Below are 144,179 nucleotides of genomic sequence, written 5' to 3' on the forward strand. Positions count from 1 at the left end.
CACCAGGATGGAAGCAATGGATGTAGTTGAAGATGATGAGCTCTTGGAACATGTGGGGGCACAGCCCAAAGTCCCTGCTACTGGACAGAATATAGGTTCTGTGAGGGAGACAGACAAGGATTTTGGCCTGAACAACAGGCAGAATGAAGTCACACTTCTCAGAGAGGGACACAGTTCTGGGAGGGTCAGATCAGTAAGGAAGACCAGGTGTCTGGTTTGGACAGCTCAGTTTGAGGTACTCACGAGGCACACGAGGGACAGATCATTGGAGATACAAGTGGAGCACTCAGGCGAGAGGTCCCAGCTGGGATGAGAAGTTGGTGCCACTTACCTACAGGTGTATGGTAAGGCCTGGAGAGGTCACCTAGGGAGTGGGTGCAGAGGAGAAGCAGCCAAGTCCCGAGCCTTGAAGCACTGCAGACAGGGTGCTGGGGAAGGAGACTGAAAAGGAGTGTCCAGTGAGCTGAGAGGGGAACGGAGAGGCAAAGAAACAGGGCTGGAAGGAAGGGAGAGGAGAAGTGCCACCATGAATAGGGTAGGGAGTGTCAAGAAAAAGAAAAAAATGGAAAAAAAATCATGGGGCTTAGGAAGTTTAGAACAATTTTCTAGGAAGCAAATCTACTTGTCGGCATACTTGGTATAATTAGCAGATATACAGAAGAAATTATTTTAAAAAAATATTTTTATCTTGGAAAAGAGGAAAATAAGATTTATTTTCACTTTGGCGAGTCCAAAAAAAGAGTACCCTGACTCAAATATGTTCACCAATTTATATCTTCACAAGAATAAAGCACTTCAAACATCACTCCAGGAGTGTCAGCTGCCCAGAAAACCATCCGTTTGAGTCTGCTGGCCAGAGGACATCTAACAAAAGCCACAGGAATGGCAAACGACAATCTTGAAAAAGACTTTTAAAGTGGCTAAACACCACCCAAATACGTGGTAGAAAGTGTCTGTGGTTGTGCCATGGCCCAGCTCTCCAGAGTTCACCCTCTCTGTGAAGCGCCTCCTTCTCCGGGTGGGTGGGACTTCCTGCTGGAAGTTGGCTGGACTTGATCCAGGTCTGATTCAAGTGGCACTTCCTGACAACTCTACATGAATCTATCTAAAAATTGCACAGAATGTCAATACGGGATTAGAGGTCATTTAGGTCAGCACTGTATGAATACACCATGAGCAACAAGTGCAAGCCACATAGATTACTTAAAATTAGTAGTAGTCATGTTTTAAAAAGTAAAAGATGGTCCATGAAACACGAAGGAGGAAAGAGGAGTATTTTGTTATAATATAGTATTTGCATTACCTATGAAATGATACAGTGTTATTTGAAAATTAGAATAGTATATTTGGAATTTGATAGTTTGAAATATATATTGTAAATTCTAGGGTGACTACTAAAAAAAGCAAAAAAAAAAAAAGATGTTATGACTTATATGTTAAGAAAGGAGAGAAAATGGAATCATATTAAAATGCTTGATTCACATGACAATAAGCAGAAAGAAGTAGAGGACAAACATAGACACAAAGAATAAAGGTAACAATTAGAAAACAGTAGCAAATACGATACATGTTAATCCAGCTACAGTTGTCCCTCAGTATCCATGAGGAATTGGTTCCAGAACCATCAATCAACTGTATGTAATGGGTATGTCAACTACATCATCCAATTACACCCTCTTTTTAAGCTCACATGGAACATTTCCCAAGCTAGACCATATTCAGGGTCAGAAAATATGCATCAACAAACTTAAAGAAATATAAGTCATACAGTTTTTCTCTGAGGCCACAATGAAATTAAATTAGAAGTCACTATCATAAAAGTAACTGGAAAATACCTAAATGCATAAAGATCAAACAATATACTTTTTAATAACACATAGGTCAAAGGAAAATATCAATAAATTTTAAAATATGTTGATTGAAGTGAAAATGAAAACAAGATTTATCTGAATTTGTGGGATGCAGCTACGGCAGTGTTCAGAGGGACATTTTTAGCACTGAATGTGTGCAACAGAAATACGACATGTGATCTAAGCTTGGGAAACTAGAAAAATAAGAACAAATTAAACGAAAAGCAAAGAGAAGAAAGGAATTAGAGCATAAATCAATGAAATTGAAAATAAGAAATCAATAGAGAAAAATCAATGAAACCAAAAGTTGTTTTTTTTGAAAAGATGAATAATGAAATCAACAAGCTTCTAGCCAGGCTAAGAAAAATTACCAATATCAGAAGTTAAAGAGGTGACATCACTACAGACCTTATGGATATAGAAACGATAACAAAGAAATAGCATAGACAACTCTATGCACACAGATTTCATAGTCTAGACAAAAGGAACCAATTACTTGAAAAAAACTGCCAAAATGCACACAAGAAGAAATAGATAATCTGGATAGGATTCTATTAAAGAAATTGTATGAGTAACTACTAACCTTCCCTAAATGGAAATCTCCAGGCCCAAATGGTTTCACCGGTTAATTCTGCCAGACATTTAAAGAGGACTTTGTACCAATTCTCTATAATCTCAGAGCATAGAAGCAGAGGGTATACTTTCTAGCTCATTCTATGAGGCCAGTAAGTACCCATTGCTGAAAAAGACATTATATGAAAAGAAAACTACAGACGATTATTGTTCATGATCATAGAGGTGAAAATCCTCAACTCAATTTAGCAAATCAAATCCAACCATGTGTAAAAATATTTGCATACCACAACCAAGTGAGATTTGTCTCAGGAATGCAAAGCTATTTCAACATTCATAAATTAATTAATATAATGCCCCTCATCAAGCTAAAAATAAATCACATGATCCTATAAATCAATAATTGTGAAAAAAGCATTTGAGAAAAATCTATTACCCATTCATCATAAAAGTGCTCAGTAAACACAGAAACTTTCCCACTAAGACCAGGTTCAAGGCAAAGCTGTCCCCTCGCACCATTTCTTTTCAACATTGTACTGAAAGGTCTAGCTAATACAATCTGACAGGAGAAAAAGGAAATAAAAGGTAAACAGCTTGGGAAGAAGGAAATAAAACTGTCTTTCTTTGCAGATGACCTGATGTAGAAAATTGAATAGAATTGACAGAAACCTCCTGGAACTAATGAGTGATTATATCAAGGTTGAGGATGTAAGGATTTTATGCAGAAGTCAACTTTCTATACACCAGCAAAGAACAAGTGAAATTTGAAATTATAAACACAATATTATTTATGTCAGCTATCAGCACTTCTCAAAATAAATTACTTATGTGTAAATCTCATAAAACATGCACAAAATCTATATGAGAAAAACTGAAACTCTGATGAAGGAAATCAAGGAAGAACTAAATAGAAAAAGATTCATGGAAAAGAAAACTCAACATTGTCAACGTGTCACTTCTTTCTAAATTCATCTATAGGCTCAATACAATCCCAATCAAAATCCCAGTGAGTTATTTTGTAGGTACTGACAAACTGATTCTAAATTTTATGTGGAGAGTCAAAAGACCAGAATAGCCAACATGATTTTGAAAGAGAAGTAGGAGGAATGATATTATTTGATGTCAAGACTCACCATAAATCTACAATAATAAAGACAGCATGACATTGAGTAAAGAATAGGCAAATACATCAGTGAAACACAATTAGGAGCCCAGCAGTAAATCCACATAAGATAGTCAACTGATCTTTGCTAAAAGAGCAAAGTCAACACAATCGAGAAGACTTTTCCACAAATGGTTCTGAAACAATTGGTCATCCAATTGCAGATACATGACCTCAAACACAGATCTTGCACCCTCCAAAAAAATAACACCAAATGTATCATAGGTCTAAAGGTAAAGAGAAAAACTATAAGACTCACAGAAGATAACATAGATGAAAACTTACAAGGCCTTCAACATGTGTTGACATTTTAGGTACAACACCAAAAGCATCACCCACAAAAGAGAGAGTGGGTAAATTGGACTTCATTAAAATTAAAAATTTAAGTTCCGGGAAAGATAATGTCAAAAGAATGAGAAGACAAGCCACAGACTGGGAGAAATCTTCACAGAAGACAGATCTGATTAAGACGGTTGTCCAAAATACAAAAAGAACTCATAAAATTCAATAATAACAAACAACCCCATTAAGCAGTGGTCCAAAAGCCTTAATGAATACTTCATAAAAGAAGATATACACATGGCAAATAAATACATGAAAAGATGCTCCATATCATATTTCTTCAGGAAATTGAAAATTAAATAAAAGAGATATTTTGATAACCTATTAGAATGATTAAAATATAGAACATGGACAACAGCAAAAGCTAAGATGTAGAACAACAGAAATGCTCATTCATGACTGGTAGGAATTCAAATTCAAATTCAAATTAAAAAACGAAACCCACTTTTGTGATACCACCCAACAATTATGCTATTTACCCAAAGAGCTTGAACACTTTAGTTCACATGAAAATCTGCACACAAATATTTATAGCAGCTTTACTTATTATTGCCAAACCTTGGAAGCAATCAAGATGTATTTGAGTAGCTGAATGGACAGATAAACCATGGTGCATCCATAGATGGAATATCATTCATCTTTAAAAAGAGGAAGATATCAATCCACACACAAAAAAACAAGGAGAAAACTTGAATGCATATTAATAAGTGAAAGAGGTCAATCTTAAGAGGCTACATATTATGAGATTCCCACTCCATGACATTCCAGGAAAAGCAGAACTACAGAGACAATAAGAAGATGGGTAGTTGGGCTGGGGTTGTAGCTCAGTGGTAGAGCATATGCCTCTCATGCATGAGGCACTGGGTTTGATGCTCAGTACCACAGAAAAATAAATAAAGATATTATGTCTATCTACAACTAAAAACATTTTAAAAGAAAGGTCGTTGCCAGAGGCTTCAGTTTAGAGCTGAAGCCTCCCCCTTGGAGGGAACAAGGACACTGGCTGAGCTATTTAGCTTGTCAGAAGTAGAACAGGTCCCTTCCTTCCCAGTCCAAAGAATTTCTCAAACATTCTGCTGTTCCCAAGCAATCTTCTTTTAGCTGCTCTTAGGCATTTTAATTTTCAAACCTGGGTTATAAAAATTCCATTTCACAACAATTTTTCAATCCCTACATTTTGCTTAGTGACTGTGTGCATCAGAATCACTGGGGGAGGGGGGCATGTTCATAAAACAGGTTCCCTGATCCCAGCCCTTAGAAACTCCCGAGTTGTGGGCCCGTGGTGGGGTCTAGAACATGAATATTTACCAAGTGCTTGGTGCTCATGTCATCAGCCCATGGGCCAACTTGGAGAAATATCTTTTCCGTTTCTTCATTGTTCTAGAATCCTGAGGTCTTTGTAAGAAGATCTGCCACAGGGAATTCAGCAAGTCTTATTTCAAAAACTGCTTCATCTATCATTTTCCGTATTCCTTGCATATGTGGAGTGCAGTCTGCTCTTTCAAAGTGGAATATTCTCTTTATACTCTCTCTAGAGTCTAAGGTTCTTGAGGGAAGAACCCCGAGTCCAGGCAGAGTTCTGGGAGTAAAAGAGGAGAGAGTGAATCGTCGTCGACTGATAGAATGAAAGAATGTTCTGAACAGAGCAGGGAGGAAGAGCAGGAGGAAAAGATTAACATTAAGCAGAGACATGAGGGGGGAGGGAAAGGGAGAGAAAAGGGAAATTGCATGGAAATGGAAGGAGACCCTCATTGTTATACAAAATTACAAAATAAGAGGTTGTGAGGGGAATGGAAAAAAACAAGGAGAGAAATGAATTACAGTAGATGGGGTAGAGAGAGAAGATGGGAGGGGAGGGGAAGGGAGGGGGGTAGTAGAGGATAGGAAAGGTAGCAGAATACAAGAGTTACTAATAAGGCATTATGTAAAAATGTGGATGTGTAACCGATGTGATTCTGCAATCTGTATACGGGGTAAAGATGGGAGTTCATAACCCACTTAAATCTAATGTATGAAATATGATATGTCAAGAGTTTTGTAATGTTTTGAACAACCAATAAAAAAATAAATTAATTAATTAAAAAAAAAGAAAGAATGCTCTGGAAACTCTCAAACATGTAAAGCAACAAAAGCATAATTCTTAGGCTCTTCCTCTGCTTTGTTTATCCCTTTCCCTTTTGCATTTCGTTGGTTTGCTTTGGGCCTTAGTTGCTTAGTGTCCCTGGGGCCAGAAGAAAGAGAAGCATACGGTCATTAGAAGAGTGTCTTTCCCAAGGATGTAACAGGCTTATCAAGGGGGGGGGGGACTCCTTGAAGAAGGAGGGGCCAATCTCCTTCACCTGGAGCTGAGTGAGACCTCATTTAAATTCTGAATGATGGCCATCTGGGGAGATAAAATGGTTCACTTCTATGCCTTTGCCTTTTTGTGGGATTGGTTATTCTCCAGGTGTCACAGAAAAACATGGGAGGGCTGAGCCAGCTGGTAGAATTTAAATGTTTTTTGGATGTTTAAAACTGTCGGATGTTATTTTTATTTATTTATTATTTATTTATTATTAATGATTGGTGCTGAGGATTGAACCCAGGGCGTTCATGTGCTAAGCACATGCTCTACTACGGAGCTACACCCCTGTTTTAAAATATGAAAACATCCAATTGTAACTGATTGACCTTGCTAACCTCCATCCTTCACAGTCCCCACCATCCCAAGTGCCAGTGCCATTGTCATCAGCACCACCACCGTCTCCTCCATCACCCTCTCCACTGCCATCACCGTCTCCTCCACCAGCCTCCTCCCCCTCCCTGTCCTTGACCTTTGTGACGCCTGCCACCCTGAGGGAGGCCCTCTGAGATCTGTCGTACATTCTGGGAAGCGGAGCGGGCTGGTGGAGAGTTGGGAGAGACAGGCACGGGAAGGAAAACTGGATAGGAAATGCCGTGCACACTTCAGACCTTGTTTTATTTTTGTTGATAAAAGAAGATGAAAGTTAATGGTTGTTTTACACCTATTCTTCAGATATCTATAAAACCAGTCCATATTCCCTATGGTTAGCGGCACACACCACCCTATAAAAACACCTCAATATATCAGGCTAATATTAAATTATGAAATCCTCTCATTTGCATTTATGGAGGAGCTTCTGAACCAGCCCTCTCCTCGCAGCAGTGTTGTAAGTGACCCTTTTTGTACAGGCTCTAGCTGGGGGGACACTTTGTCTCTGGCCGTGCTGGGTCCAGGAAGATGCCAGGAACCACATGGGGGAGACAGAACTGAGCCCCTCATCTGTAGTCGGTAGAAGGGCTAAGGAAGCTTCCAGAACTCTTCCCGGGCCTCCTGCCTGGTGCAGATCACTCTGCCTTCTAGTTCAGACCATCATAGCCTTTGTGGGAGGCCATTTCTATTTGTAGGAGACCTTGGACATCCATGCAGGGATTCCAGCTGGGTTCCTCCTCTGGAGGATGGAGACAGGCGGTTGCTAGGGAAGCCACAATCACCAAGCAGCCCCGAGTCGCCCACGATGATGAGGGTCATGCCACAGAGCCCCGGCTTCTGCAGTGCTGCGGCGTGGGGGATAATCAGAACAGGCCTAGCCACATAATAAGGCTCAATAAATATTGTTGAATCAATGAACGGTTCTGCCAAGCAGACCCCGTGTTGTTTAGCGTTCCCATGTTCTGTTTATTTTTAGATGTAAATTTATACAAATATTTCTATGGAGTTCCATCGTTAAATTTAAGTGTTTTCTTTTTTCCTCTTTTGCTTTCCTACTGCTTCTGTTTTGCCATTCTCCTTCCCCTGCAAGCTCTGGCCCTCATGCTCCATCATACTCTCTGGGCTGTGCGCACTGAGGGCCCCGACACTGCAGAGGACAGAAGAAAGCCCTGGCTTAGGAACACTCTGGAGCAGGCTCAGGGGAGCCAGAGTGGGCGCTTCTCCACACTGCTAGCTCGGGAGCACCCTGGGCACATGGGAGGGGCCATTGCCAATGGGAAACCTGCTTTTGCATGGTGACAGAGGCCCATCCGCTCACTCTTCTTCATTCATGGTGGGAGAAGAGCTGCTACCGTGGGTTGTGCTGGGGCAACGGGCTACTCTGCAGAGGCAGGAGCACAGAGGACACCCCTGTGGCTGCCTCCCTGGCTCTGCTGTTCAGGGGAGGAGGGCTTTGTGTTCCCCTGCCCTCGAACCCTGCTGGAGGTTGGTCTGACCTCACTGGTCACCTTGGCTGGAGACCTCGGGAGCACCAGGCTCACTTAGGACCTGGTGGCTGTACCACCTTGCCTGAGCCCCAGCCTGCATGGATGCAGAACCCCCTGGAGAAAGGCTGAGTGTCCTGTGACACACCCACTAGGCACATGAGGGGGACTGCAGCAGATGTTGGAGGAAAGATGTGGAGAGAGAACGCAGAGGACCAGCTCACAGCCACACTTCTCCTTTCCTTCCACACTCCCTGACCCTCAACTGATTGACAGGACCGCAGGAGCTCAGTACTGTCACCAGCGAGGATTCCTGGGAAAACAGACGGGGAAATGGCAGTTACACCTGCCATATTCTGGACCCAGCAGTCCCCAACAGCCAGGAAGTACCTTCTACTACTCAGCAGGGCACCTTCTGGGAAATCACAGGGATCTTGGCAAAGCTTCAGGCGGATGTGAGCAGACCAGCTCTGCCTCCAGCAAGAATGAGGGCCACTTCCTGTAGGGGCCACTTCTGGGGCCCTCATTCCTTCCCTAGGCGTCTTTAATTCTCCCCAGAAGAGAATGACCTACCATCCTCCAAAGAAGGTTCCATCTTCCAGAGAAATGGAGGGATGTGTCTGCTCCATCTCCCCCACCTGGTCTGGTCTTCCTCTGTCACGGCTCATGCACTGAAGTTCCTTTTAGACTTTTCTGGATGGCATGAGGTAGATTTCAACCATGGAACTCTCAAATCGACGAGATTATTTTACAGCAGTCTTGGTATCTGGAGATACCAAGTGATACCAAGTGAACATTTTCACTTTCAGGGTTTGTGTTTTCCATCACAACATCCATTGCATGTAAAGTTTGCCATTTTGCTATAAACTGATGTCACTCGGACACTGATGCCACCCACCCACCTCTCAAGCCTGCTGCGTTGTTGCCTACTGATTGCTGGGTTTCTGAGGACAGAGCATGACTCTGGGGATTCTGAAGAGTGTCCCAACGTACAAGCCGACTGCATTGTCTCTCAGCTTCTGCAGAAAGCAGGAAAGACAGAACAGACAAGCAACCACATAAACGCCTCCCTTTATCCCCCAACCCAACAAAAGAACCCTGACATCTCAAACACGAAATCTTGGGAGTCTTGGGGCGCTTGTCATGGGCCTGGACCATAAGTGTGAACGTCCTAGAGAGATTTTTCTGGTCCTTCTGGTTATGATTTTGGATGGAGTCCCAGATCCAAATTCCATTAAATATCCATGATAGTGAATTGGGCTGTGGGGAGGAGCGGGAGGGTGGGTTTACAAGTCTGTGCAAAGTGAGAGGCATGTTAGGCAGGAGGCAAAGGGAGGGGCGAAATCCCAAGAGCAAACATCAAGCTGATTCTAAGTTATTAGCTCAGACATTTGCTCTAGAAAGTATCTCTCTCGTTCTCTCCCCCGAATCTGTTTCCGACATATAAACAAGATCCTGGAAAGTTTTAACAGATGAAATACCTTTGGGCAGAGTTTACTTTGTTGATATGATTTGGATGTGCTCTGTTCACAGTGAGCAGCTAGGTATTGATCTGATTAGCTGTGAGTTGGAAATGCTGAGATTCACCCTTCTTTTATTTCCTGAGTAATGGGAACCATTTGTGATGTCTACAAACTAAATTAACCTTGCCTGGATGAGAGAGCTTCTGGTTTTGAGTCGTGCCTTTGAACAAGTTCAAACTTAGTCCAAGGAACAATTTAAGCCATTCGTTCATTTAAAAATAATGTATTAAGTAGGTTAGGAACAATGGGAATAAAAAGATCTAAAGGTGTGATACCATTATTAAAGTCCACTATGGTTCTCTTAAAAAATATCGCACATGTCCATGGATCCATAATGGAAAACAAAACTATTTGGACAATTTAATGAAAAGTTACTCAAAAAGGACATTTGGACCAGGGTAGAAAAATTAGTTCTCAGAATTTTCTCCTTTCCCGGTCTCACCCACTGGCGCTTGAGATGAGGCAAAGGAAGATGGAATTGAATTCCGGTTCCTCTACAGGGGACGGTCTTAAGGATCTTTCTGTTTTGTTTTGCTCATGGAATCGATCTGCTGTATCGATTTGTCTCTATCTTCTTCATCTTTTTCACCAAGAAGGAGAGGGAGACATAAAAGTAGGAGAGGAGAGAACAGGAGGAGAGAGAGGGAAAACTTTCAGATGTGGTTGAGACTGGAGATCAGAGGGCCAGATCTGCCACCAGGATGGAGCTGGGCGGTCAGGTCTGGGGATGGAGCACAGACTGGCCCTGGGCGATCGGAACCGCTGGGCAGGAGTGGACAGGGTGAGATGGCAGGGGAGGGCGGGGTTGCAGAGGTTCTGAAGGGCACCGAGGCCCAGGTTTGGAAGGAGCGAGAGGAGAGAAGGGAAAGAAAAAGAAAAGGCAGGAGACTGTGGGAACCTCTGCTCTGGGGGTGCTTGTGGCCCCTGCTTTCCCCAGCTGGGCCATCTCCCGTTTGCTTGGCTATAACCCATTGCTTCTTCTTCCAGGGGGCCCTTTGCACCTCCTAGGTGCCGTGGGCATCCTGGCTCAGCCTGTTGGTGGTTCTCAGGACACTGTGCAGCTGCCTCTCTCCTATGGTGTCTTCAGGAGCCTGCAAGCTTCCCGAAAGAAGGGGGCTCATCCATCGTGTGCTCCCTGCTATTCCAAGTACAATGCTCAACTCAGACTATGTGCTCATGAATAGCTGATGAGAGAATGTCAAATAAATGTCAGGCCCTGATGTATGTTGCTGGAAAAGGAAATGCATCAGCCCTTTCTCCGAGAAAATAAATTCCTATCATAAGACTTCTGCCCTGTAATGCTTCATATATCACCCACCGGGCCAGGCGCGCCGGCTCCTGTCCATCCATTTGTATTTCCTCACTGACCCGGAGGGGCTGGGACCGCTCAGGGCCACCTGCACATGGCTTTTCTCAATGCACTTAGTTGGATTGCTCCTTCCCAGCTTGCCATCTGGAGCCTTCGCATTGTTAACAGAACATTCTTTAGAGATTCGTCAAACTCCCCTTGCGTGGAGTAGCCCTGCGCAGCCACATGACTTCCTGTCACCAGGTCCCGCGGCCTTCCCACTAGTATATTAAAAATGAGAAGCACACCCAGAGTGGCTCAGACTTCCCCTCTCCAGTGACCTCAACCCCATGACTGGGAAACTGTGACTCAACCTCAGGAAAAAACAGTGCTGGTGTCCCCCACAGAAATGAAGGAGCCTCCTGGGCTGGCCCTGGGGATATTAATAAATCCGTTCGGTTGGATCATCTGAACCACCGCTTTTCTTTAGGGATTGTGAATGTTCGGGTGCTTTAAAGTGGAGATAAAACGACCCATGATTCATGTGTCCGTCTTTCTGAAGAGTTTCCTTGTATAAGCTCCAACAACCTCTTGCAGTTACTTGAAGGTCAAAACTATTCTTTCCCCCAAAGGAGAAAACCATTTCACTCTTCTCTTCGTTGCCTTTCTCCCGCAACACCCGAAGAGAGAGGTGAGATTCTCCCCTCCCCTCTACCTCCTTAACAAGGGAACCTCTTTCCTCTCTCACTGGTCTGGCCATTTGAGTATTGAAAAAAAGGAGAAAAACCAGAGGATCATTCTTCAGCTTATCCTTCAAGAGGATTGTTCTTTTCCCTTTCTCTTTTTAGGGGGGGGTACTGGGATTGAACTCAGGGGCGCGCCACCGCTGAGCCACATCCCCAGCCCTATTTTTGCTATTTTTTATTTAGAGACAGGGTCTCACGTAGCTGCATACCACCTCTCTTTTGCTGAGGCTGGCTTTGAACTCGCCATTCTCCTGCCTCAGCCTCCCGAGCTGCTGGGATTACAGGCCTGCCCTGCCACCGGCCCCTTTCCTTTCTCTTCTTTCTGTGTTTATTGGCTATGAGGCTGGCAAATTTTGGATTTGATAGTTTAGATCCTCAGCTAGCAGCATGCCGGGCTCATTGGGCAAAGCTCATCCACAAGAAAAAAATGCTTCGGACAGCCTGGTCTCAGCACAGAGAGCTTTTTTAAAAAGCTTTGGTTCTGTTTCCTTCACTAGCTTCCTGCAGCTCTGAAATGGCTAGTGCTAGTTGGCATGGGGTCCCCCTGGAATTGGGGTGAAATCATTCAAAAACTTGAGTACATCTAGGAGGCCGGAGAGAGAGACTCCAGTTCTGGTACCAAAGAAGCAGGGGAAACCAGGAAGCGAGCGTTTGGACTCAGAGTGGACTCCCGCAGCACCGAAGGGTTTGGGGGCACAGAATGTTTTAGCTGCAACTTCTTCCCCCCCGGGACTGGGGGCAGAGAACTGCCCTCTAAGCCGTGGGCCCTGCTCTGCTGGTGGAGAGGTGGCCACCAAGGCACAGAGGTCTTCCAAGGTCCAAGGCAACTAGGAGAGGAATTCCTGTTTGACGATCCACCTTTATGAAAAGGTCTCGAGGCTCCAAAGAAGCAATTTTCTTTGAAGATGTTGGTGCATTCGTTCCCTGGAGGAATTCCCTCACTTTCAGAAAGCAATTTCCCTCTAAAGGATGTTCTGCTTTCTGAGGGGGAATTTGAGGACTAGTGTCGGTCATCTGTCTCCCACATCTCTTCTGAGAAGATGTACCGAGGAAAAGCCACTAGGAAGCACTGGTGTGAAGCTTCCTTCTCCCTTAAAGGTAAGGGGCACAGGGACAGTGCTAATCTTCTGTAACTATATCACAAATACCCAAGGTAATCAATTTACAAAGAGAAAAGGTTCATTTTGGACATAGTTGTAGAGGTTTCAGTCGATGGTTGGTAGGTTCCATTGCTTTGAGCCTGTTTGGCATGTCATGGTAGAAACACACAGACAAGCAAAACTGTTCACCTTATGGCCAGGATGTGCAAGAGGGAAAGAAAGGGGTCAGGGTCCTGCTATTGCCCTCAAGAGCATGCGCCTGACCATGCCCACTAGACCCCACCTTTTAAAGGCTCCATACCTCCCAACTGCACCCTGCTCAGGACCAAGCTTTAACACACAGGCTTTGCAAGACATGTGAGGTCCAGCCCTTGCCATGTGCTGAGAGCAATCCTCCCTTCCACACTTGCCCCTTTTAGGAGAAAAGAAATGGAGACTCCTGATGCATGTTGACTGGGGGTGTCCAGCTTGCGGCTGCCACCTCCATTTGTCATTGGTCTTTTTTTCTCTCAAGTTGGGGACCCTCTGTCAAGACCCCCAAGAACACAACTTGTAATTTTCCTTGGTTTAATTCTCACAGATTCCATTTCTGTTTATATCCAAGGAACTCCCCCCATAATTCTGTTTTTTAATTTAAAAAATGTAATATAGGAACTTATGTGGGTTTTTTTTTATAAAAAGCAACACTATAAATGAATTTACAGTAAAAAATCACTCATTCCAAGCCCCCAAGCCTCCCCTTCCCCAGAGGCAACCATGCTTTCTGTGTCGTTCTTCCACAAATATTCTATTTTTAAGCACACGATGCACACATATCCGATTAAAATTTTAAAGGTTGCTTTTCCAATAGAGAAAAAGGACAAGCCTTCAGAATCATATTGAATAAATTCTATGATTTCTAATGCTGGTTTGGCATGAGCAATGATAACAAACCGTTACCAATTTTTCAATAGTAAAAACACTATCTCCATTTTCATATTCTGTCTATGAATATGTTTCATATATGTGTACCTATACACATGTATTACTTTGCTTTTCTATAAATGTTGGCATATTTTATGTCTTTGTTTTTAAAGATTTTGTGATTGTTCTGGGAGATCTTTCTTTCTTAATATATAAAAATGAACCCATCTCATTCTCTTTTAACTGTTCCAGTCTCTTAACTACTGGAATTGTTTAGTTCTTAATTGTTGAACATTTTGGAAGTTTTCCAGCTTTTTGCTATTATAATGCTACAATGGATATTCCTGAACAAATTAACACACACAAACACACACACACACACACACACACACACACACACAAGAAATAAATTTATAAAGGTAGAATTTCTGGGTCAGAGTGTATGCGTATTTTAAAATTAGATAATACACTAGCACATCTCACTATTCAAAGAAGTTCACATTATACTCCACCAAGAGTGTTGCCTTAACAGCATGAATATTATCTAACATTTGATCTTTCTCAACTGGATGGAGTAAAAGTTGTATCTCATTATTGTTTTCATTTGCTGTTATCTAATTTTAAACAATGTATCTCCCCTGTATCGGAAAGCCATTTGTATTTCTCTGCGTGTTATCTTCCCATGATCTTTGTTCATTTTTCTATGAATTATTGGTCTTTTTTTCCTTATTGATTAATAAGAGCTCTTTATATAATGAGGAAATAGGCCAAATGGTTCATGCTATCTAAAGCTCCATTTTTCTTCTAACAATCAGTAATTACTCTTTTTTTTAATATTTATTGTTTTAGTTGTAATTGGACACAATACCTTTATTCCATTCATTTAGTTTTATGTGGTGCTGAGGATCGAACCCAGGGCCCTGCATGTGCTAGGCGAGTGCTCTGCCTCTGAGCCACAATCCCAGCTCCAATAATTACTCTTATATAACACTTTCCTTCCTTCCTTTCACTTTTGCTTCTCTTATTACTTCCCTAAACTCTATCTTACTTATATGAAAAAGAAACAAGGATGAGACTCAGTCTTACAAGGAAATATACTTGCAAATGGGCAATAAGTATGTATTTCTGTTATCTGTGAATACAATTTGAAGTCAGAAAGGTGCTTTACCTGGAAATTATGTGACTATCAAAAGATCATTCTTCCTCTTGGTTGTGTGATAGATACTTGGTTGCCAAGTTTCTTGCTTCGTAAGTATAAATAAATGTCCAAATTCAACAACTCCTTACATTTTTGTTTACTAAATAGTAAAGCCATTCTTCACTGTTTGTCTCTTAACTCTCTCTTTCTTCCAATGTTCTTTCAAAGAGTGATCATCCCTTGTCGGATGCAAGTAATTTCTAGGCTCTTAACTCTCCACTTGGTACCTGGAGCAGGGTTAACCCATAGTGGGATCCTGCTGGGGGGAGAGAAAACCTCAGGGTTGGCTTTGGGACAGATCCCAACCTTTGCCTCAGAGTCCTGCGATCATCTTTCCTCTGATTATTCAAGGAGATGAGGCCCCCCAACTATGAGATGTACCTCCTCTCTTCATTGGTTCTGTTTCGAACCCACCTTTCCAAATCATGAAAAAAGCCAATTCAACTTTAACTAACATGGTAATGATTTGTGGGGAGCAGCCGAAATTCCTCTGTAATTATGTGTGAATTGATGTGTGATTTCCTAATGAGCTTAAGTGAAGAAATCATCGTTTTGTGATAAATGCTTTATATCTTAAAATGCCAGCAACACATATCTAATAAATTCAATCAAACCACTCTCATTTATAGAACATTTGCAATTATTATTTAACATGCTGACTTTCTTTGCTGCTTTGGGTAATTGCAGAGTCGAAACGTCCCTTTTCATAAACAAGGCCACAGAAATTCATTATGTTGGAATTTTTCTTAATGTGATCACAAATGAGTTCCTTTTGAAATGCATCTGCATGCTGTGCGGCCAGGACCCCCTTATCAGAAAATGTAGTATCCATTGAATGAGTTTGCTAAATCGGGGACGTTTGTCCCTGAAATGAGTGAGGTCATTCCGAGACAGCAGCTTGGGCAAACAAGTTGAGAAAAATATTTCGATGATCAAAATATAGTTCCTTTTCACTGAAGATATGATGAAATCCAGGGAAGCTAAGTGACTTGACCAGTGGCCACAGGGCAGCAGTGACAGGATCCAGCCAAGAAGATAACATTGGTGAAGGAATTGTTCAGGATTCAAGTTCTGGATCGCCAACTCGGTGGCTGCGTGACCTCAGACACACCGCTCAGCCCCTTTAAGTCCCAGTTTACTGTCTGTCAAGCAGAGATGGTACCTGTTCTTGTTGGAAATATCAAGTGCAATGGCACATGTAAGAGCTCCAGGCGCGCTGCCTAGAATATGACAGAGGTTCAGCAAACTGTGGCTAGTCAGATAATCATTGGTAGGTCGAAATATTGGTAAATATCAGCAGGAACAAAACTCACCCCAGCCCCTACCAAGCCTTTTGCCCAGTGGGAAAAATGGTAGTGTGTTCTGCATCTTCTAAGAAGCGGGGAGGTGGCAGGCATTGACTGTGGTGGTTTTGTTCCTAGGACCCAAGGTCATTTCCTAGTGGATTGTGTGGAGTAGGTTGTTGAGCGCTCGATAAATCCTCTTTCACTTGAGATATGTTAGATTTTGGGCTTTGGAAAAATGGAAACCCAAATTGGGTTTTAAGACGCCTATCAAAATTAGTAGCAGTAGACCAAGAGCTGGTGGAATATATCAGAAATCTGTAGAGTACTAGCCTCGCCATGGCCCCTTCTAAGAGAGTCCTCTTCACTTGGGGACCCTGCTCAAGGAGCAACAGGCAGCCTTGCTTTAATGCCCCGTGACTTTGCCTGGCTCCTCCCAGGGCCACAGCTGCTGGCACAAGCATGGGCATTGAATGGGCCAGTCCTCAGACTGCCCAGCAACCTGGGACGCTCCACTGAGCCTGTTGTATTACTTACTGAGACCCAAACACATTGGTGTTTTCATGACCGCAAAGTCATGATATAGGGATGGACTCCAGGAGGCCCCCGTGGACCCAGGGGCAGCACATTCAGATGGGACAGGAGTTAGAGAGAAAGGAGAGGAGACTGGAATGAGTGGGGAGGGGAGCTCCTGTGCAGAGAAAGCAGGGTCAGCCTAAGAGAAACAGAGCGCCTGGTGAATTCCAGGTGCTCTTCTGGTCTCTGTCTTCCATCCCAGTGTTTCAACAGGCACCTGCTCCTTGAGGCACCTTGACCCGAAGGTGGTCTCTTTCTATATCCTCAAGCTCACAGTGAGCTGCCATCAGACAGCAGAAATGGAATAAATAGGTAAAGGTCAAGACTGCCATGGTAGGATGCGACACCATGGAACTCTTTGTTAATCTTTCTGTAGAGAAGCTTGCTACCTGTTTATTTTATAGACAAAAGCACAGACCTTGTAAATTGCCAGAGAATGTTTGGTTTCTAAACATAAATGAATAAAAAGATGTAAATTCTCCAGGTATGTAATTCTAATAGAAATTCAGAGAACTGAAACTTCCATCCAAATAGAGAAATCTATTGTCTTTGTAGACAATTGGCTTGCTCATTGGTTCTTCCAAGGACATTAAATACAGCACATCTGAATGTTCCTCTGTGGGCGTCTGCATAGATTTCACAGTGGCTGACATTTTTTTCCTAATAAATGTCCTTACTTCTCCATATTTCCGCTGTCATCACAATAATTCTATATTATCTTTCACCTGAGCTATTTCTTAAAAACTGTATTGTGTATATTTAAAGTATACAGCATGATGTTATGGGATACATATTGATAGTAAAATGTTTACCATCGTGAAACAAATGATCATATCCCCTGTCTCACATTATGTTAGCCACTTTTATGTGTATGTGGTAAGAATAAGAAAAATTTACATATTTAAGAAAAATACGGCATATAATGCAATATTATTAACCACAGTAGTGATGCCATACATTATTCCTCTAGATTTGTTCATCCTGCAGATCTGCTGCTTTGGCCCATGATGTATCCCTTTTAAGTGGTCTCAATGGGCTCTGCACATAGTAGGTGCTCATTAGTGCTTGTTGCCTGCTTCTTCTGTACTGAGACTACTCAGAACTCCTTGGAAGTTCCATTTCTTCACGAAGCTTTCTTTAAAAAGCTGCTTTATTGTGGCAAAATTCAAATGTATATGGAAGTAGACAAAATGCTCAGTAAACTCCCATATACATCACACAGGTTCTAGAATGATCGACTCTGGACAATTAAGTTTCACATACTTCCCTGTTTCCTCTTTTCTCATGCTGGTTTTGGAACAAATCCAAGAGACCACGTTATTTCACTTATGTGTATTGCCATGTATATTTCTAAAACAAAGGAATTATTTAAAAATGTAACCAAAATACCATCTTACAATAAAAATAAATCAATAACAATTAATTAATATTACCAAATATCTAGTCAGTGTTCAGATTTCCCTGGTTGTCTTATTAATGTCTTTTTAATAATTTCTCTTTTTGAATCATATTTTAAACAAGCTGAACCCCTTTATGGTGGTTTGTATGTTAATTCTATTTTAATTTTAAATATTTTCTCCTTCTCCTTTTCTTATTCCTTTCTTTTCTCCTCTCATTCTCTTTTCCTTGCAACTTATTTGTTGAAGAAAGAGTCTCACTGTCCTGTAGTTTTCCACAGCCTGGATTCTGCTGACCACATCCCTGTGATGTTATTTAAAATGTTCCTGTAGCCACTATATTTTCCTCAAATTGGTTTTTAGATCTAGACTGGAGGCTCAATCAGATTGAGGTCCAACTTTTTGGCAGGACTGTTGAGACAATATTGTGTACCTCTAGCAAGAGTCACGTTTTATCTTTTTAATTTAATTTTTGTGTGTGTGTGATGTCAGCAGTCACTGATGATCATTTCCCAAATCTACTGCATTATGAGTTGTTGTCAAAGGGTGATGTCCTAATTCTATCATCCTTCTCCACTTATTTGCAAGAGTGTTTCTGACTTCTCATTTGGTCATCCTAAGGTGTGGTTTATAGAGGAAAGCCAGGATAAGGGTTTGGTTCAAAATTTGCTCTGAACTCAAGGATTTGTTTCAGTCCCCTGCAGTTACTCTCATTGATGACCACCTTGTTCTTCCTTTGGCTCCAGGGAGCTTCTGCAAGTTGGTCCTGACTTCCTTTGACCTGACTCCCAATTTCTTAGCCATCACTTGCTGGTTGAAGTAGCAGGTGCTCAGGTTCATCTGGACATTTCCCAACCCAAACCTGGAATCGGTGTTTTCTCCAAGAAATCAGTTTCTTCCCCTGGTTCTCTCTGTGGGATTGCCATTTAAAGGCCACAGCATAGACACTAGGAATGTCATTAGTTCAGGGTAGATTTTCAGTTCTGGCTCTTTATAGGGTAATTAGAAATTTTTTGAAAATTTTTTTTTAAAGAATTGGGTTTTGTTCAGCAATTTTATGTTCACAGAAAAATTGAAAAGGTACAGAGATTGCTAAGAGTATGTTTAGTTTTGTTAGAAATTACCAAAGTGGCTGCGCCATTTTGTATTTCCATCAGCAATGAATGAGAGCTCCTGTTACTCCATATTCTCATCAGTATTTGCTCTTGTGCATGCTCTAGATTTTGGCCATTCTGAGAAATGTATAGTTCTGCCTCATTATTGTTTACTTAACAATTTAATTTACTGATGGTATATGATATGAGGCATCTTTTCATATATTTGTTGCCATCTGTATGTCTTCTTAGGTTTTTACTCAAGAAACTTTATATAGTAAATTTATTTATTTTTTTTAGTTTGTCATTTGTTTTCTTCTTTTTTTATTTTTTTATGATTTTTTTTGCCATAGAAAAGTGTTTTATTTTGATAAGTAATCTAAATCAGATCTTTTCTTTACTGCTCCTTAATTGTGAGTGATAGTTAGACTGAGTTTTCCCCGTTCTACATTCTAGGGAAATTTATTCATATTTTTAAATATGTTTATTCATTTTAATTGAAATAATTTTTAAATGTTTCATTTTTATTTATATTAATATTTTTGGATACATTTGGAATTTATCTCATTGTGATTGGATGGAGAAAGGGTTCTGTTGACCTTTTTTCACATGACTTTTTAGTTGACCTGAATCACTAATTTTTAAAAATCTACCTTTTCTCTTTGATATGAGATGGCACCTTTATCAGATATTGAATTTCTACATGGGATGGTCTATTTCTGTACCACAGTTCTTTCTGTCTCTTCATGTACAAATGCCTCATTGTTTGAATCATGGAAGCTCAAAATATGCACTTCTTTTCTAGAATTTTCCAGACTATTCTTGCTAAAACAAAACTTTTGAGCTAAGGCCTCCTGTCTTGATCTCCTCCAGTGGGGGTCTTCTGCCAATTTCTAAGATGGCACCTGGCTGGCTTGGAAGCTGGGGCAGAGAGAAGGCATGAGTGGGCCTTCCTTTTCCTTAAGGCAGGAGTGGGGAACCTGGTCCATAGCCGGCCACATTTGCTTATAAATAAAATTTTATTGAAACACAGTTTTTCTCAGGATCCATGTGTTGTCTGTGGCTGCTTTCAAACTACAATGGGAGAGTAGAGTGGTTGTGATAAAACTAAAGGATGGGGCAAAGTCTAAAATACGAAAATATTAACTCTGACCCTTGACAGAAAAATTTTGCAGCCCCTGCCTTAAGATAACACACTGGCATCTTAACATCTTGAAATGATGCTAAACCCCAACAGAACCAGCTATGCAGCTTGTGTGTCCCTGTGCAAAATGAAAATGCAGCAGATTGGGGCTGGGGATGTGGCTCAAGCGGTAGCGCGCTCGTCTGGCATGCGTGCGGCCCGGGTTCGATCCTCAGCACCACATACCAACAAAGATGTTGTGTCCGCCGAAAACTAAAAAAATAAATATTAAAATTCTCTCTCTCTCTCTCTTTAAAAAGAAAATGCAGCAGGTCCCTTGTTCAAAAAGCAGGAAAAAATGTTATTGAAGGTACTAACATATAAAGCTTTTTCCTTTCTTCTGTGTTTTCTCAGTTTGTCATGTATTTTTTTTTATTTGCTATTTAATGTCATTCAAGGAAAGAAAAATTAAAAATTCAAGTTATTAGCATGAATTTACCTTTCGCCTCTGCATTGTGAAAAACCTCTTTTAAATGCAAATATGAGCACTTAACTTGTATGCAGAATCACTGGAATTACACAATTCTTACTTCATGGCTATTCCCCGGAGGTGCTTCCTTCTAGCTAGAAGGGACCAACACATCCAGACTCAGAAAGGTTGGCAGACAGAAGGGAGAGCTCCCCAGGCCTGGAGTGGCCCAGGGAAGCACTCCTTAGGTGCACAGACACTTAGCAGCAGGTGCATACCCCGAGGTAGGCCCAGGTCCTTCTGCACAATTCAGGGTACATGGGACCTGATGTTTGTCCAGTTGCTCCTTCTCACCAGCCACTGGACCAACATGTCATTTCCAGACCAGGGACAGGAAAGTACCACAGAGCCACCACAAGGATAAGTAATCTTCAAAGGTATTACAACCTCTGAGTTAAGAGCAACTACTCCCTGATCAGGAACAGGCAATAGGTGTACCTGGGCCAAGTCACCTCCTGATACAGCATAGAATTGCTGGCCTGCTGGGAGCACAGGGTAACAGCAGTCCCTTGGTAGGACCAGGAGATGGGGGTCTGAGAGCCTACCAGAAGAGACAGCAGAAGCTGGACTGTATGTCAGCGGAGGATCCTGACCTCAATGCATGCTCCATTTTCCCACTGACTTTCACATGCAAAACACAAGTTCAAAAACAAAATAACAAAGGAGATGGGGGTGTAGTTCAGTGGAACAATGCTTGCTGAGCATGCACAAGGCTTTGGGTTGTACTCCCAATACCAGTGGCAGAGGGACTGAGAATTTCAAGATGGCGACCACAGAGCATGCAGCTCTAGGTGTGGGACCTGTGCTCCTGCAATGCTAGTCCCCCAGGAAACAGTGTGGACCTCAAGCAATGCTAGCCATGCTGAGAATGTCCGTCAGTACCACAGCTTGAAGTGACATGAGTGGGGAGTATAGATATTTTGGGAAGCCCTGTCCATGTGTGGGGCCTCACAATGACACCTTAGAGGGGATGTCCATCTGTTTAAATCCTGCAACTTTTATTGTCTTTTTTTTTTTACATTATTTGTGGTAAAATACATTTACTATAGAATTTACCATCTTAACAGTGTCCAGTTTGGTGGCATTAAGTACATTTGTGTTCTTTTGTGACCATGACCCCCATGGGTCTCCTGAACTCTTTACATTTTGAAAAACTGAAAACTTGTACCATGGGAAACCACCTTTCTATTTTCTGTGTCTATGAATTTGACTACACTAAGACCTCACATGAGTAAAATGTGTATATCGGTCCTTTTATGACAATGGTATTTTACTCAGCACAATGTCCCTAAGGGTCATCCATGTTGTAACATGTGCCACAATTTCCTTCCCTTAAAGGCTGAATAAGAATCTTCTGTGTGTTCACATCACATTCTGTTTATCCAGTCATCTACTGGTAGACACTTGGGTTGCTTCCATATTTTAGTGCCCTGTTATTGTGAAAGATGCTATGATCACACATGCACATTGTATTGTCTTCTTAAACTTGGTTCCTCTGTCACTGAGTGAATCTTTGCAGAGCATTAAAATGAGGCTGTGGCTACTCCATGTGGACCTGGAGCCTCAGGGACTTGCCCAGAGTCACACTTGATGTCCCACCGAGGATTTGGTTTCTAGCCTGCCTACGTTGGCTGCAGCAGAGAAATGTTTGCAGGAAGAGAAACCACTGAAGCATTATTTTTCTTTGTTTCTGAGAAACAACTTTGCTTTATTTTCTCCCATTTGAGTTTTTGTTTTCACCTATGCAAATGTGATTCATCTTTCAGCGCTGGAGAAGGGCCCTAAATAACATAATTACTTCACCAATCATCTACTTGGCTCCTGGAAATCATCTTTTTAGTGAGGTCGACTGCAGTTGCTTCATCTCTATACAGACCCCAAATAATGAGCAAGCTTCTTTTCTTCCCATGTTAATTATTTTCCAAAACCAGTGTTGTTTTAAAAGGGTGATTTAATTGGATATTAAGTCTGCAATTGAAAGATTAAATTACGAAATAAACAAACATATCCATCTAACAGGTCTTTGAAAAAAAAAAAAAACCAGGCATTCCATTCCAGGTTTTGTTATGTGCAAACACATTCAGATATATATTTAAATTTCTGTGTTTTGTAGCTCTCAACCCGAATTCTTTCCTGGGCTGATTCCAAAGGAAGTCATCTCAGGAGGCTGCGTTAGCTGAGGATTCTGTGAGCACTGGCCCCAAAATAACCTTTTGCTTAAAGACTTTACCCGTATAAATGAAATTCAAGAAATGTTGAGAAACCATTTTGAAATGAATAATACCGAAGTAATTCCAAGGGGTATAATTTGGGATGCATTAAAGGTGGTGGTAAGAGAATACATTTGCCTCACTGTAAGTTTAAAGGAAATCAAAGATCAAAACAGGTACATGTTCGAGAAGGAAATTAAGAAATGAGAAGTACATCATAGCTATACAAAAGTCCCAAATGATTTTTTTTTTTCAGAAAATTATTTCAAGGGAAAGTAATACCTTTTTTTTTTTTTTAAATAGAAAAGAATGTGAACTCCCTCCCCCAACCCCAGTTTATAAAATGGGCTTCCTGGGAATAGGAAATAAAGATGAGCATTTCTTCAACTTTACATTTTAAAAAGGTGCAAGGAAGCAAAGATTTTTGTGCCTCTGAAATCAGGCCCATCTGGGAGAGTGGTAATACGAGCATGAGATGAGGGTCTCTTTAAACACAGGTGCCCAGGGCTGGGAGAAATGGAATACGCTTTAGCTCCAGCCACGATTTGGCAACGAGCCTTTCCAGACGGAGCCAGACACACAACGCTGCGAGATGGGAGAGGAGACGGCAGCGAGAGACAGAACTTTCTTGCTGTTGTCTTTTCCTCTTACGAAATCCTTGAATATATAATTCAGAGGGGTACCTGGTGGGAACGTTTTTAATACATGTATTTGGAGAAAAGCGTGTTTTTTAATTGACTGCCAGCTTATCAAATAGCACTGTCATCACTGAATCATTTTTGGGGGGATAGTGGGGATTGATCCCTGGGGGCCTTAACACCAGCCACATCCCCAGCCCTTTTAATATTTTACTTCAAGACAGGGTCTCGCTGAGTTGCTTAGGGCCTTGCTAAATTGCTGAAGCTAGATTTGAACTCACGATCCCCTGCCTCAGCCTCCCAAGCTGTTGGGATTACAGGTGTGCACCACTGCACCCAGCTCAGGTATATATATATATATATATATATTTATTTTTTATTGTTTTTGTTTGTTTGTTTTTACAGTCTTTTAAAAAATTGTTTATTTTTTACTAGGCATACATGGCAACAGAATGCATTTTGTCAGGTATGTTTTTCAGACATTTTTTAAGAAAAAAATTTTTGTTTTTGGTTGTTGATAGACCTTTAGTTATTTATTTATATGTGGTGCTGACAATCGAACCCAGTGCCTCACACATGCCAGACAAGTGTGCTACTGCTGAGTCACAATCCCAGCCCCTTGAGACATTTTTTTCCCAGGGTTTAATGAGGACAATGGTCAAGTGTATGCTTAGCATGTGAGAGACTTTGGGTTCCATTTCCAGCACCAAAATAAAACAAAATAAGAAAGCAAAATAAAACTTAGTAATGAGATTTTCTTTAAAGACTTTGTTCCAGGAACAGTAAATTCACTGAAATAATATCTGTGTGGCGGGGTGGGTGAATCCTTAATTCTCACCTAATGAAATTCCATGTCAGTCCTTTATCTGTTGTCTACAGACAGGTAATTAAGCAATAAACATTATAGCACAACAATAAAGCTTTTGACAAGACAAAGTGACCAGGTCTGGACACAATAATAATCACTCATTGAAGTATATGAAACTTGTCCTTAGAATTATTAATTTTTAGGTGTAACAACGATAACATAGTTATGCTTTAAAAAAGGGTCTTGCACACCTGTAATCCCAGCAGCTCGGGAGCCTGAGGCAGGAGGATCACAAGTTTAAAGCCAGCCTCAGCAATTTAGTAAGGCCCTAAGCAACTCAGTGAGACTCTGTCTCAAAATAAAAGATAAAAAGGGTTGGGGATGTGGCTCAGTGGTTAAGCAACCTTGGTTTCAACCCCTGGTAGCAAAATAAACAAATAAATAAATAAATAAAACAAAAAATAAAAAATAAAACAACAACAACAGAGCCTGTCTCTTAGGAATACATGTTAAAATATTTTCTGGTAAAATGGTATCATGTATTGGATTTGCTGCAAAGGTAGCATGGACCATGGGTAAGTGGGTAGGGACATGGGTGAGACCGGACTGTCCAAGTGCTGATGACTGGAAGCTGGAGATGGACCCCTGGGGGTCTCTGCACAGTGTCCATTTGGCATATGTTTGAGATTTTCCATTACAAAGTGTGTTTTCTTTAACGAGCCACCATTACATGATGTGCTTAGGAGTGTTCTCCCCACCTCCCTGTGCAGAAGAGGGGTGTAAGGGAGCCTCGCCCTTTGCCAGAGCAGGCCCAGGCTGGCCTGGGTGACAGCTGTCGCCCTTCCTTCTTTTTGGTCCTGGCCACACTGACTGGGACTGACTGGGACAACCTCTTCCAGACCCAACATCAGACACAGGTGCAGGAGCCAGGACTCACTGCAGGTGAGGTGGGGAGGGGCGGGTCCTGGAGATGTGATTTGAAGAATCCTCAAGAACCCGTGCTGGATCCCATTTCCCACTCAACTGGCACAGAGGCCGAGTCTCTACAGGAGTCTGGTTTTCATCAGTTCACTGTCTCCTTGCTTTTTCTTCCTTCTCTCTGGATTTGGGTGCATATGTATCAGTCTTACCTCTCTACCTATGGTACTGTACATAAGATGTGTGTGGTCCTGCCCAGGGAGGTGATTTTTTAAAATCCTATGGTACAAAACAGGAAATTGAGGTTGGAGAAATTAATGATTTGGCTGGTCTATGTAGCTTAGGTTACATTAGGTTGCAAATGAATAGCAAGTCAAACTCAAACTCTTTCAAACCAGACAGGGAATTTATTGGCTAAGGAGAACAAGTAGATGCCACAGGCTTCAGGAGCCATTTTGTCAGGATTTGGGTTCTTGTGTCTCGATGGTTCTCCAGATGGACTGGCTTCATTTACAGACTGGTTTTCCTCATAGCAGCCAAGAGGCTGCAGCAGCCCCAGGCTTCATATCTGTATAATACACCAATGAAGGCAAGAAAGAGCTGCTCTCATTCTGACTATGTACCAAGCCCTGCAGATCATCTGGGTTGGATTAAATCGCTACGGACAGGGGAGGCCATGTAATGAGTGCCTGAGGCCCGTCCCTTGACCAAGGGAAAGGGGATGGGAGTATACATGGTGGTTTTGTAGTGAAGGCCCACTGGTGGGGCTGGGACTGTGGCTAATCTTACTCAAACCACAGGACTGCTGCAAAGTTAAATCACTGTAATAAACCTGAGAATAACATTCATCAGATTTTCAAAACTAGTTTGATAGAAACAGACTCTCGGGGACCTTTGTGCTTGACCATTCACAAAGCAGAAGAGTTGGGAGAAATGAAGCTGCCCCTCGTCCACCCGTCCTTATGTGACCCATCCTGGAGGGAGACGAGGGAGGTGTTGGTGGCTATTTCTGGTACATGGTGGTTATCTAGCCAATGGGGGAACTTTTGCCTTTGATCTGGAAGAGATTGAGAAAGGCTGTGATGGACAGCTTTGTGCTTTACTGATTTGCTGTGCACTGATAATTCAGCTTCCTTTAACATTTTCTAGAGAGATGGGAGTTAAGAATCGAGGCATCGGTAATTAAATTAAATTGCTAGGTTGTGTTTTTCTGAACATGACATGGAGCTGAGAAGGAACCACGTGGGATTCTGGGATTTATTCAGGTTACGTAACAAGTTGAAACCAGGAGATCATCAAGAACCCAAAAGGAATACAATGGACAAAGGGCCTTGTGGCTCTTCAGAAGCAGAGGGCTGCAGAAGAGGAAAGGCTTGGTGCAGGAGATGGAATCTGACATTGACCATGCAGAAGATGTAGTTGGGTCAACTTCAGAAGGGGACTGTGAAACAGGCGAGGGGAGATAGTTGCACACAAGCATAGAGAGTAAGTTGGGCCCAGTGGAGATGAGACACGGGGGCAGGGAAGGACAGGTCCAGGGCATCTGGGTGGCTACGGAGCAAGAGGAGACCAGCAGAGTAGCCATCAAGAAGGGAGCTGGAGGATGGCCCCAAACAAAATCCAGCCTTTCTTAAGAGAGTTCCTAAGCAGAATGTGGCCCAGGTGACCACTGCCCACACTATAGCATGAGAAGCAATCAGCTGAATGTGACCCGGTGGCATGAATAGAAGGCAAACACACCAGGTGGGTCAGTAAACAAGAGGCAGAGAGAAGTCCCCAGCACCCTGCCAGGAATGCGATTTAGAAATCTAAGTACCCACAAAGCCAGAGCACAGGTGTTTCAGGTTTGGGAACACAGGAGATTCCTTAGGATACACACCGTCGGGAGGGGAGGGGATGATGGGGGCTCGGGCTGGAGTAGAACAACAATAAAGATCTCCCCCAAACAAGAAAGGGAACTGAAATAGATTGGTGATGATGGTGGGGCTCGGATCAGAGGATTGGGTTACCCCCGCTCCCTGCCCTGGGTCCAAGAAAGAAGAGGGCAAGAGATACTACGGGCCTCGGCCACCCACCCAGGGGCAGCTGTAGGCACCCACCCTCGCCAGCTCCTTCTGACACCCTGCTTTGGTGCTGTGAAAGGGTTAACAGGCACCTCCACATCCAGGGGCTGCTAGAGCCAGGGCAGGACCAGGGATGGCGAGGGGGTGTGGGAAAGAGCACGGGAGCAGCCTGGCTGGGCTCCTCTCCCTCCCCGTTCTGAGCCACCTCAGCCAGACTCTACCTGCACCGTGGGAAGGTGGGATTTCATGGCTGTTGATAATCAAGTAAATCCATCCTCAAGGACCTGATGTGGGGAATTGCAAATGAACCTTGGAGGAAATTATATTGTGTTTATAATGTCTGGGTGAGTTTGTTTGACCTAGGAAAACTCTAAACATTTGTTTTTCTGTAAAGGAAAGAGTTCTGTTCACTGACTCAAATAAACCTGTGCGTGTTGTGTGTGTGTGTGTGTGTGTGTGTGTGTGTGTGTGTGTGTGTGTGATGGAAATGTCTGATTGCTGTTATTTTCCATCCAGTAATGAACTGATTTCCACATCGAGGCAGGAACACTCAATGAATCGATGTTGATGACCACTGCCACAATTGTCACATTTGAAGCCACTTTTTCCCTTTTGTTCACGCTCCTGTGTGTCCCTTTTGTGTTTGACAACCTCTTTCTCTGGGTAATAAAGGGCTACTCTGAGTTTCCTGAAATCGCTGATTTTGTTTCTATTGTTTGTTACAATGCAGGTGTGAGCTATTTATGAATTTGCCTAAGTAAGAGAATTGGACGCAGATTATTTGTAGAGTCAAAATTTGTTATTTGTGAAGCGTTAGTAAAATACTTGAGACTAGAAAGGGGCATGAGATGGGTCTCTGTGTTCCACCTCTTAGTCAGGGTGCTGGTCGTACAAGAATGTTCAGTTTGGCAAAGCCCATCAGACTGTACACTTGAGTGATTTCCTGTATATAGATCATATTCCAATAATTTCCCCCTTTTTTAATAAAAGTACTTGAAGGCACCAATAGCTCATATCCCTGTGGGTATGTCGAAGGATTAATAATCATTAACAAACTTGGTTTAATACCAGTGGTCAAGTTGCCTGTCAGTATCACGGAATTTTAAACTTTGAAGAGATCTTAAGAATAACTCAGACCAAGTCCTATATTATAGCTGGAAAACACAGACCCAGGAGGGAGCTGACTTTCCCAAGCCCACACAGCAGGGTGAAGATGGATGAGTCTAGCTCCCTCCCAGCCAGGGCTCAGGGAGGAACAGCGGCACTTGATCTTAGCCAAAAGGCCAAGAAGCCATAGGGCACAGCTACAGATAAAAGGCCAGAGTCAAAAAAAAAGAGAAGAGGCTAAGCTGAAGATTATTAATCTTGAATTATTGCCTACCCATAGCAATCCGTGACAAAATTAACTGGAATCTGCACCTACAAATTCTTCTACAGGACTTACCTCTTAAGGCAAAAGATCTTCCAGGGGTTGAGGCCGTAGCTCAATGGAGAGCACTTGCCTAGCGTGGGCAAGGCCCTGGGTTCATTTCCTCTGGCACTGCAGGGGGATGAAAATCGTGTGAATTAAGCCTGAATAGATGTTTGCAGAGGGGGACAGAGATCAATTTACTAGTGATCAATACATGCTGTTTATACATGAGTGTATGGAGGGGGTTCTCTTAAGATTAGAACTAAGGTATTTTTTTTTTAATACCAGGGATTGAACCCAGGGGCGTGTTAACCGCTGATCCACATCCCCCTCCTACTTTTTTTGAGGCAGGATCTTGCTACGTTGCTGAGGCTGGCTTTGAACATGCGAACCTCCTGCCTCAGCGCTCTGGGCAGCTGGGATTACAAGTGGGCTCCACCTGCCCAGTGAGCTAAGGTACATTTACTTCTAGAGAGAAAGGAGGCAGTGGCCATCTCTGCATCTACTTCCTCCTCCCTGGGGCTTGATTTGCTCATGGAGCCGGGGAGGCAGGTAGCAAAGATCCTAGAGGAGGGAGTCCTGGAAGGGAGTACGCATGCCTGCCACCTCTCCTGCTGCCTGGTGGCCTTGTCTTAACCCCCACCCCCACCCAGCCCTGCCCAAACCAGGGACCAACACTGCCAATCAGAGAAGATGGACGTGCGCTTAATCAGACAAGTGTAATGAGTCTGAGCGGAGAGGTGACTGGTGCTGTGAGCGCACTCTGGCCAGTCCGCTCCTACCTGCCCTGCCTGGAAGAGGCGGGCACATAAATAAACACCGTGAGTCTCTGAGCACTGGACTGGAAACTCGGCATCTATAACCCAAGTGGCCGCTGTCGTGCGGGCCATGCTGTGCTGGTGATTTCAGACAAATACAATGATTTAAGGAAAGCAAGCGGGGTAGGTGGGAAGGAGGGACGAGGAGGGAGGGGCAGCTGACAGAATGAGAGAGAATGTCCCCAGTAAGGAGTGTGGTCATGGAGTTCTTGCTGGAGCCTGGACAAAAGGCAAAAGCCTTCTAGGAGGCCAGTGCTAAATTCCACAGGCCAGGAAGAGAAGAGAAGATGGGGAGAGAAACTAACTGTATTTGTGTACCAGAAAGGAAAGCTTACAGTGGAGTTCACTAGTTTCCACCGTCATGGCCTCTGGCAGTGTGTACAGTAGGAAATACCCAAAGACAGGAAAACAGCCCCGCCCCTCAGATCCCCCCCTGATAACCCCTCCTGCCAATGGAGGTGAGATCAGGCGAACAATTCACCTTGTTTGACTCCTGAAGGTCAGGCATCAGATAGGGGGCTCTGGGATCACCTCCCAAGTGGCCAAGCTGTGGTCAGGACTGTGACTCATAGGCCCTTTTAGAAGCCGGGGCCCCAGCCAGGCTTTGGAAGGACACAATGCACATTGTTTTGGGAATCCCCCTCCTAGTCCTCCACCTGCAGGAAAGACACTTTGCTTTCCGTCCATCTGTCCATGCTCTTTGAAGCCCAGCTGGCTGTCAGGTCTCTCCACAATCTGGCCCCTTGTGGGGGAGAGGCGCTGCCCCACCACCTTGCTGTCTCCCCCGCCCCCCACTTTTAAACCCAGGGACCTCAACACCCACCCACATCCCAAGGACTTTTTTTTTTTTTTTTGTATTTTATTTAGAGACTGTGTCTGGCTGAGTTGCTCAGGGCATAGCTAAATAGCCAAGGCTGGCTTTGAACTCACAATCCCGCCTCAGCCTCCAGAGCCCCTGGGATTACAGGGGTGCTCCACGGTGCCTGGCTGTCTTTTCCCTTCTGAATCCTCCCCCAGCTCTCCAACCCCACTCCACCCTGATGATCGGAACCCAAGAGGCCACTGAAAGTCTGGGGTTTGAACTTGAGGTGAGAGCTCTCTTCTAGCGGGGACAGGGAGCAGAAGTGAGCGCCAGGCACAGACCCCCACCCCTGTTCTGCTCACCTCCTTCCCAGGCCCAGTCATGGGGATCCTGGGGTGGGGGCCAGGTGATTGGTGCTGGAGGGGCTCTCCTCACAGTGGGCCAGGTCCGTGTCTGATCCATGGGCCCTGCTTTCTCTTATCCCCACCCAGGGACATTTTAAAACTTGTCATCAAAACCAAAACCAGCATGTTCAATTCACATTGCCTCTGGTCACTCTACTTTCTAGAATCTTCTACATTCTGCAAGTCTGAGGCCCTGGGGCCCATGAGAAGGCATGAGCCGTGGCGGGCAGGGGGCTGTGACGGTTTTTACTCTGTCTAGGATGTCTTTTACATGATGACTTATGGTCAAATTTTCATCACTCACGATTAGATTTTCCTCTTCCAAGTAACTGAGCCACAGGGAATAAGTGTATGTCTGAGTGCCAATGAACAAATTTCAACAAATTGAGCTTTAAAGTTTGTTAGATCTTTTACTAATGATTTATTAACCAGGCAGCATCCAGTCTAAAAATACAAGCGCTCTGCAGGGCAAAACAGTCAGCTGTTATAAAGCAGCCTGAGCGAGTAGGAAACAGTGGACAGTGGTTCCCCCTTATCAATTGGTGAGACCAGAGATGATACTGGTGTTGAAAATAAATTAGGATGCGATCCTCGTTCCCCCGGTGTTGAAGATTGACGGGGGGCAAGCATAGAACACAGGTTTTATTTAAGTAAAGGACAGAGATAAACTTCTCAGAGAAGAGGCCCCAGAGCTGGGTGCCTGAGGGAGTGGGGGTATCCTACCTGAAGGGAAAACGAGCCAGTAAGCGAGAAATGAAGGACGGAGACCAGGCAGAGATACACCCCAGAGTTTACCTGTCACAGCTGGCAAATAAAGGCCATCTCTCTAGAGTGGAGAGAGGCAAAACAGGCTTGGGTTCCGGGACCTTTATGGGGGAGGCTCATGGGGGCAGTTCAGGGTCGGGTTGGTGTGAGGGAGTGGTGAGCCTTTCTCAGGAAGGACTTGGGTGGGAAAGAGAAACCTTTTCCTTAAAATGGCAGCCATCACTTAAGATGGCCATCCAGATGTTAAGCAAGGACCTTGTACTGCCCCCTTTATCCTTTCTTCTCAGGCCCCTCCACCTCTTATCTTGCCTAGGTGACCAGGGGTGCCTTCCAGGGGTGCCTCTCAGAAAGGGGGGGAGGGAGCGCCCAGGAGGTACTTCATTAACAACTCCTCGTCATTGGGAGGAACAGTTCCCTGGAGACAGGTAACCTTGGCAGCAGGTTGGAGGAGGGGGAAGTGCTCTGCAGGTATTAGCCCCCATCTTCCGGACCCAATCATTCATTCCCTACATTAACTATCCTTCTGCCCCAGGCCTCACTGGGAGGAAGGTCCAAGACCCCAGTGGATGCTAACGCCATGGACAGACTGAGCCCTGTCTACACCATGTTTTTTCCTATTCATATAAACCTATGATCAAATTTTGCTTATAATGTAGGCACAGAAAGAGATTCATAACAACATCTAATAGCAAAATAGAACAGTTGTTACTATGAACTATGATAAAAGTCATGTGGATATGATTTCTCTTTTTGTCAAAGTCTCTTGATTTCTCATGTACTGGGGTAATAGTTTTGGACCTTGGTTGACGGTGAGTTATAGAAGCTGTGGAGAGTGAAACCACAGGTGAGGGTGGACAGTGGTGGTGCGTAAAGCAGATTGGTTACCATCAGTGTTCCTCAGGTTCCTTTGCTTGTGACGGGTGAAGTGGAGGGGACTTCCTTATCTTGCTGGCTTAGGTTGACTCGCCTCTGTTGATTGGTTGTTGTGAATCTCATGTTTTTTTTTTTTTTGGAAACTGGCCTGTTTGAGGATTAGGTGGCCATCTTTCTTCTGATTTCTCAGGAGGTCAGATTTTATAAGTAAAAAGACTTCGGTTTTGTTTTGGTGATGTGGAAACTTAGCATGAGTGACTCCACTTTGGTTTGGTCTGTTGGAGCCTCATGAGAGAGTTAGTGCAAATACATTTTATTAAACATGAATTTTATTGAACAGGACTCTTATGACACTTGGGGTAGGTCTGTCCACACTCTGAAGCCAAACACATTCCAGGCATGCAGAGGTTAACTGAGCATCGACTGTGAGCCAGGCACCCACAGGGAACAAGATGGGCCATCTCTGACTTCAAAGATTTTACATTCAAGTTGGAGACACATAAACATTATTAAGTCATTCTTTAAAATTAAAGAAATACTTCTTTTAAGGACAATAAAGCCAGAAGGCAGATCAAGGATGCTGGGTTGGAGAGATACAGTATTAAGCAGTGTTGTCAGCCAGAGTTTCACTATAGTTTGGAAATAGCTACTTCTGCTCCCCTCTGTTGTAGAGAATTAAATCTATTTTTAAACTTAAACATAACAACATGAAGATTTACATATTAATGGGGTATTTGATATTTCAATATATGTATGCTTTGTGTAATGTTTAAATAAGGTCAAATACTTAGGATTTCTCTATGGTAAAAACTGTCAAAATCCTTTGAGATGTACGATGCATCCTTATGCGCAATGCTCGGCTACTTTGCAATGACACACCAGAGCTTTTGCTCCTAGCTGTAACTTTTTGCCCCTCAATCAACTTTCCCTATTTCTCCCTCCCCTCTACTCTGGTAGCCACCATTCTACTCTCAACTTCTATGAAAACAACTTTTTTACGTTTTACATAGGAGTGAAATCCTATGGCACTTGTCTTCCTGCGCCTGGCTTATTTCACTTAACGTAATAAACTCCAGCTCCATCCAGTTGTGGCGATTGGCAGGATTCCAGTTGTTGTGATGGTTTCCCTTATGTGTGCACCACATTTTCTTTATTCATCCATCAACCTATGGGCATTTGGATTGATTCTGCTCCTTGACTATTGCAAATAGTTCTGCATGGCTGTAGCAGTGCAATGTCCTCTGCATGGACGTAGCAGTGCAATGTCCTCTGCATGGATGTAGCAATGTCCTCTGCCTGGACCTAGCAGCACAACGTCCCTTTGGCACCCTGCTTCCCTTTCCTAGGGATGTGCACCCAAGAGTGGGATAGCTCAGCTTCCGTTTTGCCAAGTGTACAGATGACAATGATAAAGTCAATAACCCAAACCTCTGCCTCCATCAGATCATATTTCTAAAACAGGACACTGATTCTTCTCAAAACCCAAATCACAGGCTCCACCTGTTAAATCTGAGGAAATTTAATCTTTTGTTGGGTTTCTTTCCAAAAGTATTCCCGATAACTCCAGGATGACATAGACTTGCCTGTCACTCAGTCCCTGTTTTGCCTCTGTGCTGCCATTGGGGCCAGGAGAGGAAACCAGTCCAGGTTCCTGGAGGATGTCTGTCCAACCCACACCTGGCATAGTGGGCTATGGGACACATAGGTCCCATTGCTGGTCAGAATCCCTAGTAGACCCAGAGTCATGCCCATGTCCACAACTCTGACTTCTAGCTGATTTCTACCCTCCCTGTCCCTGGTCCCAGCACATTCCTTCAACTTTTGAGGATGGGTCACTTTCTTTCAGGAAAGTTCCTCTCAGGATTGCATTTTTATGATTTTCTAAATACTATTTGGATTCCTTTGGGAATGTAGTTCATCAGACATCATCTATGGGCATCTGGGGTTTCAGAAGGTGGGGGATACCATTTCCTCTAAGCCACCATCTTTCAAAACCAAAACCAAAACCCCAAAACAAAGCCAGAATATATTCTGTCTCCAAGTCAGCAAGAGTTGTAGGTGGAGACTCTTCCCATCCCTCTTAATTCGGTTCTACTTGCTCTTTATCCTGTGTTTGCCATTGTGCTGAAGCTGGTAGGTGTCATTGCTGTCCGTGTCACCATATTTCACTATATTTACATGGTTTTTTTTTTTATACTGGGGATTGAATTTAGGGGCACTCCACCACTGAGCTATATCCCCAGCCCTATTTTTGTATTCTATTTAGTAGAGACAGGATCTTATTGAGTTGCTTAGAGCCTCACTTTTGCTGAAGCTGGCTTTGAACTCATGATCCTTCTGCCTCAGACCCAGGAGCCACTGGGATTACAGTTGTGTCCCACCTCACCCGGCTATTTGCATGTTTTTACAAACAAAATACAGTGTAATATTTTGGGTAGGTGCTTCAATATCACATAACCAATATTATACTATAGGTATCATTCTGCATGAGTTTAATTTGTACTTTAGTCTGGCCTTCTGTTGGGTCAATACTTCTTTGTTTTTTTTATTCTTATTTCATAATGTAGCATTAGATCTTTTAGCAATTCTTTTATTGAGGGAGTGAAAAACCTGCCTGAGTTTTTGCATCTCTTAACTTGTCTTTCCTTTGCCATTAGCCTTGAATGATAGTGAATATCAAGGCTGAGTACAAAACTTGTAGATTGACAGTTCTCCACTTTGAGTGCTGACAATGTTGTCTTATTGCTCCCAAGTTCTTCTGGATGCTGATGAGAAGTCTGTTGCCATTTTCATTGTCATTTCCCTGTAGGTGATCTGCATTTTTTTCTCCTGTGAGCTTTTGAGATTTGACATCTTTTTAGCTTTATAAGGAGACTAGAGTGGATTTATTTTTAATTACCCTGCTTGACATGAGGTGCACATTTTCATGCTGAGAACTCACATCTTTTCTCAGTTCTAGAAAATTCTTAAATATTATCATTTGTTTTTGGATACTATTTTTCTGTCATTCTTTTCTTGTCCTGGAATTCTTATTCATCATGAATTAGAACATCTTTGTCTATTCTCTGTAAGTTCTGATTACCTAGTGCTATGTCACAGTCCCAGCCAAAATGCAGTGACTTAATAGTTTGCTATTATTTCTCATTGTTCCCTGGGTGGACCGGACACAGCAAAGATGTTATTGTTTGAAGTTTCTCATGCAGCTTGAATCAGAAGCCAGTGACAGCTGCAGTCATTGGAAAGCCTGGTGGGTTGGACATTCAGGGTGACTCAGATTCACCCCAAATCTCTCTGACCATGGATGCTGGCCATGAGTGGGCATTCAGCTGGGGTAGTCAATGGGCACACCAACATATGGCTCTCCAAGTGAATGGGTCAATTCTCCAAGTGTTTTAATGATCCTTCCATGTGACCTAGGCTTCTCACAATATTACTGGCCCCTAAGAGTGAGTATTTCAAGGGACCCAGGCAACAGTTGCCAAGAACTTTTAGGACCTAGCCATGGAAATTCCTGATACCACCTCTACCGTGGTCCATTGGCCAAACAAGATAGTAAGGCCAGGACAGACTCCATGGAAGGGGAAGACACCACCTCTTGACGGAGGAATATCCTGGATATGCTGCCTCACCATGTCCCTCAACTCCTCCTTCACACTCAGCGTTTCTTGGTTTCTCAGTGTTGTCTTCTGGGTGGGCTCTTCGGTACCATCTTTTGGCTCACTATCTTAGCGACTGTGTTCAGTCAGATTTTATTATATTTACTGATTTTTAAAATATTTTCATGATTCTTTTTGGTTTCCAATGCTCCTAATTGGTTCTTTTCCCTACCCACCTATTCTTGTTATTAATTATTTCTTACTCATGTCAATGCATTTTATTTTTTAAATTTATCTTTGAACACCTTAAACAACCATTCTGAACTAAGAAAACTCTGCTAACTTGACAGAGATTTGCACACTAACATTGGTGGGATTTGCCGATGTTTTAGGTTATGTTGAGAGAATAGGAGTGTGAAGAATAAATCCTAAGGTTTTACGGCTTATTTAAATGAACATGGGGAACATGGAAGAAGACCAGGCCTGGAAAAAGTTATGGGTTCAGTCTGAATTCCTGTTAAGGAAGTTGGACAGAACATGATCATTGATGTACATTCTGAATGTGGAATAGGAGAAATAGAAATATTCTACAGAAATAGGCTTCGGTTATCCATTTAAGTACCACTCGATAGCTATAATCTCAAGATCTACCTTTATTTAATTATGATTTTAAAATTTTGATTCTTCCGTGTACAAGTACAAAAATATGCTCTTAGCATCTTTGATAGTACTTTTCTTAAAATTGCTATTATTTCCTTCTAAACATTTTCATATTCTGCCTACTATCATGATCCAAATACTTGCTCCAAAAGCATCCTCAGGAATGGAAATGAAGGAAATGAAAGAGAAAGTGAGGGTAGAGATGAACCATCAGATCCCAAATTCATTCTTACCTATTACCCTTTCCATCAGGATGAGACTACTTCTAGTACCTTATCACCCATCTCTTTCTTTCTCAGAATGCTTGCACTTTCAACTTTGTTTCAAGAAAAGAGGAAAACAAGGAGGAAGAAATTATTAGAGATAACACAAATTCCCCAAATTTAAAGACACACATTTTCAGTTTGAAAAGACCCATTGAGTACCAAGTATAAAGAATATTAAAAGGATCCACAAGTTACATTGCATGAAATTTCACTGTAACAGGAATACAGTAAAATCCTAAATGGCTTGGTGAAGGGAGCAGGAAGAAGAGGTCACATAGAAAATGTCAAGAGCCAGAATGTTACCAAACTTTCACCAGCCCATAATAAAACCTCACAGACAGTAATGATTTTGAAAAACTGAAAGAAAAATGATTTCCCATCTGGAGTTTTATGCCCAGCCAAATTATCAATCAAGGTGAGCAAGAATAAAGGCCTTGTCGATCATGTAAGTTCATTTTGCATACATTCTTTCTCAGAAGAAAGACCAGGAAAGAAGGCAATAAAGAAAACGTATGCAGGTATTCAGGAAAGTAGAATCAAACAGAAATATCCAGAACACATTGGAGCTTAGTTCTTTCTTTCTTCTTCTTCCTTTTTATTTAACATCTGTTATAGTTTACTTTTATATATTCATATCTTCAATTTAAGCAATAAAGCACATTAGAGAAAAATTAGAGACAACAAAGAAAAAAGAAATCACAACTCTATACAACCATTCTAAACGTTCAATAAAATAGATCACCTTTGCATTAGTCAGGATTCTCCAATCCTGGTCCAATTTCTCCTTATACAGACTTTTAACCAAGCTTCTGCTGTTTAGCCCTACCCCAACTCTTGCCTGCTGGTGTCTGTAATGCTTCCAAGACTTCAGGGTCCTGCATTCTAACAGACATGCTGCTTTGGGACCTTTTTACAGGAGCTTATTAAAGTTCAGGAAGCTGATGCCTAAGTTGGTTCACACACAAATATTTTAATTTGTTAAAATCTGTCATTTTTAGATACCTAAAATATGTTTCATACATGGATGTTAAAAGCCTAATATTAAGATGTACACCAATGAATACACCGTCCAGTTACAAAAAGTAGCAATTTATAATATCAGTGAATTTCATCTAAGATGGATTTTTTTTTCCTGGATCAGTAAATTAATTTTTTTGTTAGTTCCATAATTGGCATTTCCTTTACTTTCTCTGTTATCTCTTGATAAGATTCTATCACAACTTCCCACTTTGTCTTCTAGTTTTCTTAACCTCTCTCTCTCTTAGTCTCCATTTCCTTATATCTTTATGTTTGCTGAGTGTAATTTACCTAGAATCTCAGTGTATTTAGGCAGTAGTTTGTCATACTGCTAGAAAAGGAAAAATCCCATCCATCTTGTAAGGTTGAACTGGCCTCACTAGTTGGCTATCAACTGTCTTTTCTTTTGTGATCTTGAACATTTTCAATGTCTTTTCTATCACATTGTGGGGGTTCTAGGGGACGTCAAGATGAACACTTTTGTTCAATCTGTACTGTTTAAAGAAAGTTGCTTAGGCTTCTTTTAGAATTGTTTAGTATTTCATGAGGATGTCTAATATCTCCCAGAAAGAAAACTTGGATAAAAGTCTATTGAAATAGTCATTTAAGCAGTTTTACCTAGCGGGGAGTCTTTGGGACAAATTCCTAAGTGGCATTGAATTTCCTTTGATCTCTCAGGGAACTAGTTGTGGATAGAAGATTTTGTCCTGAGACTGATCTACATGGGAATCCTCCCTTTTAAAAACAAATATTTACATTTCTTAACACAACTTTTAGGAAAGATATATTAGTCACCGTGATTAAAGAGCTGAACAACTTCATCTGGTTCAAGACGAGGAAAGATGGTTAGGTTCCTGTGACACCCACTGTTTTCCTTGTCTGTGAAAAACGATTAGATCTTCTAACGGCCACTTCTTAATCTGAGTGACTGGAAAACCACTGGACCAGGGCGTCATTACTGCTGGGGCACTACTGGTCAAGGACACCACTTACTGATTTCACAACTTCTTGGAACTGAGTGTCTTTCCCTAAGCCTCAGTCACGGACGCGGGGCAGGGGAAAGTAATGCACTGCAGGACATGAGAGGGACCCCTTCCTTTCACCAGAACCAAGCCCTGAGCTGCACCTGTGACCACTGTCCCCTTTGTGAGCTAAGAATCTGCCCACACCGGTCGTCCGGGTCGTCCCTTCCCCATGATCAGGTGGGGTGGTCCTGGCCAGCTGCCCACCGCCCCTGGCCGGTGGCCCCTGGAGAGGGCCTGCGCCCCTCTCCCCGGCTCTGACAAGCGTCACGAGTCCTGGAGCCAGGGCTCTAATTACCCCGGCCATTAGCCAGCTCAGCAGGGCCGCAGGTGTTATTAATGGTCAGGAAATCACCCAATGCCTTTCAGACTCCAGAGCCAGGCAGTGTTTGTCCCCGTGACCTCTCCGGCACTTCGTTTCTTTGTTCCTTGGCTGCGGAATTGAACCTTCATCTTGAGCATGAAACGAAAAGAAGGTCACTCGCCCCCACTTTCCTCCGGGCCCCTCATCAGCCCCCTCACTTTGCTTTTTTGGGGACGGAACTCGGCCCCCGGCCTCCGGACTCTGCTCTGTGTTTGCGGGGAGCGCTCGACTGTGCGTGCTCCCCACCCCTCCCCATCTCCTGGATCTTTTTTCAACAATTAAAATATAACTTGTTGCTTCTCATTAGAAAATCAATATATTTTCATGGTTGGAAAAATTAGAACAATGCCAAGAAGCAAAAAGAAGAAGACAAAATCCATATTCTTACCTTCCAGAGATAAATATTGTTAAGATTTTAGGGTTTATCTTTATAGACATTTTTCTATGTAGATAGAAAGAGATGAGACAATACTGTTCTAATAATAATATTAATCATAACATGGAGTGCTTACTTGTTTAGATTTCATAAATGATCTATTGATTCGTCTCTAGAGCCCAATGGGGTGAGTTTAATTTCTGTTCCCATTTTGCAGATGAGCAGACGGAAGCAGGAAGAGGCTTAAAATATTGTTCATGTCATGCAGGATGGTATGTGTTTCTCTGTGGTTCCAGCTTCTTGGGAGGCTGAGGCAGGAGGATTGCTTGAGATGGGGCCAGCCTGGGCAGCATAAGGAGCCCTTGTTACAAAAAAAAAAAAAAAAAAAAATTGCTCTAAGATGCTAAGCTATTTGTGGAAGAGGTGGGTATTGAATGCAGATAGTCTGGCTCTAAGCTCTGAACTATTATTATTACTATTACTATTATTATTATTATTATAGAGGAGGAAATGTCTATTTGGGCTCATGGTTTCAAAGGCTTCAGTTCCTAGTCAGCTGACTCCATTGCTCTGGACCTGAGGTCAGACAGAACATCATGGTGGGAGGGTAGGTGGAGGAAAACAGCTCAGGTCATGGCAGCTGGGAAACAGAGACAGCCCAAAGAGTGAAGGAAAAGATATATAACCCTGCTGGGTACAGTGGCACATGCCTGGTATCCCCACGGCTTGGGAGGCTGGGGCAGGAGGATCGCGAGTTCAAAGCCAGCCTCAGCAAAAGTGAGGTGCTAAGCAACTCAGTGAGACCCTGTCTCTAAATAAAATACAAAATAGGGCTGGGGGTGTGGCTCAGTGGTTAAGCGCTGGGTTCAATTCCCAATATCAAAAAATAAATAAGTACATTTTGTGTGTGTGTGTGTGTGTGTAGTGTGTGTGTGTGTGTGTGTGTGTGTGTGTGTGTGTGTATGTAAAATCCCTAAGGACATGCCCTCAGTGATCTATATCCTTCACAGGCTCTGAATTTTTAAATCATGCATTATACTGTTATCTAACCTGATTTTTAAATTTAATAAACTCTGTATAACTTTCTATATTACTCTTTTTTTAATAACACATTTATTTTATTTATTTTTATGTGGTGCTGAAGATCGAACCCCTGGCCTCACGCATGCCAGACATGCACTCTACCACTGAGCCACAACCCCTGCCCTCCATATTACTCTTAATTTTCCCTCCCAATTTTAAATATGACAATTAGAGAAGAATTCTTAGAGAAGAATTCTAAGATATGGTCATGTTGAAATTTCTTTAACCAAACACCAGGGAGGGTCTTCCTTTTCCTATTTTACTGTATTTTTTCTATGATAAAATCACTTGGACTATTATTAATTTTTTTCTGAATACATAAAATATGATAAAGCATTTTGGATATTTGGTCAACATTTTGTCTTTTATATGCTAATTTTCTAGGATAACCAGAGTGGCAACATGTTCATAAGCCTATTTTTCAGTGAGACAATTCCTTCAGGAATATGGCTGTAGGAAAAGCAAAATGAAAATAAGCAATGTAAACCAAGTTCAGTTTGTTTCACACCTGCAGATGGAAACTTGGAGCCAGGTGCAGTGGTTCACATCTGTGATCCCAGCAGCTCAGGAGGCTGAGGCAGGAGGATCTGGAGTTCAAAGCCAGCCTCAGCAACTTAGAGAGGCCCTAGGCAACTCAGCGAGACCTAAATAAAATACAAAAAGGGGCTGGGGATGTGGCTCAGTGGTTAAGCGTCCCTGGGTTCAATTTCTGGTACCAAAAAAAGAACGTTTGGTACACTCTGGTTCCCAACATCATTTAAAAAAAAATTGTAGTTGTAGATGGACAGAGTGCCTTTGTTTTATTTGTTTTATTATGTGGTGCTGAGGATCGAAACCAGTTCCTCATATGTGCAAGGCAAGCACTCTGCCACTGAGCTACAGCCCCAGTCCCCCAGCATCATTTTTAATAAACTCTCTTTGGTGTGTGCTGAGTTGTGAACCCAGGGTCTGTGCATGCTAGACAAGTGCCATGCTGCTGAGCTACACCCCGAGCTCCAGTCATCGTTTCTAAGAGATAATAGCATGCTTTAAAAAAATGCTAATGACCGTTGGACATTTTCTATTGTGAGACCTACCTTATTTGTGCTTTTGAAGTGCTGAAATTTTTTCACCGGTGATTCAGGCTCCAAGCAAGATTCTGGTGAAATCCAAGAGGATGGAGGGAGAAAACTCTTTTGGGAAGACTCTCTGTATTATCTACTGATTTATTTCCTAGTTATTTCCAACCAAACATCGGCCTTTCCTTTTCCTTTTCCCTCTCCTTCTCCCACTCCCTCTCTTTCTCTCTTCTTCTTTCCCGAGAGCTTGAATATTCCATCTTTTTCTCCATCTGGAACCATTTCAACTGTTGAGTATCCAGAAGCGAATGTGGCTTCATCTAGAGCCTGTTCTGGAAGGACATGTTTGACACGTTGGCATTTTGTCTCATCTGACTTATAGGCTGGGTCTGTATTTGACCAGTGAATCCATCATGGCAGAGTCTATTTAGAAATTTTTGCTGATTATCAGCCAGTCTATGCAAAATGTATTTGCATTGACCTCTGGCTGATAGGATCGCCTAAGCAACCTCATAACTTCTTGGTAGGTGCTTTCTTCTGTGAGTTGGAGTACGAACCCTGGTCCAGGCAAGTCACCGATGAGATAATACACAGACAGAGATCAAGTTCGTTTATTTATTTTTCTACCTCATGGAAAGATGCCTAGCCCAGGGGTTAAGAGGAAATCTCAGGAGGTTTGAGTGCTAGTTTCAGTTTTACTACAGACGAGTACAACTGATTAACAGCTGTTGGGATGAGGTAAATTACCAACCATGTTATCCCCCATCACTACATCCATCCTACCCCATTCATACCTCCTGGACACCCAGTGAAATCATTCCTAAAGCTCTTTTCTTTCCATGCAAGAACTGTCTGATATGTTCTCAAGGTATTCAGTACCTTGAGAATAAGGTAAGAAACATTGATTTCCTTGTTTTGATAGACATGCAATTCCAGGAAATTGTGTGGGAAATATCTCAGATATGTGAATATCTGATATGTGAGATCTAATATGAATATCTAATATATGTGATATCTCAGATATGTGAATCTCCCCCTACCCCATTTTGACAAACATTACAAAAGACATTTTCATGCAGGTGTCTTCCCATGGTGACCCAGTATGGCATCACAGGCTAGGGCAGAGATAAGAGGGACTGGGATCCTAATCCACTTACCAAAACCCTCTCCCTTCTCTCCCACTTAAGGAAGCATATTAGCTAAGACATATTTCAATAAAACTAGGAGGTAATAGTGCCCCAACAGACAAATGGATCAAAGAAATAGAACACAAGTCCAGACATCAAATCACGCACTCATGGCAAGTTGGTACCTAGAGACCTACTTTCCAAACTACCGAGAAGAAGCTGCATCAGTTCATGGAGAATGTTGGGAAAACTACCTCTCAACATAGAGGAAAATCAGTTCCCAATGGATTAAGCATGGAAGTATGTGGAGGGGAAAGACACCAATCTCAAAGAAGAGTGTGTAGGAGAACAGAGTCATGATTGAGTTTGGAGCAAACTTTTTAACCAAGACCCAAACAATATAAACTCCAAAGGGAAAAATTGATGGATATTTCAACCTCAAAATTAGAGATTTCAGTTCAGAACCATTAACTTACTTGACAGATGACAGTGGGAAAAGATGTTTTCATGGTCTAAAATCAATAAAAAATTAATGCCCCAAGGAAATCCTGCACATTGATGGAAAAAAGGGAACTCCTATAGGAAAAACAGAGGCTCAGGATAGAGGCAGTTCATAGAAGGGAAACCCTGAATTGCTAATTAGTAAATGAAGAGATGTGCATTTCACTGGTAATCAGAGCCGTGCAGATGTAAATGACAATGTGATCCACTTTAGAATCATCAGATTGGACCAAATTGAAAATCTTATAAATATCCAGTGTTGAAAGGGATGTGGGGAAACACGAGACCCCCGTACTGCAGCTGGACGTGTAATATCCCACTCCTGGTGGAGACCCCAGAGGCAGGCTTCCACAAACCCATGGAGGCGCATCTCCGCGGCGGGTGTTTCTTGGAGCCCTGTAGGAGCAAGGACCTGCAGTCACCCGAGGTTTCCATCACCAGGGTAATGGACAAAACAATCCCAGGAGATGTCAAGCAGTCAGCAGCCATAATTAAATTTAAATACAACAGCAAGAATTCATTCCAAAAACATAGAGCTGGATTAAAAAAAATAAGAAGGAGAATGAGATTTATAGCATATTGCCTTTCCTAAATTAAACATGCACACACAAAGTTATATATATTATTTAAGGCTATTCAGATGTCTAAATAAAGATAACAGTGGGGAGGGTTTGGAGGAGGGGCAATAGAAATCAGGAGGTAGGAGGAACTATAACAATAGAATTAAAGAAGGTTTTTTTTTTTTTTTTGATCAATAAGTGTACCACGCACTGGAGACTAGAATTAATTCAACAACTCCATGAATCTGTAGTCCCAAGGAGAGGAAAAGGAGGTAAAAATCAAATTGGAATTTGGATGAGTGAGAGCTATCCTTATATAGCAATTATTTTGAAATATTCTATATAACTACTGAATAATAAATCATTGATGAACATCAGCTCTTCATTATTTGTAATAGATTATTTGCAACACACTTCCCAACTGCCAGGACCCCAGGGCTGTCACGATTCTTTGACTAACGTAATCCCACAGAGGTAAATGTGGCCATCAAAACTAAAGGGAGACCATCTCAATATTCAAGACACAATTAGGAGACAGACTTGGAAAGGTTTGCAATGACTGTTCCATAAAGACCTGGTCTGAAAAACTCTTTATTCATATTTTATTTCCTCCATCTAATATTAAAAGTCTTCCTCTTCTATTTGTGGAATGAAAAGCAGAAATCTAAATAGTGCTATTTCCCCAATTCCCACAGCTTGCTCTGCCCCATGCCTATCTCTAAATTCCTAGTACAAAGGAACAGAAGACAAAATCATTTGTGGGACTCTGAGATGAAGTTTTTTCAGTGGAACACAGAGAAACAGTAAAATTGTGCAAAATTGTGAAACTGGAAGGGAGGCCATCCTCAAAAATCTACCAGAGACCTGCAAGGAATGGCTTGCATGAGCTCTACTCCCCCACGCCCCATTCACACCAAACTTACCCGGTCAATTTCATCCAAGAGACTTGAATAGATTTTCTAACCTGTCCCCACTCCAAATCGATCAGTTAATTTAGCTGATCTCTATGAAGTTGTTAAAGAACCAGGACTTTTTTCCTTTTGTGTTATGTAGGCCCAACAAAGTCCCTTTACTTGAATGGAAGCACAGATCACAGGAAGATGAGTATTCCTGACCAATATATATCTTATCCTGCATACACATGTTTTTCAATGTGAATTTGATTTTTTTTTTAGCACACTTATTGCAAAAACCTTTTATGGGCTCTTGCTCCAGGTCGGAATCAAGTGGTTTTCTGCCACTTATTTATTTAGTATTTGTTATTTTAAAATAGGCAGTTCTTGGACACATACAGAATTGTTATACATTTGCTTTCCCCATTTGCTTTGAGGATTAGAAAGAAACTGGTAAATAACATGGACCTTGCTCTTGATCAATGGCTGTGAGGCACCGTGTGCCGTTCACGGCTGCAGTGTCGCAGCATGAGGTCATTCCTTGGATCTACACGCCTGCAAGCATTGTTGATAGCCAGAATTAGTTGAGGAGGAAGTGAGGACAGCGTCCTGGGTAACTATCTAACTGTCTCCGAGGGGCTCCCAACCACCGGCAGACCATTATCTCATTCATTCTCAAAATACCCCAGTGGGGGAGAGAGGAAGGGAGATGCGGATGACGTCATGACATGGAATGAAGCACTTTGCCAAGGTCCCAGTCACTTCCACCTCGCCTGCCCCAGTCCCTAGACTTGGATGCAGAAACTGAGGCAGACCCAAGATTTCCAGGGCCTAAGGGAGGTCCCGGAGGCAGCTACTTGGCAGCTGCTGGAACAGTGTCTTAAAAACTGCCTAAATAGGGGCTGAACCACTCACTTGAGATGACAGCAACCCTCTAATTCGACCACTGGGCCAAGATAAAGCCACAGACTGGCTCCCAGAAGGGGCCACTTTGGGGTAAGCTGGGCTCTTCTACTGGCTCAGTGTTTTGCGGGTAAATACAACTCAGTTTGGTTCACATCTCTACAGACACACACATCACATTAAGTGGATCGCACTTGGTCTAATTCCTTAGTTTTTACTGAAGGCCTCTGAGGTTATTTCTCAAAGAATTGCTTTGGTTAAGATTTTCCATTTTAAGGAAGCTGGTGTGGTTTAAAATGATGAGCCTACAACTTAATGGAGAGTGTTTTGAGAATCCCCCAAGAGGATACTCCTTAGAGGGGTCCTTTCTCTGTGACCCCTGGGCTTCACCTTATGGAAGCCATGGTCCCCGCCACCAGTCTATGAGGATGGCTTTGGGCCCCTCTGGGAGTTTTTAGGGCCTTCACGTAGTTCCTCTAAGACCTATGAAATCTTTTTTCTTTGGAGGAGCAGGCAGTAAGGTACAAATGGCTGGTAAGACACAGGTCACAGGAATAAATCTTTAATTGTGGAATTGCAGATGTTTGGGATGATTTGTGAGACGCGGGAGTTTTATGACATCCCACCAGGCGGCCCACCTGGAAAGGTCAATCCCACCAGGAAAAAGAGCATCATTCTTGAAAAAAATCTCAGCTGCTATATTTTATTTTCTCCCTAAGAGTCAGTCTACTCAACATTTTAAGGACCGGTAATGTGAAGGAGCACACGGAATTCACTTGTCCCTTCCTTCAACCATTCAACAGACACAAAAATGAGTAAAGCATATCCTCTTACATCCTCTGGGAGCTCCGAGACATATCAAGAAACCATGGCCGCGCAGGGTGGTAATAAGAAGCCTAAAATAGGTAGAGGGAGAAAGGAGAGATCTTTGGCATTGGTGTGAGCATGTTCAGTGAATTTAAAGACAATCAAAATTCAACTAGACATTTATGGCCCCTAAGTCTTAGGTGAAACTATCAGGAATAATAAATAATAGAGATAAACACATGGCTTTGTATAGGTTTTTTTTTTTTGTTGTTGTTGTTGTTGTTTGTTTGTTTTTTGGTACCAGGAATTGAACTCAGGGGCACTCGACCACGGAGCCACATCCCCAGTCCTATTTTGTATTTTACTTACAGACAGGGTCTCACTGCATTGCTTAGCATTTCACTCTTGCTGAAGCTGGCATTGACCTTGAGATCCTCCTGCCTCAGCCTCCTGAGCTGCTGGGATTACAGGCATGCACCACCAAGCCTGGATTTGTATAGGTTAAAAAAATAAAAAAGGATTGATGATAAGATCAGGGCCACCTTGATATGACATGGTGGCAAAGACTTAGACTTGGGTTTTGCCAGGCCTGCGTTCCCTGGTGGTTTCACAGTTCGTGTCTTCCTTGGTTATGGAAGCATTTCTTCACCTCTCCATGCTTCTGAGTCCAATCTGTAAAATGGAAATAATTAATTATAGATCACACCCAAAAGGTTTCTTAAGATTAAACAAAATGAACATCATAAGTGCTTAAAAAATTGCCCAGCAAAAAAAAAAAAAAAACAAAGAAAAAAAAAACAAAAAACCAGCACACAAGAAGATTTAACAATGATTATTATTACCCACAAAAGTTTCTTTTATAAAAGCAAAAGTGAAGCATCCCAGAGTTTTAATTCATAGCTTGCTTTGCGACCATTAATTCTCTGGTGATTGCACACTGGTCTCCCAAAAGAGTAGGAAGAAATAGTAACTCACCACTTTGGAAGCGAGGTTCTGTTCGAAAGACGAAAATGGCAGGGTCCACCCTAGGGTGCCCACAGATGAGAATCTGGGTGTGGTTGGCTGCATACTTACATATCAGGAAGGCAAGTGTCCAGTGGAGAGGATAGGCCCCTGTGCCCTTCTGGGATGTGTCACCATGCCAGGGACAAACTCGCCTGATGGCGAAAAGCTCCCCAGAAGAACTCAGGTTCTGAGGAGGGAGAAAGTTGGGAAGTGTTTGAGGAAAACCATGAGAGACCCAAGGAGCTCGGATTTTACAAAGACCTGCTGACAACTGAGAAAAAGCATAAAACCAAGAGGGATCACAAGAGGGGAGTTGGGAAGACAAAAATCGAAAATAAAAACTTTAAGGACGGCAAAACAGGCTTCCCTGGTGTTCCAGGCAAGAAGACCAGGGGAGGGAGAGGGAGGCCTGGAGCTTGGGGTGAGGCTGAAAGGGTAGCTAGGTGACACAGAGGACAGACGTCTGTGTTCTCTGACCAAGACAATGGGAGGACTGAATGCAGGCCAAGGGTAGAAACCAGTGGGTAGCCACGGACCAGAGAGCCTTTAATAGGTGCTGCTCATTACCGTGCGCTCAGGGCCAAGTTCAGATCTCTGGAATCAGTGAATTATGTCGCAAAGTACCAGGACAACTTTCCAGTGAACTCCTGCAGTCACTGCTGAATTTGGAGACTCTCAGAGAAAGGAAGACGTGCTGGAAAGACATGCAGGGGGACACATTTGCTTATTTCTTGAAATGGAAAGGGAGTTGGTCGGATGGATGTGTGTCGTCCCCTACCCGCTCCTGCTCCTAGTTTCCTGGATGCTGTGTATCTTGGATAGAGAAGGAGTTATGGGGATGGGAGCACAGGAAAAGGAGCGATGGGTGAGGAGGGAGAAGTCGAGGTCGTCTTGGGACATCTTTGTTCATGCAGCGTCCTTAAAATGCCATCTCCTTAAAATACCACCCTCCCCCGTGTCTGCTGGGAACGCACCTGCTGTCCTCCAACACTCATGCAGGCTTCCTCGACTTCCTGCCTGCCAGACAGAGGGACGGCCCCCTCCCCCATGGCCCGGCTCTTCCCCCACAGACTTCCATCATGGCCTCAGCAGCACTTGATGATCTTGGTTTGCTTCTCTTCGTGTTGTTAGAGTAGTATGTGTGGAGACGCTACTTATCATAACAATGTTCCTCAGGTAGTCACAGCCAGCCAGGCGTGGCTCCAGGCCCTTGACGGAGGTCACCTCCATTGGTTTTCATCAACACTGTCGGGTCAGTGCTGTGACTGTGCCTGCTCCACAGACAGAGGAAACTGAGGCAAAGGCAGGTCGTGTAGCTTACACAGTTGTGCTTTTTTTGCTGCCGTGACTAAAAGATCCGACCAGAACAACTGTAGAGGAGGAAAAGTTTATTTGGGGGCTCACGGTTTCAGAGGTCTCAGTCCATAGACAGCCAGTTCCATTCCTTGGGGCTCGAGGTGAAACCGAACATCATGGCGGAAGAGTGTGGTGGAGGGAAGCAGCTCACAGGATGATCAGAAAAACAAGGAAAGAGACTTCATTTGCCAAATACAAAACATGTACCCCAAAGGCACACCCCAATGCCCGCCTCCTCCAGCCACACCCTACCCACCTTCAGACACCACCCACTTAATCCCACCAGGGGATCAATTCACTGATTGGGTTAAGGCTTTCATGATCCAATCGTTTCTCCTCTAAACCTTCCTGCATTGTCTCACGTATGAGTTTTTGGGGGACATCTCACATCCAAACCATAATAATAGGGAACATGAATCTGCAGGTAGGGGTGAAACTGGGTCCAGGTAGTCTCAACCCAGGGTCAGTGATCTTGACCACTGTATGCATAGTCTTTTCAGCTGGATGGCAGGCAGGTCCTTGAAGTTAGGAACCATTTAATACAACTAATACTGTTAAAAAATATATTCCTAGTGTCCAGCATGGCACCCGGATTACAGTAGGTCCTCACAAAGGCTTGTGAGGGAGAGTTCATGACGTCATAACATAGTTCACACTCTAAAGGAGGGGTTGGCAATATCACTCTGTCAAGGGACACATGGTAAATGTCTTAGGCCTTTCAGGCTGGATGGGTTCTGCCGTGGTGATGCCAAAGCTGCCCTAGACAACAGCGACACACATGGGCATGACCACGTTTCCATGACGCTTTGTCGGTGGATACTGAAAATTCAGATCTCATGTAATTTTCATGTCATGAAATACTCTTCTTAAAATGTAAAGGGTTTTAGCATTTAAAAAAGGTAAAACTATTTTAAAATGTAAAAAAAAAACAAAACATTCTTGGCTTGCAGACCATAGTAAAACAGGCTGGGGGATGGATTTGGCCTATGGGCTATAGTTTGCAGACTTCTCTACTAGTCAGCTAGATGCAGGCCTGGGGCCAATGGGTGACAATGACTTTGGACCCCTAGAAATTCACACAGGCCCTAGGAAGCTGCTCTGACCAGAAATTTATAGCTGGTGGGTCTGAGGATTTCCTGTGGGGATGCACAAGGGATCTCTGCTGGGGTGGGAACAGGGAGTGGGACACCAGGTGACCTCTAAAGTCCTTCCCTCTACTTTATAAGATTCCTTGCAGCAGCTCCCTGGGCTTTAGAGTAAAACCACAAGAGCTGAACTGATTGGAGGGAAGGTCATTTGGAATTAGTAAAAAGGTCTGAGTTATAAAACGGTTTATAAGAAACGATGCTTCATTGCGTTCAAGGACATTCAGCAATCAAACGAACACTTAACAAAGGGCTGTCAATAATCCATTTGAATCGCACTTTGTATTTTTCAAAGTGTTTCCAGTATATTATCTCCATTGATCCACCCAGGCACCCTAGGAGGCGGACAACCCCATCCTACAGGCGGGGGGTCAGAATGACACCGTCCTTGGTGACAGCTCAGAACAGGTCTAGGCTACATCTCACAGCCTCTATCTGCCCCCCTCATGTGGTGACTTTGTATTTTGTATCAAGGATGTGTTTGTATGTGCATGAAGGAAAAGCTTGCCTAACTCAGGCTTATTTTTAACCCCTGAGAATCTGTTAGAACATGGCCACCGCCCAGATTAGCATGTAGAGTTTGTTGAACCAAGTAAATATAGCAAGCTCTCCCCAGCTCTGAAGGATCATGAGTGCATTTTGAATTAGGAAGGTTTTTCAGGGTCCCAAATTCTTCATTCTGCTAAGTTCATAATCGAGAGAAATTAGAGTGACTTTGACACCGAGGACATCTACTTCAATTACCTTGTGGCCATTTCCTTCCTGGGTATCAGAGAAAGTGTGACTTGGGGGCCACAAGAAGCAGCCAGCCGGCAAGCCCTAGTGATATGGGGAGGGGGCTACGTTTACTTTCCCTACCTCCCAACGTGGGGCTCTCATCTGTATTTCCCTGCCAAATTGGGCTTTGGCATACCTAAGGATGCCTTGGCAAACTTTGTTAATTTCCCAAGAGCAACTTCCTGGTTCTTAATTAGGTCTTTTATTCCTAGATGTCTATATTTAACTGTGCTCTGTTAGCGCTGACCCCTTTTGGATACTGCCAAGAACTTCAGGGAGGTGGTAGTTGAGTCTAGACAGGGCAATTATTCAGATAACTGAACTCCCCAGACCTCATTCTTAAAGTAAGACCCTGGGAGGAAACTTTCAGCGATGAAGTGGTGCCTTCCTGAATTCATTAAATAACTGCTCTGCACTTTCCTCTACTTTCCCCGGGTGAGCAGAGAGCAGGGACTTAACCCATGGAAGGACGTAAAGCAGTGCTGAGTAGGTGTTCCAACCCTGGACTTGGCAGGGTGAAAGACGGAAGAGAAAAAGTGGGTTGAAAAAGTGGTCTAAGAGAAAGCCTCTCCACGGTGCACAAGGAGGCAGCAAGAACGTCCATTCCATCCCTGTTTGTACAAAAGAAAAACTGAAAATAACCTAAGCGTTGATCACAGCATGAACGGATCAATACATCGTGGTACATTCACATAATGGAATACAACTTAGCAGCGTGAACATGAATGAACGAGATTTACATCTATTGGTGTGGATAAATCTTAAAAACCTATCCCTGAGTCCAAAAAGCAAGTTGCACCACGGATACTAGCCATGCAAAAGCAGTCATAGCAATTTAAAACGTAATGAAAATTATACAGCCTATTGTTTATGGGTAGCATGTATGTAGTGTAAGCATTTTTTAAATCCATGGGAATTTAAAAAAAAATTCCAACATACCCATGATTTCTCTTTTTGAATTAGGAAGTTTTTTGAAGGAAAGGAAACAAATGCATTGATAAAGTCACATGCTAAGCTCAAGAGGGTGAACTGGAGACTGTGGTAAAGGAGTGACTCCAAAGAGTGCCAAATGTTTTCAGTCGAATCTGTAATGTCTAACGATTTTAAAAGCTGGATAGTAAAGTCATAGAAAGTTGCCTAAGCTATTATTAGTTAATATGCTGTTATTAACTCTCTTCTTTACTACGCCTGGATCCTTTATTTAATAAAATAAAAAAGAGGTTGGAAGGACAGCAGGGCCTCCTTGTGTATTGGTGATGGGTTGGGGGAAGGCAGGAAAAGTCTCAGGAGAGGGAAGTGCTGTGGTTTGGATGTGGAACATGAGGCCCTGTGTGACAAAGACTTGGTTCCCAGCCCAAGGCATTGTTGGGTCCTAGTGGGAGGAAGTTAGGTCCTTAGGGGCTTATGCTTGAAAGGCTATTGGGACCCCAACCCATTCTTCATTCTCTCTCTCTTTCTGACCATGATAAATTACATGCTCTATACCATGACATTCTGCCTCACATGGGCCCCAAAGCAACTGGGCCAAATGACCATGAACTGAAACCTCTGAATTATAAGCCAGTTCTTTTGATTACCTCAGGTATTTTGTTATAGAAATGGAAAACTAACACAGATATCTTAAGACTTCTCTCCTCTGTGAACTGTGATTGAGTGAACTTTCCAGGGAAACAATTATGTTTGGGGAACAGCAGTGGGTGGAGGTTCAGAGAACAAGATGCTAGAACCAGTTGGGCCCCTTTCAAAGCTGAGTGAAATGCAGTGAGCTTTTACCCTTCCTGGGGCTCAAGACTCTGCTCTGAAATGCAAGTTTTCCCTGCTCTTGCCAAAGTTGAGATGCTTTTGTTTCTGTAAGTCATCCCAGGAGGCCCTGTACGACAGTCCTGCTGGGAAATTGACCCATAGTGTTGGCAGCACTGGGCTGATGCTGAGTCTAGCCAAACAGCCAGCCCTGTTGTTCAAGGGCAGCACAGGGGAACAGAGCAGGAGTGGAGAAGCTTGTAAATACTGGAGAGAGCTGGGTTTAAACTCTGCCTACTTAACCCTTGATACCTTGCTGACTCTGGGGAATCAAAACATTGATCAAAAGAACTTCCTTTTTTTTTAATTATGGAGAATTTGAGCACACATAAAACCACGTACTATTATTCCTATTTTTGAAAGTTCCTGTCATCCTGGCCCCAACAACCATTAACCCATAGTCATTCTTGCCCCATCTATCCAACAATCTACTTCCCTACTTCTCTCACTTTGAAGCAAAGCTCACATTCAAGATCATGTGTTTGCTCGGTGCCATGGTGCACACTTGTAATCCCAGCAGCTTGAGAGGCAGAGACAGGAGGATCTTGAGTTCAGAGCCAGCCTCAGCAAAAGTGAGGTGCTAAGCAACTCAGTGAGACCTTGTATGTAAATAAAATAAAAAATAGGACTGGGGATGTGGCTCAGTGGTTGAGTGCCCCTGAGTTCAATCCCCAGTACCAAATAAAGAAAGAAAGAAAGTGTTAGGGTTCTCCAGAAAAAAAAAAAAACCAGAATCAATAGGGTTTCTCTATTGATTGATTGATCATTTGATTTACTCTAAGGAATTGGCTCATGCAGTTGTAGGGGCTGGAAAATCAGGTAAGAGTTGGCAGATGTTGGAGTTTTAAGTCCAAATTCTGTAGGCTGGAAATTTGGGCAGTTTTCTGTGTTGCAGTCTTCAGGCAGAATTGCTTCTTCTAGAAACAGTCTTTCTTCTTATGAGTTTTGATTGATTAGCTGAGAAAGGGCGATCTGCTTTACTCAAAGTCCACTGATTTAAATACTAATCACATCCAAAAAGTTCCTTCACAGCCACTTCCAGATCGTCTCACTAAACGCTGGGCACCATAGTCTAGCCAAATTGTGCCAAGGGCCAATGTCTCGGCTTGGCACCAGAATCACGAGGCACTCACAGCTTTGTAGGTTCAAACAGCAATTCTTTATTCCAGCTCTCACACTGCCTCCACACAGGTCCAGGGGCAAAACGTTCTCTGCCGTCTGCCCGCACCATTCACCTACTCCACGAGGCTCTCTCCAAATCCCATTTTAATCTCACGAGAACTCAACGGGAACAAGCAGCAGGAACACCCTAATCCCAGCAATAATCTTCAACTTCCAACTTCCCTAAAACCCATTATCTTAAACTGGCAACGCCTTAAACTCAAGGAGCCGGTTACTTCCTCAAACCTGATCAGCTCTAAACCCGGATCCGCCTTGGTCCTTGAGCAAGGTCACCTTATTAAAGCATGCATGCAATGTCCCATCGAATGTCCTCTAAGCAGCATGGGGTACGCTTGGCAAGGAAATTTCGATGCGTCATTCCTACTTGGTAATGGCCCTCAGCAAAATTGACCCATGAAATTAACCATCGCAAGCCATTCTGTTAGCAAACATTCTATGACAGGCACCTAAAACGAAGGCTCTTACTTAAACATCATAATATTGTCACCCATAAGTCAATTTACCCTCATCCTCATTGTTGTTAGATATCAATGGAATTCATGTTTCACTTTCTAATTGTCTCATACACATCACAATTCCACCATTTGTTACTTTCAGTTAGGATCCAAGGATGATGAGTGAAATACGTGTTTTGTGTCTTTTAATCTACAGATCACCCTCCCCCCACACAGCATGTCTCTCTTTCTTGCAGTTAATTTAGAAATGGGCGTTATTTGTCCCAGGGAGACTCTCCAATCTGGGTTTTTCTGGCTGCATTCCCTTGGTGGCATCCATCATGTTCCTCTGTCCTCTGTGTTTACCGTAAATTGGTAGTTAAATTTAGAGGCTCGGCGGTCCACTTAAAGAGATATTTATTTGCATGACTTTAAGGGCCCGGCTGAAGGCTTCATTATTTGCCAACAAACAAAACAGGCTAAACTCACATGCTTCCCTGATTAGCTTGCTGAGACCTCAAATTGTACTGCCAGAATAATTCCATTTTAATCCCCAATTAAAATGCAAATACTCCTAGAAAGGGAGAAGCTTATTAGATGTTCATTCTTGAGGGTGAATGTTTGCAGGAAAGGAAAAAATATATATATATCTTTTCCTCACTCGTCTCGAGGGTCATGGTTGACACCCTCTAACAAAAGTCAATTCAATAAGAGCAAGATGAATGTATCTAACAAAGTTTGAAGAGACAGGCAGACTTCAGGATGAAAAACCCAAGGATCCAGAGAAAACAGAATTTTTATGCTAAATCTGAAGTCAGAGGTAGACCTTCCTTCTCCTTGGATATGGGGCAGGACATCTTCCCACAGGGGAAGATGTGACCTCTCAGGAGAAGGAGTTCTTTTATGGACAGCTCTCACCCAGAAAAAGGTCAGAGGGTGAACATGGAGGTGCCAGATTTTGAGGTGGTAGTTCACGTACCCTGCCAGCCTCTATGAAGTCCCTTCCCGAGCCAGTGTCTGAAAGAAGGGGGAGAAACAGAAAGAGTGGGGCAAGCAAGAGAAGACAGCATGGATAGCAGGTGGCTGTTCCGAGGGGAGGGCATGGCAGGGCACCACGGGAAGAACAGAGTCAGCTGAGAGCATGCTCCCCATAAGGCCTCCTCCGCTGGGGGCCTTTACTGCGCTCTGGACACTACTTGGGGATTTCAATCTTATAGCAACCTTGGAAGTGAATATAATTTATAGCCATTTTAAAGATAAAAACACAGGGGCTCAATCAGGCTTCAGTAACTTGTTAATGGTCATGAAGCTACTAAGTGGAAGCCCCACATCCCTCCCTGCATCTCCGGCTTCTGGCTCTTTCCACTAATCCAGAGCTGCCACTTCCCACACCCCCTTTATTACTTTCAGCTTTGTGGGTGGGGGGGTTGGCTTGACAAGGAGATGAGAAATGAGTCCCCCATATGGGCAGTTTCCAGCTTCCTGTGTCGCCTGGTCCTGGACATATTCTGGGGCTTGTGCCCAGAATCTGGCCATCTCAGAGAGCAGTCTGGGGTTAACCCATTGAGTTTTCTTTCTTTCTTTCTTTCTTTCTTTTTCCCCCTTTTCCCTGGGAAAGAAGATGGGTGCATTATCTCTGGAAACTCAGCGTACTGATTAGACAGAAAAAATTTTTTATGACTCCTATTATGTGAATCAGCAATATTTGAAAGAAGAAATTTTATTTATTGCACAGATGAAATTGTAAGACTAAGGTTTTATTTACTTGTTTATTATTTTTTTTGGTACTGGGGATTGAACCCAGGGACACTTAACCACTGAGACACATTCCCCAAACCCTTTTATGTTTTATTTTGAGACAGGGTCTCATGAGGTTGCATAGGGCCTCACTAAGTTGCTGAGGCTGGCTTTGAACTTGCAATCCTCCTGCCTCAGCTTCCTGAGCCACTGAGATTACAGGTGTGTGCCACCATGCCTGGCTAAGACTAAGAGAAATTCCAAAGAAGAGGTCTCCAAGAATTCTACCATTCCAACTCTGTGGTAATGAACACATCTTACTGTGTTCATTTGGCCAAAATCTTCCCCAAATGGACTTTTCTACAATAAAATACACTATTTCCATTCTTTGGTGTTCCTCATCTTTCAGTCTAAATGCATATTCCATTTTCCCAGTTCTGTTGGGCTCTCTGAACCTGAACTTGCAAAGCAGTCGGAGGAAGCAGGAGACACCAGTCTGTCTCTGCTCTCCTCGGATTCAGGGCCATTTTGAATTTGCTTAATTTGAAGCATTAACCTGCAAGATTCCCCGTCTCGGGAGCCAGGATCCAGGCCACAGAGCCCTATTAAATGACAATTTCATCATTTTTTTCTGCTGGCCTCTTTGAGAACATGGCTACGGACCTTTCTAGGGAAGATCTTCTTTTAAAATGAGAAGTGAGGATGGAGACTAGCAGACGTAATTGAGAAAGAAGAAGAAAACCCACTGGACCTAGGGGTAGTTCTGATCTGCCTCAACACTGAGGTCATGTGGCTGTACTCACCTCCCCCCAGGGCCTTCTCCTTCTTACCCTGGTTGGCTAAGACTCTATTATTTAACAAAATGCATTTTGCAGGCAATTTCCACATCGAAGACAATTTCTAAGACAAAACCAGTCAAACCATGTACAATCGAGAGCCATTTCTTCAGAGTCTATCTGTTCATGGATGCTGGAATCAGACCACCACGGCTTACCTTAAACAATTTTTGTGCATGGGTTGAGGGTTAGGCACAAGTTCTTCCTTTAGCCCGCTAAGAGAAAGGTGGGGTTCATGTACTGTGGCTCCCTATTTACATCATAACCTTTGAGGCATCCTTAGAGAAAAATGCAACAAGAAAAAAAAAAGTTAGGTTTTAGAAGTCATTTGTCTTTAGCTGAATTCAGTGGAGTATGAGATGGGTTGTTGCTGACATAAAACTGTCTAGAGTCTGGCTTCAGGGTTTAGAATTATAAAATATTCATGGTGTATAATTTTGCATAATTTGTTTAGCTACCAAGATATAATTTAGCTATTTGGTGTATGAATCCTTCACAAGGCCTACAGAAGAGAAAAAACGGACTTTACAAAACTGAATCCAGCTTTGGTACAGATAAGGTAAGGTGGACACGTGATGGTAAACATACACATCCATCTATATATAATTAATTTGTAATATGATTAACGTCATGATTAATTTATAATAATACCATTATTATGACAATTTCCTCTGGATCCTTCATACTGGCCATTTTGTGCGTATTAGTTACCCACTTTTGCTCTGTGCATGATTGAATGCACATGATTCAATGCAAAGGAAAGAGCTACGGAAAGAGTCTTTGATTTCAGCAGGATGCATTTAGAGTATGAAACTCCTTGATGGTAAGGTCGATAAGATAACAAACATGATAATTTATTTATTCAAAGCATAGCAATAGCTCATCTCCTTGTCCAGTGCTGTGCTGAAGACAATCGGGTTTATTTGTCAAAAGTGGTTCCTTTCCCCAGGGGAGAGCTTACAGTCTAGTTGAGACGAGATATGAACAGAAACAGCTAAAAAACAAGGAGCTTTAAGGCAGTATTTAAGCAACTACAAGCTAATGGCAGAGCTTTCAAACCAAGATGCCGAGGAAATGCAAATAAGGGGACGAGATTGCTCTTCCCATCCTGGTTGCCCCTGCCCTGCTGAAGCCTCCGTCCACCCTCTCCCTCTGCATCTCAGTGCCACTGGATGACCTCTCTGTAGGCACCTGAAACCTTTCCCCTTCTGACCCAGCCTTCATATTGTGACAGTAGAGGACTGCTCTGAAAGCAAATTTCACTAATTTCCCTTCAAAATCCTCTAGTGGCAACTCGGGAGGCTGAGGCAGGAGGATGGCAAGTTTTTGAGGCCAGCTTGGGAAATGTAGTGTCAAAATAAAAAAGGAAATGGGCTGGGGTGTAGCTCAGTGGTACAGTGTTCCTGGGTTCAATCTCCAGTATAGACAACACACACACACACACACACACACACACACACACACACACACACATACACACGCATCCTTCAGTGGCAAGCCTGGGGTGAAGCTCAGTGACAGAGCTTTCCCCTAAAATGTGCAAGACCCTGGGTTCAGTCCCCAGCACTGCAGAGATAAAATCCTTCAATGGCTTCCCACCGACCTTCAGCTTGATGCAAGACCATTCCTCCCCAAAGCTCTGAGCAGAATCACTTCCTGTTTCCCCAGGAAGTGGCTTTCTTGACTTCCTGGCTGATCTTCCTTCCACTGAAATGTCTGGGTAGGAGTCCTGGAATTCCCTGGGGCTAGGCTGGTGTCCCTTGTGGCCTCCGCTGTGTGGGACCTGCCCTCACCCCCACTTGCTACAGAGCATTTCCTGGACAAGGAACTGGGACCAGCTCATTCGTGCATCTCTGAATCACAATTTCTGGGTTTAGAACCGAGACCCAACATTAGACGATTTTGTGATTTTCAGGTAGATCCATGATAGTCCCTGTGCCAGCACTTTCTCACCTATCAAATAAGGACGATGATGGAATTCACAGAACAGAGCTGCTGTTGTGAGGAATGAATGAGATTTTATAATGTGTAGAAGTATCCAGACCAGGGGATGGTACCGTCTCCGTCCTCAGGAAATGTTGGCTACCGTCACCACAATGCTTGCTTATTAAAATCATCAGAATAATTTATTTTGTATCTCTCTGCATACATGTATGGCAATGTGTGTACCCTGGAGACTGTATGTGATATAACAGTGTCAGCTGCTGCTGTAATAACTACTGCTCAGTATCCCCTCCAAACTCCAAACCCCTATTTCTCAACCATTTCCAGGTCACAGGCCCCAGCAAAATAGCATGATCTGATGGGACATGAAATAAAGCCATCGAAGTGCTGCAGTGAGTCCCCAGGGCTGAGGGATGGCTGGCTGGCCTTGCCCATGACCTGTCCATGACCCCTCCACAACTGTGCTGGTTGTCAGATCCATTCTCGACTGGGAAAGGCAGGGGACACACTCTGATCAGACCTCTTGGCGTGTAGATGATGCTCAATGATTTTTTTTGTACATGAATGAACGGAGGGGAGCAAGCTTTCTTACAGGAGCAGAGTTTTAGAGAATGGAAGAACATAAAGGATGGACTCTGATAGACGTTCAGTGGGCAAGACGGTGGGAGGAGCCGTGGAGAGTGCAGAACTCGGGGTCAGGAAAGGCGCTCTGCGTCGTATTACGATGTGCACCTTGGAATTGTTTCCTGTGCACACAGATCACCCAACCCCCGCACAGAGTGCCTGGCTGGAGGGGACAGCTGACCTCTCAGAGCACTAAAAACAGGGCAGTAAAAATAGAGATGGGGAAAGCGAACAGGAAGAACAGTCAAAACAAGAATTCCACGTGTAAGCAAAAGAGATTTGATTGCAAAGTGACTACCATAAAACCACCATTTCATAGGAATTTAAAAACTAACCTTTTACAGATTAGAACAGCAATGCATATTCATTGCAGGGAATTTGAGATATGGAAAAAAAAAACAGGCAAAAAAAAAAAAAATCAGGGTAATCCCACTGCCCAAAATAACCACATTGATGTTGCTATGCCTCTGGGTTATTTTTTTAAAACAATTTTTGCCTGTGCACGTGTACATTTTGGAATATAAAATTCTACATTGATATCCCTCCATCAACAGGAAAGGCCTCATCTAAGCCCCTCCTTCTGTGTTTAGTTTAGTTTTTTTTTTCCCTGAGGCTTGGAATTCTAGCTTATTCCAGGAGGGACCACAGATGGGGACAACACCAACTGTCCACCCCAAGCTGTGCCTTTAATGGCTGGTAGCAGGCATCTCCGTGCTGGGGCTATCTGAGGGCTCACTGGAAGCCAGAGGCTGCTGGTCACCGTCAGCCTCAGAACTATTTCTAGGCAGCCCCTGGCTGGCATCCTGTTGTTGATCCTGGGATGACATTGCCTGTACGGCCTGGGCCCACGCGGACTCAGGCCACTGGGGCTGCTGCCTCTCTCGGCTCTGGCCTTCTGGCCAGTGGGCTCAACTGTTGAACGTTTGGGTTTGTTACAAATACCATCTTGCTGGTTTGCAGACCCTCCTGTAGATTTTGGCAACCCAAGGGCCTGCACTGAACCACTTGGAAAGGATTTGATGTGTGTGTGTGTGTGTGTGTGTGTGTGTGTGTGCACGCGCGCGCGCATGTGTGTGTAAGTACACATGTGGACCCAGTTTAGGTTTTTAACTAATCCTGGCCTATTGCCTGAGATGGATTAAAAGTACCTGCTTTTCTCTCTCCCTGTGTAGGCTTCCTGAGCAGAAGATCTGATAGAAATGAGACCAGGATTCCAAGCCCAGGAACTGGGTTCATGAGGGTGACATGCTTTCAGAAACAAGGGAGCATCCGGGGTGACACAGCTGGCCCATAAATTCTGCTTGGGCCTAGCAGGTCTGCTAGTTGACTTCAGGTCCCAGAGTGTTGAGTTCATGTTCCCCAAATCCCCCTTGGCTGAGGTCACCATCTGTCCTGGAGCCTGGGCCAGGACTGAGCCTGGGGTAGAAGCCTCAGTGTGAGTCAGTGGTTATGGAATTGAGAGGAGGTAGGGTTCTGGGAAAGAGAAGCAAGCCATTCTTAGCAAGAAAAGTTTCTGAAATTATTACTCATTTTCTCACCCAGACAAGAATCTCTTCCATAGATTTTTCTGGCAGAACATCATGTAGCATCTGCTGAACTTGTCCAGGGACAAGGAGCTCATTCATTCATTCAGCCGCTAAGCTATCAGAATGAAGGAAAATCCGCCATATGAGATGCGTTTCTTGGGAGAATCACCCAGATACCACAAAATCCAGAGCAGCCCCAGACCAGTGCCCTATTGGCAGCTTGGCAGACAGTGCAGGGGGCTCCTTCCTCCTTCTGGGCCAGGAGCAAGCTTTCTGCCCACTTCTAAGTGCCTTCCTGGAGGCCTGAGGAGCTAGCCTAGTATAGACCGGTTCCACAGCCATCTTGCACAGGGACCCAGGGACAGTGGATCTCTGTTACAAACTCTGGCCACAGTAGCATGGAGGGGTTTGCTTTATGGAAAGTAGAGGCAGAGGAGGGATACAGCCCTGAGTCAGGAGCCAGGCGGGTCCAGCCTACAGAATGCATTCTCCCCTGTGGGTCCTCTGCAGCCAGACCAGATGGGACTCTTGCTAAAATCAGGAATGACTGCCTTCTCTGTGCATCAAACCTAGTATCTGGTTCTTTTTCTTATAAGCCATAATTAAGAAACTTCAGGACTCTCAGAGACTTCTATAGATCACTTTATACCCCTTTGTTCACTAGGAAAAATAAAATAATAAAACTATTCAGATACACCTTATTTCTTTCTGCCTTTTGCTATGAGTTGTCCTCCCTTCCTCCCTCCCTCCCTTCCTTTCTTTTTCCGTAAGTCTCAACACATTTTAACCCCTCCCCCACTTTTGGGAAGGTGGACACACAAGTTGTGGTCCCAATAGGACATCAGCTTCAAGGCGTGTGATCCCCTCTCCCCCATATTCCTCTTCACCTCTAAGGCAGGAATAATTGGCAGGACTGTCATTCGATCAAAACCCATTCCTTCAATTAAGGGTTGCCTGGGTAGGTTCTTCGGTAGCAACATTAAACAGCAGGCAATTTTCCAACTGTGATTTCTCACGTCAGCTCCATATGCCCTGTACGTCTCACTCATTGCCATAACATAACATTTAGACTTCACAATTAGGCACATATGCATTCTGGTGTGAATTCAGAACAATAGTTTAAAAGTTTCCGCTAGTTATTTCTGCCACCTTCCATATTTTCACAAGAGAGAACTAAAAATGTCCGGTGTCAAGGAAACCTCTCTACCAAAATCCGTCTGTGCATGGGATCAAGTTTAGAAACCATCAGGCCTGCACATGAAAGCACAGTGTTCACTAGAAGAAGAAAGACAATGTCATGCGATCCAGTGGATTGATTTTAGTAAGAGTGACAAAGGAGACTCAGAGGCCTTCAGCAAGAATGCAGAATATCTAACTTGGTCAAGGAGGAAGATCTCCTTGAAGAAGTATCAGAGGGATGAAGGCAGAGAGCATTTGTGAGGTATATTAGTTAGGTTATGAGTTATGCTGGTGTAACAAAGAGGCCCCCAAATGCAGTGACCTACATAACATAGATACAGTCTTCTGTATCTTGTTTGGTATGATGGTCATACATGTGTCAAACATACAATTGTCACAACTCAGTGAAGGGAGCATCTAAAAGCTGTGAATTTGAGGAGGTGTTACTTATATTTAAAACACCAGACAGACAGACAGATACCTCTTTCCTTTTCACATAATAGTCTAAAGATGGATGGGTAGGTAGCAGCTCTCTTCTGTGATCTCTTGACTCTGTCAACCTTATGAGCAACTCTGTCTCTGCTGCTTAGCACAAGGAAGGAGGAGGAGGAAGAGGAAGAGGAGGAGGAGGAGGAGGAAGTCCAAGACAGCAGGCTTGGCTCTAGGTTGAGGCTGACTTGTAACTTGATTCTTCACCTCCAGTGCTACAGGCTGAGTCACAAAGCTACAGAGAAGATTGGGGAAGAGAGACTGGAGCCAAGGGGCCATGCGACCAGCTAGAACTCAGAGGGCAGGGTCACGATGTGAGCAAGAGTCGGGGAGCCTCACCTCCGGGGTGATCATGGTAGTGGGCAATCCAGGACAGCCACGTCACAGAGGGGCAGGCCTGCAGAGTCATTCAGGGACAGAGTGGACATGGCTGTGTCACCGTTTGTACCTAGGGACAGAGTTAGAGAGAGTCACAAGGTTGGAGAGCGATGGGTGGGGAAGGGTGAGATCATGGTGGTGGTGGGGAGACCATGAGGGACAGCTGGTGATCTGGGAGGGGCAGGAGGGAGAGGTGGCCAAGCAAGCCTGAGACTCTGTCCTTGGAGATGTTTAATAATAGAGGGGGCAGCTGTCACTGTTAGCCAGGGTGTGGCTCTGTCTGAATCCGCGGAGTTAAATGAAATCATTTTTCTTGAGCAGAAGGTGGACCACTCTGAAGGTAAAAGAAGCAGGAGTCAGTGGCGAGAGGCAGGGCTGCAATCTCTCCCACCACCCACGTCCCGGGCAAGGTGCCTACATCTCAGTTGCTGCTCCTGGCCGCTGACGTCTACAGTGTCCCCTGTGGGCTCTGGCTGCCTCCTCCTCTTGAGCACAACCTTCATCTCTCCCTTTTCTGGATCTGCGACTTGTGAGCTGCATTGTCAAATAGGGTCCAGGCAGAACCAAAGATCTCAAGATCCAGAGAGTGGGCTCGGGGTCTTGGCACTGGGTAACTCGAGGGAGTTGTGGGTGGGAACAGCAGAAGGGTCCTTGACTTTAGCAAAGCAGGGAGAGGAAATCACATGTCCACCGTGGCTTCCTGTCCTGCACTGTCACTAACGCTCGTGCCATTTAGACTGAGAGCAGTGAACTTCCTCCTGGAGATGTGAGACTCCTGAGGGCAATGGCCGGCATCCCTCTTCCTGCGCGCTCAGCTTCTCCTAATCATGCTCAGGGGACAGATGTGTGTTAAATTAATAAGCATTTGGACCAAATGCAGTGTCACTGGGTTCCATATGGATTCCTCCAGCAAAGTGGGATCTTTAACCAACCTCAACACGCCCCATAATTACCCACCGCCAGGTGCAAACGCTCTTTCTGTAAGTCAAGAATCCATAGAGTTGGTGGAAACTGTGAGGAAAGGAGGATTCACCAAAGTGTAGACCTGTTAACTTCTCTGGGCCTCAGTTTCTTGCTTTGGAAATGAGAATGGGGGCTGGGCAAGGTGGCACCTGACAGCACAGTAAGGCATTGGTATTCCCAACTTCCTCTTGGGTCCAAGCTGCCACTTCACTTCCCCCACATGTTTTGAGATATTTGAGTTGGCAACTTCTCTCCTCCACCTTTCTTTTGAGCAGGAGAGTGTCTCGATTCAGGTTGCTATACCAAAATGCCATAAAATAGTTACTTATAAACAGCAGAAATGTATTTCTCAACTCTAGAGACTGGGAAGGTCAAGATCAAGGAAACAGCAGTTTTGATCTTTGGCTCATAGCAGGTGCCCTTTCCCTGTGTCTGCATGTGGTGGAGGTGTGGACAAGCTCCCTTGGGGCTCTTTTATGAGGGCACTAACTCCATTCGTGTAGCTATACCGACATGGCTCCACCACCTCCAAAGACTCTGTCTTCTGATGTCATTGCCTTGGTGGTTTGGATCCCAGCACATGAATTTTGAAGGAAGCACAAATATTTAGACCACAACTTTGAACATTCTCTGTAGTACATTCTGGTCTAGGTGAGGCAATTCTGATTTAGTTAGGGTATGAAAGAAAATAATCAAACATATGAGTTATTATATTAGTTTTCTATTACTGCTTAATGAATTGACATAAATTTTGTGGCCTACAACAGTGTAAGTTTATTATGTCACAGTTTTTCTTTTTTTAGGGGCATACTGGAGATTGAACCCAGGGGTGCTTAAGTACTGGACTATGTCCCCAACCCTTTTTATATTTTCTTTAGAGACAGGATCTCACTAAGTTGCTCAGGGCCTCACTAAGTTGCTGAGGCTGGCTTTGAACTTGTGATCCTCCTGCCTCAGTCTCCTCAGCTGCTGGGATTATAGCTGTGAACTACTGTGCCTGGCTCATATCACCATATTTCTGGGTCAAGAGCCCAGGACAGGTTAGCTGGGTCCTCTGCTCAGAGTTTACCCAGATTAGAGTGAAGGTTTCACTTGGGGCTTTGATGACATCTGCGATGGTCTGGATGTTTGTATCCCTTCAAAACTCATATGTTGAAACTTAACCTCTGGTGGGGTAGTATTAAGAGGTGGGTCTTTGGCAGGTCTTTAGGGCATAAGGGCTCTGTCCTCATGAATGGGTTTAGTGGCCTTATAAAAAAGGCTCAAGGAAACTGGTTTGTTCCTTCCACCAACTAAGGACACATACAAGGCACCATCTTTCAAGCCAAGAGTGATCCCTCACCAGATACTGAATTTGCAAATGTCCTCATCTGAGACTTTTCAGACTCCAGAACTGTGATGCTTATACATCACCCAGTCTAAGTTGTAAAATAAAATTCAGAGGAGACCTGAGCTCCTGCAATGGGCCCCAGCAGACCAGACCAGAGAGTGGAGTCTTGTTAAAGGAAGGCCACATAATCAAACTGAAATGGGATGTTATGAGGTAGAGCTGAGGTGTCCCCCAAAAGCTCATGAGTAAGACAATGCAAGAATTCTCAGAGGTGAAATAACTGAGTTGTGAGAGCCTTAGCGTCGTCCTCAGATTTAATGCACTGACATGGATTAACTGGGTGATAACTGTAGGCGAGTAGGGTTAACTGGAGGGGGTCACTGGGGGCGGTGCCTTTGTGGCCTATATTCTACCCCTGGTAGATGGAGCTCTCTTTCTGCTTCCTGACTGCCATGCTCTGAACTTCTCTCCTCTGCCCTGCTCTTCCGCCATGATGTTCTGCCTCACCTTGGGCCCAGAGCTGTGGGGTCAGCAAAAATCCCTCTGAAACCTTGAGCCAAATAACTTTTCTTCCTCTTCACTGTTCTTGTCGAGTCTTTGAGTCACGGGGACAAAAAAAGCTAACACACAGGAAGATCCCCAAACTGGGAAGTTTTCCCCAAACCAGGATTCACAACAACCAACCCAAAGAGGCGCATCCTGCCAAGATGATAAGGGAGTTCCCTCCCCTTTGACTCAAGGTGACTTTGAAATGACCAGTCTGTTTCTTAGTTCCCAATTTTGTTTCCTGAAGTCTTTTTTGTGCCCATAAAGCCTAGCTGCTTGGCTCAGGGCAGCTGCTGTTCTGTGGACAGGTTGGTGCCTGATTCATGAATCATTAATAAAAACTAATTAGATCTTCCCAACTCGGTTGGTTGGGACGTTGTTCTTTGAAAAAGGCATTTTGTTATAGAAGCAGAAACAGTCTAAGCCATCATCGGAGGCTTGGATCCTCCTCTGAATTCACTTATGTGGTTGGCAGAATTCAATTGCCTATGAATTTACAGCTGTGGTCCCTGTTTTCTTGCTGACTCTCAGCCTTGGGGTCCTTCTCCTGGAGGCTGGCCTCAGGTCTCAGCCCTTTCATCGCAGGGCAGTTTACTTCTTCCAGCCAGCAGGATAGCACCTGCTGTTGCTTTCAAGGGTCTCTTTCAAAGGCTCACCTACTTAGGTCAGGCTCACCCAGAAGAATCTCATTGATAGCTCGACATCAATGATTCAGGATCACAATACACCTGCAAAATCCTATTGCCATAAATCAGAAAGGGATATCCTGGTGCATTCACAGGTCTGATGGCCTCAAGAGAAGCAGATTCTACACAGTCTGTGACACCAGATAGTGGGAATTTGAGGAGGGGGGAGAGAACCTAGAATTTGGCCTGCCACAGCTATGAAAGCAAAAGTCAGTCTCAGTGCCTTCAAGGATGCATGGACGTGATGACCCAGCCAATCTCCCAAAGGTAAGTCAGTAGGGAGCCGTGGGTCTGAGGTAAACTGGGGAGGACATAAGGATCCCCAGATAACTTGCTGTCAGTGTTGCTGAGTTTCAGATCAAAAGACAGTCTGGAAGTCTTGATTTTCAATGTGAAATCTGCTGAGTTTTAAATTTGGCAACCATTTAAAAAAATAGCTGAAATTTTCCAATTAAAAAAAATTTTTTTTGAGGGTAAGAAAAATTTGGGGGCAGGGAAATTACTCTGTGTATGATACTATGATGATGTGATTTTTTTTTTTTGATACTGGGGATTGAACCCAGGAATGACTGACCACTGAGCTACCTCCCCAGCCCTTTGTATTTTTTTATTTTGAGATAAAGTCTCACTAAGTTGCCCAGGGTGGTTCAAACTTGGGATCCTCCTGCCTCAGCCAAGAGGCTTGGATTAAAAGCAATACATTTCCATTGCTTATGTGCCACTGTGCACAGCTAGTGATGGTACATCTTTATTATAAATTTTTCTAAACCCATAGAATGTACACCACCAAGAGCGAACCCCAGCCGGGCATGGTGGTGCACACCTGTAATCTCAGTGGCTCAGGAGGCTGAGGGAGGAGGAGAGGCACTAAGCAGCTCAGTGAGACCCTGTCTCTAAAAAGAATACAAAAAGGGCTGGGGATGGGGCTCAGTGGTCAAGTGCCCCTGAATTCAATCCCCCCCCCCAAAAAAAGAGAGTGAGCCCCAATGTAAACTATGACCTTTGAGTGATAATGATGTGTTGATGTAGCTGGGAACTGTGTACCACCCTGGAGGGAGTCATTAAAGGTGGAAGAAGCCATGGGTGTGTCTTTGGTTCTATTTTGCTCTAAAAACATAATGTACTAAACTTAGTTTTAAACATTTTTTTTAAATTAAAAAATTTAATTAAAAAGCCTACAGTTGTGGGTCAGAGGTGATCTGTTGGGCACTGGTGTATGAATTCTGTTTTATGAAAAACTAACTGCAGGGCTGGGGTTGTAGCTCAGTGATAGAGGGCTTGCCTCACATGGGGAAGGCACTGGGTTGGATCCTCAGCACCACATAAAAAAATAAAGGTATTGTGTCCATATACAACTAAAAACAAAATGTTAAAAAAGAAAAGAAAAAACCTCCAATCCAGCTGAATGAAGTGACACATTTGACCTAGCCCAGGAGAATTCCAGGACAAAGGGACTTCAGGAAGAATGCACTGTCATCACCTGACCAGGGACCCGGATGTAGCAATGCCTCTTGGGCACCTGAGCCTGGATTTGTCAGTCAGACCTGGGAGGTGGAATGGACCTGGTGGGCGAGGAGGCAGTGTGGGTCCCACTGCGATCACTGGGCTAAAACAGTGTTTACCCACCAAAAGGCACTCAGCCTTGTAATACTGCTTCCCTGCGCAGAGTGACACATCACCTCCCATTTGTAATGCAACACCTTCCGTGGCTTGCAAGAAAATTGCTCTCCCAATTATACATCCGCAAAGAGTCCACAGTAATAATGCACCGCCAGGGCAGAGGGGAATGTAGCACCATTGGATACATTGAATAATGCGCTGTTTCAACAATACCAGAAAGACTGTTGTATTATTAAAATACCACTGTCGTTTTAAAAGCAGCATTAAAATCACCATGAGCAGGCATTAAGATCTGAGAATAACAAATATTGAATTTTTTCTCTGAGCTATGGTAGGGCAAAAAAAAAAATCCTTCAATCTGTTTAAACTTTCAGAGAATAGACAGGCATTTACAGGAAAGGATGACTGGAGGAAAAAAAAAAATCTCTGCAGCTCTCATTGAATGCAGAAGTGGTAAAATCATGGAGGTTTAACATCTCTTTAAGCAAGTCACACAGACGGTAAAGTGGGCAGCTGAGCAGTTACCCAGGGAATACGATTAGTGCTCAGGGCTGGTCTGGATGATTCCAGATCCAAATGCCTACCTTTTTTTTTTGAATTGTCAGGATTTAGGGGTAAAATGACAGTACTTTCAGTTCCCTTAAATAGTGGTCATTTGCTCAAGACCCAACCGGCTTCGAGGTGTGTTGTGATCTATGTAAAGCTTAACTGCTGCTTCTGATCCGCAGGTGGTCTCCCACAGACCCCCTGACTCTAGATCATTCTTGCATAAACTCCGTCATTGGGTTATTTTGCTTTTTTGTACATCGCTCTCCCTGTACCTCCTGCCTATCTGAGCTGTGCTAACCCTCTTGGGCCAGAAGCCTTCTAGGGGATTCCAAGGTGGCCTGGCCAAGGTGGTTTGATTGCTGGAAACAGAAATCCATCAACACTAATTTGAGAACACAGAGAAATTAAATGGAGAGAGAGATGTAATTTCATAGCATCTGTGAGCAGGAAGCACGGGGGGGGGGGGGGGGGTCTCACGTGGCCCTGGAACCCAAGCAGGGAGGTCTCTAAAAGAAGTCACACTCTCGTTCTTTCACCCGGAGGCTCTCCGGTGGCTGTTGAGGGGAGTTGTCCGTTTGTCTGTAAGGCACGGGCAGGGTGTCTGGCTTCCCCACTTCTGAATGTCTGCTTCAGTCTCTTCTCTCTGCCAAGGTGGAGCGTGGCTAGCCCAGCAGAGTCTGTGCAGGACCATTTGCAGCAAAACTCACTGAGATTCTGAGAGAGACTCCAGGGGCCACTTTCAAGCTGGCAGAGAGGAGGCCAGGTGGACCCATCTCAAGCTCAGATGGAATCCCTCCATTCTTTGGTTCTTCCTGTCAATCTTTTGTTCATTTTCATTGTTTCCAAACTGCAACCCAACGAAGGGGAGGCGGGGGGAACAAGGTTGGGAAACGCCTCCATCTGAAACTGAAGCCCCAAAGACCGAACATGGAAGGGATAAGATCAGCCATCTGCCGCAGGGATGGCTTGAAGTGTGCTGCGGAGGAGCCTAGGGAGTGTCCCCAGGCTTGCCACTAAGACCTGTTGTGAGTGCCACTTAATCTAAGGTAAATAGCAATCATGGAAACAGTATCCCATGAATGAGAGAAATGAGTAGCTGCCAAGTTTGGGATCTTAAAAATAAAAATGAGACTAAATAAGGTGTGGAAGAGTTACCAATGGTCTCTGGCTCTGTCCAGAGGGGTGGGAGACTTGACCAGCTCCAGGGGGTCGTCTGGCCCATTGGGTAGGTGCCATTCTCCAGGGCAGAGGATTATTAGAGTTTGATGACACCAGCCATTAAGAATCTTCCCGTGCCCTGCTCTATGACCTTGCCTGGAGTCAGTAATTTGGTTTTTCAAAAATGCTTTCCACTTTGGAAAAAAGAAATTATTCAGCAGCTGCCAGTGTCTCATGAGTTTGATTAGCCTGAACCAATCATCCAGAACTCCAGTGAACTCACAAAATTGAGCTTCTGAACCCAAAGATCTGAAGGCCTTCGCGACCTTGTCAGGATGCCAGCCAGCCAGCTCCCATGTTACTAGCAGTGCTCCCAAGAAATGTCCCTGCAGCCGAAGACAAGCACAGTAAGAATTCCCTGAACCAGGAAGAGGGTTGCCCGTTGCAGGAAGTTTTCTCTCTTCCAACTGATCAGCAAGTTCAGGGGGGAGGCTTCCCAGCCAGTGAAGTGGGGGGGGGCGGGGGTTGACTGTACTGGCCTGAGGCAGAGGAGCCAAATGTGGCAGGTGAGATTCTCAGAGCCCTTGAGGTCACCCAATCACAGTGGCTGCTGCTTCTGCCTATAAACGTGGCAGAAGAGGGAAACCTTGGATTCCCCGGAGCAGGCTGGGCATGCTGGTGAGGGCCAATTGCCGGGTTTTCTTCCTGTCCACTGTTGCTGTACTAGTCCACTCAGGCTGTCATTTCAAAACGCCACCGCAGAGGTGAGTTTCAACAACAGGAAGTAACTCAGTCACCGATCAGGAGGCTGCTACGTCCAGGTTGGGCAGATTCCCTTCCTGGTGGGGATCCTTCTCCTGCCTTGCAGATATCTGCCCTCTCCGTGTGTCCCCGATGGGAGGACATGGAGGGAGAGAGAGAGAGCTTAATGCAGTGGTGTCTCTTCTTACAGGGTGCTCATCCCATCCGACCGGGGCCCTGCCCTCATGACCTATCTCCTCCGAGGGCCCCACCTCCAAACACATCACATTGCTGGGCAGGGACTCAACAAAGGAACCTGGAGAAGATAAAAATATCCAGTCCACCTCCGTTTCCTCCCTCTTCTTTATTATTAGCTTTTTCTCGGGGTCTAGAGCCTGCTAGGACCGGGGATTGAATTATGGGTCCTGAACTGTCCCGTGACAGGGGCGATGCTCCTCTGGAGAACTCTGGGTGCAAAGGCGCCATTGAGATAGCCCAGTTGCTAGGATGATGCACATTCAACAGGAGGTCCTGTGCCAGCCACGAGGCTCTCCAGTTCTTGTCCTTGAGGTCCAGGTGCCAGCTGCTGAGGGGTAGAAAGTCATGGGCTCAAGCGGATAATCACCATCAGGCTGCTCATACTGATGACCTTGATTCTGTTTGTTTTAAAGAAACTTTCTCACAATAAATCTTCAAAATGGATCAAGGATTTAGGAAAAAAACCATAAATAAAACCATAGTATATTCACTGCATCTAATGAAAGAAAAAGTAGGCCCTAATCTCATGTGGGATTAGGCCCCAACTTCCCTAATAAGACTCCTGTGGTGCAAGAATTGAAATCAAGAATCAATAAATGGGATGGGCTCAAACTAAAAAGTTTCTTCTCAGCAGAATAAACAATCTGTGAGGTGAACAGAGAGCCTGCATCTTGGGAGCAAAACTTTACTCCTCACACATCAGATAGAGCACTAATCTCTAGGGTATATAAAGAACTCAAAAAGCTAAACACCCCAAAAAACAAATAACCTAGTCAATAAATGGGCCAAGGACCTGAAGAGACACTTCTCAGAAGATGATGTACAACCAATCAACAAATACAATGAAAAAAAATGTTCATCATCCCTAGCAATTAGAGAAATGCAAATCAAAATGACCCTAAGAGTTCATCTCACGCCAGTCAGAATGGCAGCTATTATGAAGACAAACAATAATAAGTGTTGGCGAGGATGTAGGGGAAAAGGCACACTCATACACTGCGGGTGGGAGTGCAAATTGGTGCAGCCAATATGGAAGCAGTATGGAGATTTCTTGGAAAATTGGGAATGGAACCACCATATGACCCAGCTATCCATCTCCTCGGTCTATACCCAAAGGACTTAAAAACAGCATACTACAGGGACACAGCCACATCAATGTTTATAGCACCACAATTCACAATAGCTATACTGTGGAGCCAAACTAGATGCTTTCAGTAGATGAAAGGATAATAAAAATGTGGCATATACACAATGGAATATTACTCAGCAATAAAAGAGAATAAATTCATGGCATTTGCAGGTAAATGGATGGAGTTAGAGAAGATAATGCTAAGTGAAACCAGCCAATCCCCCCAAAAATCAAATGCTGAATGTTTCTTTGATATAAGGAGACTGATGCATTGGGATAGAGAGAGGGAGCATGGGAGGAATAGAGGAACTCTAGATAGGGCAGAGGGGTGGGAGGGGAAGGGAGGGGCATGGGGTTAGCAATGATGGTGGACTGTGATGACCATTATTACCCAAAGTACAGGTATGAAAACAGGAACTGCTGTGAGTATACTATGTGTACAACCAGAGAGATGAAAAACTGTGCTCTACATGTGTAATAAGAATTGTCATGCATCCTGCTGTCATATATAAACTAAGAAAAAGGAAAAAAAATAAAAATGGTGACTTTAGGGAAAAAAATATATATATATAATAAACGTGCTAAGCTTGCTCATAGTTAGTCTTCCCCCATCAGGGGTTAGCCACCAGATCCTGACTTTTTCTCTATTTGTGTGGCTGTTGTCTTTTCTCAATACCCTCACCACCTCATTTGGCAGCCTGAATAAACAGCCCTCCAGCTCACACTAAGAGCCCATTGCTGGATCCCAGGAGCAGCTGAGAAGGGGAGGACCAGGGGTATTGCAAGTGAAGGCTCCGTTCCCCATTAGAGAAGTTGTATTGGGGAAGTAGGACAGGTCATGTGCCTCACTGGATGGATCTGGTTCTTTCCTCTCTGCTCCTTTGTGTGTCTAAAGTCAAGGTGTTGTAGCTCAGGGGCCAAAACTAGGGTGGTGCAAAGGAGATGCATTGAGAAGTGACCCAAGGTGATTTGGTGATGCAAAACTCTTAGGTTCCTTTTGGCAATAATAACTGGTGTGAGCTGAGTGAGGTTCACCATGTGCTTAACCTTGCTATATTTACAATCAATGGGGTATCAAACAGATCCTACAACCTTTTCTGAAATAACATTCCAAATATTGTCCCTTTCAGTGTTTTAACCATCAACATGGATGATAGGCCATTTGAGGCAGATGTGTCAGTAACCAGAAAGCAGGATTATATCACCTTTCCATTACTGTAACAACATACCTGAGATAATCAGCTTGTAAAGATGAAACACTTATTATGGCTCGCAGTTTTGGAGGTTTCATCATGCCGTGGCGGGCAAAGTGGTTCACCTCATGGATGAGAATCTAAAGAGAGAGAGGGGAAGGAGTGGGGGTGGGGTGAAGCATGCCCCCAGTGAGTGACTGGAGCCTCCTACTGGGACCTACATGTTAAAATTTTCACCACTTCCAATAGCACAGAGCTGGGGAACAAGCTGTTAACACGTGGGCCTTTGGGGGACACTCCAGGTGCAAATGATAGCAAGGATGCTGTTTTCCTAGCTGGCGTGAGTCCAGCTTATCCTCCGACTCCATGGCGGTCATGGCCATTGAGGGTTGGGTGTTATCCCCAAGACCATAAGTGCACATCTCATGGATTTCTGTACTGGGTTTTTTCACATAGAGGTAGTGCATATCTCTCAAATGCGTTGCTCAGTCATCATGGTTCTCTGGCTTTGGCACCCAGGTGGTGTCTGTGCTTCTGTCTGTCTCAGTACTTAACATTCATTCCTAGGTTCTTCACAATTGCAGCCACATTTGGAGTCTCCTGTGGCCCATCTCTTCCTTACCATTCATGCTAGCCTAGTCTACCTCGCCAGTTCTCCCTGCCCTGAAGTGAGGTCAAGAAGGGACATGTGGATGGACAACAGTTAAATGGCTATGGGAGGCAGAGGAGCATGAACAGGGTGCTGGGTGTGGATCTTGCATCCAGACAGACCGGGGCTCAGACTGCAGCTCTCCGCTACCTGCAGGGTGACTTCGGGCAAGATACTTAACTTTTCTGAGATTGTGTCCTCAACCATCCAATCCTGGGAGGATGAATAGCGACTTCTGCAAAATTTGTGAGACATAAAAACCAATAGCAACTATCAGCATTACTTTTTTTTTAAATTTTGTTTTTGTTCTTTTTAGTTATCCATGACAGGAGAAGATATTCTGACATATTACTCATTCGTGGACTGTAACTTCCCATTCTTGTGGTTGTACATGATGTGGAGTTACACGGGTTATGTACCACATATGAATATAGGAAAGTGATGTTCAATTCATTCTATCATCTTTCCCATTCCTGTCCCACCTCCTTACCCTCTACCTCCCCAATCTAATCCAGTGAACTTTCCCCCTATCATTTCCCCTGCCTCTTGTGTGTCAGCATCCCCATATCAGAGAGAACATTCGGCCTGTGGTTTGGGGGGATTGGCTTATTTCACTTAGCATGATGTTCTCCACTTCCATCCATTTATGGACAGATGCCATAATTTCATTATTCTTTATCGTTGAGTAATATTTCATTGTGTGTATGTACCACATTTTCTTTATCCATTCATTTGATGAAGGGCACTTACATTGGTTCCATAGCTTGGCTATTGTGATTTGAGCTCCTATAAACATTGATGTAGCTGCATCACTATAGTGTGCTGATTTTCAGTCCTTTGGGTATATACTGAAGAGTGGGATAACCGGGTCAAATGATGGTTCCATTCTAAATTTTCTGAGGAACCTCCATGCTGCTTTCCAGAGTGGTTGCACCAATTTGCAGCCCCACCAACCAAGTATGAGTGTACCTTTTTCCCCCACATTCTCACCAACATTTATTGTTACTTCATTCTTGATGATTGCCATGGCTAACAGCATTATCATCGTTGGATTTGATAGCAAAATGCAGTGGTGGGACACCATTTTCACAATGGCAGCCGGCAGATGGTCCTTTTTAGGGTAACCAATTATCTCATAGTTAGAGCTCAGCTCCTGGACTAAGTTCGTAATGGGATGTCAGTCTCAGAAAGAGGGACAAGAAAAACCAAAGTAAAAGGTCCTATTTTGAGAAGAAAAACAACAAATTGAGCAGGTACTTAGAAAGGCCTGAAAACAAACTGGACTGGCAGAAACACATTAAAAACTGGAAGTCCCTGGCCGTGGTCTCAGCTCATCAGAAATCCAGTTACTTCCATGGAAGCAGAGCCAAGCCCTGCTGATAGCAAAGGTGACCATGAACTCTGTCACACAGGACAGGCATGTACCCTCACGATCAGCATTGATCCTCGGGAGCAGGAGTGGGAAGAGGCTTGAGACAAATCTCATCCAGATTTTCTCAGTAGGAAAAGCTTGAAAGGTGAATCAGGATTAGTGTCTGGGATGAGAGGAACACACAGTATGAATTTTCCTTGGCCAAATCCTGAGCAAACATCCTTGGCCTCTGTCCCTGAGAGAGAATTCTAGCTAAAACCCAAATTGCTTGTTTATTAGCAAATGTGAATAATGTACAAATTAAGCCACCTGCTCCTGTTGAATTGATTTAGGTTATACTGGGGCTGGGACAGAGTGGCTGACAGTTCGTTAACACAATCATGCAAATTAACACACGCCTGACTTCTAGGCAGATCCCTACTGTCCACAGCGGGGACCCTAAGGGAAATCAGGCAATAGACCCTAAAGGAAGCAATCAGCTCTGTTTTATCTGTTCTGACAGTTCTCGGCTGCTTTCTACAGGAGTCTTTGGGGGAGAACATTCAGTACCTTTTTCTTCATAGCCCAATGATGCAGGAAGCAGAAAATAAAACGCGCAAAGAACACCTTAGGAACCGATGTCCAGGGCCCCTGTTGCTCTTGGAGCAGGCCATGTTCTTTACGTGGGCCTCGACTTTCTTTTGGGGTGCCTGGGACTTCCCTCTAAGTGATTATACTCATTCTCCATCAGATGGGTCATTTAGGGTTGCCAAGAAAGGACGTTGGCCAGATCTCCTTGGGTGAAGGACCTAATTTCCAGGGCACCAGGGAAAGGGGCAGAGCCAGACCTCTTTCCTAGTTAGCCACAGGCTCTCCAGGGCCTCGCAGTCAGGATTGGCAGAGGACAGCCTGCCATTGGAGATGCAGCTCCATACCTACTCCACTCATGGGGACCAGGAGAGATGTCTGATGGGGTCAGTTTGTCACCACGCCATCAAGACCACCTGCACTGGGCCGAGGGGTCGCCACACCACCTCCAAGGTGGTCGTCCTCTTTGTGACCACCAGGGTTGTGACTGGGCCACTAATCCTGAGTACAATCAGCAGTGCCCGGGTAGCACCGAGAGTCCACTCTGTCAAAGTACGAGGCTAGAGACACGGAGTATTGTACTTCAGAAAAGCACCCGTCGATGGGAGGCTGACGTCAGGACAGGCCCCCAGCATGTCAAGGACCCTGATCCAGAATACCCCCATGATTTCCCCCCACGTCGGGTGAGCCGGCATGGTGAACGGCCCATCGTTTCTCATTCTGGACAGGTTAGGAAGGCAGAAAAGATTGCAGGGGAGGAGTTAATCCCAGCTGTTCTCACCTTTGCCTTTTTGTTCCTGTGTCTGGATTCTGGAACACTCCATCACAGTGCTGCCAGGGGAAAAAAAAATAGGCAAAAAGATGAAGGCTGGAATTTCTATTACGGATGAAAGCTGAGACGGGAAAACAGCTAATTGGATGAGGTGAATCCCTTTCCTTCACCAGACAATTCAAATCTCTACTGAGTGGTTGACTACTGACATATTCCCCCAGGAACCTTATCCCACAGAAAGTATCACGGTAAGAACATCCCTTTGTTTGGAAGTTTGCGTCACGGTTCTCTGCGGGTTGTTACATGTAACACTGAACATATGGTCGGTTGCATGTAGCATTAATTAATTTTCCTTAAACACCTTGAAGAGAATCAACTCCACGAACAGCTGCTAAACCTATCTATCTGTGTATTACTGAACCTAATGTGTGTAAACAAACAGATCTAAATTAGAATTGACATATAAAATTGGTAACGGATGTCAAAGCCGCGTATCGGTGGAAGCAAGATGATTTTTTTTTTTAAAAAACACACTTCCAAAACGTTCTGCCCTTCCTCCTGGGTAATTTGTCTGTCACATTTGGATGTCCCTGTTGCCCCCAGGGCTCTGCATCAAAGCCTGAATTTCCCTGCAGGCCAAGGCGCGGAGCAACCCTCTGTGAGAACAGCTGCTTTGCTATGCTTGAGGTAAACATTTTGTTGATGGCCAATGTAAACCCAAAAACTCTCCAGTGTGATTTGAAGAAATCTTGACAGTCTCTCCTAGACCTCTGGTTTGATCTATGAGGACTCTGCCCGGTGAGTGCATTTGTTTTCAGGGGCTGTCAAAACAAAGTGCCACAACTGGGTGGTTTAAGCCTCAGAAATGTATTGTCTTAAGGTTCTGGAGGCTGGAAGTCCAAGATCCGGGTGTCAGCAGGGTGGGTTTCTTCTAAGGCCTCTCTCGGGCTTATAGATGGCGGCCATCGCCCCCTGCCTTCACAGGGCCTCCCCTCTACACGTAGTGGTATCCTAATCACCTCTTCTTAGAAGGACAACAGTCTTGTTGGGTTAGGATCCACCTTAAAAACTGCATTTTACCTTAATCACCTCTTTAAAGATCCTCCCTCCAAATGCACTCCCACCCTCAAGTCCTGGGCATTAGGATCACATCGTAGGAATTCTGATTGGATCCGAGATGTGCTCCCAAGCCCTGTGTGTCCAGGGCTCAGACCCAGCCTGGTAGGAGGTCCTCCAGGTACTGTGGGAGTGGCCTTGGAGAGATAGTGGGACCCCCTCCCTCCCCTCTCTCCTTTGATTCCCACCAGGAGGCGGGAACTTGGCACGTCCCACGCCCTCCTCCTGCAGGGGTGTGCGGCTTCACCCTGGGCCTGAAAGCCAAGGAGCCTGCTGCCTAGGCACTGAAACCTTCAGAACTAAAGCCAAACTAAACATTTTGCTCTGTGTGTGTGTGTGTGTGTGTGTGTGTGTGTGTGTTGGAGTGCAGGGGGTTGGGGATCAGATCTAGGGCATAGCACATGTGGAGTACAAACTCTACCTCTAAGCTATATCCTCGGCTCCTTTTTGCTTTATAAGTTGGTTTGTCTCAGGTGTGTGTGTTAGAGTAACAGAGCTGACTCACCTAGGAGGGGACAAAATCATCCACAACAGTGGGGGGAATTTGATCTTGGTATAGGATATCCAGTCTAGCTGATGAAAACTTTTTTTTAAAAAATATATTTTTCCAAATCCTGCAGCTTACACTTCATTCTCATTTCTTAATTTCCAAAAGCAGTACTGAGTTTTCCTGAGGCTGCTTCTGGTAAGATGGAAGAGAGTTTATTCTGACCTAATACCTGTAAAGAGGTCATGTATGGCTCCAGTTCACACTGGTGAAAGAGGATCTAGAAAATAGGACACTTGGGTTGATGGGAAATAACTTCAGTCTGAACCAAGCTATGGAACCCACACAATAGCCACTAGGTTCCTGGAACAGAACGGCCATCTGAATGGCCACACAGCCCTGCCCAGCAGAGTGCTCTATGTGGGTGAAAATGTTCTGTATCCGTCCAACACAGTAGCTACTCACCCCATGTGGCTTTTACCCACGTGCAAGGTGACTGGTGCGGCTGAGGAACTGAAGTTTTAGTTTTATTTAATTTTAAGTCATCTCAATTTGCATGGCTGACCTAGATGCCGTCCTATTGAACAACACAGTCCTAGACCAAGGATAAGTAGATACAGCTTTGGTATTTGTGGGATCCGGAAGGACTGGGGCACCATGCCACACCCCCACCCACCACACACACTCCGCACGCCCTGCTCTCACTTTGAACTGGGCTGTGGAGAGCGAAGCTGTGCAGACGTTGGCTCGTTGGCTCGGGTCTGCACTCCCCCCACTGGCTTTCAGTTGGGGCCCCCTCAAGAGCTCGCTTGGTTTATTGCTTTGCACACAGAGGTCTCCAAGAGACCAGATGAGCCTGGATGAGAATGTTTCCTTGCCACCGTGGAAAAGCTCCTTACTAAGAAGTACACCTCTCTGGAAATATTAACCTGGCCGATCAGTTGAAAGCGGTTTGGAGCCCACTGTGGCTTCTTTTGTAAAGACTTCTATGAGAACTCAAACCAGAGATTTCAGGCAGACTGAGGCTTCCGCTAAGATAGGCAATCTCCATGTCACCTGATGGTTTTTTAGCCCGTACTGTACTGTAAGCGGTTAAGTTCTTTGGAAAAATCAAGTCACTTTTGCTCATTCTTCTCCCACTCTGCAGAGCTCAGGTAAGTACCAATTTGCAACGCTACCCTTTCTGTTTGTTATTTCACAGAGGTAAGCAGGGTGGGAGTTGCCCAAGACAATGAAGGTAGCCATTACCCTTCGCCCGGCTAAGTATATAATTTCCCCAGCGATCCTCTGAGTAATAACAAAAACTTATGTGAGGTACATGGAGTGTTATATTCCCTGGGGCTTAATATGGCTCTCAGTAAAATTGATTTTCTGAAATCTTGCAATATACCTCATCAAACTAAATGAAACCTGCACTGGTTTTATAAGAAGTGATTGGATTCCATGTGATAAATTAACCCTCACCGTCAGAGAGGTGCTGGGTAATAGGCTGCTTCATTTCAGCCCCCACAGCTGCCATCCAGGATCTTAATTTTTCCATACGTTTTTTTTTTATTTAATTCCCTCTGGGATCTGGAGGAGGCACTACCCAGGGAGAGCCTCTGAGGGCTTAGCTGGCACGGCTGGAAATCATTTCTCCCAAGATGGAGATTCAGATGTCTCCGTGGGAGTGGAGCTTGCTGACCCCCGAAGTTCAGAGGTCAAAGGTGAAGGCACTCCTGGGAATTCTGGGGCTTTAGGGAGGTGGATTTAGTGAGTCGGCAGAAAGCTGTTTTGTCTGAGATCCACGTCCTTTCTGTGCCTCGGTGACTCACCCCTCTGCAGCCTCAGGGGGTGGTGGTAGGTGTGAGGAGCCCCTCCCGACCTGCTTTTTAAACTTTATATATGGCCTATGTGTTTATGACACTTCTCAGGTGACCGAAGGTGGCTTTGCTTCTCTTAGAAAAAAATGGCTGACCATCTGAAACTGAGCCTTCTCTCTGTAAATAAACATGTGAAGTGACCCAAGGGGACAACTTTGGAAGGGAAAAGGAAGTCTTATTTGGCTTTGATTTTATCCATTCCTTGGAGACGGGTTTCTAAGGGAAGAGCTTGAGAGGGATGGCTCAGAGCCAACCCCAGCGACCCCTCCGTGGGGGTAACCAAAATCCATTAGGTAGGGGCACCTCCATAAGCATTTCCTAAAGACCACGGTTATTCATGACCACATTGAAATCCAACAAACATCATGCACCAAGCGCCTAGGGGAGTCAACAGCAAGATTGCTTATCAGGCAGGAAGACACCCTAGACGCTCGCTGGCTTTGTGCTGCTGAAACTCCAACTCTCTGAAGTGTGTTGATTTGGCCAGAGCAGACGGACTCTCTGAGGGGTGGAAATAGAAGGGGCTTCATCCAACCAAGTGCCACTTCCCCATTCTAGACCTGCCCCCGCTCAGGACATATTAATTCCTGGCCCTGCCCCTCTTCTTCCATTTCCCAAGGCCCTACCCAAGTTAATACGTCTTGGAAAAGCAAACAAACAACAAACCCCCAAACCTTCCTCCCAGCAGACTGTTCAGCGTCTTGTTTAGCTGGAGGGTAATCTTTTCAGGGAGGAAAACCAGAATGGGAAAGGGAGCTTTGAGATTTGTGAACAATTCAGGGGAAGGGGATGAGAAAAATGGAGGAGATGTTCTCTATTTGGGAGGGAGGATAATGAAGTCAAAGTTTGTCAGCCCAAGTAACCACATTATTTTATTTTATCCTATAGAACAGTCTCCAGGGAACAGTGAAGAGGGTTGTTTGAGACTAAAGAAAAGCAAGCTTGAAAGCAATTAGGTGTCCCAGAAGAAAATGGAATAGATCCATTTTAATTTTCAACGATAACTAGTTTGGGAAAATGATTTTAGGCTTGGTTTTTGTGTGTGTGTGTGGTGGGTGGGTACCAGGGATTGAACTCAGGGGCACTCGACCCCTGAGCCACATCCCCAGCTCTATTTTGTATTGCATTTAGAGACAGGGTCTCACTGAGTTGCTTAGAGCCTCACTTTTGCTGAGTCTGACTTTGAACTCCTGATCCTCCTGCCTCAGCCTCCCAAGCCACTGGGATTACAGGCGTGCGCCATGCTCAGCTTGATTTAGTTTTGTTTCTCACGATTACAAAGGTCTTCCTTGTGAGACTCTCCAAGAAGCAATGGGAACCTGGGCAGGCTCAGATGGAAGGTCTGCCCAGCCAGCGGGCACAGTCCCCTGGCCAGTCACGGGACCAGTTCACTCTCTCTCTCTTGCCCCAGCATCTCCAAAGGCAAGACTTCCCTGTGTGTTAGTGGGCAGTGGTGACGTGCTGATTGGCATTCTCTCACCCTTTGTACACCCGGAATATGACCCTGGGCCCCTGATTATGTTAGGTTTGGTGTAGGTCCTAGATTCACCTGAACTCTCTCCATCTTTCACTTCACCTTTAAAATGAAAAAACAAAAAAAAGGATGTAGTAAACTAGTTTAGCTAGGATCTGCCTTCTCTTCATCTTTCTCCTGTGACCTCAATATTCTAAGTATACTAAGGAATATGGTTGTGCATGTGTGTGTGTGTGTGTGTGTGTGTGAGAGAGAGGGGGGGGGGGACCATGACTAAATCGGGAAAGGAATGATCTCTGTATGCTCTAACCTCTTTCTGTTTGTGAAGGGCACTTTCAAAGCGAGGCCCAGCCCTTTGATAGCAAGCTAAAATGTTCATTTTTAATTAGTTTCTACTTTCTTCATATTGCAGCAATTAATCCTGGTTCCCAACTTTCGTTTCTATAAATAAAGGTATTTAACAGAGCTGTGGGGTATTTATATCTTCTGTACCTTCTGTTCTATCTTGCAAGAGCACATTATTCCCGGAGATGCTGTGCTCTGACCTTACTCCAGAAGGTGCAAAAAGAAGCAGGCTTCCTACCACGTACAGCTTCTGGAGGGTTGCATCTCTCGCTCCAAGACATGGGTGGGTCCAGATGTGGCCAGAGAGATTGTCTATCAGGTCCTCGTGCCTCAGAAGCCATGATGACCTTGGGAAAAACCAAGGTGAGGAGGAGCTGGTCCAGCAGTGGCACCAGGAACAAGGGGGCTTTCAGCTGTCACTGTGGCTGTTGGACTCTGATAAAGCGGCTCACCCATCTGCTCACCCAGATCTGCAATGGACATCTCAGAACTGAGTCCTATGGGGGGATTTACCCACAGAAGTAGTGAAGAGATACCTTGAATTTTACGGGTCCCATCCCTGATCTTGGTTGAGTGTGTTGATTGTTTAAAATTGTACATCAGTGGGAAAAGTACTTTTCTTATAAATTTGGCCCTATTTTGATTCTTTTATTTATTTGTTTGTTTGTTTGGTGGGGGTTGAACTCAGAGGGCCTTAACCACTGAGCCACATCCCCAGTCCTTTATATTTTTTATTTTGAGACAGCATCTCACTAAGTTACTTAGGGGCCTCACTAAGTTACTGAGGCTGGCCTTGAACTTGCAATCCTCTTGCCTTAGCCTCCTGAGCTGCTGTGCACCACTGTACCTGGCCCTATCTTGATTTCTAATCTGAACTGTAGGGTCCATACTGCTCTGTTGACACATACAGTGTGGTTAAAATGTTAGGGGACCTGGTAGGAAGGGGGCAGGAGCCATGGGGATGTCCAAATGGAGACCACTGTCCTTGGTCCTGAACACAGACATCTTTGCCTGTGGGACACAGTCACATCTCCTAACCCCAAGACGTTGATGTCTCCTGTTCAGCCTCTTCCAGAAATTCCAAGGAAGGAAAGGAAAGACAGAAGACAGAGACTGGGAAAAGGCATCAAAGAGATGTATCTACCCGGTAGGAAAAATTATTTTCATTTATAGCAATAAAAAAAATTTTATTTGGACAAAAGTACTCATAGTTTCTTTTTCTAAAAATTATTGTTAAGGGGAAAAATGCAGTTTCTGTCCTGCTGAAGACACGTGGCTGTAATCTGTGCTTTACAATGTAGCTTGTGTGGTATAATCTCTAATTGATTTCATGTAAATTTGACAGTTACAGCTTTTCTTCTGGGACACATACAAGGGTATCCCACATGCCTGTTCCCCAGGTTCCATCAGTCCAACACAGCAACAGTCTAGCAGGTTCCTCTCTGGGGTGTGCTCTGCCACGATCGTGGAACTGGTCATGAACCACTAGACAGTGGTTATATTTATATTAAGTAGTCATCTAATGCCTGGCTGTATGGGCTGCCTCCTCAAATATGCATTCTGTGCTCTCTTGCGTCTCTGTAAGTTTTTCTCTGAGCTCTAGGAGACATCTTTCATTCTAGCACAATGCAACCCACAATTCCTTAGCCTTGGAAAGGGCTCAGTATGGAGGAGAGAAACCAAGAATAGCATTTGGAAGTCTCATGCCATGACTGACGATGTGAGGGGGTTTCTAAGGACTGTGTCTTTTCAGACGGAAACCAAACTCAAGATGTTCTCAACTCCTTGGCAGCCTGTCTCCACCTTGACTTTGCCATGCAGAGAGGTGTAAGAAATCTATTTACAACTATTGTATAATGTAAAGGCAAATTATTTCCTTGCTATGTTTATTCCTGGTTAATTGAGAAAATTATTCCATTTATCCAAGAGTAAAACCTCTGAGATTTTTCTTCTCATTTCTCTGCATGTCTGGGGAAGCAGGCAGCAGTAAACAATCATGCCCTATTTTATTCCTAGTTAAATGAATTATCATAATAATAATTACCAGTAGAAACATCTGGTTTGGGCACAGCTCGATGCAGGAATCTCTCAGTGCAGTTTGATGTTTATCTTGGTTGTGAAATCTTTGCTTGGCTTCCCAGATCCTTTGAGTGACCTTCATACTATTTGGGGCACATGTCCCTATAAGCTGGGGCTCTTTGAAATTTACATGAGCTATCCCTTCAAACATGGCTGTTGATGTCACCCAAACATCCTTTTGAATGTCTTTATTGCTTGCTTAGTTTTCTTTGGAAACCACTTGCACTGTTCCTATTGCTTCTCTCAGTGTGCCCAACTGAGATGGTCATCCAGGTGCTGTGGCATTTACAAGGATGCCACCATGGGACACGCCCATCGGGGTTATGATGCTCTAAACATAGAGGTGAGGGTGGATAAAGCCATGGTCAACTTGTTTACAAGATTGTGATGACTGAAGTTTGTATCACCTTCAGTTCATCCAAGGAAAGCTCTCAAGACAAAGGACGATGTGGGCCACTTGATGTGGGCCACTTCATCGGAGCCACCAGGCATGGGTACTAAGATGCAGATTCCTGCATCAACCCTAGACCTGCAGACTTAGCATTTCCAGCATTGGTAGTTGTAACCAATTCACCCAACTAGTCCTAAGAGCTTACTGAAGTGGGAGACTCACTAGATTAGTGCATATGGACATTTTATCAAGGCAAAGTAATTAACCCCAGGTCTCTGGGCCTGATACCTGGAAATCTGCCTCAGAATTCTGGGATTGCTTTGCTTAGTATAACCAATGCTGATGCGTGTGTCTCGACAGACAGGCGTGGTCCTGGCCGTGTGCACTGCGGAACTGGTTAAGCATGGAAGCGGTTCTGGGACCCAACTTGTCCAACAGCAAAACGTTTAGTCAGTGTGACCCTCACAAGCTTGTGCAAGTTTACAGAGCTCAGTCGGGAGGTTTGGCCCTGTCGTATCAAGTGTTCAGCCTTGGCCGTGGCAGCGTTTCCTAAGTGGGCCTCGGTTTCCCAGGTCTGCACAGTGAAAGGGCCGCGATGGTTTTCCTTCTAGTCTTCCTGAGAGCTCGGGGGTCCCAGCAGATTCTCGAGGGCCAGAGGAGGCCGGGTGGACAGCATAAGGTCAGCCATGCCTGCTGCAGACACGCTCAGGGAGTTTCTGTCTTCTACATTCAGCTTCCACAAGAGGCTGTTCTGGAAGAGAGAAGTGTGCTACATAAAAGGGTGTGGGGGGGTCCAAGATGCTAGGCCACAGGGAGGCAGCATTCTGTGTCACTCTGTGACCCAGGTCCCAACTAGGGGGAATGCTGCTTTGCTGAGAGTGCTAGAGGACCCCTCCACAGCTGCTCCTGCACAGGAATCACAGCTTCTGGGCTGTGCAGGGCCCTGGGCCTCAGCGTTAGAACAGGACTCCCAACTCCCTGCTACTCGCCCATGCAGGTCTCCCAGGTGCCGTGGCGGGACCACCTGCATCAGCACCTGTGCAGAATTCCCAGAGGCTGCTCCCATGGAGGACAGTCAGCTGCTACCCACACAAGGGAACTCCAACTGCCACTCCTGTGTGGAACCCCATCTACTAGTATGGAGCCCCCCCAGATGCCTCCATCTTGGAACTCCATAGCTACTGCCATAGTCCCCCACTTGTGCCTGCACCTGGGGACATCACAGGCTCTGAAGAAAGCCGACAGCTGCAACCCTGCACACCACATCGCACAATGCCATCGCCCAGCTCCCCCCACCTGACCCGACACCCCATAACTGAAAGCAGCTGCCTCCACCTTGGGTCACTTCCATCACCATCTTTAGTCGGGGCAACTACCAGTTTGGAACACTGGATAGCCAGGTGAGGTACGGGAACCCTACAGGAGCACTGTAGAGCTGTAGGGTAAAAATGGTAACACCTCGGATCCACAGAGCTGGAAAGGAAGACACAGGAGCAACACGAAGAGGCAAGGGAAGAAAGTGCCCCAAACAAATCAAGATGCCACAGTATTAGAATCCATGGGCAGCACAGCAGATGAAATGACAGGAAGGAGTTCAGGATGTACATGATTAAAATGTTCCGTGAATTAAAGGATGATAAAAGAGCAAATACAGGCAGCAAAAGATCATTTAGACAAAGAGATACATAAGCAAATTCAGGAAGCAAAAGACTATTTCAATACGGAGACAGAGGTTCTAAAGAAAAACCAAACAGAAATCCTTCAAATGAAAGAAATAATAAACCAAATTAAAAGCTCAATTGAAAGCATCACCGACAGATTAGACCACTTGGAAGATAGGACTTCAGACAATGAAGACAAAATATACAACCTTGAAAAGAAGGTAGACCACACAGTGAAAATGGTAAGAAACCATGAGCAGAATATTCAAGAAATATGGGATAGCATAAAAAGACCAAATTTAAGAGTTATTGGGGTAGAGGAAGGCATAGAGTTCAAACCCAAAGGACTGAGCAATCTATTCAATGAAATAATATCATATTTTTCCAAACACAAAGAACAAACTGGAAAAACAAATTCAAGAGGCTTACAGGACACCAAATGTACAAAATCACAACAGATCCACACCAAGCCACATTATAATGAAAATGCCTGGCATACAGAATAAGGAGAGAATTTTAAAAGCCTCGAGAGAAAGGAATCAGATTACATACAGGGGAAACCAATTAGGTTATGTGCAGATTTCTCAAACCAGACCCTGAAAGCTAGAAGAGCCTGGAACAACATATATCAACCTCTGAAAGAAAATGGATGCCTACCAAGAATCTTGTATCCAGCAAAATTAAGCTTCCGATTTGATGATGAAATAAAAACTTTCCATGATAAACAAAAGCTAAAAGAATGTACAGCTAGAAAACCTGCCGTACAGAACATCTTTGGCAAAATACTCTATGAGGAGGAAATGAAGAACATCAATGAAAATCAGCAGAGGCAGGTATTACACTAAAGGAAAAAACTGATCAAAGGAAACTAAGTCAAATTAAATACCAAAAATTAACCAAAAAATGGCTGGGAATACAAGCCATGTCTCCATAATAACCCTGAATGTTAATGGCCTAAACTTACCAATCAAAAGACATAGGTTAGATGATTGAAAAAAAAAAAAACAACAAAAAATATGCTGCCGCCAAGAGACTCATCTCATAGGAAAAGACATCCACAGACTGAAGGTGAAGGGTTGGGAAAAATCATACCACTCACATGGACTGCAGAAGCAAGCAGGGATTTCCATCCTTGTGTCAAATAAAGTAGACTTTAAGCTAAAGTTAAACAAAAGGGATTAACTTTTGTCCACCTCAAAAGGGATAAAGAAGGACATTTCATACTGCTCAAGGGAACCACACACCAACAAGACATAACAATTATAAATATATATGCCCCAAAGAATGGAGCATCTATATTCATCAAACAAATTCTTCTCAAGTTCAAGAGTCAAATTGACCACAACACATAATTTTGGGTGACTTTAACGCACCTCTTTCACCACTGGATAGATCTTCCATACAGAAGCTGAACAAAGAAACTATAGAACTCCATAATATAATCAATAACTTAGACTTAATTGACATATATAGAATATTTCATCCTTCAATAACTGAATATACTTTCTTCTCAGTAGCACATGGGTCCTTCTCTAAAATAAACCCCATATTTATTTCAGAGAAGTTGCCACTAATCAACTCTTAACAAATACAAAAAGTAGATATACCCTGCATTCCATCAGATCACAATGGAATGAAATTAGAAATCAATGACAAAATAAAAAATAAAAACTACCCCAACACCTGGAGACTAAATAATAAGCTACTGAATGAGCAATGGGTTGCAAAGGAGATCAAGAGGAGATTAAAAAGTTCTTAGAGGTAAATGAGAACACTGATACAATATCAAAATCTCTGGGAGGGCTGGATTGTGGCTCAGCGATAGAGCACTCGCTTAGCATGTGTGAGGCCCTGGGTTCAATCCTCAGCACCACATATAAATAAATGAAAAATAAAGGTATTGTGTCCACATACAAATAAAAGAAAAATTAAAAAAAAAAATCTCTGGGAGATTATGAAGGCAAAGCTAAGAGGAAAGTTCATTGCATGGAGTTCATTCCTTAAAAGAAGAAACAGTCAACAAATAAATGACCTAACTCTATATCTCAAAGCCCTAGAAAAAGAAGAACAAATCAACACCAAAAGCAGTAGAAGACAGGAAATAATTAAAATCAAAGCTGAAATCAATGAAATTGAAACAAAAAAAACAATTGAAAAAATTAACAAAACAAAAAGTTGGTTCTTTGAGAAAATAAATAAAATTGACAAACGCTTAGCCATGCTAACAAAGAGAAGGAGAGGAGAGAGAAAACTGGAATCACTAACATACGTGATGAAAAGGAAATATCACAACAGATACTACAGAAATACAGAAGATAATTAGAAATTATTTTGAAAACTTGTACAACAATAAAATATAGAATATTGAAGGCATTGACAAATTTCTAGAGACATATGAATTGCCCAAATTGAATCAGGATGAGATATACAATAAAATTTAATCAGATCAATTTCAAGCAAGGAAATAGAAGATACCATCAGAAGCCTCCCAACCAAGAAAAGCCCAGGATATACAGCTGAGTATTACAAGATCTATAAAGAAGAACTAATACCAATACTCTACAAATTATTTCATGAAATAGAAAAAGAGGCAGCACTTCCAAACTCATTCTATGAGGCCAATATCACCCTGATTCCAAAACCAAGTAAAGACACATCAAAGAAAGAAAACTTCAGACCAATATCTCTAATGAACATAAATGCAAAAATTCTCAATAAAATTCTGGCAAATCAAACACAAAAACATATCAAAAAGATAGTGCACCACGATCAAGTGGGGATTCATCCCAGGGATGTAAATTTGGTTCAACATATGGAAATCAGTAAATGTAATTCATCACATCAATAGACTTAAAGATAAGAATCATATGGTCATCTCAATAGATGCAAAAAAAAGCATTTGACAAAATACAGCACCCTTTCATGTTCAAAACACTAGAAAAACTAGGGATAACAGAAACATATCTCAACATTATGAAAGGTAAGCCTCAGGTCAACATCATTCTAAATGGAGAAAAATTGGTAGCATTCCCTCTAAAAATTGGAACAAGACAGAGACAGGGATGCCCTCTTTCACTACTTTTATTTAACATAATTCTTGAAATACTGGCAAGAGCAATTAGACATATGAAAGAAATTAAAGGGATATGGATAGGAAAAGAAGAACTCAAATTAGACTATTTTCCCACAATATGATTCTATACCTAGAAGACCCAAACGATTCCAGCAGAAGACTTCTAGAATTCAGCAAAATAGCAGGATACAAAATCAACACCCATAAATCAAAAGCATTTCTGTATAACAGTGACGAAGTTCTGAAAGGGAAATGAGGAAAACTACCCCATTTATAATAATCTCAAAAAAAAAAAATACTTGGGAATTAACCCAAGGAAAGATGTGAAAGAACTACAAATGAAAACTACAGAATGCTAAAGAAAGAAATTCAAGAAGATCTTAGACGATGGAAAGATCTCCCTTGTTCTTGGATAGGCAGAATTAGTATTTTGAAAATGACCATACTACCAAAAGCACTATACAGATTTAATTCAATTCCAATAAAAAATTCCAACGACATTCTTCATAGAAATAGAAAAGGCAGTCATGAAATTCATCTGGAAAAATAAGAGACCCAGAATAGCCAAAGCAATCCTTAGCAAGAAGAGTAAAGGAGGTGGCATCACTATACCAGATCTTAAACTATACTACAGAGCAATAGTAACAAAGACAGCATGGTACTGGCACCAAAATAGAATGGTAGACCAATGGTACAGAATAGAGGACACAGAGACTAACCCACATAATTATAGTTATCTTATATTAGACAAAGGCACCAAAAACATTCATTAAAGAAAAGATAGCCTCTTCAACAAGTGGTACTGGGAAAACTAAAAATCCATATGCAACAAAATGAAATTAAACCCCTGTCTCTCAAAAAAAAACAACTCAAAGTGGATCAAGGACCTAGGAGTTAAATCTGAGACCCTGCGCCTATAAGAAGAAAATGTAGGCCCAAATCCCCATCATGTCAAATTAGGCCCCAACTTCCTTAATAAAACTACTATAGCACAAGAATTAAAATCAAGAATCAATAAATGGGATGGATTCAAACTAAAAAGCTTCTTCTCAGCAAAAGAAACAATCAGTGAGGTAAATAGAGAGCCCTACATCTTGGGAGCAAATTTTTACCACTCCCACATCAGGTAGAACACTAATCTCTAGGGAATATAAAGAACTCAAAAAGATAAACACCAAAAAACCAAATAGCCCAAAAGGGCCAAGGAACTGAACAGACACCTCTCAGAAGATGACATACAATCAATTAATAAATATATGAAAAATGTTCACATTTCTAGCAACTAGAGAAATGCAAATCAAAAGTACTCTAAGATATCATCTCACTCCAGTCAGAATGGCAGCCATTATGAAGACAAAAAACAATAAGTGTTGTCGAGGATGTGGGGGAAAAGGCACACTCATACATTGCTGGCAGGACTGCAAATTGGTGCAACCAATGTGGAAAGCAGTATGGAGATTCCTTGGAAAGCTGAGAATGAAACCACCATTTGACCCAGCTAGCCCTCTCCTTGGTCTATACCCAAAGGACTTAAAAGCAGCATACTACAGGGACATAGCCACATCAATGTTTATGGCAGCACAATTCCAATAGCTAAACTGTGGAACCAACATTGATGCCCTTCAGAAAATGAATGGATAAAGAAAATGTGGTATATATACACAATGGAATTACTCAGCAATAAGAGAGAATAAAATCATGGCATTAGCAGGTAAATGGATGGAGTTGGAGAATATAATGCTAAGTGAAGTCAGCCAATCCCCAAAAACCAAATGCCGAATGTTTTCTCTGATACAAAGAGGCTGATTCATAGTGGGTAGGGAGGGGGAGCATGGGAGGATTGAAAGGGGTGGGAGGGAAAAGGAGGAGACATGGGGGTAAAAAAGATAGTGGAATGAGAAGAATATCATAAGAATACCCTAAGTACATGTATGAAGACATGAATGGTGTGCATATACTTTATATATAACCAGAGATATGAAAAATTGTGCTCTATATGTGTAATATGAATTGTAATGCATTCTGATGTCATATATTACAAATTAGAATAAAAAATAAATTTAAAAAAGGGGGGCCAAAAGCAAAGAAAAATGTAAAGAAAAACATTAGATGATCTATAAGGACTCTTCTAGAGCGATGATTTTAAGGTAATTTTAAAAAATGATTTACTTAGGAAAATACCTCTTCCTCTCTGGAAACCCAGATTGTGTAAGACTACACCAGCTATTTTGCATGTCAGAGCTGTTTAAAAAAATGTTAATTTGACATTTGCAATTTAAAAATAAGTCAAGGATATAGAAGTTCCATTTCTCCCAGAAGAACACATAGAAACTTTAGAATGTTTCTATCAAATAGAAGTTTGGGCTTCCCCCGCCCAAGATACTGTATGAAAAGTTCCGGGTAATAGAGACTTCCTAACATTGCTGGATGGACTCAGATGTTTGAGCAGGTTCACACGGCTCACCGATATTGGGGTTTAGAATACATGTGGATTCTCAGTTTCTGCACAAACTCTGTTTCACATTAATAATGCACAATCATGAGTAGATCTTTGAAAATATCTGCTTAGGACTGGTTTTCCCACACCATCACAAAGGTCAGAGAAAAGAGCTGTCTGAGGCCAGTAGCTAAAAGAGACAGTTGGGCTAAATCCCTTCCATTCAGAGGTGGGTTGAGAGACCCAGGCAAAGTCTACCAGCCTTTTCCTGCCCTACTTTCATCCTACAAAAAAAAAAAAAAAATAGAGAAAATATCTATAGCCAAGCAAATCCTCTATGTTTGGGAATCTTTCAAAAGTTCAAGGATTACCCTAGCAAAGCACCAAAAACCAAGTGGCTTAAACCACAGAAATTCATTTTCTCATAATTTCAGGGGGGCAAAAGTCCAAGATTAAGGTATAACATCGTTGATTTCTTCCAAGACTTCTCTGCTTGACTTGTGAATGGCTGTTTTCTTCTGATGTCCTCACACAGTGCCTTAGTCTGCATGCACCTGTCTGTCTATCTCTTGGTGTCTCGGTCTCCTCTTCTTACAAGACACCGTCAGGTGGGATTAGGGCACACTCACCAACCTCATTTTAATTTAAAAATGAAAAGGTGCTATCTCCAAATACAGTCACACTCTGAGGTCCTGGGTCTTAGGGCGTCCTCCTATGAATTTGGGGGTGGGGGAAGCACAGTTTAGTTCATAACAATGAGTTAATATAAGCAGGGATTTTGAGCTGTACTGAATATTATTGTTATTAGGTTGTCATTACTTAGACCACGTTTTATCCTGAATGATTCATTTTGAATCTGGCTACTTGGAATTAGGCCTCTGAGTTTCCTGCCCACCACTGGCCAACTAGGGTCAAAGCCTGGTGACAGGGTGGTGTCTCAGTCCCTTCTAAAGGGCACACGGATCACAGGAGCATGGCCCACCTGGCTTTCCAGTTGGCTGGTTTGTACATTCTCCACACACTGATGTCATTTCCTTCTGTCCTTTCAGCATATGGTATTTAATGATGAGATCATTTTTATTTTATTTTGAGGTTGGGGGAATAATCCATAATGTTTTTTTTTTTTTAAGATACCAAATAACTAGGGATGACTCTGCCAAAATAGGAATCTTAGCTGTGGGACGGTACATCACATTTTGATTCAGACGGGAAGGATAAAAATAGCCCCACAACAATGGGGAATTATGAAAAGTGCCTACGGAGCAGTCCCCGAAAGCCCAGGAGTGTGGTGAAGGGAAACGAGTGCGTATCTAGAGGCTACCTCCCGTGCTCATCGGCAATTACACCTCTTTCTGGGACGGGCAGCTACTGGTGCTCTATAAATACTGGGTGATTGATTAGTTAAAAAAAAAAAGATACCCTGAATAAGGAGCTGCCATTCCGGACTTTTGCTTTTAATATTTAAAGAAGTTTGAACTTCCTGTGTCATAATAGCTTAAGTTTGGAGCAGGGACAAGAAGATGTCCCTCTGCCACTCCGCATTCAGAGTTAATGCAGATTCAGAGTTAATGACAATCATGGCTGGTTTGCGTGTCCAGTCCTTGGAGAACTCAAGACATGTGTCTAGAACAGTTAATTGCTCACTCGCCCCTTTCCACTTTAATTGTGGAATTATTTTCTTGGTTGTGTATGTTAGTGAACGGACGCTAACTGTCTTATCTATGTGGCTGCTTTTCCTGGATTATTTTGTCAGGGTAGTGTGGGACGGAGTGCTTCCCAAACTTTTCCCTGTTGTGACAGACACACATTGATATATTTCTGTGTGGCACATTGGGATGACCAGGTGGTATTAACAGAAACCACTCAAGTTAGTGTAGCAGAGAGAGCTGAATACAGGGATTGGTCCAACGGGAATTAACACGGAGAAGATCCAGAACCAGAAGTAACCCAAAGGGGAGAACTGTAGCTGCCACCTTGCTATGGTTTGGATGTGAGGTGTCTCCCAGAAGCTCATGTGTGAGACCACGCAAGAAGGTGTAGAGGAGAAATGAATGATTGGGTTATGAGGGCTTTAAGCCAATCAGTGAATTAATTAATTGATCTCCTGACAGGATTAACTGGGTGGTCATTGAAGGCTGGTAGGAGGTGGCTGGAGGAGGTGAGTGGTTGGGGGAGTGCCTTTGGAATAGATATATTTTGTACCTGGCAAATGGTGTCTCTCTCTGCTTCCTGATCACCGTGATGTGAGCTGCTTTCTCTGCCACTCTCTTCTGCCATGAGGTTCTGCCTCCCCTCGAGCCCTGAGGGATGGAGCCGGCTGTCTAAGGACTGAGACCTCTGAAATCGTGAGCCCCCAAATAATTGATGAATGCCCCAAAGATCTTTTAATCACAGCAGGGAAAAAGCTGACCAGAACACACACCTCTATGCTGAGGAAAAGAGGGGAGAAAGGGGGATTAGCAGGCCTGAATTTTGGAAAGAGATCCTGGGAAGTGGGACCAGTCCTTGGAGGAGGGCTCGCTGGTGGGGAGTTGCTGGAGCCTTGGGAGCTTCGGGGTGGGACTCCAGGGACCTGGAATCTGCTTCTAGAAGATGCACAACCTGGATGCTGCGCTCAGGGAGGAGCCACTGCGGCTACGGGGCTGGAGAACCAATGTCTCGTCACCACCCCCAGGAACGGCCAGGTCGCAGGAAGGAACAAAGTTTCTCCTTCTTCCTGCCTTCCGGTCTCCCTCGCACGCCTGCATTAGAGTCCCTTGTCCAAGAGGTCCCTTTGGGGAGTTGTCTCTATGGGAAGCCCTCTCACCCTCACCTCCCAGGTAGGGTGTAGAGGGTGGGATTGGAGCTGGGACCCAGGACCAGAGTCCGAGACGTCTGGCCCTCCCAGGTCCCCGGGGTGGCCAAGGACATAAGCTAACGAGACCCACCATGGCCCCATGAGGAGGCAGAAAACCCACTGGTCCAAAGCAGGCCCTGGAGACGGACCGCTGGAGCTGAATGCCACATCTGTCCCTTAAAGCTACCCTGACCTGGGGCCAGCTGCTTAACCCTCCCGAGCTCCACGGAGCCGCTGCGAGGATTAAATGAGATAATCCGGGTAAAGTGCTTAGCCCAGCGCTCATCACAGGGTGAGCATTCAATAAGCATCAGCCCCTATTATCGGGAAATTTGAGGAACTGGTCCATCCGCGTCCTCTGTGAGAGGAGTTCTTGTGCCTGCTCACGATGACGATGACTTACACTCTTACCCTGACAGGTCGGTGCCACCCAGATCCTGCCTCTGAGGCAAATGGCCCATCAGACACTCTCCCTCCCTGTGAAGGTGGAAGGGAGAATGGGCTCGCCCGGGCTGTGTCCTCCACGAGGGTCACCTCTTACCCCGATGAGCAGCGTGGCTCAGGTCCGTGTGACAGTCAGCTTCCACGTGACCTGGCAGCTCGGCTCGGTGGTTGGAATTAGTCCAATAGCCCCTGATTGGGGAACAGTGCTGTTCGAAGAGTCCGTGTCCAGCTCCTTATTACTATTCCTCGTGACTCTGGGTGTCTAACCAACTACGTGGCTATTTACAAGGCTGGCTTTATGGTGTGGTGTTTTGAAGGCACCTGGGGCCAGACAGGCCACCACAGCACTGGCATATAAAACCCACCTCAGCCTGCAAACGTCTCTCGCTCTTGTCCTGCATGGGCTCCCGCTTCCATTCCCAGCTGCTGACCTTGGACTTCAGGTCTCAGCCTGAGCCTGGCTGGCCAGGACCTGTCTGATATTACCTGTGGCTTATCTCCAGTCTGGGTCCTTTCTGTGTCTCTAAATCTATCCAGCAGCCCTGCTTGGGTCAGTGGATTTGTGTGTGTGTGTGTGTGTGTGTGTGTGTGTAGGGGGTGCCTACATGGAGATGATCTTCCTTGTTTATTTAAAGGTACCTAAATTCTCACCATGAAAAACACATAGCCTTGGGTTCCATCCCCAACAGCAAGAGAAGAAAATGAAGTGTAACATTCCCTTCGCCTGAGGGGCAGCGCTTGGCAACTTTCTGGTTTTTACTAGGGGAGGAGGAAGTGTTTCCTAACGGGAAGTGTTTGGGAAACAATGGTTAATTAAACAAGGTTAAAAAAAAAAAAAAAAGATTCTTTTACCCGAGATCTTCTTCCAGCTGATGTTGACTGATGAAAGGCCAGCAGAGAGAATATGCCGTTTTCCAAGATCACGTGAGGATCCACTTACTCTTTGGAGGAGTCCTGTTCAGCATTGGAAGGTGGCCACGAGGTCGGGCACGGAGGTCTCCTCGTGGCTGTCTCGGGTTCCAGTCACACACTTTGAGTAAAGGTGAGATGACTGGTTGTCACTGACAGTGGACGTCCCCTCCGTGAGGACCTGGCCCTGATGCTCCAGCCCCTGCCCCCCACTGCCACATTAATGGTTAAAAAAAGAGCCGTCCTCATTATGGGGTCCATTTAGCAGTGACTTCTGGTCCAAGGCAAACCAAGAGTACACTCCTCCAACATTTCTGGGATGAAACTACTGCCTCCACTCTGACCCTGCCTCAGCTCTCGGTCACACCCCTCCTGTGGTCCCCGGGACCCTCCGCGGCTCCTGTCCACCCTGGGACCCCAGATCTTTGGCTTTGCTGTTTCGGGGGCCTTGTCTCCCTGCTCACTTGGCCACACAGCTCTTGCCTGACCTCCACAGGCCTGTGACCTTAACTCTCCAAAGGACCCTGCCATAAAATACTATCCCCGAGCATTAACTTGGGCTCCCAGGACACTGCGGAAACAGGGTTATGAGGCGCTATTTGCTGAGTTCCTTGAACTGTACAAACAGCATCTCTCTGATTAAAAACAAAGTTAAAAGCATATGTTAAAAGACAGAAAAGGTGTCAGAACACCCTGTTTTTTGCAAAAATAAATTAAAAAAAAGACTGTTTGGGGAGATAAGAACTTAATAACTATAACCACGTTTCTTCCGTTGAACAAATGAAAGTTTGAGGACTAGTGGTGTGTTGGAGACGCAGTCCAGGTGCTGAGGATACATCAGCAAATACCACAGACAGACACCTTACCTTCCTGGACTTTTCATCTAGCGCGAGAGGACACCGACAATAAAGAAGTTAGCTGGTTTGCATACAGGAGGCTGCTGAGTGCCCAGGAGTGACTGGAGTGGATGAGGGGATAGGAGAGGCCCAGGGAGCAGGCAGGCTGGGATCTTAATGAGGGTGGTCAGTAAAGAGCTGGTGGAGAAACTGAGATTCGCACCCAGTCTTGTTAAAAGAAGTAAGGGAGTGATCCCAGCTGGTATCATAGGCAGGAGTTATTCTAGGTGGACAGGGCATCTGTGCCAAGGCCTTGAGGCATTCAAGGAATAGCAAGGAAGCCAGTGTGGCTGGAACAGAGTGCTTGAAGGAGCACAGTCGGGAGGGAGGGTGAGGTGCTGGGTTCTGGGGAGTGCTGTATGCGTTGTAAGAACCTTTCTTTTGACTTTGACTGGGATGGGGAGCTGTTGCCAGGCTTTCAATAGACAAATGATGCAGTCCAACTTATACTTTGAAAGAGCTGCACCTTTGATTCATTGAGCATTTAGGCTGGTGCGAAACACTACACAGGCGCTATCTCTTCCAGTCCTTCCAGCTGCTTTCTGGGAAAGAGTCCATTCTAATCTGGATTGTAGAGAGTAAGGAAACTGAGGCTCGGAAAAATCAAGCCACTTGCCTTCACACGTCAAGGGGGCTGGGGTGGAATCCTAGAGCTCACAGCCATCCGCCTGCACCTTGAGCAGATGGGACGGACTTGCTTCCGTCAGACCCACTAGACCTGCCCAGACACACCGGAGCCCTTTCTCCACAGAGCACATGCCTGAGCTGAAGGCGGAGCCTGACCTCACGCCCTTCCAGCTGACGGACAGTTCACCCTGGGCTGGCTGAATTTAGATCTTTCTTCAGATATGAAACCCTGGGGTTCAGAGTGCACACTCAGAAGATGGAGCCCACAGCAAAGGAACTGAACAGACACAGCACAGAAGAAGAAGTGCGAATGGTCAACAAATACATGAAAAATGCCCAACATCTCTGGCAATTGGAGAAATGCAAATTAAAACCAGCCTGAGATTCCATCTCACTCCAGTCAGAATGGCAGTTATCAAGGATACAAGCAACAATGATCGTTAGTGAGGATGTGGGGGAAATGCACACTCGGACATTGCTGGTGGGACTGCAAATTGTGCATCCACTCGGGAAAGCAGAATGGAGATTCCTTGGAAAACTTGGAATGGAACCACTGTTTGATCCAGCTATCCCACTCCTCGGTCTATACCCAAAGGACTTAAAATCAGCAGACTACAGTTGTGTAGCCACATCAGTGTTTATAGCAGCTGAATTCACAACAGCCAAACTGTGGAACCAACCTAGGTGCCCTTCACAGATGAATTGATAAAGAAACTGTGGTACATATACACAGTGGACTAATACTCAGCCTTAATGAAGAATGAAATTATGGCATTTGCCAGTAAATGGATGGAACTGCAGACTATTATGGCCAGTGAAATAATCCCATAAAATCAAAGGCCAAATGTTCTCTCTGATGAGCGGATGTTAACACATAATAAGGAAGGGGGAGGGGTGGGAGAATAGAAGTTCATTGGATTAGACGAAGGGGAATGGAGGAAAGAGGGGGGATGGGAACCGGAAAGACTGTGGAATGAATGAACCCAACTTTCCTACGTTCACATATGAACACACGACCGTGTAACTCCACAACCTGTACAACCACAAGAACGGGAAGTTTTACTCCATGTATGTAGGATATGTCAAAGTACATTCTACTGTCACGTATATCTCAAAGGAACAAATAAAACAATTAAAAGAGAAAAAGACCAGGCCATACACCGGGCGCACCAGGAGGCGCTGATCAAAGCCTGTGCACGCTGCCTGTGAGATGCCCTTCACACCAGGGGCAGGCAGTGAGCACCTTGTGCCCCTCTGGGGCACTGAGTCCTGTTGGAATTCCCCAGAGAGAAAAGCACCCTCAGCTCCCAACCGTGTCCCAGCATCCACGTCAAGGGGACAAATGGGCAGAATCGGAAGCCAAGCTCAGCAGCGCGTGGCCCACCCAAGCCACCTGTGGGCACCCGGGACATGCGGGTGTAGGTAGGAGTTGGAGGGCTTGAGGCAAAAGGCTGGGACAGAAGGAAAACAAAGGACCCTTGTGCTGGGGATGCCCAGGACAGGCTGACCAAAGACACTGGGAAACCCAGAGGCTTGAGTTCTGAGCTGCTGCGCTCTCCTGTGGCCCAGACCTCAAGGAGCTAAGCTCACTGGGGTGGGGGTCAGGAGTGGAGCAGGGCAGGGAGGTGACCTGGGGGAGCCGTGCAGGGTACCCTCCAGGTACTCGAGGCCAGAGGACAGGGCTCTGCCCGCCTTCTCCTGGCAGCTGCTCACCCAGGACGGTGCAGCAAAGCCACCTGGGGACACTACAGGGTACCAGGATGCTGCGGCAGAGCTTCCCGCAGGGAAGGTTCTGGGCCTGGCCGGGAAGCCCGCTTGGCAACAGGACAACCCAGGCCAGGTGAGGCGCCCTGCCCAGGGCACGGCTGGCTGGGGGCAGGCAGCTGTCTACACAGACATGGTTCTTGTGTGTACACTGCCCCGAGATGGAGCAGACGCGGCTCCGGGGCGGTTTGTTTATTTGCATCTGTGACTCTGAGAGGTGGGGAGCTCAGTGGGGCTTGGAGGGAAGCCCGGACGCGTCGGATTCTTGGAGATGGACGACAGGCAGCCAAGGGACAGCTTGAAGGGGCTGCTGGGGGGTCGGGCAGCCCGAGGCTGGTGACCCTGAACTCAGACTTGCCACCTGCCTGGACTCAGGAACCCCCAGGGTGGAGAAGTGTCCGTCACTAGTCAGAAGCCATGAAGGCCAGTTCTTCAGAATGGGTGCTGCTTTGTCATGAGGGTCCATTGGGAACAAGGAATAGAGATGAAAACAATCTGGGGCTGGCTTTCTTTCTTTCTTTCTTTCTTTCTTTCTTTCTTTCTTTCTTTCTTTCTTTTCTCTCTCTCTCTCTCTCTCTCTCTCTCTTCAAGCAGTTTCAGTTTAGAGCCATGTCGCTCAGTGGAGCTTTCTGGGGTCCTGGGGTTATTCTGTGCGTGCAATACGGTAGCCACATGCCCCACGGGGCTCTCGAGGACTCACTTGGGGAAAGACGTGACTGATAAACTGAATTTTAAATTACATAAACTTTCAAACACAAATTATAATGACATGGAGATTGATTAACATGTAAACAATTTAATTGGGACGAGTGGCTACTCAATTGGACAGCCTAGGCTTAGGGACATATCCATTAGGGTGGCTTTGGCTGAGAGTCTCCTAAGACACAACCCAAAGTGAGCAAGTGAAGAGGTAGCATGGCCCCTGAACTAAGGATTCAGGTTCTTCCCATCTTTCTGTTCTACTTTCCCCAACACATTGGCTTTTATCCTCAATTTTGTCACCTCATGGCCACAGGGTAGCTGCAGCTGCTCAGAGCATTGATATCCCCCACAACCACACCTGTGTGAGAATGTTCTTTCCCTGTTTCTCTTGCTGTGGGCAGACAGTCCCCCTCCCCAGCACACGTCCCCCTCCCCAGCACACGTCCCCTCTTGCCGTTTGTAAAAGCTTATGTCACATATCCATCCCGCACTGGATCAGAGACTGGATGGAAGAAGGCTTACTCTCTGCAGCTGAGAAGGGTCCGGCTCCTCCGAAGCACTCCACTGCTAATACCAAAACACTCTGGGTCGTGCTACCAAGGAAGAAGTGGGCAGACAGTCACCAGGACTGGATCAGTAGAGATTTCAACATGTATGCAATTCTAACACGTGGAAAACACAAAGGCTTTGAATGAGGGATGATTGAAGAGCTAAAGGAGTGCAGCGGAGGGAGAGGTCGCTTTTTGAAAACATCTCATCAAAAAAGGTAGCTTCTGAATTGGGCCTTGAAGAAGAAGATTAAAAAAGTCACTCATCATCTGTGTGGTCTCCCTGCTGCTTCACCAGCAATGCCCAGGTTTCCCGAGCTTCTCTAGTCGATGTGAAATTCTTCTGGTTACCACGTCTTTAGAGAGATGATTCTAGAACCCCGGGGCTTTCCTGACCTGTTTTTCCTCTCTTCCCTCCCTCCCTCTCTCTCTTTGAAAGATTCGAAGACAAGGTCTGTTGGGCTGGTGACAAAACACCCCTATTTTTGCTCTGTATGGCAACCATCCACCCATCGTTCCTCTACCCTCCACCTCTCCTCCCTCCTCCGACTCACCTTCCTTCTCTTCCAAGTGCAGATGGGGGGGGATCTGCAGGTCAGGACAATGTGCCGAATAAGCACAGAGAGACCTGAGACTTGATGGCTGGCCATCCACGAGACGGGGCTTCAGGAAGCCCCTGTTCAATGACAGCGGCTCAATTCAGCTGATGACTGGGAGACTCTTCTGAGAGCCAGATTCTAGGAAGGAACAGCCATGAGGGATATCTGCCCCAAGACGCTCATGATTTTCTTCCTGAACAACCCCCGGCCCCCGTTCCCCCCTGGAGATGGCTGAGTTCCACCATGGCCCAGGGGCTGTCTCTGCAGGGTGGACCTGGGGGGCAGCCTCCTGGGAGTCAGGGAGCTGGTTCTGTGGGCATCTCCATCGCGCCCAGGGAAGCCAGCCAGGGAATGGCAGGGCGCCCGCCTCCGCGGGTGTCTCTGCTGCCTCTGGCTGGCAGCGAGGGAGGCCCATGGACTCAGGGAGACCCTCAAGAGTCAGCAGGGTCCAGAAAGACCATTCCCATAATCAGAGACGTTTTTCCTCTTGAGTGGACACACGTGCAGGCGGGGACACATGTGCAGGCGGGGACACATGTGCAGGCGGGGACACATACCCGCGGAGGGCCAGCACCACGGGCCGTCAGGGGCTGCCTCCTTTAGCTACTGCTTTCCCTTCCCATTCTCTAAATTTTGCTGAGAAAATGTGCAAAACTGAAAAAGAAGAGCTAAGTGGTCTGATGGGAAATCGAGTGTACGGGAAGCTATTACGCTGACAAAACGTCGAGAGTCTTCTAATTTTTAGCCAATTGTTTAAAAGACGACAGACGGTAATGTTTATGAGATGTATAATTCAAGGCAAATCTGTCCGGATAGAGAGGATAAAGCATCTTTAACTTGGCTAACAAATGCTGAGCTCCATTCAGATAAATAAAACCAGCAGAACCCAAGGCACATCAGTGCCACACTGGAGTCAGGGAAAGAAATCGTTCTTAAAAAAAAAAAAAAAAAAGTGTACCTGTGTACTTCAGCCATGAGCTGGATGTTTCCACCCTGAGGCTGATCCCATGTCCTATCAGTCACAGGTAAAGGAGGCGACGAGTTCCCACACCTCGGATATTAGAGATCCACTTCCCCTTTCCAAGGTCACGCTGCGTGCTGTGTGCCAGCAGTTTAGTTCCCCCAACTTTTTGTTTTGAGCCAAATAGCGTGATCTTTGTTTCATTAATATTTAAGAGTAATTTAGATTGTGCCAGATGATCTTAAAGCTCATTTAAATCAGCTTGAAGATCATATTAAGCTTTCTCCCAGCATAATCTACTACCATAAGTGATAGTGTCATCTGCATAGAAATGATAGGCTGCATGCAATAATGAATAACAAAGATTATCAATGGGGAATGGCAACTGCATTTGATTTCAGATAAATCTTTCAAGGATCCATTATTCTGTTTTCAGAGTTAAAGATGCATTGTTTCTGTCTCAAATCTTCCAAAGAAAACACAAAAGTTTTTTTTTTTTTTTAATGCAGTGAAATCCTTATTGTGTGAGAGGAGGGCAAGACCACAAATCATATACACATTGTTTTGCAAATACAATAATTAGAGTTTGCACAAGATCATTGCTTTAAGGGATTGAGCAATTGTCTCTTGGCAATCACTGCCTTCTCTTTCTTCTCCTTTTTCTCCTCCTTCTCTTGCTTCTTCTTTTTCTTCCCTTTTGGGTAACAATGGACACTTTGGAAGATGGCTCTGTTGGGGCTGGCTGGAGCACCCAGGCCTAGGGATTCCGGTCCACACCACCTCGGAGGGGACAGGACCTTTCCATGCCCCGAGAACACCTGATTTTAATAAACCACATCTTTCTTTTTCACTAACCTAGGAGTTCCTGGTAGCTCTTATTTGAATAGAATCGAAACTTTGGATAACCAGGTATTGGGTTGGATTTGTGAGAATTAAATTAAGGACAAGTTTTTTTCTCTCCTAGGAGAATAGACATTTTAAAGTCAAAAGGGAACAAGAAGAGAGGAGGACCCAGACAAAAGGGAAGCCACGTCAGTGAACACGCGGGTCTGCGTGGTGGAGGGCCGGGCTGCAGCGCGGGCAGGTCTCCTTCCCTCGGCAGATGCTGGGCAGTTACCAAGTGGTGGGTTTTCCTTCCCGCCTGCCTCCTCTTCCTCCCCAGGGTTCTCGGGTCCCATCCGACTTTCCCAAACACCTAGAGGTCTCTGGACCCCATTTGGGAGCTGTGGGAGGTGTCTTGAGGATTTAAAGCTGGCAAAGACAGTGACATCGAACCTAAAAGAAGGGCTTTCCCACTTCCCCACGCGGCAGAGTCAGTCTCTGTTCTGAGTCCAGGCAGGAGGAGCCTCCGAGCGACACACCACGGGCCATTTGTCCCCAGAGGCTCACACGCGGGCAACTTGTCCCCAGTGCAATGGTATCAAGAGCTGATGATGTGGGTATGGTGGTGGTGCACTCAGGCAGTCCTAGCGGCTCAGGCAGGAGGCTGAGGCAGGAGGATTAGAGGTTGCCAGCTTCAGCAAAAACGAGGCTCTGAGCAACTCAGTGAGACCCTGTCTCTAAATAAAATACAAACTAGGGCTGGGGATGTGGCTCCGTGGTCCAGGGCCCCTGAGCTCAATCCCCAGTATCCGGAAAAAATAAAAAGAGGTGATGGAGCCTTCAAGAGGTGGAGCCTCAAAGCCCTGTCTGGCAGTGGTGGGGTGGCTTCCTGTTTTGCCACGTGACCACTCTCCTGTGCTCTCACATGCTCCCACCAGGTGATACCCACCATGCTGTGCCGTAGCCGTGAAGCCCTGACGTGAACTTTCAACCTCCAGAACTGAACTAAACAAGACTCTTTTCCTTATAAAGGTCGCAGTCTCGGGTGTTTTGTTACAGCCATAGGAAGCTGACTGGTGTGCGGTGGGCCGTGCCAGTGAGCTCCACCTGGGCAACCGCAGGCTTGTCTGGTTCCCCGGGGGTTTTCCTCACGAGCCCCTGCGGGTAAGCTGTGCCTGATGCTTCTTAACTGAAAGGTGCTTGGGAGCCTCACGTGGCTAGAGGAAGCCTGTCCCAGGAGATCCAGCTTCCTACCCTTCTGCCATGGGGTGTTCCACTAGGCAAGCATGCCTCCTCTTCAGCTTGAGGAATCCCTTTCCTGATGTTCCAGATCTTTCAGAGGAAGGAAAGCCGGGGAGCAGAGCAGCCTGAGATGTAGGGGAAAGAGGAACTACGGGGACTGGGGGTGCAGCAGGTGAGGGGAGAAGTCAAGCCACTCACTGTGCAAACATCACCCGACTTCAGGTCTCTCGGCGATGGCCTGGCCTTTGGCTTCTGCCTAGAAAGTTCTTATCTATCTAAGAAATTCTTATTTTTCCTCCTCAAAGAATATGTCCCCAAATAGCCTTCTCCTTGAAGTTTTCCGGTTATTCTTGGAGACTTGACACCTCCATGCTCTGCCTGTACAGTCCTTGGTGTGTGACTTTACTAGCACTGAATATTTATCTACAGATACCTTCTTTCAACTAGACTGTGCACTCTCGGGGGTGAATTTTATTTGCCTTGACTTGTCTGAGGCCTGGTGCAGTACCTGGAACATAGTAGACATTTTAAAAGCGTTTGCTGAATAGGAAAAATGGCAGAGAGCATTGAGAAGTCACAATGGAAAGAGTGCTGGCAGGACTGCCCTATACAGGTGCACAGGCTGAGCACTGCACAGTGACTCTTATCTCTGACTCCTTACCCTCTGGGTGTAAGATGAGGATCTTAGGACTCAGGAAAGTCAATTTAGAGCTCTCTTTGTCCCTTTTTGGCTAAGTCCCCTGAACTCCAAAATGATCTTGGTGGCTGAGTATAACATGCTTTCCAAGAGGACATGAAGTCCCGGTTTTCCCCCAAATCTCCCCATCTGGGATAAGTGTCTCAGTTTCCCCAATAGATATCTTGCTTTTTCCTTCCTTTAGTAAATCAATACATTGGAGAACTTGGTGTGCTTTAATTAAAGAATAATATTGGGATGGGATCCTTCACTGTTGAGATTATTTGGAGACTATAAAGTAGGGGATTATCGTTCCTAGTGGGGTGGGAGGTGGGAATAGGATGGGTGGGTGTCAAGTTGCAGAAAAAAATAGCTTAGAAGAAGAGCTCCTTCAATTCCAGGGGTCCATCAGCTCTATCTGGGTAGGAAATGGGCACACGTGCCCAGGGGAACCCAGGAAGTGGGTTTTAACCACAAAGAAGGGGGTCTGGGTTGGGGGAGTGTGGCTTAGAGGTCAAGGCCATGCTGTGGGCTGGCCAAGGAGCTAGTGTGGGAAAATGGCTCTGCCATTCAGAGACCTTTTATGCTGATCCCATGGTCTGCACACGGAGCCTCGTAATCCTCACGGCTCCCTCTGAGGTCATTTATCCTCATAGCCACACGACACCTTAAGGCCTCCTGCCATCTTTGCTGGAGACCGTTGGCAAGGCACCCATTTTTGGAGAAGTGCTCAGAGGGAGCAACAGTCCTGCCCAGGTCAGGGGCTTCTCAGGTGGCACTTGCCGATCGGCTCTGCAAGTCTGAAGTTCTGGGTTGTCACTGCTTTCCTGGAACCGAGGGGCCCTGTGATGTGGAGGAGAGCTCCCAGGGACCCTGGTCTTTCTGGGGGTAACTTGCATCTTGGTGGTTCTGACCAAACCCACCTCTGAGCAATGAGGTCTCCTGGAGGTCAGTTCCAAAGAGCATTTCACCAGGCAGAGAGATAAGCAAAACCAAGTCTCCTGTGAAAGAATCAGTAAGGCAAAGGGTGGGCCTGGACAAGAGCTGAACATGGGCTCAGTACAGGAGGGGGGCTCACGGGAGGCCGGAGGGGAAGCCTGGCCCCCAGCACGCTCTCCGAGTGCCTGATGTCCGCCACAGCGCCACAGGAGGACTCTGTTTACTAGGTACCTACAGCTGACTTAAGTTTGCCTGCTAAGAACCAGCATTTAGACCCACGTGAGCCGGGTCCCTTCGGTGGTTCTTCACCATAAGTTCAAATCACCGATCTCCTATCAGGACCCACTCAGGCTCTGCATGTCATCCCCTGCTGGGCCCCACATTGTCCTCGCATGCACCAGTGGGACAAAAATGATCGGCTGGCATCTTCGCCCGGCCCACAGTCACTGTCCCATGGCTCACGTGAGGACACGGAGGGGGTGCTGGAGTCACACCGCTCATAAGAAACTCAACAGGAATCTGAATCCAAGGAGCCTGAGCCCAGAGCCTGAGCCCCATTCTCTACAAAAACCGCCCCTCCCAGGTCTCAAGTAGCCTGTCGATGGAAGAGTCTGACCTCGGGCTTTGAAGAGCAGGCATTCTCCCTCTGGGGCTCCGGATGTCTTCATGGTTCTGAGACCTGGGCCTTCGCGTCCTCAAGTGCTTAGGGAGAAAGTGGCTGCGGATCCGACGTCGGTCTTGGGGCCTGGCTTCCCTTGGAGCTGCTGGGAGACCTGCCAAAGCCCCTTGGCAGGAGTCAGCTCTGGCCTCTGAGCAGCCCGGCTCCTCCTCCCCCCCCCCCCCCCCCCCCCCCCCGTCTCAGGACCCCGGGGGTCTGTCGAGTGCTTACTTCTCTTTGTGCATACTGAGCACGTGCTGATTATCCGCGTGTCTGGCCGTCTCAGGAATGCCCAGGGCCAAGAGGACTGCTGGACTGTCCCTCTGCTCCCTCCTTCCTGATTTGCTTTATTGCCTTCGGCTCTGACTTCATTGCAGAAAATACATTCCATTTAAAAAAGTCATATCAACGGTCCGTTCTCTCCATTCCCCGGTCACTTTTCAAAGAAGAACTTATCAAACTTGATCCCAGCCCGTCAGACGGCGCATAAACCTGTGAGAAATGGAGTGTCTGAGCTGAAATGAGGGGGACACGGACAAAAAAGGGGAGCACTGGTGGGACGGTCCGCCCACACCTGCACTGTGGCCCCACGAGGCAACCTGGGAGGTTTTAAGCCAAAGCCGCTCCTATCAAAGTGGCATCTCTGGGTGAGGGACCCAGATGGCCACTTCTCAAAGGTCCCCCGTGTGATTCCATTTGAGCCTTCTGATTGCCACGCCTGGTTCTTTGTGTGATCCCAGCCCAGCACCTCTCGTGGAAGTGGTCCACCAGTCAGCTCACATGTGAGCTTCCAGAGGAGGAGCCAGGGATATCTGGTAGTGATCATTAGTCATCTTGACGACCTGACAAATCACCCTGTACTTAGTGACAATAAACCTTCATTATCTTGCAACATCTGTGAATCGGAAATGTGGAAACTGCCCAGGGAGGAGGTTCCTGCTCAGAGTCTCTCAACAGCTAGGATGTTGCCCAGGAGTGTGGACACCAGAAGGCTTGACTAGGGCAGGAGGATCTCCTTCTGAGATGGATCATCCCCGTGGTGGTTAGCAGGAGGCCTTAGGAGCCCTGCCTGGGCTTCCTCAGGGCTGTTTGAGCCTCCTCATGTCATGGTGGCTGGCTTCCCTTGGAACAGGCCCTCTGAGAGAGAGAACCAGGAGGAAGCCATGCCACTTTCTATGTTCTAACTTCAAATGTCTTACGCAGTCACTACTGTCAGTCACTGTCATAGTCACCAGATTTTATTTGTTAAAAATAGGTCACTATCCAGGCATGGTGGTGCACGCCTGTAATCCCAGTGGCTTGGAGGCTGAGGCAGGAGGATGGCAAGCTCAAAGCCAGCCTCAGCAACTTAGCAAGACCTTGTCTCTAAATAAAATATATGTTTAAAAGGCTGAGGATGCAGCTCAGGGGTTAAGTGCCCCTGGGTTCAATTCCCAGTACCAAAAAAAAAAAGTCACTAAATTCATCCTTCAGTTAAGGAGAAGGGATTAGATTTCCCCTTTTAAAGGGAGAGATAACAAGAATTCATGGACCTATTTTAAAACCACACCCTGTGCCTGTCTATAACAGGAGTGGCAAAAAGAGCCACCACTGTAATGGGTATCAGAGAGCAGGGGCTTTTCTTGCTTATTTATCCTCTTTCCAGACCGTGACCTCGGTGTTAGATTCCAGAGCTACGTGATGAAGCCAGATCAAAGCTGGCAAAGACATGACTCCGGCCAGCTCCCTTATTCCCCTTCTCTCTTCCGTTCCCATCTCTGTCACCTTTGCCCAGCAGCTGCACTGTTACCTGTTCAGTGCGTGCTGTCATGGATGAATGTTAGGTCGCCCTGCAGATCCACACGTGGAAACCTGCATCCCACGTGTCATGAAGGAGGAGGAGATCTCCTGGGAGGAGACGGGATTAAATGAGGCCGTGAGGGTGGAGCCCTCATGAACGGGGTTAGTGCCCTTAGAGGGGCCGGGAGAGGGTTGGCTTCCTCTCTCCGCTCTCCACCATGAGAGGACACAACCAGAAGCTGACAATCACAAGGACCCAAACATGCTGGCACCCTGATCTTGGACCTCCAGCATCCTCAAATATGAGAAATAAACTTCTGTGTCTATAAACCACTTAGTCTATGGTAATCTGTGACAGATGCTGGAACTACGACACCGCTTTAGTGTAAATGTCAGCTCTGCTCAGTGTGGCTCTACACCTGGGGAGTGTTGTGGGAGCGAGGAGTGATTTGGACCTCAAGTGAGGAAGAGGTGAGGGTAAAGAAGTCCTCTGTATCATTTTCTGCTACAGTAGTCCCCTCTGCTACATGCTTTCAATTTCTTCAGTTTTAGTTACTCGTGGTCAATAATGGACCCAAAATATTGCTATAGTTTGGATCTTGAGGTCCCCCCTCCCCTAACTCATGTATTCAAGGCTTGGTTTCCAAGGTGGTGCTAATGGTAATGGGAGGTGGCAGACCCTTTAAGAGGCGGGGCCTGTGGGAAGTCTTTAGGTCATTGGGGGTGGGAATTGTGGAACCCTGGTTCCTTCTTCACTCTCCTTTGTTTCCTGGCTAAGAGGTGAGTGCTTCTGCTGTGCCACACATTTATAATGCCTCATCAAGGCCCAATGTGACAGAGCCGATTGCTCCTGAACAGAAATCTCCAAAACAGTAAGCCAAAAAACACTTTTCTCTTTAGAAGTTGATTATCTCAGGTATTGTGTTACAGTGACAGAAACTAAGACAAATATTAATATTTATCAAGGCAGATCACATTCTTATAACTTTTATTATAGCATATTATTATAATTGCTCTGTTTTATTATTAGTTATTATTGATAAGTTCTTACTATATTTAGTTTATACTAAGTTAGACTTTGTCATAGATGTGTGTGTGTACAGAAAAAATGAATAGGGAGTTCAGTATAATCTGTAGTTTTAGTTCTTCATTGTGAATTTTGGAATGCATTTCCCATACATAACGGGGATCCACTATATGTGAAAGGAATGAAAGGGTGAGAAAAAAGGGTGAAGTGTCTCTTCTTATTAGAGACTTGAATGACAATAGACAAAGTGCAGATTTGAGCTCTTGGAAACTAGAATTTAGAGCAGAAGGAAAGGATCTTGAAATACATTTCAAGTCTGTATTTTAAATTAATTAGACATAATTACCATAAGTTAATTCCACTTAGGGCAGAGGTTTTAATAGTGTGTTCTGAGGAACCTAAGATTTTGTGGAAATAGTTGGTTATTTTGTAAATGTGTGATTTAAAATACTATGTATTATTGAATGTAAATGAATAAAATGTTATATATCAACTTTTAAATTAACATTAGCTTGTAACTGCCAACCTAACTTCATATGTGTGAGCCGAGATATCGGAATAAAGTTTTTCCTGCTCTCACTATTAAGTGAAGATGATCTTGAATTTGCAAAGAAAAAAATTTAAACTCTTACCATTTGCAGCTACTCATCTGTGGGAATGAGACTTTCCTCAGTGTTATACAATCAAAACAAAATGCTAAAATAAATTGGATGCTTAGACTGATATGGCTTCAATTTATATCCTAAGCCCCCCATTTAAAATTGTATGACTCAGTGATTCTTCATTATCTCTTTGTTTGACTTCTCATAAATAAAAGTTATGAATCAAGGCGTATAAAATAAATGTTTAAAAATAATTTGTCAGTTTTAATCTGTTTTATATATTAGCCTATCGGAATGCTTGCTGCTGCAAAGTTCAGAAAACCCAACTGGAGAGGACTTAGGCAAGAGGGGGATTCACCACGTCCCATAAAAAGAAACGCCAAGGTTGTTAATTTGCAATGTTATAGAAGACCCAGTCTCCTCCAATTTTCCTATTTGCCTTTCTTGGGGTATCAGCTTCAGGCTCACTCCTATTAAGATGGTTAGATGGCCACCATACTTCCAATGATCCTGTGCATAGACGGAAATAGCCAGTGAGAAAAAGGGTAAAGTGTCTCTTCTTAGGAGCAAAGGGATTTGGGCCAGAACCCTTGAGCAAGCTTCCTCTGGCATTTCCCGGCCTAGAACCACACCCTGTGCCTGTCTATAACAGGAGTGGCACAAAGAACCACCACCGTATTTGGCCTTTCCAGAATCATGGAGGGGAGACAAAACCTAGGCTCATCTAGCAGGAACTCACGGGAGAAAGGCTGTCATCTTTCACTCATAGAACTTGGGTTCCATGTATGAATCATGTGATCAAACAATTCTAGTTTTCGAAAAATACAGTTGGGGAAGTCTCTGTGAGTATTATGAACATTTCCTGGGCGGGGACCATGAGGCTGATTTCACTGCTGGTCAGTTTTGCTGGGAGGGAAGGTAGAATTCTCACCTGTATCAACCTTGGCATTACACACTTATTCTTGGGTACGGCTCCTCTTCAGGTAGGACTGGCTGACATCTGCATTTGATTGACGGTTGGCAAGGTGCTTTTGCATACGTTAGCCTATTTAATCTTCAAACCATGAATCAGCCTCAGGCTCCAAAACCCAGCTGACCATCAAATCAACTGGGGAGCATCCTTAGAAAAGGGATTTATAAATCTCACCCTGGACGCACTGACCTGAAGTCTCCTGAGGGAGGGCCAGGGAATTTATTTTTTTTCCAAAAGCAATCTGGGTGTTTCTGCTACCACAGGAGACCTGAGGCTGCAGTTGTGAATGGGAGTCAGGTTACCCAGGGACTCCAGATTTAGGACTTGGATTTTTGTCCTGTCAGACGTGATCAGACAAGCACCTTTGCAATCACTCTGGTGTCATGTGGTTGATTGACAGGTGATAAGCCAAAGTAGTGGGGATCGAAGAGAGGAGAGGGCAGGAGAGAGGCTAAGAAAACACCATCAACAGGACTTGGTTTCTAATTAAATTGAGAGAAGCAAAGACCCAAAGTGGCTCCCAGGGGTCTGGCTGGGGTGATTCTCTCTCAACAGGTCGCACTTCTCTGTCACTGGTTTTCTGGTTGAGGAAATCGGCTCTGTGGACTGAAAGACCCTCCCACTCCTTCACCCCAGTCTCCCGCCCTTCCTCTTTCTACTTGCTTCTCCTGGTCTTGACCTTCCCAACATGGCTTCCTAACCCTCCCTTCCTTTCCCACAACTCAACCCAACTGTTCACCTTTCATCACGGAGGAGTTGTCACGAACGACAGGGCTTCTGCTGAACTTGACATGACAGTCCTTGTGCTGCAAAAGAGAGGAATAAAGCGTACCCATGCAAACCGGGAAGGGAACATCATGCTCAACCCAAATGTGGGGTTGATTTTTGATCTAAATAAAATGTTAATGGTTTACTGAAGAAACCAATGAAGAGTGCATATGAAGGATCCTGAATGAGGCCAGAAGTTGGCTGAACCCTTGCACTGTGTTCTTGCCTACTTAAATTCACTCGATGGTATTATGTTCTAAGCAAAATGGATCCTAATGATTTTTGAAACAATAATGGGAATGTATGTGTGTGTGTGTGTGTGTGTGTGTGTCGGGGGGGTGTCAAGTGAAAGTCCTTGAATCTCCTGCACACTGGGAGTTCAAGAATTAAACTTAATTAAATTTTATTAATAATATATTATTAGTAAAACACACACACATATTTAGAAACCACCTATGAAAAGCTCTGCCAGATTCACCTTTTACTCAGAAATTGTTTGGCGAGCACCATCTTTTCTTTCCAAGATATTTAGGACTCTTATTCTTCTTCTCTCCAAAGTAATGTCCCCACATGTCCACATTCCCTTTGCTCCACTCCTCAGAAAGGGGACGTGTGGTTCTGGTCATGATGAATCCTCTGTGAGCACAGGAAACCCACCTTTCAGCCACTAAAACAAATGCTTAAAAGAGAATTATTTTACACATGTAAGTATGAAAAAGCTTAAATAACCAAAAGTTAGCCATTTCATTCACCAAAAAGAAGGTGGGAACCATGATTCAAAAGAAATGGATATTTGGAAGAGTTGTTTGAAAACATGGTGTATTTTTTTTTTTAAGTACTAGGGATTGAACTCAGGGGCACTCGACCACAGAGCCACATCCCCAGCCCTGTTTTGTATTTTATTTAGAGACAGGGTCTCACTGAGTTGCTTAGCACCTTGCATTTGATAAGGCTGCTTTGAATTCACAATTCTCCTGCCTTAGCTCCTGTGCTGCTGGGATTACAGGTGTGCACCACTGTGCCTGGCTATGGTATATGTTTTGCCTTTTTTAAAAAAAATTATTTATTTTTTTAGTTTTAGGTGGACACAATATCTTTATTTTACATTTATGTGGTGCTGAGGATTGAACCCAGTGCCCTATGCATGCTAGGCGAGCACTCCACCACTGAGCCACAATCCCAGCCCTGGTGTATGTTTTAAAATGATAAACAATTGTCCTGATGCACAAAAGACCATGGACGAATTTAAAAAAAAAAAAATCTTATTGAATCAAAGAAGCCAGATCCCCCCCATGAGGGTCTATATGACTTTATTTTTATAAAAATTTGTGAAATGCCAACTAATCTAGCAAAACAAAAACAACCCCAAAACTTCAGCAGTTGCCTAGATGGTGGATAGAAGATAAACAAATTGCAAAGGAGCACAAGGAAACTTTTAGGGTTGATGGATACATTCATAATCTCAATTGTAGTGAAAGTTTTGCAAGTGTATATACATATGTCAAACCTCTTCAGATTTACACTTTAAATATGTGCAATTTATGGTGCTTCAATTCTATAGACATAAAGCTGAATAAAAACAGGAAGAAGAGAGATTGATCCTTTCTCAACTGAAGGTTTTGTTCCAGGAATACTAATCATCTTTCTCGAGGATAATTTTTCTTTGTACTTCTACAGCTATTTTTGCAGGCTTCTGTTTCTGCACTAACCCTGCAAGTCATGTCAGGAGGTTCTTCTGATTTACCAGACACTGGGGCATAATGAGGCTTCTAGAGGCACAGGCTGGCGAGATACAAAATTGGACTTTCTGTGTTGCTGGTCCCACTTGGAGCTCTTGGTTTCTTCCAGGACTCCAACCCCTGAGCCAGCATTTGGGGTGGGGGCCTCTCTGCCTGTGCTGTGCCATCTGGAGCTGCCCTTTCTCCTGGCTTGTGTCCTTGAAGTTCCATTGAAGACAGCGCTGGCAGCTGTGCATGTGGAGAAGGTGAGCAAGAGTTCAGGCAGTGGGGAGGAGAATGCTGCACATAGCCCAAGGCCCCTAGCTGAAGACAGTCACAACAAAGAAGTCAGAGCAGGGAGGGGTCATTCCTGAGGGCAGCCTACGGAGCAAAAGGGTTGTTGCTGTCTGTGTTGAACCCCTCTTTTCTCTTTGCATCTTTCTCCCTATTTCCCGCTAACAGACATCACTGTGACATTTGTGGTTATGATGACACAGATCTCTAGGAGCCATCCTGCTCATTGCTGACCCCAGGATTGACTTATATGATTTCCCCCTTATCTGTGGTTTCTGCATTCCACACTTAGTTACATGAGATTAACCAGATCTGAAAGTATTAGATAGAAAATTACAGAAATAAACAAGTTCCATGGGTTTTAAATTGTGCTACTCTTCTGAGTAACAAAATGAAATCTTACAAAGTCTGCTCCATCTGGTCCAGAACATGAGTCATCCATTTGCCCAGAGTTTCCATGTTGTATGTGCTACCTGCCTGTTAGTTACTATGTCAGTTGTCAAATCAATTGCTGTGGTATGGTAGTGCTTGTGTTCAAGTAACCCTGATTTTACTTGATAATGGTCCCAAAGTGCTAAATTAGTGGCAATTTTATTACAGGATTTTGTTATAATTAGTCTATTCTATTATTTGTTATTGTCATTAATCTCTTACCAAACCTAATTTATAAATTTAATTTTTTTCACAGAATTGTACGGTATGTATAGGAAAAAAACATGGCATAGTTAAAGTTTGGCACTATCCGCAGTTTCATGTATCCAGTGAGGGTCTTAGAACATAGCCTCTCAGATAAGGGGAAACCACGTACTTAAGTGTTAGTAGAGGTTAAGGCTTATCAATAAATACCTTAACTGCGGGCAGACATTTGTGCCTTAAGGAGATCATAAATTACAACTAGTTGGGCTGGGGATGTGGCTCAAGCAGTAGCGTGCTCACCTGGCATGCGTGTGGCCCGGGTTCGATCCTCAGCACCACATACAAACAAAGATGTTGTGTCTGCCGAAAACTAAAAAAAATAAATATTAAAATTCTCTCTCTCTCTCTCTCTCTCTCTCTCTCTCTCTCTCTCTCTCTCTTTAAAAAAATTACAGCTAGAGTCACTCAGTTTTGCATACATAAAGCTGCAAAAGAAAGAGAAGTAGAATGAGGAAGAAGAGGAGGAAGAGAAGAGATTGAAATTTCTCAACTGAAATTAAGCTATGACTATTTGGCTATGAATCCCACGATATTCTATGTAGTAAAATATTTGCTGTCCTTTATTGAGGTACTGTTAGTAGTCAGGTACTGAAATACTAACTAATAATTCAACTAATAATTTGGTTGAATCCACATTGCATCCCTGCGAGGGTGTTACAGTCTATATTCTATAGCTGAGAAGATCAAAGCTCATAGAAACAGAGTGAGTCTCCCAAACCCACATAACTATCAAGTAGAGCTGCTGGGATTTGGACCTAACTATGTCTAGCTCTAAACCCAGTCCTTGTTCTTCCATAGCCGACCATTTCCCTCTTCCTTGAGCAACGTCGTGTCCCATTCCGGGTTTTGCATGCTCTGGGGAAAGCGCCTACGTCCCCAGCCTCAGAAGAGGTTGTCAGAAACAGGGTGGCTGATAAAGCATGGAGCCGTTGCACTTGGCATTTCAGAACAGAAACGAAAGGATCAAGAAGCAGCTGGGCCTCCACAAACCAATCTGGAAGGCCAGCAGGTTGAGCCATCCCAAGGACAGTGGCATGTCCTTGACCTTTCCACTCTCCCTTTCCTGGCCTGGTAGAGGCCTCTGGCCTCTGTGCTCTTGGTCAGAGCAGGCTTAATCTCATCACGGAGGAGTCAATGTTGAGGTGGGGGGGGTGGTGGGCACATCAAGGTGGACAGACACCCAGGCCAGGACTCCCCTACGCTCATGGTGCCACACCTGGCCGCCCTGGAGGGGGCCCAGGGCATAAATTTGCTCCTTGTTCTAGGCTGCCAGGGCCTCGGTGTCCTTTCATGAAGAGGGAGGGAGGGCAGCACAGAGAAGCCAGGGAAACGAGAGCCCTCTGGGGAATGGCAGCTGTGACTAATTGACAGGGTGGGGAACACAAGCACAAGGAGAAAGGCAAGAGCAGCCGGGGAGAGGGTGAGCAGAGCCGGCCACAGCCCCTGCCCAGCACAGCACCGAGCTGTTTTCCATAAAAAGAGACGTGGTCCCCCCTGCCCGCCTCCTCTCTTGTCAAATAATGACAAAGAAGAATGGCGCAGAGTTTGCTGGAATAGAATAGTCTGCAGGGGTATTCAGAGCGAGCGAAATGTGCTCTCGGATATCTTATCATATTCCCCAACAACTTGTTTTTATTTCAAATTGCCTACAACAGGTGCCAGAGTCTGGGCAAAGTATAATATTGTACCTTGCAACAGCTGGGTGCAGAGCACACGTAGAAATAGTAAAGAAAGGTTACCCAACGGGACGGGTCTCATATGGCTCAGAGCAGCTCTAGAATTTAAAACATTTCCTTGTCCTCGAGTTAAATTGGGCCCCCGATGGTATGTGTTCTGTAACTTAATATGAAGGGCTGCTGATGGATGGGTCGATGCCGCGGCCACCAAAGCTGGCGGTGGGCACCTGCAAGGGACATGTGTCCCGAGTGCACAGAGCTCTGCACAGAGAGCACAGAGTTGTTGGTTCAGGGTGTGCCCCTGGACCCTCTCCCACACGTTACAGTCCAAGCACCTTAATGCAGATGTCAATCACACCTAAGGCAGGCTGCGGCCCAAAGAGAATAAACTGTAGTTTAACTTAAAAAAAAAAAAATCAGCTTCCTCATTCTGCTCTTTCTCCCACTCAAGAAAGCACACATGGACGCAAATGAGTGACAGCAGTGCCATTAAGTCTGTTGTCATTTGATAGGAAAATAAATTCCACTCAAATAGTAACAGGTTGGTTTATAGAGGCCTCACCTACAGTTGGCCATGATGTATGGCCCCTGTGAACCCAGGCCGCAGACAACAAGCATGGGACTTTCTCAATTTGATAATACTGCCACATAGAGCATGATCCAATTTTCCCCAGGTATTTTTCATGGGACTTGAGAGGAAGCAGAGAGATCTCAGAAAGCTAACCATGTGTCTCACTCAGGATTCTGAGTTGTAAGCAACAGAGAGAATCTGGCTGATTTTAGCAGAAAAGGGATGTATTCAAGGAATAATGCTTATCCCACAGAGTTGCTGAGGCCTCGTGGGGCCTGGACACAGCACGATAACTCCAAATCAGCTACGGGGCTTCCCTGGTAAGGACACGGATGCTGCCATGCTGACACTGACCCCTGGACTCGGTGACTGGCCCCATCCAACCACTGGCAGGGAATCTGCTGGCCCAGAAACTCCATTTTTCTACTGGTTCTGCCCCCATCAGAGGGCATGCCTTACGGCCCCTGAGACTGTGGGGCAGCCCCAGATGGCTGGCCAAGCAGAGGGCATGAGTTGGAATTCTAGAAAGTGTTTTAGAGGTTTTTTTTTTTTTTTTTTTTTTTTTTTTAAATGGGAAATTGATCATCTTAATTCTGACATTTTGCTAGACCATGGGCAAGACCACCATATTTCTTTTTTCACATATCTATCCCCAGGCTCTGGCATAATACCTGGCACTTAGAAAGAGCTCAATAAGCATTTGTTGAAATGAATTAAAATTGAATTTTAAATTTAGAAGCACCCTTTCCAAGGGCAGATTGCCAGTCACTTTTGCAAATTGGTTCTAGTAAATCAAAGCAAATTAGAAATGCAATCAAAAATAGATTCTTTAAGTCTAGTGGTTGTATGTTATACTTGGGTACTGCAGCGTTTGCCTTTAGGCCTCTGGGTTAGTGGCTGGCTTTTGAGCTCAATAATAGTTTCACTTTTTCTAGTAATAACTGTATATGCATGTGCAGATGTATGTGTGTATCTGCATGCCCACTGTTGTGAGCATCCTGATTAAAGCTTATTTCTTAATCAAGAAATGAAACTACCATTAGCTTTCATATGGAGGCCAATTTCTGAAACATAGGCTTCTATTTTGTGAGTGTTTTCGCTTTGATAGGGGCGAAGGGAGAGAAGGAGGATCTTTTCTGTGGGGGTTGGATTTTTTTTTTCAAAGGTCCATTTTGCAATGATGGACCAGACGGCAATGAAACATGCTCACCATGTTGAATTATCCCAGATATTCTGCCTGTTCATTTCTTCCTGGTCATTTGTAGAATCCCAAGGTCAAGACTAGAAGGTAGAGAGCATCACAAGATCTCTCCTCCAGCCGATTCAGCAAGATGGTCACTGTCAACACATAAGGACACAATGATAATTGGAGCTGCGCTCTAAGACTGCAGCGTGGATTACTTCCCATAGTGTTCGTGCCAAAAAAAGTTTTAATTGATTCGGCATGAGTTATACATTTTTATGCCTTGGATTCGGAAAATGCCTTTTAAAGATCCAAAACGTCAAGGTCATCAGATTTGGAAAGCTGTCCTCTGGAGCTGAGACATCATCCTCTGCTGCCCCCTGACATGGTTCTGCTGGTTCTCGGGCCTTCAGGCTCTGGGATAGCAGCAGTCTCCATTTTCACCCCAGCCTGGCTCTGAGACCTTGGGGCTCATGCTGAACATAGCCTTCCTGTTTCTCGGCTTGGTAGATGGTATGTCCCAGGACTCCACGGCCTCCATAATCATGGGAGTCACTTCCCATAGCAACTCCCCCATACAACTAGATCTAGGCTGCTGGCTCTATTTCTCACGAGAGCCCCAAATAGTACAGATTTCAGTACTCAAAAATTATTATGTTCTAGTTTCCGTCTATTTTAACTTCAAGAAGATTAAAGTCCGAATGTGACCACTCTCTACCGTAAAGAGTTCTATTCTCCGTTGGTGGATGGTTTTTGGTGCTTGTGTATGTGGGAGTTTCCCTAAGGGTATTGTCTTCCTCTTAGTACAAAGATTATTTATCAAGGGGTTTGGGGGTTTTGTTTGTTGGTTTGGTTTGGTACTGGGGATTAAACCCAGGGATGCTTAACCACGGTGCCACATCTCCAGCCCTTTTTTAAAATATTTTACTTAGAGACAGGGTCTCACTGAGTTGCTTAGGGCCTCACCAAGTTGCTGAGGTTGACTTTGAACTCATGATCCTCCTGCCTAGCCTCCTGAGCCGCTGGGATTCGCCTTCTTTAGATTTGTAAACCATGGCATCTTCATTCTTGTTGTGTTTAGAATAAGTTTACATGAATTGGGAAAAAAACCCTGGTAAGAGAGTAAAAAAATATCCAAGTGGAATAATTATCAGTTATTTAATTTTTCTTTTTCTTTTCTGTAGTTTTCAATGAATATGTATTGCTTTGACAATCAAAAAGTAAACGTACTGGGCTGGAGATATGGCTCAAGGGGTAGCGTGCTCGCCTGGCATGCGTGTGGCCCAGGGTTCGATCCTCAGCACCACATACCAACAAAGATGTTGTGTCCGCCGAAAACTAAAAAATAAATATTAAAATTCTCTCTCTCTCTCTCTCTCAAAAAAAAAAAAAGTATACGTACTGCAGACATTTTTTGCTATATTACCATTCTTGCATTCTGAAAAGTCATGTAATAAAAATAACAGAGCTTATAGAGAAATAGGATTGGGACAAATCAGTCAAATCTATGGAAGTTTGAAACTAAAACATTAATAAAAAAAATCAGTAGTAATCTTAATAAAAAATACTGGTATAGGTAAATACATACGCATAGGAAGCCTCAGGCTAATCCTTTTTTTCTTTTCTTTTTTTTAAATATGTCTTGCATGGCATTTGTTTCTGATAGGGAACACCTTCATTAGTATGAAAATTTGAATCTAGGGTACATCCTTCTTCATTAATTCATTGTTTTAATAATATCTTCACAGCTTCTTTATGTGTACTCTCAGTCTTATGATAGTAGCAATGCAGGGTTCTAGAAGCCACTAAACCAGACACTACTTTCCCTAAGGAAAAGCAAGACAAAATGTTTTAGAGCTGTTTTTCCCCCGGAATTTTGGTATGTATTTTTAAGTTTTTAATTTTAATTTTGAGAAAGCTTGCTTCAGACTGTTCTAAAGAATTAACAGGCTGGAAGAAGCTGCCCAAGGACCAATATGACTTCTGCATTATACTGACCTCCTCTCTTTCTTGTTGGCCCTTGTGAGCTAAATGATATTAAAGAAACATGGGCTGCCACAGAACAGACCATATTAAAAGTTCTAGGCCCAGTAAAGGTAGTGTGTGACACATAGCTAGCTGTAAAGAGCAAGAGGGAAAAAAATCTGGATAAAGTTTAAAATTAAATCTTGAACCATGGGAGATCTGAGCACACCGGGCAGCCAGGTGGCCCGAAATCTAAGGGGTGGCCTGCTTTTTCCAGATGAGATGAGCGGGAACACTAGTTCCCCTATGACAGGGAAAGCACTTCTTGTGCCCTACCCAGGGAACAAGGTTGAGCTGAAGTTTTAAGGAATTGCAAAAGATGCATCAGGGCAGGGTAAAGGGCACTGGGTCCACTCCCATGCTCAGTGTCCTTTTCTAGGTGCTCATAGGTAAGATCGGGGTGGGAGACCTAGGAGAAGACCTGCAGGCAGGGGCAGCTGCCTCTTCAGAAAAGGCAGAAAGCCTTCTCTCTAGTGGAGAAAGAGCCTCGTGTCCTGAAGACCTGCAAAAACCCTGGCACCACTGTACACAGGGGAAGCTTGACGGAAAAACCCCTCTGCCTCTGGGTGACTGGCAGGAGGCGTTCCTACAACAATGTCCCTGAGATCTCCCACTGCTGGAGGAAGGCTGAGAAGTGACAGTGGGCTAGGAGCAATGAGAGTAAGCCTCCAAAGCCTCCCCCAACCTTAGGTAGGTATGATCTGAAGTCAGAACAAGATGTTTCAACCTTGTCTTGTTAATGGTTTTGGCCATATAATTTTTTTTATGTGGGTCATCCTGTGCATTGTATAGGTTTAGCAGCACCCCTGGCCTCTACTCAATAGATTCTAGTATGACAATCAAAAGTGTCTCCAGACATTGCTGAGGGTGGAATCACCCCTGGGTGAGACACCACTGTGGTAGAAGAATCTGAAGCTGATAGTGAACTAAAGGTGGCAATAAGAATAATAAAATTGAAATACAGCTCAACTTCTAACTAGATTAACTCAACCTTCACACTAAAGGCCTGGTAAAAGAAAAGGCAGGCCCATTTCCAGACATAGGTAATATTTGCCTTGGTCTCTTATTACTCGACACATGATGTCCAGCACATGACAGAAAATCACAAGATAGTCATAAAAGTGAGAAAAGTCGACTCATTAAATGAGATTAAATCATTCATTAAACCAAACTCAGAAGTGACCTGAATGTTGGTAGTAGAAAAGAGGAAATAGGTATGATAAATCTTTAAAAGCTACAATGAGCTAGTGGACAGCATTCATGAACAAATGGAAAATTTTTATAGGGAAGACAGAAACTATATGTTAAGAGTCGAATGAAAACAACAAAAAACAAAACAACAAAACAAGGTAACAGAGATGAAGAATGCCTGTGAGGACCACCAATAGAACTGACTCAGCTGAGTCATGCCAGTGAACTTGGAAACAGTCCCATAGGAACTAGTCAAACTGCAACACTTAAAAAAAAAAAAGTATGAAAATGTGGGGCAACAGCAAATGATCCAATGTCCCTTCAATTAAAATCTCCCAAAGATAAGAAACAGAACAGGCAGGTGAAATATTTGAAGAACTAAGGCCATAGAATTTTCCAAAAATAAAGAAGAAGATCAGTAGCCTGATCAAGAATCTCAGAGTATTTCAAGCAGGAGGGGAAAAAGGGGGGGCAGGGGAGGAAGAGGAGAAGGAGGAGACGAAGAAGAAAAAGAACACCTGACACGTGGAAAATTCTGTAAACAAAGTACAAAGAAAAAGAGACACAGGAAAAGGTAAGAATTGCAACTGATTTCTACTCTGAAACAACATAATCCAGAAGATGAGAGAGTGAAAATCTTAAAATAAAACAAAACGGTAAACCCAGTGAGCATATCCTTCTGTGCATCCGGCCAGGATACCTTTCAAAACGAAGATGAAACAAACACCCCTTCAGATGAGGCAAAGCCTTCCAATTCGTTACCAGCAACTCTGCATCTCAAGAAATTTAAAGAAAACTCTTCCAGCAGACAGACTGCAATACCCAACAGGAACGTAGATTTCAAAAATAAAGCTCTCTGAAAATGGTTAAAGCAAAGGTTAAAAAAAAATAGAATTATTTTTAGTCACTCTATAAGACAAAAGATAATTGACTTCTAAAACAAAAATAGTAGAAACGTACTAAGGGGTTTATTGAACACATAAAAGGAAACGATAGGAAAAAAGAGGGAGATGGATGGAGGAATAAGAAGTTTACTATTGTAAGACCCTTACATAGTATATGAAGGTTTAAAGATGGACTATAATTAATTAATTTAGACATACATTATAAATTCTAGAGCATCCCATGATAATTTTAAAGCTATAAATAATGAGTCAATTCTATGGACACAATGGAATAAAAAATTATTCAATTCAAAAGCAGGAAGAAAAAAAGAACAAAGAAACAAATAACAAATCGAGCACATAAACAACTAGCAAGATGGCATTTAAGTCCAATTGTATCATTACAACAAATGCAACTGAGTAAACACAGCAATTAAAATGCAGAATTTGTTAGATGGGCTAAAAAAGCAAGATCCACCTAAATGTCTCTACAAAAACCCACTTTAATATGAAAATATAGAGGGGTTAAGTGCTCTCTACAAAAACTCGCTTTAAATATGAAAATAAAGAGGGGTTAAAAAGTAGCATGACAGAGAAAGATGTGCCATTTAGATGTGGATGGAAAGAAAGCGGAAGGGACTATATTAATATATCAAAGTAGAATTTAGAACTAGGAAAATTACCAGGGTTATAAAAAGACATAACATATCAAGAAAGGATGTCAATTGCTAAGAAGACATTACAATCCTGAAGAGAAGTGTACCCACCCGGCATGTTGGCTCCCGCCTATAATCCCAGAGGCTCAGGAAGTGGCCGAGTGGTTAAGCACCCCTGGGTTCAATCCCCAGGGCCCCCATCAAAACAGAGAGAAAGAGAGAGATGCACCTAATAACAGCACTTCAAAATACCTGCCGCAAACACTGACAGAATTGAAAAAAGAAATACATAATTGTATAATTATAACTGATTTTCACACTTCTTTCTCAACAAGTAGACAGGAAATCAGTAAAGAGATAGAAAATGGAACAATCCTATCAACCAACTTTGCTGACATTCATGGGGTACTTCACTAATCAATAGCACCACATATATTCTCTTTTCAAGTGCACATAGAATTTTGACAAGAAAGGCTATATTCTGGGCCATAGAACAAATCTTAACAAATTAAAATAAACTGAAATAATACAAAGTATATTCTCTGACCAGATTTCTAGTTCAATAGAATTATACTAGAATTCAAGAAGAAAGGAAGGTATCTGGAAAAGCCACAGCTACTTAGAAGGTGAAAAATAGACTTCTACGTAACAAGAGGAATTCGACTTTTGAATAAAATAAAAAATTGTGTGATGAAGCTAAGAGAGTGTGCTGTGGTTTTGATATATCCCCAAAAATCCTGTTAAAGGCTTTGTCCCCAGCCTGTGGAGCTTTTGGGAGGAGGTGGAATCTTTAAGAGATAGAGCCTCATGGATGGCTTCCAGTCATGGAAGAAATGTGCACTTGAAGGGGTTATTGGAACCCCATTCCCTTCCTCAGTCATTCTCTCTGGCCAGGAGGAAAGCAGTCACCATGTGCTCCTGCTATAATGTCCTCCTATCTTTCCATAAGCTGAGGATCAACCAACTATGGATTAAAACTTTTAAAACTCTGAGCCAAAATAAAACTTTTCTCTTTTAAAGTTGATTATCTCAGGTATTTTGTTGGAGTAATGAAAAACTGATTAGCACACAGGGCTTAGAAGAAAATGTGTAGCTATAAACACCTAATTGAAAATAAGAAAAATCTCAAATTAAAAGCTCAAGCTTTCACTGTAAGGAACTATGAAAAAGAATAAATTAAACCTAAAATAAGTAGAGAGCAGGAAATAGTAAAAATAGAAGCAGAAATCAAAAGCAGAAAACACAAGCAATGAAACAAAAGCTGTCCTTTAAAATCAGTAGTCAGTAAGCCTCTACCCAGATGAATCAATTGAAAAAAACAAAAAGATTCCAATACCAACGTAAGGAAAGAGAGAGGGAACATCACTATGAATCATATAGACCGTAAAAAGTTAATAAGGAATATTATGGACAATTTAATGTCCATTATGAACAATATTATGAACAATTTAACAACTTGGATGAAAGACTAATTCTTTAAACAATTTTTTCAAGAAGTCATCAATAACATGAATTATTCTATATCTTATTAAAGAAATTTAATTTGTAGTTATAAACCATTCTATAAAGAAAATTCAAGATCAATATGGCTTATATGGCTTAACTGAGAAAATAATAGCAATTCTACCAAATTGTTTTCAGAAAATAGAAGAGGATCAACCATTTCCCAACTTACTTATGATGCTAGCATTACTCAGATAGCAAAACCAAAGAAATTATATGATAAAAAATTATGTCAATGTCCTTCAGGAACATAAATGCAATATTCATCAACTGAATATTAGAAAATTGAACCTAGCAATATATAAGAAGAACAATATATCATGATCAAGTGGGGCTCAACATTTTAAAAATTAGTCTATGTAATCACCATATAAACAGACTACATAAGAAAAATGATGTGATCATTTCAATAGATAAAGAAGAAGTATGTGATAAAACTTGAAGTCCGTTCATGATAAAACGCTCAGCAAACTAGGACTCTCAATATGGTAAAGGGAATCTACAAAACCCTACAGCTAACATGATACTTAATGGTGAGTGATGGAACAACTTCTCTTAAGATTGGGAACAAGGTACAGATATCCATTCTTACCACTTATGCTCCAAATTGTTGTGGAAGTCTGGGACAGTGCAATAAGACAAGAAAATTTTAAAAATAAACTATACAGTTTAGAAAGGAAAAAAATTAAACTGTCTCCATTTGCATACACTATATAGAAATCCCGAAAAACCTATTTTATACAACTAGTAAAATTAGTAAATGAGGTTAACAAGGGTATCTACAATAAACAATTGTAAATCAAAAGTAAGAATGTACCACTTAAAATAAAGTATGATTCATGTATGACTGCACATGTGATGTGACTCTACATCGCATACAATCAGAGAAATGAAAAGTTGTGCTCCATTTGTGTATAATAAATCAAAATACATTCTGCTATCATGTATAACTAATTTTAAAAAATTTTTAAAAGAAAAATAAATAAATAAATAAATAAAGTACCATTTACAATAGTGCCTAAAAACATTAAATACTTAATGCAAAATATTTTTTAAATGTGCAAAGATCTGTATTCTGAAAACCTCAAAATTTAGATGAATGAAATAAAAATTCAAAATAAATGAAGAGGTACACTAAATTTGCATGGATATACAATTGCTTATGTCAATATTGTTAAGATGCCACTTCCCCAACAAATCTGTAGATTCAAGGCAACCCCACCTTTCCAGCAAAACTTGGTAGAAATCAACAAAGTCATTCTAAAATGTTTATGAAATTAGCATAGCCAAACTAATTAAAAACAAATTTTGAGGACCCATGTTATCTTATTTCAAAGCTTGTTATAACAGCCACAGTAATCAAGATAGATTTATATTGGTAAAAGGATAAATATCTAGATTAACCCAACAGAGCAGAGAGTCCAATAATATAACCACACGTGCCATCAATCGACTTTGGACATAGGAAAGGACAGCTTGTTAATGAATGGGGCTGGGAGAACTAGACACCAACTCAACAAAGGGGAGGGGAGGGGAAAGGGGAGGAGGAGGGAGATTGGTTCATATCTCATTTACAGCAGAAAAATCTATGTGACCTGAGTTTAGCAATGAGCTCTTGGGTATAAAAGTGAAAACGCAACCCAGCCGATAAACTGGAATTCATCGAAGTGGAAAACTTTTACTCTTTGGAAGAGGTCATTAAGAAAAAAACATGTTAAAAATACATTGGAGAAAATACCTATAAAATCCTGGCAAACGGCTTGTATACAGAATATACTGAATTCTAATAATAAGAAAGCAATAGGTCCATAATAAATGGGCAAAAGATTTTAACAGATATGTTATCAAAGAAGCTCTGTGGATGGAGAATACACATGTGAGAAATGATCAGTATAACTAGTCTTTGTGGAAATGCAAAATGAAAATGTCATCCACAAACACCTATTAAAATAGCTTACGAGGAGAAAAAAAAAACCCAAACCCAGAAACCTAACCATAGCAAGTGGAGGGGAGAACTGTCATGTGTATCATGTGAACAAAATGTACAGCCATTGTGGAACAGTTTAGAAGCTTCTTACAAAGTTAAATATATACTTACTAGACACCAAACCATCTCACTCTCATGTTATTTACCAAAGAGAAATGAAAAATTAGAGTCACACAAAAACCCCGCATTTGAATATTTAGGGCGACTTTATTCATAATCACCCCAAAGTCGAAATCGCCCAAACACCCTACCACAAGCACACGGGGTTACCTTTCAAAAGTGAAAACATAAAAAAACCCAGAAAAACAAAAAACAAAAAACAAACCAGCTACAAATACTACAACACAGAGACACCTTCAATGAATCATGCCAAGTGAAAGTAGCCAGATTCAAAGACTCTACCTAGGACTGCATTCATGTGACATTCTGGAAAAGGCTGAGCCCCAGAAACAGAAAGCAGATCAACAGCTGCCTAGGGTTGAGGCCGAGGGACCAGGATTTATAATAAAGGGGAAGAGGGAACTTTGGGGGTTAATGGAAATGTGGACCATCTTGATTGCTGCTTAACTGAAAGAACTATCCACATTAGCATAAAATCCCAATCTGAAAAAAAAAATCTAAAATCTTGAAAATAAAAACTGAAAACTGTCTAGTCCTCTAGATCCCCAAATGATCTGATGTTTACAGTTTCAAAGAGGGTGTGCTATTTTTTTTTTTCATTAGAAAATGTTTGGGATCCAAATACCTCAGGGCCAGAAAGGGAGTCTACAAAGCATGTACTCGGTGGGTTTTTCAGGGACTGAGCAAGTGTCTGCCGGATCCCTGCTGCCTTAGAGTGCACCAGTGATTTGAATACAGCCCGTGCTGCTCTGCCACTGGGGCTTATTTATAAAGAAGGGGAATAGCATGGATGGTGGAAGGAGACCCTCATCATTATACAAAATACATGTATTTTGTGAGATGTGAATTTGGTATCAACAAACCTTATATACAGACATAGATATGATAAATTGTGGTATAAAGATGTATTAAGAATTGTAATGCAAAAAAAAAAGAGAGTTTATGTATAATGGCATAATTTGGCGTGAACTTACTTTATATAAAGAGTTATGAAAAATTGTGCTGTGAATGGATAATTATGATTGTAATGCATCCCACTATTGTCATGTATGTAAGAAATAAAAAAATGGACATCTTTCTTTCTCTTCCTCTCTCCCTGCTCCTCCCTAATCTCTCTCCTTCCCTAATCTCAGGGGAAACAGGATTAATTTTCTTCCCCATCCTAGGCAGAGTTATCTGTCTCTGAGTACACAGCCACCAGAAGATCTTAGAAATGACTGTCTCCCAAGTTCACAAGTGAATTACGACTGCAGACAGAGAACACCTGGAATGCAGCCTGGAGTCACCTCTTTAAAAGCCCCTGCTCCTGCTGAATCAGAGCCTCTGGGTCCAGAGTGCCCTGTACTTCTCCTTTGCTAGCAAAGCAATACAACTCCTTTTCTCTTTTTCTCAAGTCTGTGTCCTCCTGATTGGATTGACATCGGGGACAAGAACTGAGCTTTCTGTAACATTAGGACGGGTGCCCAGTGAGAGCCAAGCTCCCTGCACATGGGTTTCTAGAGGAATACTGATGGGATGGGGATGGGGTGAACCTTCCTGAGGGGGACTCCCAGCACATCTCAGGAGCCAGGGGAGTGGCTATGGATATGATGCCCCTATCTGCCCTCTGCCAGCCTTGGGGTCCCAGAATGAAGCTCCAGTTAGCCTTGGGGGGTCCTAGAGGCAAACCCCCCACGCAAGTGAAAGGTCCTAGAACCCCCAGGGCTGGAGGGGGCGGGGATGTTTCTGAAGCAACTTAGCTGGTGTGCAGCCTGTGCTTTCAGGAACCCAGGCCAGGAGTTAAGGCTCCTGTTGTTCACAGTCACTTTATCCTCTCCGCCCACTCCACCGAGCTGGAAGCCGGTCCAGAGCAGAGGGTCAACAGATGTACAGGAGCTGCTGAGCGGAGGCCCAGCAGGGGGGATCACAGCCATGGAAAAGGCCACCCTGCCCTGACTTTGAATTTCCCAGCTCCTTGGGGTGAAGCATAACCCCAGCCCTTGCACGTACAAACTTCAACTCATGCACTGACTCCATCTAACTGCCGGGTGGCCGGCTAGAGCTGCAGGCAGAGCCTTTAATTTTAATGTCTGCATTTGCAGAAATGTCTTATCTATAGGGCTGAGGGTCTGGGAAGGCAGCAATGAAGAGGAGGAGGAGGAGGAGGAAGGCTGGAACACCCCCAGGTTAAAAGAAGGGAGTGTCATCTCCAAAGAACCCAGTGGATGTTTCTGAGCTCCGTAAGGTATAATCGTTCCTCTCCAGCAGCCCCCAAGCTCTGAGCTGGCCAAAATTATTGTGGCTCCTTCCAGTCCCCCTTTGAAGATGTTTGGCCAGGACACTTTGATGGGGTTGAGGGGAAGTGGGTCATTTCAAAGAATTGCACTTGGGGAATAAGGTGTGGGTTTGGACCTCCCCTGCTCCTCCAATTCTGCCCCAATCCGATGACAGGGAGGAAGGACCTCCCAAACCTCTGCAGCAGAAACCTGTTGGCAAAGCCGAGACCACCTGGCTGCTGGCCAAGCCGAGCCCGGAGAGATGCTGTCTTGGAGAGTCAGACCAGTGAGCGCTGGTACCTGGAACAAAAATATGCTGAGCAGCAAATTACGGCTTTTCAGATGTCACCACTGCCATCTGACACAGTTTCAGCGGCTCACGTCTTCATTACTGTGCTGCAGCCTTCTGTTTAGGTGGCTTCTGAGTGTGACACAGACTTGTGCTTTGTGGGTGACTGTACACCCAGAGCAACAATGCTGACCAAGGGCTGCCAGGTGCATGGCCAAAGCCCCGTGGTTGAGAAGCAGCGAGTCTCTGTGTGTGTGTGTGTGTGCAAGCATGTGCAAGCGTGTGCAAGCCTGTGTGTGCGCATGTAAGCCTGTGTGTGTGCGCATGTAAGCCTGTGTGTGTGCCTGCGTCCCTCCTCCACACCCCATCTTGTAACAGCTGAAAGGAACAGGCCTCCCGCTACAGGAACTTGTTGCGTGTGGTTTTCTCATCTCTTTTTGCTTCCGTAAGGCCTCCCCCACCCCGGCCCATCTGCTAGGTCCGTCCTTCCCCCTCTCTTGCTCCTCTGTGAAGTGGTAACTGGACCAGCACAGCAATGCCCTTGTGGCTGCCTTTCCAGTTTCTCAGCCTCACTCAGATTAATAGAACAGAAACATGTGCTTGCATCAGATGCCAGTAATCATATCCTGAGTGACCACAGAGAGGGAGATTAGCAAAGGTACTGGCCTGGCCCCCGGGGATACGGTTACAGGAAGAAAGGTTTCTTGACAGCAGCCGCTCTGGCGCGCTTCCGCCTGCCCCTCCTCCTTTCCCAGGCTGGCTGAGCCCCTGGAATATTTTCCATAAGATTAATTAAAATCTATCCAGCAATGGTCCACGTGGCTCAAGAACTGGGGTTTGACCTGCATTCTGACTTGCCCTCATGGATGTGGACAGACTCATTTCCATATTCTTTCCTTTGATGGCGTCCCTAGGATATCTACTTGGGACTGTCTTTTCCCACCGTGAAGAGTAAACAGGTGTGTAGTTATCTAGTCTGAGGGCTTCATTCAACACAGACCAACTGTGAGCAGATGTCTCCTCAGGTAGGACAATAGCCCTGCCCACGAGGCCCTGGTGGGGCAATGAGGCACATACTCCATGTGCTGTGGCAGGAGGTCCTCAGATGAGCACGGAGAGAAAAGCATCTTCTGAGAGGTGCAGCCTGAGCTAAGGTGATGGAGAAGCAAGGTGATGGAGAAGCGCCGAGTATCCGAGACGCACGGGAATTTGGTGAAACAGCTGAAATGTGTATGTAAAGCGGAAATGATGGGAAGAGATCAGGAGAACCCTGAATGATGCAAAGTTCACGTCCAGGCTTGGGAGTTGGGAATTTATTATCAGCCCTGGGAGCCTTTGCGGGCTTCAGAACACAGAAATGACCAAATAGCACCTTCCTCATCAAGCTTTGAGAGCACCCTTGAAAAGCACCAGATACAGATTGTGGGGAGAGACGTGGGAGGAGAGGGTCGAGGGAGACTGCTTATTCCAACGGTCTGGAAAAAAGAGTAGAAATGAAGCCCTCGTTGGGCACAGAGAGAGAGCCATCTTGGGGCAGTGCTGCAGCGAGAGAATATGGCAACTGGCTACGTTTGAGAAGTAAGGCCAGCGGATGCCAAAGACGGTGCTGAGATTTTGAAAGTGGGTCCTGGGGGGGGGGGCAACCCCAACAGGAGAGGAGAGGAGAGGATGAAGGAGGAACCGCCGTGGAGCAGAAGACCACCAGTTTAACTGGGGATACTGAGACTTCCAGAAAACACGTGGAGGACGAGATGCCCACAGGGGCTGGAGCCGGGACCGATGTTGACAGAAGAGATCAGACGTGAGGACCCCCTGGTGGAGGTGGCAGGTGGGGCCCCAGAGCAGTAGAGGCAGCAAGGGGGCGGCCCAGAGAGGGAGGGGCTGAGCTCAGATCCTGCAGGAGAGGAGCACATCAAAGACAGAAAGCAAGAGTGTCCTGCCTTGGAAACGAGGGAGGAGAGATTTCCTGCCCCAGGCTGAGGTTGGGGCCTGCAGGGCTGCTGGGTTTGTGGTGAGGAGGAGGCCCCCCGGGGGTCCTTCCTGAGGCCCCATAAGGAGAGAGGTGGGGCGGAAGCCAGATCAGAAGCCTGCGAATCGGGAGTGGGTGGTGAGGAAGTGTGGGCAGCAGCGCGTTTCCTGAAGGGCTTTTAAAAATAGGCTGGAGGGTTCTCATTTGGGGATGGTTTAAGGACCTCCTGCCGGGTATCCAGGAGATGAACTACGGAGGCTGTGAGGGGCCAAAAGGTGAGCTCTCCCCTCCCGTGGGAGCTGTGCTTCCCTGTGCAGTCAGAAATGCTGTGTCTCCTCCTCCCAGCAGGAGAGCAAAGGGTAGTATTTGTGCATCAGAAGGTGCTTGTTAAGGTCCCAGACCTAAACTCTCCTTCTACAAGGCCCAAGTTGTCCAGGGAGCCCAGCATTGATTTGACGGCTTCTAGAATGTTCTGCATCTAGTTTTTTCAGACCACCCTGTGACTGTGAAGGAAGCATTACTTTTCCAGGACCCTGAAAGGAGGGACATGAAGGATAAGCAGAGGATGTATCAGCTTCCAGGTCTTTTTTTTTGGTTCTTCAGAAGACAAACAAGCTGCCCATTTGAAAACAGACTGGAGGTTCTTTGATCTTTCCTCAGGAGACGGTGCCAACTAGACATCCAAACCTCATAAGGGAGGTGTCGGTGCCCTGGGGAGGCAGCTGTAAACCTGCCCTGTGTCCTGGCTTATGAGGAGCAGAATCCAGACTGCCTCCCGTGGGACTGTCCCCCACCTGGGCTTCTCACAGGTGAACCGGGCGTCTTGCCATCCCAGACGTCCTCGGTTACCTGTCCTTCTTCACCTGCGCTGAGGCTCCCGGATGCCGGCTAACTCTGTCTCTGTAGGATTTAAAAACAGGAGCCCTGGCTCTGATCAGCTCCAGGCAGAAGGAAGAAGGTCCAGAGCCCAGATTTGGGGTGTGTGGAAAAGTTACCTGCTACCAGAGGGGGTTTACCGAGCCTCTACCACCATTTTGGGAATGAAGCTGCTTCCTACAGACACTTCTTGCACTATGTGCAGAAGGCGTCTGCCTTCCAACCCCTTGTCCTTCCAATTGGGAGGAGTCTCCTATATGTCTTATCTCAGAGGGTCTCAACGTACTACCCCCTGCTAGGGGACCAAAACGTGGGCAAGGGAGGCAGACAGGGGACATGCAACCCAGGCTCAGTCAGTCACTCAGGATGTTGACTCTTGCAGGACGGCAGAAAACAGTAGACGTGGCTCATGAATCATTGACAGGTATTGAAAGCACAGAGGTGGAGCACCAGGTGTCCAGTTCATTGATATCTAGCTACAGTGTCGCCTCTTCCCATGTGACCCGGGGAGACCTTGTCAAGTCCCTGACCTCCCTTGCTTTCTGAAAGTTCCCTAGCCTGGCCCTCCAGCCTTTCTGTCTCCCAATAACTTTGCCTTTTACTCGAGCTAGTCAAACTGGGCTCTGTGACTTGCAACCAAGAAGCTCATCAATGTAGGACGGCTAAGGGATGTGCCATCGAGACCTGGGAAGTGGGCTCGTCTAGACCCCAGAGGCAAACACCGTAGGAAGGTTACCCTCCTGCAAGGACTCAGGATGTCCCTCTTCTAGTGAAGGGCCAGAGAATGAACAAATGTCCACACACACACACACACAAACACCAGAGGGTGGTAGGAGGAAAATAAAGAGTGAATGGCAGGGTGGTCAGGGAGGACAGCCTGGAGGAGGCACTGGGGCAGGGTGGGAAGGGACCTGCCAGGAGCAGGTTTTGGACCCGGCTCTGGGTGAGACAGGATCAGATACACAGTATGTGTCTCTGGACACACAGTAGGAGCTGCGCACACGTCAGGGGAATGAAATCTCCTGTGCGTAGAAGTCTTGGCACCAGGGCACAGCATATGCGCCGAGTGGGCTATTAAGGTAACCACTTGTATCAGTAATGAACTCTAAATCCCTGTAGCCCTGCCCACGTGGACTTGGCCTTTTATCTCTTTGTATTAAATTCATAAACCACCAAGCAGTTACGGATGTTCTGCATCTGCCAAGAAACCAATACAGGCAGCTTCATTCGCTGCTCCGCTCTGCCTCAGTTGATCTGGTGAGATCCTAGAGCCTCCAGCCCCTCTAGGCACCAAGGAGGAGGTGGTCTTTGGCCTGGGGGAACCGCTTGTCCCCTGCAGGAGGAAAAGTAGAATCTAGCGTGCAGCTTCCTGGACGGGGCTCTCTGCTCTCCTCCCCAGCACCCCTCTCCTGGATCCTGCCTGCTAGAGACCCAGGGGGGGCTGTGTTAGGAGGGAGCCCACTGCCAAGCCTCCTCCGTGTCCTCCCTCTTCTCCCCTCTTCCGGCAGCTCCTTCTCTCACCCTGGTGTCCCCCCGTGTCCTGGCTTCTTGATTGCGCCCCAGTCCTTCCCTGACCCTCTCCTTGCAGGCTGCAATGACTCCCCCAGGACATGACCCCAGGAAGAGCCCAGTATGACCGTCCCCTGTTGTTGACTGTACCCTTGGCCATAGGTGAGTGAGGTCACATGAAACCAAACTCCCCCCTCCCTCTGGTGGCCTTCACCCGGGTCCCTTTGTCATATGCTCCAGTTGACCCTCTAGTGAACCGACTCTGGAGCTGTCTTCCTTCCCGAAAACAGGTCAGTTTTCAGGACTCGGGAGGTGTGACCTTTCGTGCCCACGAGTCTCCAGGGCAGGGGGGCCTGGCTGTTTCCTCCTCTGAGGCTTCCTCAAGGCCGGCAGCCTTCTTGCCTCCTCCCAGGTTGCCTCCTGCATATGCATGTCCTGCGGCATCGAGGGGGCATATATGAGAAGCCTTAAAAATATAGAGTCCCCAGACCCAATAAGGACAGCCCTGGGAATTTATCCTGAGAAAATAATCAGAAAAGCAGTCAAAAGTGTATGTAAAAGAATATTTATTTCGGTGCTAGTTATAATAGTTTAAAAAAAAAGTCAAACAATCCACAGGAACTTAGTTAAATAATTCATGGGACTTTTCTATAAGGAATACTAGCCGTCTTTGTTTTTTAGGTGTACTTAGAGCTCGCTTGGTGATATGTACCAGTCTGCTTCCACGACGCCTGAGATAATCAACTTATCACAAGCAAAGGTTTGTTTGGCTCCTGGTTTTGGAGATCTCAGCCCAGGACTGATTGGCCTGTTGTTTGAGGCCTGTGAGTGGTGAATCCTGATGGGAGAGCACGGCGGAGCCAAACTGGTCAGGAAGTGGAAAGGAGAGGAAGAAGAAGAGACTGGGGTCCCATTAGCCCCTCCAAGGGCATGCGTCCAATAACCAGAAGACTCCCCCTGGGCCTCACCTCTTGTTAGAAGGTCGCACCACCTTCTAACAGCACCAAGCTGGGAAGAAGCCTTTAACACACCAGCGTGTGGGGGACATTCCAGATGCAGACCACAGCAAGATGTGTGGACGGATATTCTCCTTTGCCCTCCAAATTCATTCTCCATCATCCAGGCTCCCTGCCCACTGTCCTCCTTTGGGGTTTGTCCAGTGGTGACAGATGGGCGTTAGATTCCAGGGCTGCTTCTCTCCTTAAGGCCAGAGACTGTGTCAGGCATCACCCTCCCCCTGGCATCCCCTCCCCCTCCTCTACCTCATGTCGCAGTAACCGCCCCCACACACCAGGTTCAGCAGTGGGAATAGCTTCCCATTGTGCTTAGTTTTGTCCTGGGCACTGCAACACCCTTCTGGGTCCCTGGTCCCTTACTGTCCTCAGGAGGCTAAAGGAAAACTTGTTTCCTGCCAGGATCCAGACTGATCCGATGCAGAGAAGCAAAACAAGAACATGGTTTCAGTCTAAAGTGAAACGGTGGAATTAGGCTAGAAAACCGTGCAATCCCAACTCTGTAACTAAAGAAATGTATTTAGAAAAACGAAACGTGTCTACACATCAGGGGAAAAAAGACTGGAAGGAAATACACCCTGTAATTCACTCCCTGTATCACCTTTAAAGAAAAAGTGAAAGACTATTTAAATGATTCTGCATTTTAAAGCAAACTGAAGTAGAACAATTAAGTGTGCAAGAGGAGGATAATGGCACATCAGTCATCAACAGAAAACATTGCAAACGACAGGTTTGAGGTGTCATCGAGAAGGAGATAGAAATGCCGTGGTAGGGACTCTGGCTAGGCCTCGGCTGTTATCAGCCACATCTGAGCGAATGCTCAGATGCCTCCTGAAGCCATCCAGGTGCCTCAGAGAACTCCTGGCTGGGGCTGGAGCATTTCAGAAGCTGCACTTGTTGTGGCTCTGGCCTTGGCTTTGGGTGCCGTTGTGGTCAGGCTGGGGTGGGGGGAGGGGGCAGAGGGGCCTTGGGTCAAGTGCACAGATCAGGCCTGAGCAAGCCGATATTCTGACACCCTCCAAAGTGGACCCTTGAATGGTGTTGCACATTTATTTTTTTAAAATATTCTTTTAGTTATACATGGACACAATCTTTATTTTGTTTATTTATTTATTTTTATGTGGCGCTGAGGATCGAACCCAGTGCCTCACATGTACGAGGCAAGCGCTCTGCCACTCAGCTGCAACCCCAGCCCATTGTTGCACATGTATTGAGAGGGGAGAAAGGGAAACCTGACTTTCTATTGGTACAAGTTCTAAGTCTCTGTGCCTAAAATAAGGAATCGCTTACAAACACCAAACACAGCATGATATTTGGGCTTACTCGAAATGGTCTTTCTTTCAACAGTTTTTCTATATATATACCACGAAAATAGAGACAGAAGCTAGGATAGACTTCTTTAATACGTACATGGATGTGGTTACAAAGACCAAATTTGAAGTGTTCAAGACTTGGGCAGAGGGTGCAGCTCAGTGGAAGAGCAAACCACCAGCTAAGAAACGTGAGGCTCTGGGTTCAATCCCCAGCACCAATTAAAAAAAAAAAAAAAAAAAAAGGATGGAGCTTATAGGTGGGTGGGGTAGTAAAATTTCATGTCAGCAAATGTTTCCTATAATCCTTGATTATGTTCTTTTTTTTCTTTTATATATCAGGTAGCTTGTTTGTTTTTTTAATGTTGGCAATTGTTTACTTATTTATTTTTTTATGTGGTGCTGAGGATGGAACCCAGTGCCTCCCATGGGCTAGGCAAGCGCTCTACACTGAGTCCCAAGCCCAGCCCAGGTAGGTAGTTTTATTGGCTATCTTCACCGGTGGAAGGCTTTCTTGCATTTGGGAAACTTCCTTCAGACGCATGCCGAGCATGCCTGAGAAAGACGAGATGCGCTGCGAATCCACACTCCCATTGGTATCTTTCACGTCTTTCTCAGTCAGCGATTTCACTGCTGTGACTAAAAGACTTGACCAGAACAAGAGGGGGACAGTTTATTGGGGACTCACGGTTTCAGAGGACCCAGTCCATATACACAGCTGCTTCCCTTCTTGGGGCTTCAGGTGAGGCAGACATCATGGCAGAAGAGTGTGGCGGAGGGAAGCAGCTCACATGATGATCAGAAAGAAGAGAGAGAGAGACTCCAGTCGCCAGATACAAAATATATACCGCAAAGGCACGCCTCCCATGACCCCCCTCCTCCAGCCACACCCCACCCACCTTCGGCCACCACTCAGTTAATCCCATCAGGGGATCACTTCCCTGATTGGGTTAAGGCTTCTTTAACCCTATCATTCCTTCTCTAAACCTTCTTGCATTGTCTCACACATGAGCTTTTGGGGGATTCCTCATATTCAAACCACGACAGAACAAAAGCAACCAAGCAATTGGTAAGAAGAAACCCGAGGAGCCGAGAGAGAGATGGTCCTGCTCATCCTGGGGATTAATGATAGGTCCCGGGTGTCTGGCTACACCCTGGTGGAGGCAGTAGGTCGTCCTTGGTCAGGGGCTGACTCTGGACACAGGGCAACATCTCCAGGCCTCTGGTCTGACAGTAAGAACCCTAGCTACCCACACTCGGGATCGTGCCCAGCAACCACTGCCTTGCTCTAAGTGGTCCAAAGGCAGTAACTCATATCTGGCCTGTGGCCGTGAACCCTGGTTCCAGCCGAGTGAGCGCGTGGCTGTGCACCTGGATATAGCGAGGTTTGTTTCTCCGTGGCCAAGTACGTGTTTCTCCTGGTCTTCTGCCATGTGAAATGCCAGTGGAGCATAAAAGTTTGCAGAAAAGGTCCACCACACTGTTTTGCCAAAAGCTCCTTTCTCCGCTGTGCACTGAGTAGGGAGAGTCCAAGCCACTGTTTGGAAAATGCATCTTTTGTATCTTTCCAATCAGATCATTTCTTTCTAGACATCTCAAAGAACTTAAATTTTTAAGAAAGTAAAATTAATTACTTGTATATAATCAGCACTCATTATTCAGGACTTACTTCCAGGGTTTCCTCTCCTAGAGCCCATATTTCAGGTCTCAGGTAGAGAGAGGCACAGCTTGGAATAGCACCGGGACACCTTGCTTGAGCTAGTTGCAAAAAACGATAACAAACTGCTGACTTTATATAGCTATTGCTACATGCCAGGCTGGGTTTCAAGTTCTTCCTGTGCACCTAGTACTTGGGCTGGGGGTGAAATTCCATGGTGAACTCTATGGTAGTGTGTACTTAGCATGCACGAGGTCCTAGGTCCAATCCCAGCACTGAACCAAACCAAATCACATCAACAACCATTGCCACCACCATAAAAACCCTGGCACTATTAAGATGCTCATTTTATAGGTAAGGACACAGAGCACAGAGAAGTGAAAGAACTTGCCTGAGGTCCCACATCCAGTAAGTTAGTGGAACCTAGATTTAAATCTTGCATGGCTCTATTGCCACCAAACCTTTCTGGACCTTTCTGAATGTGTTGTACATTTCAACGCAAGAAACTTTGGCCCGAGTTTCCATTTCACCCATCATAACCAGAGTCGCACTTGGAAACCTGAGTCACTGGCGCCGTATTTCTGATGTAGTCCCATGATCTTTTGGCATCCCTTGTAGATTGGTTACTGGGATAGCTGCCCAGCTCTTCTCCCCCTAAATCCAGCTCTGCTGGGCATCCAAGTGTCCCTGATCACGGCCCACAAGACAGTGAACCTCAGATGCAATTCTTCAGCCTCAGAGCCAAGAAAAGCTGCATCTCGCCTTTCCCTGAGCTTTGGGTTCCTGCACACACTCCGTCTTCTGATTTGCAGGAAGAGAAAACAGTGTCTGAATCTTTAGGCATCCTTTGTGAGGACCAGTTTTCTCCCAATCAGTTGGAAGCTACTTCTGCAACCAACCAAATGCCCTCACCTCCCTCCCAGCTCCAGAGGTGAACGTGTTCACTAATTACCTTCATCTGCAAAGACCGCGTCTCTGAGTGGTGTGCCCACAGCAGGACTTTTGAAAAACCTGCTGTAGGTTAAAAAGCAGACCTGCTTTTAATTTATTAAAAGACTTGGCATTTTTTCCCCCACCGAGCATTTTAAAATGCAATTAGACAAAATGGAATAATAATCAGGCAAAAGTACTCAGGAGTTTTCACGTTGGGGGCTATCCTTTCTCACGTGCCTTCCCATTTCTGGGTCTGTATGCTGGGACAATATGCCTATGGGACTGACATTGACGGTCTTCCCTGCGTCATCGCTGTGTTCCTGTGGAGTTGGGTGTCTGAAATCAACCACTGGATTTTTACATCACTCTTTCTAGATGCCAGGAAGCCCATTACCTTGAGGGTCACCCTGTGCGATGGTCAGTTATGATTGGATATTTAATTATATTTTCCCCAAGACCAGGCCTAGGCATCTGCGTTTTAAGCAAGTTCCTGAAGTAACTGAGATGCACAGAAGCATTCAAGAGCCACTGCAAATTCCAGGCCTGTGTCTACCTGTATCATTACAGAGTCCTTGGCCCCAACACAGTGACTGGAACATGGAGCATTTACTGAACGAATGCATGACATTTCCATAAGACGTATTTGGAATTTTACAGACAATAAAAAGGAGGAACAGTCCCATCTCACTCATTGGTGAGAATTACAAGGACATATAACGTGCACATGCGTCAGGAACTGCATGATTTTAATTTCGTTAACATGTTCAAGTACATGTTGTACAGGGATTTTGTGTGTCCACAAGATACACCCTGGGAGGACTCATGTACCCCACAAAGAGAAACCTCATGCCATTAAGTGTGCACAATTGATCCCTGGTCACAAACACAACCAGAATAGGGAGAAAACTGTCGGACTGAACAGGAAAAAGGCAAGAGTCTGTGCAGGAGGCTGACATCAGGCCACAGACTCCTAAAAAGGTGAAGATCTGTGATTCTGTGATATTTAAAAAGTCTTTGGACTTTACTGCCGTCTTCCCCACCCATCCCTGGCCCGGGTAAGGTTACCCCCTCATGTGCCCACAGGCAGTCGTGGGTACAGATGAGCATGTTGTCTTATTAAAATGTGCCTGGGTTTGCTTTTCCATTTCTGTGACAAAATACCAGAGATCCACAACTTAAAAAGAAGGAAAATTTTATTTAGGCTCATGGTTTCAGAGGTTTGAGTTCATGGTCACTTGGCCATGCTGCTTTGGGACCTGTGACCCGGGAGAACATCGTGGCAAAAAAGTGTGTGGCAGAGGAAACTGCCACTAGGTCCTACCATTTGAAGGTCCTGCTACTTCCCAATAGTTCCACAGACTGGGGACCAAGCCTTTAACACATGGGACCTTGGGGGACACTGTAGATCCAAACCATGGTGGTACCAGTGTTCCCCTCTGGGCTGGAAGCCTGGGGCTCAGGTCTCTGTTTGCATTTGGGGTCCACAGGCCTCACGTGGTGCCTGCTCATGACTAATGGGGTCTTTATAGGTGTCCATCAGATCCAGCCATCTGTCCATCAGTGTGGATCTCAGTCATTAAATCTTTTTATGGCCCTGGGATCTGTGATCAGAACAATGAGTTCAAAGAGCCCTTGAGCCTCAGAAGGGAAGCTGTTCCCCGTCATCAGCTTCTTGCTGTCCTGTTCCTTTCACAGCCCCACCCCTCTAGGACTTAATGGTCAGCTAATCAAATGCAGTCTTGTTCTTTAAAAGAAAGAAAGTAGCCAGTTTGAAAAGGCTTGCTGTGACCTCCTTACCCAATCAGGGCGCTTCACGCTGCGGGGACAAAGCCAGATTTGGGTATTGGCCAGATTAAATTTCCACTGAGTTCTCTTTGTCTCCCTTCTCCTCTGGTTTTCGTCCCTTCCTTCTCTCCCTCCCTTCTTTTGACCCCAAACTGCTGCCCTCCCCACACGCGCTGCGTTGAAGCAGGATCACGTTCTCTGTCGTCTGCAGCAGCACCAGATCAATTGTGCCAAGTTCAACTTATAAAAAATTTAAGGGGAAATAATCACCTCGACAGCTTGTTTGGATTTCAAGCCTCCTGGTATTTCCCTGGACCAGCACTCTTCTCCTGGCCTGTGAGAAAAGTCTTGGACACATGGGCCTGCAAACCAGACTCCCCCTCAGCTGTAGGCATATCGCCATGCGTATGTATCCTCCTGCAGCCACGAACCTGGCCAGCCTCCCATCCAGTCTCCTTTGAGCCTCTGCCTGCAGCTCCACGTCCCTGTGCAGGAGTGCGTCCTCGACATCCTAAGCCAGGGTCTTGGCACTCAGTGGGCAGACCCTCAACATGTCTGGGGAAGAGACGCCTTGGGTTGCACCTTCTGGCTTTTGATTTCCAAGGAAGAGAGGTTGGGGGGACTCTCTTGCAGCGACCATTCGTTTGACACCTGATAGATGTTCCCTGAACACCACGTGTGTGCCGGGCGGTGTGCAGGGTGCAGAGTCCACGGGCAGGTTGCCCAGCTTCATGCCCAGTAACAAAGTGCCTGTGACTTTAGTCAGTCCCTGCAATGTGCAGGTGCGGATCTCTCCAGAAAGGTCACGGGTCTAAGAATACGTAACCGTGCAAGCATCGGAGGGCAGCGCGTGGTTCACAGACCGTCCGTCCCACAGGCCCCCAGAGCCAGCTTTGGATGGGTGCCCAGTAGTCCCCTTTGCTGCTGACCTCTCTCTCTTTTCTCTTTCTGGCCTTCTGCTCACCCTTAGGCTGGAGCCCATCTAGTCAATGCCATGAAGGTGGCTGTTGGGGCCTCTGATGGATTTTGAAGGGGTTAGAGCCTTAACAGTCTCCATGGTAGGAGGCAGAGGCCTTTCCTTGGCAGAAGAGCATCCAAGGGACAAACCATCCTGGTCCTTGCACTCTGAACCCTTGATGAATTGTCGAGCTGAAGGATCCTCCTCCCCCGTTAGGAATGAGGATGGATACAGAGAATAAACGAGTGCACCGGGGTGGGCTGGCAGAAAAGCAGGGGTGTTCTATCCCATGTGGTACTTGAGACATACTAAAACATTATTTGTCACCACTCATCTGAAATTCTGACTTAAAGGGGGCATTGCTAGTAGACCTTCATCCTCCCACTACCATCCCAGCATTAGGTGGGGGTCCTTGATTTTTCTTTTCCAAGTCTGGCAGCTCAACCTGGGCCACCCATGGCCACTTCAGGAAGGCCCCTTCTTACTTCCTGCTGCCATAATAACTATGATTCAGCTGGCAGAGCTGCCCTTATGGAGAGGGAGAGAGTCAGCCCTGTTAAAGAAAAAGGGAATATGCCTTTAAAAATTTGCTTTTATGTGGGGGCTCCTCTTGGTTGGTAATGACTACACAGGCAGAGCCATGGCAGAAGGAATAACTCAGCTTCTTTCTTCCCAATTCCTTCCGGTGGTCTCACAAGAGTATATTATCTTATGATGAGATAGGACTACTTCTCCCTTGCCTTTTGGGCCAGGGATTTCTTGCATGTATTAGTTTGCTCTGGCTGCTGTAACAAAACATTACCTTATAGTGAATGGCTTAAGCAAGACAATATTGCCTTCCAGGTCTGGAGACAAGGAGTCCAAAGTCAAATGTTGGTTCTTTCTGAGGCTGTGAGGGTGAATCTCTTCCAGACTTCTCCCTTCAATTCCCTTGGTTTGCTGGCAATCTTTGGTGTTCCTTCACTTGGAGAAGCATCACGCCAAACTTTGTACTTCTATCTTCATGTAGCATTCTCCCCATTGTGTTTCTATGTCCAACTTCCCCTTTTTAGGACTTGAGTTATTTTGGATTAGAACCAACCCTTAGGATCTCATTTTAACTTGATTTACCAATGTTAAGACTCTACCCCCAAATAAGGCCACATTCTGAGGGACTAGAGGTCAGGACTTCAACAATGTCCTTTTTCAGGGGACTACGATTCAGTTACAAGGTGCACAGCTGTGTCACGTACACTTGCATTTGCTACAGAGCTCAGGGAATATGCCAAGAGGCCCGTGGAGCCTTGGAGAACAGAGGTCTGGTTTTGCTGTTGGCTTTGGTGGATGATGATTTAAGACCTTGGTGTAATGGAAGATAAACTGCTTGTCACTGACCACTCTTGTGTTCCAGGAGATTGCATTTTTGTGTGCGGCTGCCCCCGCATTGCCCTGCAAAGGGCTTTTCCATTATGTTAAGAGCTGGTGCTGAGAGACGCCATTACTATTCAGCCCTTTGGCCTCCACCGAGTCCCATCCCCTCTACCCTAAGCACCTCCCTCTGACCTTCCAGGAGGTAACATCAGGGCTATTTCCCCCAAGAGACCTCTGCAATAACTTGCCTGCAACAGGGGGAAGCCGGGGGCTGCTTTGCTTGGAGCACGTGCAGCAGGGGAGGTGGAGGAAAGGGGGCATTGCTCGGAGACCTCCATCCTCCTGCTACCAGCCCAGCATTAGGATAAAGGGGAAATAAGAGAACTACCTTGGGCCTCTGTTTGCTTTCCCTCCTCTGAACAGATGCTGGGAAAACAAGATAAAACCCCTGTCAGCTTGGGCTCTCAATCCTCATTTATTTATTAAGAAATGATCGTTTTCTCCAAAAAGCCATTTATCTTGTTTTTCTGGGCTCTGTCCATTAGTAAAGAAGCAGAGGGAGGGAAAGCTCTACTTTCTGGCCATGGGTGTGTTTTGGTGCCTTTCAGTGTCCCCGTCACCGGGGAGAATGTTTTTTTGAAGCCTGTCCAGGAAATTCGGTCCTAAGAACATCCTGCTCATTTGAGCTTCTCGAAGGATGACGGGTACAGCAAAGCTGGCATGATGTCCAAAACAGTCACACCGGGGCTGGGGAAGGTGCCGTGTTAGCTGCTGCTGCTGCCTTAACAGAGTTCCAGACTGGGTGGCGTCAACAGAGGAAATTTATTTTCTCACAGTCCTGGAAGCTGGAAGTCCAAGACCAAAGTGCTGGCAGGGCTGATTTCTTCTGAGGCCTCTTTCCTGGCTTATAGGTGGCCTCTTATCTCTGTGTCCTCACACGATCTTCCCTCTATATGTGGACACTTCTCCTCCTCCTCCTCCTCCTCCTCCTCCTCCTCCTCCTCCTCCTCCTCCTCCTCCTCTTCTTCTTCTTCTTCTTCTTCTTCTTCTTCTTCTTCTTCTTCTTCTTCTTTTGTTTTTTTGGTACTGGGGATTGAACCTAGGGGCACTTAACCACTGAGCCACAATCCCAGCCCTATTTTGTATTTTATCTCAAGAAGGGCCTTGCTAAGTTGCTTAGAGTCTTGTTAAATTGCTGAAGCTGGCTTTGAACTTGCAACCCTCCTGCTTCAGCCTCCTGACTGGCTGGGATTACAGGTCTATTCCACTGCGCCTGACCAAATCTCCTCTTCCTATATGGATGCCAGTCACATTAGATTAGGGTCTACCTGGGGACCTCATTGTAACTTAATTGTCTCTGTAAAAACCCTGTCTCCAAAATACAGCCACATTCTGAGGTCCAAGGGTTAGGAACGATTTTAGGGGATGAGCACATGATTCCACCCATCACAGTGTCTGTGTTAGGGGTCCAGCTTTGCCTCTGTCTCTGGGTAAGTGGCCTTGGGGAAGTATATGTGGGGTTTCTGTTGCTGTCAATATCAAGAACAAGTCTTGAGGAGCAAGAGAATCTAACGGGGTGATACAGAGAACACATCACAGGACGGGAAGGCTGGAGACTTGATGGGAAGGCTGGAAACAGGCAGCAACTCTGGTCCCTTGGGGGATGGGAGGCAGGAACCCCAGGAGCTTCTCTGGGGTGGAAACTCTGATAGGAGGTTGGTGGCCGGGATGATGAACTCAGGAGTCCCAGGAGACAGCTGCCCTGCTGTTTCTCCACTGTGGTTTGGGAGCAGCAGGAAGAAGGATCCAAACCCTTGGACTTTAGTGATGGTAATCAGGGACGAGAGTGTTCACATCTTTCCAAGACCACCCAGAGTCAAAGGGAGTGACCCCTCCAGAGAAAATGGGCAGCTGTCAGGAACAAATGTCATGAGGTCAAAACAATAACATATATGTCACATGACTTATTCATTCAAAAAGAGGGGGCTAATTGCACCATCTCAGTTACTCTGTCTTCGTTAAACATTTATCAAAACTCTCCCCCCTTTTTCTTGAGTTCCTCTCCTTTCTTTGTTAGGTGGGTGTTGAGATTTGTATGCACAGATTTTTTTTTTTTTTTTGCCTGTGGTTGCTGCCTGGTATTCTCCACAGTGGGGTGTTGGTTTCTGTCTGCTCAGGAAGGTCACCAAGCTTACATGCTATAAAAAAAACCTGAGTGAACAGCTTTCTGGTATGGGATCAGTTTATTAATGCCTTCTTTGTGATTTGCACTGGTTGTAAATATTATATTCATTATAAATAA

This window comes from Ictidomys tridecemlineatus, chromosome 9 (genome assembly GCF_052094955.1).
Source record: "Ictidomys tridecemlineatus isolate mIctTri1 chromosome 9, mIctTri1.hap1, whole genome shotgun sequence".
Classification (NCBI taxonomy): Eukaryota; Metazoa; Chordata; class Mammalia; order Rodentia; family Sciuridae; genus Ictidomys; species Ictidomys tridecemlineatus.